General features: G+C 43.7%; 2 protein-coding genes, 1 long non-coding RNA gene and 1 other non-coding gene across 8 annotated transcripts in view; 2 read left to right on the top strand and 2 right to left on the bottom strand.

Annotated features, from left to right (window-relative positions):
* LOC121137025 overlaps positions 1-1,715 on the bottom strand; it is a 2,948-nt gene extending 1,233 nt beyond the window's left edge. The window contains exons 1-3 of the long non-coding RNA XR_005874230.1: positions 1,510-1,715; positions 1,212-1,264; positions 169-391 (exon numbers count right to left, since the gene is read on the bottom strand). This is a non-coding gene — a long non-coding RNA (uncharacterized LOC121137025). The remainder of the gene's footprint in view (positions 1-168; positions 392-1,211; positions 1,265-1,509) is intronic.
* On the top strand, positions 227-8,921 carry Shh (sonic hedgehog signaling molecule). Its single transcript, XM_005084199.4, has 3 exons — positions 227-526; positions 5,240-5,501; positions 8,141-8,921. Exons 1-3 carry the CDS (start codon positions 227-229, stop codon positions 8,896-8,898), a joined length of 1,320 nt encoding a protein of 439 aa, XP_005084256.1. The 3' UTR covers positions 8,899-8,921.
* A 15,910-nt stretch (positions 8,922-24,831) lies between these two features.
* Positions 24,832-129,735, bottom strand: Rbm33 (RNA binding motif protein 33). 5 transcript variants are annotated; one of them, XM_013123741.3, is made up of 19 exons: positions 129,484-129,735; positions 117,023-117,101; positions 111,434-111,482; positions 104,677-104,753; positions 102,360-102,672; positions 99,127-99,246; positions 90,502-90,673; positions 84,522-84,730; positions 81,358-81,640; positions 76,016-76,074; positions 56,986-57,118; positions 56,133-56,473; positions 54,109-54,423; positions 52,724-53,011; positions 49,397-50,062; positions 36,843-37,052; positions 34,439-34,627; positions 30,613-30,701; positions 24,832-30,382 (listed from the first exon to the last, which is right to left on the bottom strand). In XM_013123741.3, the coding sequence occupies exons 1-19, from the start codon at positions 129,524-129,526 to the stop codon at positions 30,334-30,336; spliced, it is 3,684 nt and encodes a 1,227-aa protein (XP_012979195.1). In that variant the 5' UTR covers positions 129,527-129,735; the 3' UTR covers positions 24,832-30,333. The 5 variants fall into 5 exon arrangements, with proteins under 5 accessions (XP_012979195.1, XP_012979197.1, XP_012979199.1 ...); XM_013123743.3 differs by having other exon boundaries at positions 36,843-37,049; XM_013123745.3 differs by lacking the exon at positions 36,843-37,052.
* On the top strand, positions 93,200-93,271 carry Trnac-gca. Its single transcript has one exon. It is a non-coding gene; the product is annotated as a tRNA-Cys (tRNA).
* Positions 129,736-144,179: the final 14,444 nt, after the last annotated feature.

The following is a 144,179-nucleotide window of genomic DNA, read 5'->3' as shown; positions in this document are numbered from 1 at the left end:
CGCAGCCCCTGTCTGGGTGGCGATCGGAGACAAGTCCCCTGCAGCAGCGGCAGGCAAGGTTATATAGGAAGAGAAAGAGCCAGGCAGCGCCAGAGGGAACGAACGAGCCGAGCAAGGAAGGGAGAGCCGAGCGCAAGGAGGAGCGCACACGCACACACCCGCGCGTACCCGCTCGCGCACAGACCGCGCGGGGACAGCTCGCAAGTCCTCAGGTTCCGCGGACGAGATGCTGCTGCTAGCGAGATGTCTTCTGGTGGTCCTCGCTTCCTCGCTGCTGGTGTGCCCCGGGCTGGCGTGCGGGCCCGGTAGGGGGTTTGGAAAGAGGCGGCACCCCAAAAAGCTGACCCCTTTAGCCTACAAGCAGTTTATTCCCAACGTAGCCGAGAAGACCCTAGGGGCCAGCGGCAGATACGAAGGGAAGATCACAAGAAACTCCGAGAGATTTAAGGAACTCACCCCCAATTACAACCCCGACATCATATTTAAGGATGAGGAAAACACGGGAGCAGACCGACTGATGACTCAGGTAGAGACCCATTACGGGTGGAAAACGGGCTCCTTCCCCTGGGGGATTGCGTGTGACCCAGCAGTCAGCCCTGCTCTGTTTGCTCTTTGGGCAGGTAGGAAGGCGGCTTGGCCCTCTCCTTCCCCACCCACCTGCCCACCTAACACTCCTCTTCCGGGAGGAGAAAGGAGGTGAAGGGTCCAGCAGGAAGTTTAGGGTTTGGGTGGAGTGGGGGCACCAGAAGATGGGGTTCGCTATGTCCTTCATTTAATTAGTTTCCGGGGTGGCCTCCTCTATCTATCTGTCTCTATTCTAGCTTGTAACTTGGAGAGACCTTCACTCTTGGGGGTGTCTGCCCTTTCCAAGCAGGGACAGAAAATGGAGGGAGTGTGGATGCCCCTATACACTTCAGGGGGCTTCCAGGGCATTGCAAACCCAGCCTGGAGCATCCCAGCTCCTAACTCCTAATTTTCCCTTTTCTGTGTTTTTTCCCCAAGACCACCCCCACCCTTTACCCTGCCACCACCAAAGAACTCTAACTGGGAAAGCCAGGGGGCAAATCTGACAAAAGGCAGGAGCTCCAGGGGTGCTCGCCTTGTCACCACTGAACCCCATAGCCTGACTGTGATCCCCAGTTGTGCCGGTCAGGGGGAATGTATCGATATTTCTTTAAGGATGCTCCTCTGTTCTCCAGAGCCCGCGGTACCTTAGGGGAGGGACTTGGAACTTGCTGGTTTTGCAATCGCTTTAATTTTCAACCTGCTTGCATAAGAATCCGAAGAGAATAAATATTAGTGGCGGCGAGAGTGGATGGACAGAGGGCAAAGCAAAACACAATCCTCTCTCCCATCCCACCTCCTTTGAGATTTCTAGGCTGCCAATCTCCCAGGCAAATCAAGACTTTCTGAAACTCCACGCACGTCTGACTGAAGCTGGAAATGGGTTTCCTTGCAAATATAGGTCAGCATCCTTTTTACTGCCCTATTAAAATATTCAAGTCCTACCTTTAGGGCTAGGTGCGCCAAGAGGCTGGTGGAGCGGCGCTGGCTGGGCACAGGAGCAGGGGGCGGGGGCTGGAGAAAGCGAGCGTGGAACTGCCTGCTACGCGTCGCACAGCTCGCTACCAGGTACCTGCTGACTGAGAAGCCTAGGAGACTAGCCTTAGGGTGGCAGGCCAGAGCTGGAGCGGGGGAGGGGGGTGTCTTGGAGACAGAGGACAGGACCATTCTCCCCCCCCCCATCTCCCTCATCTGCTCCCGACCACCTTAAATCTGGACCGCGAGTGTGGGCGCGCGCGCGCGGGAGCCGGGAAGCTGCAGTTAACTCTGCGCGGGCCGCGGGATGCCGGGCTAATGCAGCTTGCAGGAGCGAGTTCTCCAGCCAGCGTTTATTCCCTGGTTGCCCAGCACCCCCACCCCACCCCGGGGGAGACTGCATCTCATGGTGAGGAGATCTTTAGGAACGTATAAGGAAGACGATGCTAAAGCTAAGAGGCCTGGTGAGGACACGCAAGGTCCCTCGACCCGGGTGGGTCTGCGAGGGGGTCCCAGGCAGGCTCCCTTGCCCAGCGCGCCGGGCCTCTGCGTGCTGCAGAGCTGCGAGAGCGCGGAGCCGTGTGGCAGACGCCTTTCAGCTCCACTTACTCCTGCGTTATCGATCCTGCGGCTAGGGTTTCAGCGCGCGCGGGGCTGGGCTCTGGCTGCTTGTCCCTCGCTCTGCACGCGCCGAGCGCGCCCCGCCGGAGCGCTGGGCTCCGAGCGCGCTCATTCCCTTCGGCGGGCGCGCAGGCAGGGGTTGAGCTGGGAGGAGTCGCAAAGCAGGGAGCTCCGCGGGCCTGACCTGGGCTGCAACTCTTTGCTGCCTTCTCGGACCCTTTTGCCTTAGCGTCCTAAACGGAAACCCCAGCTACGTCCCTTCCTCCCGATGGTCCTCCTGGCCCGGGACCCAAGGCCCAGCAGCCCTACACTCTCGCTGCCGCTGTCGCCGCCGCCGCCGCTGCTGTGTGCGCGCGCGAACAGCATTTGAACTTCTGACCTTCTGTCAAGTTCCTTCAGAGGGACGAAACGAAAACAAATACTTTTTTCCCTTGGGCAGTGGCTATCCTGGTTCCCAACACAAAAAGAAAGGGTAGAGACAGCAAAAGTGGGGGGTGGGGAAGGCCAGGATCTTCTCACCCACCTCGCAAAAGCCCCCTCCCCAAATGAGGATGGCTGTAAAGGTGGCAATCTGGAAGTTCCCCTTGGTATACCCCTCGCCAGCCTCTTATTCCGGGTTGGCGGAGTTAAGAGGGAATGGGAAGGAAGGTTAGAGGTGACGGGGTGAAGCCTGAGGATCTCGGGCTCAGGGTTTGAGCATTCTCCTGGGAACATGCCATCCGCCAGCCCCTCTGGAACCCTCTTGCCTGCCTCCCAGTCTGTCTCTCTAAGGTGACTGAGCCCAAGTCCCTCAACCATGGCAGGATTGTCCCCCGTGGAACTTTCAGAGCAGTTCTGGATCGCAGGAGCTCCTGGTTAATATTAACTCAAGAGAGGGAAGCGCAGACAGACACTCTCCTTGCGCAGGCCAGGCCCCAGAGAGCGCCAGGCTGTTGTGCCCGCGGCCAGGGGCCTGGGGTGGGAGGCCGCATGGGGCCTGATCTGCGGACTCTGCAGGCTCAAGAGGGGAGAGGGGACCACCTGAGGAACCTGACTGAATAGATTTCCTGGGTGCTTAGGTGCTAGCTGGGAGGAGGAGCCCAGGTGTGGGTTTGAAGAGTGGTTTCTGCTTTGAAGAGTGGAGTCTGGCCCCGTCCCAGTTAGGGGAAGAATGGAGTGGGGTGTGTTTAGAAAGTAGTCTCTTGAAGTGGGTCACCGCCTCTCTCACGATGTGGGAAGCCCACTTTGGGAGGTGACGGTCCCTGCCTGCTTTGCGCTCACGAACTGCGCAGCCGGTGTGCAGATCGGGGAGGTGGGCTGGAGACCCAGGAACAAGTTGGCCTCCGCAGACACAAAGCCGGGCCCCAGTGACCCTGCCGGGCTTCACGGTGGCTGCACAGAGTCGGGCTTGATTAGCGGCACACGACCCAATGAATTAATAACCGAGCCGAGCTTCCCGGCTTTGCCTGTACCTTCCCTCGCAGTGCGGGCGGGGGAGTACCCTGCCCTAAAGGCCTGCAGAGTCGCGCTGGGCCTGGTGCGGGGGGGGGGGGGGAGGGCTGTGAGGCACCGGGTGCCAACTCAGGCGACAATCGGCCTGGGCCTGTCCGAGTCGAGGGCCCATCTCAGCCCGGAGTTCTTTGCCTGGGATTCTCCGCGTCTGCCCTAATGGTGCAGCTCAGGGTACCCGACTTCGGAGCCCTCTGCAACCTACCCTAGCTTGTCTCTGCTGCGGGATAGGAAGCTTGTTAAAGCCACTTCGCTGGCTTCCCCCTCCTGAGAGAAGGGAGCGGAGCGGGTGGAGTACAAGCTGGAATGAAGGAGGAGATAAACTGCGCGTACCGTGGTGTGCGCCTGCGCGCACTGACTTCAAATCTCGGTTTTAAACTGACCCAGGTTTACTTATTGATTTTCATGAAAAACGCGTTCAGTCCCTAAGATGACCTTACTCTAACTCTGTCCTTTGGACTTGCCTCCTAAAGAAAACCGCTGGCAGGCCCGAGCAGACCTGTTGTTACTATAGCCCTCCTGTTTGTGGTGTGTTTAACTCTACAATCATATTCCTGGGCTTTACTGTTGTATATGACTTTTCCTCTTGTCTGTCCCCGAAGGCCTGGGCAACAGTCCCTTCAAGAGTCATTCTGGCTAAAGTTAGTCATCTAGGGGTCATTCTCTCGCCCTGTAACCTGCTCCAAATCCTCTCAGCCTGAGGGATCGTAGGCGACCGCCCTACCCTCTGCAGAAATCAATTTGAAATTATCCCTGCCTCCACTGGGGTCCAATTCTCTGGGTAATGTGCCCTTTCCATTTTGCCCCCAGCCACAACCCCCCCAATCGCATGCCACCATAAACTTCCAAGAGACGGGTTACTGCCCCCACACACCTGACTCAGCTCCTTCCCTTTTACATCTTTTTTTTAATGTGGGCCAAGAGTGCCCCCACTCTCCCAAGTTCCACTTTGCCCTGCACGCCCGCCGGAGGGGGAGTAACAGGAGTTCCACAGAACCTCCTCTTGGGCAGGACTCAGAAGCCTTGGGCCTTTCCGGCGCTCCCCATCCCCCTACCTTTCCCACCCCACCCCCATCCACTTCTTAAGTTTGCTCTTCAAACTTGCTGGACACCATTCTGTGCAGGCCAAGAAAACAAGAGGGGAGGAAGAGAGCTGGTCAAAGAAAACACGAATACAATCAGGCCCCAGACAAGCCTGGCAGAGGGGAGCTCCTTGGGGGAAAGAATGTGGCTGCCTGGACCAGGAATGTTTCTCTGGCCCTGCTTGCCTGTCAGTGAGCTGCTTCCCACCCCTCACAGGGGCTTTCTTCAGGCCAGGCAGATAGAGGGCAGGCCCGGCCTCCACAAATAATGCAGTTCCAGTTCTTAAAGGGCACCAGAAGTCCTGTCTCACCAAAGAGATACACTTGGGATCTCACTCAAGGAAAAAGTGCCCTTTCTCCCTGGCCAATGTAGCTGCATCTCAGTTTGTGGGTTGGAGACAGGCCCTCAGCGGCTGCTGTGCCTCCACCCCAGGGTCCCAGGTCTGCGGTTGGTAGAGAAACCACCAACTAAGTTGCCTGTCACTTAGACTTCCTCCTTCTCCCTACAGAGGTGCAAAGACAAGCTAAATGCCTTGGCCATCTCTGTGATGAACCAGTGGCCTGGAGTGAAGCTACGGGTGACTGAGGGCTGGGATGAAGATGGCCATCATTCCGAGGAGTCTCTACACTACGAGGGCCGGGCAGTGGACATCACCACATCTGACAGGGACCGCAGCAAATATGGCATGCTGGCCCGCCTGGCTGTGGAGGCCGGCTTCGACTGGGTCTACTATGAATCCAAAGCACACATCCACTGCTCTGTGAAAGCAGGTAAGCAAGCCTCCCCATGGCCTTTCTCCACCACCCTCCACCTCCAACCCTTTCCACCAGAAGGTCTTATCTGCGGGGAGCAGATAAGAGCCATGAAAAGAGGGGAACGCTCTTGAAAATGAGTAGATTTCTGTAGTGGGGGTATGTCCTATGACAGACACCCCACCACAGCACCCCAGCCAGGTACCTCTGAAACCTTTCAGGCCACTGGCCAGCATCTCTACATGTCCAGATTCCCAGGCTGTGTGGTTTCTAGAAGCCCCTGCTTCGGGTAATAGAGACGTAGGTGTCAGAGAACATTGTGGAAGGGGGTCCTAAGACTCTGGTTTAGCCTGGCGATTCCTGATTTAGCCAGAGCTCACCTTGATTATCCCTCTCATCTAGGGACCCCCTCCCCTACCCTCCCCCACCCCCACACACACCAAGGGCTGAAGTGGATGTCCCGGGCATAAACCTAGGTACAGGCTCCTCCCCGCTGGGCTCCTGTGGATTCAAAACTAACTTAACTCACTCGCTAAGCATATGGGGGGAAAAGGCCTGGTGAGAGGTAATAAACTCTGTACTTCCAACCTCGGGAGGCCGCAAGCCCAGAAGCATCCGTTCTTATTAGAAGCCCAGCTGGCATGCAGAGAGCCCCTGGCTAGACTGCCGAAGGCGATCCCACCGAGCGGCCGCAACCAGCCAGTGCGAGGCGGGGTTCCTTGAGCCTGCAACGCCACACTCTGTTGCGGGGAGGAACAGCTAGGGAGGCAGGCAGCCAGCACACGTGCTCCAGCCTCTAGGGATTGTGTGCCCTGGCGGGGCGGTTCATGATGACTTTTCCCTTAAGGTCTGTCTTCCGCCACCGCCGTCCTGCCCCCTCGCGTTCCCCAGATCACCAGAGTGTATTTTAACGACACAGACTAGTTGGAACTTAAACATCAAGAAACACTGACTAGGTAAAGAGAAGTGTGGCTCTGGCAACAAAAACTAGCTAGGGCGCTCAGGAGCGGTGACAGGAAGGCCTGTAGGAAGGTGTCAGCTCCAGAAACCCCCCCTAAAGTGGGCACTCCTCTCAGGCCAGGGTGAGAAGAAATGCAGGTGGCAGAATAGCCCAGTAAACTCGTCCCTGAACCTCAAGTCTGCACTGGACACACAAGGCTTCCCTGCCTCCCCGGTTCGCGGAGTCCCTAGGGGATCTCCTCCCAAATGAGCAGCGGTAATCCGGCTCCGAGGGTCTCTCGCAGGCAGTACAGACCCCAGTCTTGGAGGGCAGCTCATTGGCATTCTGCGCACGCGGGCTGGGACACCGCGCCTTGTGTGTCAAGCGGGGTCGTGCGACTCGACGACTCGGGCTAGCTAGAGCCCGGGGTCGCATTCCGGGGGGCTATGGAGTGCTTCCAACTGCCAGCCCCGCACTTCATGCCGGAGAAACCGATGAGAAGATTAAAAGCCTTCTGTAATTCCAGCAGGAAGATTCTTTCTGGCAATCTCTATTTGCCAAAAGCATGATCCTGGAGATTGGAATGCAAAGAAGACTGGGACCTCCCCACCCCTCCTCCCTGGCCCCCTGCGCTCCGCCCCATCCTCAATTATTGTCCTCCGGGACAGTGAGCCTCCAAGAGCTACAGAGGGCTGGGTAAAGCGGGTAGTCAAGGGGCCTTGAGAACCCGCGCTTCCAGCGCTCTGAGCAGGCCTGGCCATTTAAAATTCAAATACACATCTCGAGTGCTTGGAAGAGAGGCCGGGCTGTGCAAATAGTGCCTTGTGAGGCCCGGGCTTCTGGAGAGTCCCTGTGTGTGAACTGCACGAGGGGGAGGGGGTTTGCACCTGAGCAAATAGGGAGGGGGCAGCCAGCGAGCTGGAGAGTGAGCTGAGAAATGGGGAAGAGGGAGAAATGGAAGTGCCCCCTTTTCCAAGGCTGTCTCCTATTTATCCCACAAATCACAATGACAATACCCAGCTCTTTATTGGATTTTAATTAGAAAATCCACACAAGTCTTGGGCTTTCACACCTCGGGCAAACCTCTGGAATGTTTGTCCAGTTGCTACAACGACTACAGCTATTTTTTGCTCCCCGCCCCCTGGCCATCCACTGGCCAACAACCAAGGCCCTCACTGGGGAAGCGAGAGGCGGGGGCGGCCCGGGTTCCCCAGGCGCAGCCTTCTCGCACCGCGCACTGGGAGGCGCCGCGCCCTGCTGTCCGGGCGCAAGAGAGGAGGGTGCGCCCGGCGCCCGCGCGAGCTCAAGGAGGCTTCCTGAGGAATCCAAGTGGAGAGTAAATATCCTTCTGGGTTCGCGGCGAGGCTGGGTGCAAGAGAGGGGGATGGGACAGGAGGCAGAAGGAAAGTTAGGAGTGCCCCCCCCCGCCCCCTGCAGGAGATGCCCGCTAACTTTTCCCCTTGCGGGTGCAATCCTGAAGAGTGGTCTGAATTTAACCGCTGGGGCGCTGGGATTGCTGGCACAGGACGGTCTATGCTAGACCAGTCTGGATCCACGAGATATCCCCCCCCAAATGTCCCCGCTTCCCATCACGCGGGCACCCCTGGTCGAGCCGAGTGGGGACGAACGTGCACGGCCACCGCACACGCGCACATAAACAACCCGAGTATACCTTTCTCCTTTGGCACTCAACACCCCGTCTCTCTCTTCCCTGCAGAGAACTCCGTGGCGGCCAAATCCGGGGGCTGCTTCCCGGGATCCGCCACAGTGCACCTGGAGCAGGGTGGCACCAAGCTGGTGAAGGACCTGCGTCCAGGAGACCGCGTATTGGCGGCTGACGACCAGGGCCGGCTGCTGTACAGCGACTTCCTCACCTTCCTGGACCGCGACGAAGGCGCCAAGAAGGTCTTTTACGTGATCGAGACGCGGGAGCCGCGCGAACGCCTGCTGCTCACCGCCGCGCACCTGCTCTTCGTGGCGCCGCACAACGACACGGGAGCCGCGGGGCCCGCACCCGGACCGAGCGCGCTCTTCGCCAGTCGTGTGCGCCCCGGCCAGCGTGTGTACGTGGTGACCGAGCGTGGTGGGGACCGCCGGCTGCTGCCGGCCGCGGTGCACAGCGTGACGCTGCGCGAGGAGGCCGCGGGCGCGTACGCGCCACTCACGGCGCACGGCACCATCCTCATCAACCGTGTGCTGGCCTCGTGCTACGCAGTCATCGAGGAGCACAGCTGGGCACACCGGGCCTTCGCACCCTTCCGCTTGGCGCACGCGCTCCTGGCCGCGCTGGCGCCCGCCAGCACGGACGCCGGGGGTGGGGGCAGCATCCCCGCACCCCAACCCTCAGCGGAGACAAGGGGCTCAGGGCCGGCCTCAGGCATCCACTGGTACTCGCAGCTGCTCTACCAAATTGGTACCTGGCTGTTGGACAGCGAGACCTTGCATCCCTTGGGAATGGCGGTCAAGTCCAGCTGAAGTCAGAGGGGACTGGGCAGGGGATGTGGGGGCGGGCGGGGCGGGGAGCGACTGCGACTGTGAGATAAGCAACCGACGCGGGAAAGCTCACGGAAGGAGACTTTTAATTATAAGAATAATTAATAATAATAATAATAAGTAGGACAGTCCAAAGTAGACTATAAGGAAGCAAAGACCCTGGGGAGTTCTATTGTTGTGTTTAGTTTATATATATTTTTGAATTTTTTTTTGTTATTGTCTTATTTGGGTTATTTTTCTCCTCTCCTGGCTATTTATTTGTTTGGTATGAATAGATGTTTTAAATAATATGAACGGACCTTCAAGAGCCTTAACTAGTTTGTGTCTTGGATAATTTATTATCGTGTGAACTGTACTCACGGGGGGGGGGGGGATTATTTTGTGAGGCCAAGCAACCTGCTGAGAGACTATTTTTCTACACTCCCTCGTCCTGCGCATCAGAAGGCAAAATTCTGCATTCTTTGTCTGCTAGGGTCCTGCTTTTCGGCAAGTGTAAACTAAAACATGCTCCATGGGGGTCCACAGATTATATTTTTATACACAGAATTGTAAATTAGATTTTTGAGAGATCAATACTTAACTGAATGACATTTCATTTTTTTGAAATAGTGTAAAATATGAAAATATATTATTTTAATTTAACTATTTTCCAATGTAACAGCCGTCTTCTGTGCTGCCTTCATGGTTTGTATCTGCCACTTTGGTCATGTTCTTGGAAATCAAGACTGTTAACGCACACATACACACTTTTTTTTGACAAACTGGAAGAACTCTGTTATTTTTAACTTCAAAGAATTTATTAGAAAATAATATTTTTTAAAAGCGCACATAGTGATGAGCCCACGAGGATGGAGCCTGTAGTTTGTACAGAGAAAAAAGGATGTTTTTGCATTAATAAACTGAGAAATAACTGCTGTAAATTTACTAAAATGTATTTTTGAATATTTTGTAATAGTTTTATAGAAATAAAGTGTGCCACGCACCCAGTGGTTAGTAGATATTTCCTGAGAATTCCTGTTGCGACCCTTTTTTTTTTTTTTGGCTTCATTTTCTGAGAAATCTGCAGCCCTAGTATTCTGTTGAATTGTAATGTTTCTACTGTGAATTCAGACCCACTGACTTAGGAAACCAAAGTCAACAGAACAAATCCACTGGAGAGACCTCAGTCCTGTGCTTGCTAGGCAAAGCTCTGTCCACACTCCCCAGAGTGGGTGGTGTTTAGGGGACAGTCTGCCCCCAAGCCCCCAGAGGAGAGGCCCAGCATCTACAGACTCCTTCCAATGGTCACTGGGTGCCTTTCTCTGGCCTTGTGGTCTCTGTGCTGTAGGGAGCAGGCTCCATAGTTTAAGATGCTGTGTCCTTTCCAGGCAGGGTCCCACAGGAGCTTGACTCTCTCAACCCTGCTAGCATGGTCCTCGGGTTAACTTGTCCACCTGGACCTGGAAAGCTGCCTAATAGAGGGTGGGTGTTGCCAGGGTCCTCTGACCACTTAGTATCTCTTGATCCTGGCCTATCTGGAACAACGGCAAAGCCGGCAGTTTATCCCCAAGACTCAGTCAGTGCCGGTGTTAGCCAGGTGGAGGATCCCTTCCAGTTTATTGATGCCTGGCAGTGTGTTCAAGAGGACACTGGCCTGGACCCGGGTCAGGGCCCAGGCCTAGGCTCACTCCTGGTTCTTTAGTGTGCCAAAGTAAGCCCTGCTCTGTGACTTGGGGAGGTGCATCTAAGAAAGCTTTGGCCAGGGTCTCTGGGCAGATGGAGCCAGAGCAGGGGCTGGCCCTGGTTTAAGAAGCAGCACTAAGTGAAGTTTCCAACTGCCTGGCAGATCTGACTCCTAAGGAGAGGCCTTTGTGGGTGCCTGCAGCCCCGGAGGAGCTTCTTGGTGAGAGCCTGTCCTCGGAGGTTTGCCCAGGAGCCTGTGCCCACTAGAGTAGTCTTGGGTCAGGGAATTGTCCTCTACCTGCTTCCCCAAGGCCAGCCCTCTAGGTGGCAGCAGGCCTTGGTTTCTCTCCACAAAAGATTTTTCTTTGGTCTCAAAGGTGGTAAACATTTTCAAAGCTGGTGTTACCGATGCCTCTTGGGATTGGCTGTTCTCTTCTTTGGTCCTTTCTGATTAGGCCAGCAAAGGCAAACCGGAACAACTGCCCACACCAACAACCCTGCCTATGCCAAGCAGTGTGACCAACTACCCATGCCACCCAATGGTTTGCCATAGACTAAGAGGTGGAAACAATGGTCCCACAGAACTAATTAAACTCCAACCAGCACCTGCTCCTGGAGGGGCCAGTTGCATTGTTGCTGCCCACCTGCCAGGCTTCCTCGGTCCTTTGGAAGATCTTTCTATATAGTAAAAGAATTACGTAGAGGGTATAGTACAGGTCATCCTGCTCTAACAGGGCACCATGTCTTTCTTCAGGACTGGTGAACTGTGGCGCTTACTGCTACCCCCTCCTTCACAAGCACTTATCTATTCTTACAAAAAAAACTGCATCAGAATGGTCTCAAAACTGCTATCTTTGTACTATATGGTTTGAATAATTTAACAAATCGCAGAGACTTCCTGCAATGTCTGTTATGTGGCAGAATTCCTATCCCGGGATGTCACACACATTCTTCGTGTCCCTCCAGGAGAGCAAGCTGCAAATGTGAAAGAAAAATCCCATTGAGAGGCTGGGTGGACTGAGTCAAGCTGTGGGAGTTTCTCCTGTGCAGGAAGGCATGATACTCAGCTGCTGATAGGGTGGCAGAGTGGTCCTCCCCCGGTGGGATCCCTCTGCTGTCAGCATCACACTCAAATGGGAAATGCTGGACACACTTGCAAAGAATGCCGGGTGGCTGCTAGGTTTAGCCAGAAAGCACCAAAGTGCCTGCCAGAGACTCAGGCTGGCACACGGAAACTCAGCCTTCAGGGTTCTCTAAGACTCAGGGGAGCTAGGCCAGCCTTCTCTGCGGGATGTGGCCAGCACAGGGCTCCACAGGAACAAACCACAAGCTGCTTCTCTGGTCTTGACTTTGTTCAAGCACTCTGCTGGGAATACATTCAAAGACAGAGGCTGCAAGCTATGGGCCTGGGACAAATCTAGTCCAAGGCCTACTTCCATCTAACTCGTGAGCTGAGATTGTTTTTAGCACCTTTAAATGTCTGAAACAAAGAATCTAAAGGATGATAGATATTTCATGGCGCCTGAAAGCTACATAAACTCGCAGTTGAGTGCAGATCAGTAAAGTTTCACTGGAACACACCAGGTATGCTCACAGCAGACTGCCCATGGCCTCCTTCCTGCAGAGCTGCTGGACAACAGAGGCCTTGAGGCCTGTGCAGCCCTGGATATGCACTGCTCTTGACAGGGCTGTTTCTAGTCATCTCTGTAGGATCCAAACCAGGTGCTGAGGAGGTGGTTTGGGAAGCATAGTGTTTAGGACACAAACTTGAGGAAGCAAACATGACCCGAGCTTTTCCCACATGAAAGGCCTGGTGCCCCAGTGTTTTCCTGTGATTCCAGCACTGGAGCAATGAAGCAGGAGAATCCAGGGGCTTGCTGGTCAGCTAGCATGGCTAATCAGTGAGCTTCAGGTTTAATTAAAAACCAAAATTGGGGCTGGAACAATGGCTCAGCAATTGAAAGCACTGGCTGCCCTTCCAGAGGATCTGAGTTCAATTCCCAGCACCCACGTGGTAGCTGTCTGTAACTCCAGTTCCAGGGGGATCTGACACCTTCATGCTAATGCACATAAGATAAAGTTAAATAATTTTTTAAAAATTTGGTTTGAGGGCTAGGGACAGGGCCTGGGGTTGCAGAGGCCTGCTACCATTAGAAGCAGGGGTGTCTTTCACTAGAATTCACAGGACTGTACACAATGCCTTCCTCCTTGAGAGTAAGAGAGGACTTCAGAGGGTTTGGGTCCAGGCCAGTGGGCAGCCACCCCACCTGGTGGTGAAATAGCAAAGTTGAATGTCAATCAACGATGTGCTTGGACAGAGAGAGAATATCCCAGGCCCAGAGGCACCACCTCCCAAAAGAAACTTTGCAAATCACCCCAAAATAAGAGTCTGGGATTAGGAGGGAAATAGCGGTTTCTCCTAGAGCTTGATTCTTAAGTTCAGAAAATGCATTACCAACATGCACTTCACCACATTGAGAGCGCTAGGCCCCTGGGAAGGAGGCCTGTCTCCAGCATGGAATTCGCTGCCATTGTCTACTCTGGTCTCCAGCAGGACAGCCATGTCTCCAGATGGGACGTCCGTAGAAGAAGAACTGATAACATGACATATATCAAAGAAAAACTGTCCCTACCCCAAACTGATTCCCCAGTGGGGTTTTGTGCAAGGTGAGGACCTGGGTGTGGCTTCTCCAGAGAAATGACACTCTTTCCCCTGGGTCAACCTAATTTTAGCGGGGAAATTGCCTTCAGTGAGCCTAAGCATAGTTCAAGGGCTGGCTTTTAGATACTGACAGCCCAAAGGCTAACCCATTCCTTGAAAGGAACCTTAAGGCCCAGGCCCATGCTGATGTCTGTGTACCAAGTCCATGGGGTTCCAGCTGACAGCTGTCCCGATGCACCCATCTCTGGCTAAGAGGGCAAACCAAGCAGCCAGGCAGGGGAATGAGACCTGGGAGGCTGGTTGCAATCACCTGAGCAGTTCATGCCACTAGAACAAACGGACTCAGAGGTTCCTAGAAGGCGTACATGGAGAATAAACAGAGGAGGATACCTGACGTTCACCTTGGCCACCAGGTGCACATGTACACACACACACACACACACACACACACACACACACACACGACTGTCCACTGCTCTGGACCAAAACAACCTGCGAGGGCCTGTCTCGCTCTCCTCTGGACACAAGCGTAAACGACGCTGGTTGCAGAAGAGTTGGCCCTGGGCCTTTTACTCACAAATATCCAGATCCTCTCCTTTTTCTTACTCTCATTTATCCCAGGAGCATGAGGCATGGGTGAGGGTGTGCTTTTCATTTTCTAGGCGCTGTCAATTCCCTGTGGGCCAGCCTTTCCTGGTAGCTAGGCCGGAAAGGAGACCCAAGTGGTGATAGGACTCTTCCCTGCGTGGAGGCCGCGCGCCCTCTGGTGGCCAAGTTAGGAGAAAGCCTTGTGGACACAACCAGATGGCCTAGGAGCAGACTCTGCACAGACATATACTTACACATAAATAAAAATGTAAAAAGGAAAGGCCAAGTTAGGAGCACTGCACTGACAATACTCTGTAGCAGTGGACATCCAGTCCTCATATGTCCCCCCATCTGAGCACTTGGTGGGTTAGGGTCTGACTGAGATAAGTTAGGTCAGGTAGGAGAGAAAGGCGCCACTTTCTCACAGGGTTTGGATGTCTAGAAGGGACTTGCACTGTTTCACAGGTTACAGTCCATTATTGAGGGAAGTCAGAGCAGAGACTTGAAGCCAAACCCATAGATAATGCTGCTAGCCAGCTTGCTCACTGGCCCATGCTTATCTAGCGTTCACATACATCCCGGGACTACGTTCCCAACAACACTGTGGCTCACAGTGGGCTGAGTCACCGAGGAAGGAACGTGGAAGGGTACAAAGTCATGCTAGCCATGAAGATAAGCAAGGGGAAAGGAATAATCTAGAAATGGAAGCAGCCTGCGACCAAGGGTGGAGGGCAGAGATGCCACACAACTATAACATTTTCAGGCATTCGCGGAGGACCCGAGCTATTATACCTGTGTATCTGTCAACCCTCATCCTCTTCTACAGCTCCTCCCGAAGGGTCTCTGACCCTTGCTTGTATGCCAGTAGAAAAATATATAGGTACAAGTGTGCAGAATTACACAGAGGGCATGAGGAAGACATGCCCAGACGCCACGGCTGAGGCCCACACCTCTACCTGCCCACTGGCAATGTCCAGCCACATCAGAACCAGTGTCTACCTTCAGCACCAAGTCGCCGGAGCTGAGCTAAGAGCACTCATGACCCACCAGGTGAGAGCAGTCACTGTGTGGGTGGCAAGTGCCATCAACAGGGGTGGAGGAAGAGCATAAGACAGAGACTGCCATCTTAATCTCTCCAGCTCCTGCAGAAAGCATTTTTGAGAGTCAGGAGAAGCCAGATGAAAAAATGAAGGAAAACCGGGAGCTTGGGCTGCTGGATCCAGACTGCCATCTCTTGAGGAAGCCCAGCTCTGATTGGGTAGCAACCTGGGATCCATTCCAGGAAAGATAAGGCTGCCTAGACAGCAGGAATTTGGAGGCAGTTGTAGGGGAGTCCACGAGAGCCCAAATAAAAGGATATCAAACATTTTATTAGGAAACTCTCACAAATAACAATAAGGTAAAGAAACACCATGGTCTTCTGCCCAGGGGCGCTGCAAGCTGGGATCAGATCTCCAGCTACCACACAAGAGAGCACGAGACTGCTCTCCTCTCACTTTTTAAGGAGTTACAGTCAGCAAACAAGAAGCTCCGCCTCTATTGGGCCAAATAGCCCAAGGTCATGGGTGGGGTGAATACCCACTACACCTCCCCCTTTTGTGGAAATAAGAAGGTTCTAATCCTAACATAAAACTATTACAGTAAGAACAATTTATCAAGTATTGTCCAGGAGAAACAAAGGGTAAATGACATACACAAAAATGGAACTACAACCTACAAGAATAGCATCAAGCAAGAAACACACACTAAATGTCCAGGCTATAGGTGATTGGCAGTTAATAGATTATTCCAACAGCTGTCCTATCCTGCAGACTCTAAGTCTTGTACCTAAAATATCTTAGCTAAGATATGAGAGGAGAGGCAGAGAGAAGGAAGATAGAGTGAGAAGATGCCATGTAGCTGCCAGGGAAGCAAGATACCAGGGCATCACCAGTAAGCCACGTAATGATACACAGATTAGTAGAAACGGGTTAATGTATAAGAGAAAGGGCTAGCCAGTAATAAGCCCAAGTCATCGGCCAAGCAATTACAAATATATATTAAATCTTTGAGCAGTTATCTTTTACATGGCTACAAGGACCCAATGGGCAGAGGGATACAGTCAAGGGGACCAGTAAGAACACATAAAGGCTTCCAACTACAGGAATTTCTGTCCTGTATAGTCAGGACCTCCTAACACATTCCACGTGCTCTCTGTAACATCAGCATGCCAACCTAGCAAAAATCAGCCTCCTTTCCTTCTTGTCTGTGCTGGTTGTTTTTATGTGTCTGAGTGCCGTATCTGCATGTACCACATGCAAGCAGCACCTGAGGAGATCACATGAGGGTGTCAGATCCCCTGAACTTAAGTTACAGACAACTGTGAGCCCTCCTGTGGGTGCTAGGAATTAACCCTGAGTCCTCTGGAAGAGCGGTGCATGTTCTTAATGGTTGAGCCACCCCTCAAGCTCTCCTCTGTTTCTTTTTAAGGAACTTTTTAAAAAAGGATTGATTTATTTATCACATATGCAGTGTTATGTCTGCATGTATGCCTGCATGCCAGTAGAGGGCACCAGATCTCATTATAAATGGTAGTGAGCCACCATGTGGGTGCTGGGAATTGAACTCAGGACCTCTAGAAGAGCAACCAGTGCTCTTAACCTCTGAGCCATCTCTCCAGCCCTTTAAGGAACTTTTATTGAAGGGAGAAAGAATAACAGGTCATGGATGCCCACTTTTTGCTGGAATCTGACACAAGTGTTACCGACTAGCCTCATACAGCTCCATCCTTCCAGACTGGCGCCTGCACACAGGCTCAGAGACCACACCTGCATATGCACAGCTCCTCTGGCTCTGACAGTCTGTTTTCTCCCTTGGGTGACAAACTACTTCAGGACTTTCCAGGGGGTGTGGGAACGCCCTTCTTTACACTTTTTATTTTGAAGTAGTGTTCCTTTCAGTGACCTCCTTTGGCCTTGGTCTTGAATTCACTCTGTAACACACGTAGGCCTTGAACTTGGCAATATTCCTGACTCTGCCTCTTCAGCTGGGTTTACAGGCTGTACTGCCAGGCCCCATTCACCATGGTCTATTAAATGTATAGTAGCATTATATGATCTGTCTCTCTCTCACACACACACAGATAGATAGATAGATAGATAGATAGATAGATAGATAGATAGATAGATAGATAGATAGATGATAGATTTTACAATGTAAAATGTATACTTTAGAAATAACTAAACCCTCCTGGCCTCTGTTGCATTGTATCTGCTTCTGGAGGTCATGCCTCGATGCTGGTGACTGTTGATGACTGCTGACTGGTCAGGGTGGTGGCTGTGGAAGGCTGGGGTGGTCAATGTGACTTTTTATCTTTAATACGCTACATCTGTCCACTCCTTCCTTCATGGGATTTCCTGTAGTTTGCAACACATTTCTCTCAAAACTGGAGTAATCCCCTCCAGACCTGTTGCCACTTCTCAACTAAGTTTATGTGGTATTGTGATTCCTGTATTGTCACTTTGTCACAGGAGTGGATACCTTCTCAAGAAACCTCCTTCCTGCAGACTGAGGAGATGGTTTGACATAAAAATGTAAAGATCCAAGTTTGGATTTCCAGAAACTATATAAAAAGTCAAGCCTGGGCTGGGGAGATGGTTCAGTGGATAAAACATTTGCATTGAAAGCCTGACAATAAGAGTTCAAATCCCTAGCACTCACTTAGGAAAACAATTGGAGGCAACAACTACCCATAGTCCCAGCACTCAGGAGGCAGAGACAGGAAATTCCCCGGGGAAGCAAAGCACACTGGCCTACACCAACATGCTCCAGGTTCAGCATGACATGCCGCCTCAATAAAAAGCGGAGAATTCTCAAAGAAGACTCCTGATGTCAACCTTTGGCACACATCATTTAAAAGGTCTTTTTAAAAGTCAACTATATGTAGGATTTATATAATTTTTAAATTTTTAAGAGATGCCCTCCTGTGGTCACCCCTAAGCCCAGCTCCTCAGCTCTCCACATGTTATCCAGACAGCAGTGACCCACGAGTCTTTTGACCCCAGGTCAAGCTTGCCTACTGTCTCAAAACCTGCAGCTTCCCCCTCCCCTGTGGGCTGTAACTGCCTTGCAAGTGTCTGCTAGCACAGAGCCCCCTTTCTGGAGGACCGGACACCTTCTGAGGCATGGAGAATGGCAGGTCCCTTTCGGAAAGTTGTCAGCTCCCTTTGCTCAGGTCCACTGGAGGAGCCTCTGCCCCCCACAGCGACCACAGCGACAGCCCTACAGATGGACTTTTCATGAGAACGAGGAGTCAGAATGCCTCCCTGCTCCGGGGCTGCGCTGTGGCCACAGACGTGGAAACATGACCCTGTGTGAGCTCTGCCTACAGTATTGTCAGCGTTTTGTTATCTACCGAGTTTGAACTTTGTTTCACCTGAAGACACTTACTCAAGAATATATTTATTGTAGGTGGGACATGCTCCCCCATTCTCTTCCACCCTCTCCTTTCTCACCCCCCCGTTTGTTCCCCAGACAGTTTCACTTTAACTTCCCCATCATAGATACATACATGATGCTATAGACAGACAGTCTAGGAGTGAACCGTGATATTTGTCTCCCCGTGGCTGACTTAACTCACTTAATTTGGCAGTCTCCAGTTGTGTCCATTTTCCTGCAGATGACATGCCTTTATTCTTATCTGTGAAAAAAAAATCCATTGTGCGTGATATTCTTTTTGTACATTTTAAATTTTATTTATTTCTTAATTTAGTTGGTTTCCGGGATGGTGGGGGCCACATATGTTTGCCAGGGTACATGTGTGAAAATCAGAGGTCACTTTTTGGGAGTCGATTATGGGTGGTGTTGCAATAAATTTCAACGTGCCACAGCAACATTTTGAAGGAGAATCTTTCTCAAGGGAACTCTTTGAGCAGTAGCCATGTTAGTCACATGGTAAGCAGACGTGGGTGTGGTCCTCCAGACTCCGTTGTTCCACTAGCAGAGAGAGAACAGGCAAGTCGATCCATGACTCCTAAGAACCATGGTGGCTCCTGACAAGCATCCCTTTTCTTCTCCAGGCATTGGCTTCTCTCCAGCTATGAATGTCCTCAGGAGGGTCTTCATCCAATGAAAGGTCTACTCTACAGGGAAGCATTCCATTGAGTGTCACCTCTTCAACTACCCTCTGTCAGCTTCCTCAGCTTCACGGCCTCTCCGACCTAGACAGAGTAGCGTAGGAAGCCTGTCTGGGTCAGGCGGAGGGAAAGCTGAGGCGGGTTTGATCGCTCCAATGTGACTCCACATCGGCAGCATGGCTGTTGACTTTCTTATCGCTAGTGTGCTCAATGGAGCGGCACTTGCAATTTCCTTCCAGGAGGTTTCTTCAGCACTCAGAACTTGGTTAGTTACTCAGTGCAAGAGGCCTTGCTTTAGACGGACCTCAGCCTTCTTGCCTGAATCCAGTCATTTCAATTTTCTGTTTAACCTGAAAGGCTCGTCCTTGCACTTGGGACATTTAGAAGCTAATAACCACACAATTATTAACTGGCCAAATTTCAATATTGTCTTAGAAAATAGCAAGGTCAGGACCAGAGAGATGGTTCAGCTTTACCACGGAGCCAGATGACCTGAATTCAACTACCAGAAAATACGTGATAGAAAGAGATAATAGGCTCCCTCAAGTTGTCCTCTGTCTTCCACACGCATGCCATGGCATGGGCATTCACACACACACACACACACACACACACACACACACACACACACACACACAAGAGAGAGAGAGAGAGAGAGGGAGAAAGAGAGAGAGAGAGAGATGACAGACAGACAGATACAAATTAATGAATTCAGTTACAGGAGTAACGGAGACTGCGTATTACAGACCACCATAAGAATAAGGAATAATGCCAGGCGGTGGTGGCGCATGCCTTTAATCCCAGCACTCGGGAGGCAGAGGCAGGCGAATCTCTGTGAGTTCGAGGCCGGGCTGGACCGACAGCCTCCAAAACAATACGGAGAAACCCTGTCTCGTAAAACCAAAAAAAAAAAAAAAAAAAAAAAAAGAATAAGGAATAAGGAAACAGTATTGGTGATGGATTTCTGTATGCAGGATGCCACACACCTTATAGAAAGCTCAACACCTGTAAAGCAAGCTCTGAGGTAGCTGGTATAGAGGACTCTGCTCTTTCTGCCGCATCCTCCTGGCCCCAAGCATGGAGTCCCTTGGGGCAAAAAGAATGGATACTTTGGTTTGGGAAGACAGCTAAGTCAGTAGAGTACTTTCTTTGCAAACATGAGGACCTGAGTTCAGTCCCTGACACCCACATGAGCGTGGCATGTGCCTATAACCCTAGTCCTGGGGAGGCAGAGACAGAAGTAGTCCTGGGCTCATTAGCCAGTGGGCTTAGCTGAATCAGTGAGCTTCAGGCCGCTGAGAGACCTTGTCTCAGAAAACAAGGTAGAGCCAGGTAGTGGTCGTGCACACCTTTAATGCCAGATATTGCACCACAGCAATTAGAAAAATGACACAAGGAACACAGCTTGCCCCCTGACTGCCCATGCAGACGATGCTCTTCCCCCGTGTGGCCCTGTACAACATGCACTGCTCTTCTTTCTGGGCTTTGGCTACAGCTGTCATGCCATCTGCTTGCTACCATGAGGACATTTTGTTACCTCAGAGTGTACCCCTCTCTCACCAGTAAGAAACTATGGAAGTAGTCTAAGTGGCTTTGGGAGTCGCAAAGGACACCCTTCACATGTTTTATCACCAGTGCTCCCAAGACCAGAAGGACCAAGGGGTCTCTGATCTTTGGTTCCCAAATGTGTTGTTTCCCCAGTGTGAACAATGAACATCCTACCATTTGTTTCCTGGATGGTTACGGTTATTCTGACATATTGGTTGGCAACTAGGCCCAGTGATCTGAACGCTGCTATCCCTATCCATGCAGGCCTCCACATGTCTGGTTCTGATCCCAACTTTATCTTGCAGAAGTGTCTCTCCCTGCACTCAACACACAGCATTATGCATTGGCATTTCTGTGAAATTTGATGACCAGAATTTAGGGTCCTCTCTTAGCGCACCCTCATGACATTTTTTCCTCACACCCTTGAGTCTTGTTTCAAACACAGATTTTAGTCTTTAACATTTAATCCTAACAGTATCTCCGGAATTGGCAGACCCACCAACTTCACCACCAAGATGTGAAAGATTTAAAGCCCACACAAGGTTTTCCTGAGCTCAGCCATGTAGTCACTCAAAGTCACTATAGCTAGGGTGCAAGGGAAGGAGCTACTACTCCAGATGGCAGAGCTTGGAGATGCTTGTACAGGCATGCCAGTTATCTGTTGGAGGCTTCAGTTAGTTTCCAGAGGAAGGCTTTTGGAGGCCAGGAAATATGTGGAAGGTCATTGTCCCTACCGAAAGCTCCTTTGGGGGCCAATGCATGAAACTGAGGCTGTGATACCCAAACCAGAATGTTGGAAGATTCCAGAACTGTGTAAAATTTATTTTGAAAAGCCATAGGCACTGTGCAGAAACAGCCTGAGACCATCTGGACTGTGAGTATTAAAGTCATGGGGACAGGGGTTACCCCAGTTTTAGAGCCCACATCATGACCCTACCCGCCCTGAATTAGTGCTTGAATGTTGGGTTCATTTAGTTTTGCTTTGGTTCTGTCTCTTGTTCTTGCATGTTGGGAATATGCAACTCCCCCCCCACCTTACTTTACAGATGTTCACAGTTGACTTTGCTTTGGGTTTCAGAAGAGACTTTGAACTTGGGCTTTCAATGTTGAAGCTATTAAACATGATGCTGCTGGACTGAACACATTTTGTTGTAGAAGGCGGTCATGAACGTCTCAAGGTGCCAGAGGTAGAAGGCTACAGTTTAAGATGTGTTTGGTGTCTAGTGGATAGGCTGTGGACTGTGGATGGGTTGGCTTCAGTAAAGCACACTTTGGAATGTATCCAGGTTTCGGATCCTTGCTTGTTCAGACACTGACCTGACCTATAGATTAATTCCTGAACTCATGACATGCCGACACAATTGTAAGGGGTAACAAAGAGGAGGGATGACTTGGCAGGAAGCAAGTCACTGGAAGCATGTCCACGAGGCTTCTTTTGTAATCTTCTGTTTCCTGGCTGCCGTGAGTTAAGGTGCTTCAACTCCTTCCTACCAGGACAGAGGGAGCCAGGAAACCACTAGCCAAGAGAAACAATTCCTGCTTTTAAGCTGCTGCCAGGTCCTGTGATCACAGATATGGAGGAAATGATAACACATGTCTGGCATCAAAGCCCAGTCTTCGGGTAATTATGTCTCATTTAATTCATATACTGACTTGAGAACTGACAAGATCATGCTATTTATTAGGAACACTAATCGGGAACATGAAATAGGTGCCCTCACCTGTTTCAAGTTTTTAGCTATTCTGAAAATTTCATATGAATTTTATTCTTTTTAAGTGTTAACTTTCTCTTTCATGCTACCATTAGCAACTTGAAATTTTTACAGGTGAGGGCCACATATTTTTTAATATTATTTTTATTTGTAACTACCTTGGATTATTTTTCAAAACAAATTTGTCATTGATTTCTAGGGCATCTTGGTACATTATCATTTGACTTGCAAATATAAGTTTTTATTACTCTCAGGGTTCTAGTGATTTATTCTTGTGCTAGTGTTCATGTCTCCAAGACTATTAAGTAGCAGAGGTCCTGGCTGTTCCTGGCTTGGCAAAGACATCGACTCAGGGACAAGGCAGCCTTATCTTTAGGATTGGAGACACACATTTTACTTTTTAAGAAAGGATGTCTTCATTCCTATCTCTCTGAGTGCAATGAAGGTATGGCAGAGTTTTTCAAATGGTTCATGAATATTTAATTAATAGGTTTCCTGATATAGAATCACCTGGCATTTATGGTATAAACCTAGAGTGTTATGTTTTTGGTTTTGTCTTTAGGCATGTTTATTTCCTGATGCATTTGAGGGCCTCTGAGAGATCAATGTAAGTGAGATCTTTCTCAGTCACTGTTTTGACCAAACTCAGGTCCTCATGCACAAAAAAACACTTCAATAACTCAGACATTTCTCCTGCCCAATATCATATTTCTCAATGTAGTATCTGATCTCCTGTTTTCTTTAGGGTTTCTGTTGCACTGATAATCAGAATAGTAATAATGAAGTTGCCTTGTATGGACATAGAATGTAGCATGGCTGCATCTCAGTTGCAATGAGTTCATTGTGTTGCTGCTCCCACAGAGAACAGGCTAAGCTAGATGTCCACTATGGGTGCGCGCTCTCTCTCTCTCTCTCTCTCTCTCTCTCTCTCTCTCTCTCTCTCTCTCTCTCTCCCTCCCTCCCTCCCTCCCTCCCTCCCTCCCTCCCTCTCTCTCTCTCCAGCATTCATTTCTGGATAGCCAAAATCACTGAACGCAGGACATTTAAATGTTCATGTTCACATTCTCACAGTAACAAGGTATCCGCTACCCAGATGCTCAGCACATGGACAGAGGAGCAAAGCGTGGTCCACCAGCAGACTAAAGAAGGGATTCCTGAAACGAGTTGCATCAACAGACCTAGAGGACAAGAATGTCACAAAAGGAAAAACCCTGCATGATTACTTACCCACTAAATCCATATGGAGTAGAATGGCAGCTGCTGGGAGTCAGGTGTCTGGTGAAAAGGACTCTGCACCATGGAAAGCCTGCTCAGAGATGTGAAGCGATCCCTCAGAGGGCAGATCACACACGAATTTAATGACAGCCTCTGCTTCACAGTGACCTACTGTGTGCATATGTGCTTCCTCCTTTTTTTTTCCTTCTTCATCTTATGGTCTATTTTGTTTTATAAAACAAATTAATTTTGTTTATTAAAATATTTTCTTCTTGACTAAGTCCAAGGGTTTCTACAGTCGTTAGGAGTAGAAGAAAACTTGGTAAAAGTCAAACTACCATTCCTCAGCCATGACTAGGTGAGAACACCCAGGTTCTTCCTAGAGCAGAATGTATCTCTACTCACAGTGCCTCGTCTCAGTGGTCTACCCGGCAGGCAAAAGGGGTATTTTTACCAGTCTTCCCAGCAGGACTTAGAATGGCACACTCAGGAATATGTTTGGAATGGATCTCTGATCCCGTCCTCCAGCTGATGCTTGGATGCATAGCCCTGGGATGGGCCGATGGCCACAGTATAAAAATGACCTACAACTGGGCTGTGTGGGATGCAAGACTGGACAATGTCTCCTTCCTGCTCAGGTAAGTGGAGCTTCCTAAGTCCCCTCCTGTTAACTGTCAACACACAGCCTTGGTCTGACGGACAAGGCGCAGGGTTGATAAGGCATGGCTGCATGTGCACCTGCTTCATCCTCACTCTCAGCACTGGGAGATGAAGGTCTGGGTCACGTGTGACAGGCACTCCATTCTCAAGAGAGTCAAGGATCAGGTAAGAGCACTACTGTGCAGAACAGCAGTAGGCCCAGACAAGGGGAGAGCTACACGGGGTAATGAGTGGAGGCGGGAGATGACCCCGCCCAGGATGAAGCCTGGCCTATGGGGCACAACATTGTTTGGGTTCTCTCTTTGAACAGTACCCAGAAGCAGAGCAGCTTTATGATGCTTCATTCTTAAAACAGACTGGGAAACCAGATCTCTACGGAATAAAGCCAGCAGCTGCAAGGAGGGTTGGGACAAAACCGTGCTATGGCTGATGCCTCCATGTCTAGGCTCTTGAGAGCAAAGTGACAGAATATGCACTTCTTGCAAGTTGTAACAAATTACTTGTGAATGCATTAGTAGTTCTAAGGAGAGAAGAACTCCCTGACTCCAACAACACCCTGTCATCATTTGGTCAGTTCTAAGACCTACAACCCAAAGTCAGTGGAGAGCAGTTACCTGATTCCATGGTTCCACTAAGGAAACACCTGTGCTGGGGGGCAGCTCTCTCCAATCCCACCCATCCAGGGACAGTCACTGTCCAGAGCACTGGGTGGGGCAGACAGACGCAAGAGGAAGTAACACTTCAGAGCCAGGAGAACCTTTAATAATTTAATGACAGAATTTTTGGTTACAGTACAGCTCAAACACATTTTTTTTTGCTATGAGACCACACAAATGATACACAACAATACATTTTCTTTTCACCTACGCCACTACTACTTTTCACATATACAGCCTGCAAGAGTTCCCAAGTGGCTAATGCCAAGGAAAACTGGAGTAAAGCACAGCAGTGTCACTCATACGGGAAGAGCACGTGACTGGCAGAAACACGAAGACCGGCAGAAACAGTGAGGCCAGAAGAGAGCAAGGTGGTGTCTCGTGGTTTCTAAGCAGCCAGCGCACTTCCAGCAACATAGCCCGCACTCCAAGCTGCCCGCACAGCTGGGAGGCGCACACACATTAACGACGACGAGGGCCATATCAGCAAGGGCAGTACAATGGCCACACGGCCACCACTTCCAAGCGAATGAGAGCACGCTACCACTAATATTGACCCACGCCCTGGGTCCTGCAAAGGTAGAGGGGTAAAAACAAGAGAGGGGTGGTTAATGACATGCAGACCACAGCTGAGAGGCACTGGCATCTTTAGGCCCAGAGTCAAACTGCAAAAATAACAAGCAAAGGTCAGGCTCTCCAATTCAGGTTCTGGAGGAACAAATCCCATGGAAAGACCTGTCGAGGCAAAAGGGTTAGAGAAACTGGAGATGTGGCCCTGGTGCAGATATCCACAATGCTCCCTTATGCCACAGGGAGCCTGACTCAAGTGAGTATCAGTGACCACTGCAGGTGTGGAAACCACGGAAGTGGAGACAGGGAGCATGCCAACAGGAGAATCACTGGGAGGGGGACAGTGACAACACCTCAGGTGTTAACAAGAGGGGAAAAAAAAGGAGAAGGTAAGGAGGGAGCCAGAGCCCCAGCCAGGCAGGGGAGTGGATGAAAGAGTGGGAGAAGAGAACAGAGCGTCAGACACTCTGGAAGCAAAAGGAAACCACACTCCATCTCTGCTGCACCTGAAAATTAAACAGTGCAATTAAAGCCTAGGAAGGAAATCCTCACAGAGGACACTGCTCTGGATGCCACCTGTGAAAAGTAAAGAACAAGCGGTTATCTGCTCCTCAAGGGCCATCAGTGTGGGCTGGGTGCAACATGCTGTCTACAATGTGTGTGTTCTAAGACAACAGCGCAGAATGCAAAAGGTGTTAGTTCCCAAACCAGCCTCCGCGTCACTTGTCCTTAAAATGAAAAGTAATTTAGCAGAAAGTCATGTAAGAAGGTCAAGAGGTCTACTGTCTAGAGCACATTAAACTTCCAAACACAGAACACAGTAACATGCACCTGCCCATCCCACCTATAGGACATGTGAGACAAATTATACAAGGTTCTCTCTAAATCACCTGCATTTCCCCACAAACCTTTTCAAATCAGTAAACTGAACCAGGGAGAACATTTAAAACCTCTCCCTATGATAGGCCTAAGGGACAAGGAGAGAGTTTCTCAGTGAAAGTGCCTGTCCTACCAACACTCGACAGAAAGAGTTAGATGATTGGCAGTTTCTAGAAAAGTCAGGTGAGATATGTTAACAAGTACCCACCCGCTCCTGACACCTGATACCAGTAGGAGGTATACCTGGGATCCAATATGAATCAGTGGATTACTCTTGTTCTAGTACACAAAGCCATGGGTTTGTATACCTAAGAAGTTAGGCATTTTTAAATGACAAAAACTAAATAGGTTGCAAAAACCTTACAGAAAATCCTTAGGATTTAATAAGACAAGGCTAAGTGCCTTTTTGAACTTTATATTTAGGGATGTAAAAATAATACTTCCCAAACTTTAAAATACCCAAGCCATTGTTGCAGTATTATTATTAAACTTGGTAAAGTATCTAAGTCTCTCCCATAACTGAGCTAAGCTTCTAGTGGCTTCCTCTGTGGGGAGGGGTCTTGTTCTTGTCCACCCTTGGCCCCAACTGTTAGCTCCTGTGCAGAGCACCTCAAGGCCAATTGCCCTCCCAGGCCTCTTCCCCTCTGAGAAGCAGAAACAAGTGGGCATGAGAGTGAGGGTGCAAAGCTCAAGCTGGGCCCAACAAGCAGGAGGCAGAGATTAAAGGGCTCCGAGGAAGGGAGAGCAAGCGAAAGGGCCGCCCCTTGTGGCCCAGGGCTCTGGCACAGGGATATGCCACCTGACTTGCTCATTTTGTATTGGGTCAGAGGACACAGAAAAGAACCTCAGAGCACCCAATGATGACCAAGAACAGACCTCTTGGGCGAGTGAGTGCCTTTACCTATCTTCAAGTAGCATAAGGCAATGGGCTACATCAAGCTTACCTTCCCAATATTGCCATAGGAAATAAAAGACAAACAAAACAAAAACCAAAACACAAAGACAGGTCTTAAGCCTAGCACTCAAAGAAGACCCTTCACCTAGCCTATGTCACTGCAAGAGTACCTTCATGTGCCCATCTGTGAGGCCCTACACCTGAGTGAAGGAGTACCCTGGGGTCCCATCAGAGGTGTACATCAGTGACATCCCCATCCTTAAGACTCTCTCCTCGCCCACTGTCCAGTCCTCCCCCCACACCTTTTGGGTTCCCTGCCAGCTTCAATGAACAGCAAAGCCTCCTTCTACCTGCTTCAGGCAGAATGCTGCATGGGGGAAAACAACCCCTGGGTACAGGACCTAAGCTGCATCCTGATTCAAATAAACCATCCCAGACCTTTTCACATAACATGAGGACTACCCAGATGAAAATGGTTACGGAAAACCCACCTCCCATCCCATCCAGGCACGATCCTCCACGGCAAGGCATGGGCACGGGACCTGCACAAGAAGCTGCCTATTCAGATTGGGTGGGGGCCAGGGTGGGAGTTTACCTCAGAATCTTTTGGAAAAGAAAAGGTGAGATTTTTCCCCTCAAGAATATCAATATAAGGATTTAACAAATGTGGCCAAGCCAAGGGCAACACAAGGTTATGTTGAGGTAAGCAACTAAGTGAACTCACAATCATTACAGCACAAAATAAACAAGCAAAGAGAGGGAAAATTATTTGTCCCCTCCCCCTACTCTCCACCTCAGGACAGATGCAAGAGTAACTCCTTCAACCTTGTGGAATTTGTGAACAAATAATACACAGATGAGGGTTAATGTATTGACTTACTACCATCTTTATGAAAATTGAATGTACACACAACAACAATTATGAAAGTGTCTCCATTAAACTTTGATAAGACAACAACAAAAACAAAAAAAAAGAACTAACAAATAGCTAAGGGGCTGCTGTTTTGAGTTGAAAGCATTTCCAATAACGTTTGAATTTTCAAAGGTCCATATATTTACACAGTATGCTAATGCTTTTTCTCCTCGTTTGAAATGCATGATAAAGAAAGAACAGAGATAATGGTTGCAGCAGATCTTCCCCGGGTTGGGTTGGGTTCGGGTGTGGTTGACTTCACTGTGAGAAGTGCTCAGCAAGTGGGGAGCGCTCTTTCTAATTCTGCTTCTTTCACTTTCTGTGGCTCCCTCACAGAAGCTAAGCCTTAAGACTGGCGTGCCCCGCTGACAGTCCACTCCAGGTGGATTGCACCAAGGCAGAGGGAGCGGCTGTTCTAAGCAGTGCTTGGAGCTGGTCTCTCAGGACACTGCAATAAGAGAAAGCTACCTCATGTGTGCAGACAATTAAGGGACACACATGCTCCTGGGTACCTCATCACACTCAGAGTGGCCCTAAGGCCTGAGGTGAACAGTGCTGTTGATGAGGATGCTTCCATAAGTGACTCCAATGCGTCAGTGCCTATTTTTCAGACAAAAATGCAGATTTGGGTTTTAAAGGCCCAGCACTCAAAAATCACTTGAGAAGGAAGCAAACTTGTTAAACTCCTTTTACTGAGTCCTAATCCTCAAGTTCCTACATGGCCTCTACCTCATCCAACTAGAGCTAACATGTTACCAAACTCACCAATTTAGTGAACTATCTATCGACAACCCCTGTGTCTAAGAGAAATGCGTGAGAGTGCAGTGGGGCCACCAGTTGATGGATTGGATGGTAAAGACACAGCAGGGCTGACCCCCAGCGCAGCCTGTCAGGGGAAGGCAAACGCTCTGTGCTCACAAGTGGCACCATAGCCACAAGGTCTTCTAAGACCTCCTATGAATGCCTTGCCCTAATTGCCTGGATCCCTAACAAGAATTATATTGCCCCAGTGCTACTTGCCAGCACATAGTGTCATCTCAGAAATGGTCCTATGTAGTTTCACAGGGCCTGGAATACCATTCTCCAGGTATAACATTGGCAACTTAATTGAAAACGTAACATAACCTGCACCTACTCCTCATTATCCAGTGACAGTAAGTGACAACAGACTCCTGTCTCCCTCAATACTATTAAGTTATGTAAGTAAGATAAAATTACAGGTATAAAATACAACTAAAAAGTCCTGAGTGTGTCCTAGTGTCATTGCCCATGGTAGAGTACGTCCCGAACATTGAAGCGTTCATGGGGGAAACATCATAAGGCACTGTGTTCAGTGTCTGCCCAGCATGGACTTCCATGGGATGCTTTGTAGAAAGTGAGTCTCACCTGCTGGAATTGACCAACATGACTACTGTGGACAGACACACTTTTCTTGGAGAGCATCAGCCCTGATGAGAAATCCACCCCTTACACATGTGATAGAAGGGCAACCCAAAGGAAACTCAAAGCCTGAAGGGCAGTGAGGTAATCAAAGCAATGACAGCACACACCACAGAGCTCGGGCATTTAAAAAGCAGAGGCCTAAGTAGGTCTGACCACCCTTCCTTCATGCTGTGCCTCAACCTGTGCCAGGAAACTAAGCCAAGAGGGCTGTCTGTGGGAGGGGCTGAGCCACTGGCCATGGCTGCCTGTGCTTGCTTAGCCAGCACTGTGCCCACAAGTCTCTCCTGAAGCAGGCAGCACTTCAGAGGCGTTTACAAGAAGCAGAATCGCCACTTCCATGGCACCATTCCCAGCCACCCATCTCACACCCTGGCTTTCCAGGGCAGGTGCGTGTCAATCATAATCACCCGAACTTTTACCTATGTTTTACCAGAGCCTAAGAGGGCTTTCTGAGACCACTCCAGTTAAGCCTGGTTAAGAATTCTTTTCTAGCCTGTACTGAAGATAAGTGCAACCATTATCAAATATTCTTTGCTGTGGAAAAATCCTTGGAATTTGAGCCGGTAACATTCTTTCCTGAATCTAAGACTGTGACCAATCACACAGTAGGATCACGAAGAACAAGGTCTACATGCATTGTAAGCACTTGGAAACAAAAGAACACGAGAACAGAGTTCTTGTGAACAACAGAATTCAAAGCAATCTAACACCAGACTCCAATCCCATGTCCACCAGTTTAACTCTCTTCTGGAATCACCCTGTGGCTGGCTGGCGCGCAGACAAGTTGGCAAACTGCAGACCAGATAGACCTACACTTCTGGGGATCCTGCGCCGACCTATAGCTTCCTTGAAGAAATTCCACAGTGTGTGCAGCATGAGGTCAGATTTTCCCATTCAAGATCACTCCACTATCAGGGCCACATTTATGTGAGACAGATCGATCATGTGCCTGTGGAAATAGACAGTTAACACAGACTCTTATGAGCGCAATTCACTAAGGTGCATGGGAATGAAGCAGTGCCTCATGAGTAAACCTACAGTGCATGGGAGCAGAGGAGGCCTTCTCCAGACAACAAATTCAGTTTATAGAGAGATATGTAGCCATGCTCTGTACCTCTGTAGAGCACAGCACAGCACCCCCCATCCACCCAGTCGCCAACTATAGAACACCGAGGCTACCTGTGGAATTTCTGCTGAAATGCTAGTGCATGGGCTGGTTCCTTGAACTTTGCTATGGCTTTCCGTTGCTGGGGAAGCATCTGTAAACTCTATGGGAAGAAAACAAAGAAAATTAACTATTGCCCACTGTGATATAGAATATGAACAATTACATGTTATAAGCTTCTACACAGAATAGCAGACGAGGCTGTCACCTGGAACATGAAAACAAGTCACATGTCCTTCTTTGTCTTCCTGGGCAGTTGTGCAAAGCAGTCTGCTGATTAGCTGGAGAGCAATAAGTCTGCCCTCCAGTATGATATTCAGACCTCCCTCCAGCCTGCCCAGCCTCCTCATACTCTGAGACTAACATAGGTACCCATGGATAAAAACTCTTAAAAGACCCATGCCTTTCTGGAAGGTGACCTTTGATGGTGTCCTCACCCCTCTAAAGAACGGCATTCATCCCTAGTTTACCAAAGGGTAAATGGGTTATGGCCACATGACCGGGTGGGGGCCCTATGTGTGAATGGCACATGGACAGCACACTTACCCCCAGAGCCTTAGACTCTTCTCAATTCTACATTTCTACAGATATAGCCAACCTGGCTCTAACGTGAGAGCTCTGACAAAAGCTGCACACTAAGAAATGGCAAAGCAGGGATCTTAATTCAAGGCAGGCCCCAGAGCCTGTCATCTCACTGCTTTGGCCAGCTGCCTTTCCAAGAATCAATGTGGCAGTGAAAACCTAACTCTCAATAGCTGAATTTCAATCTAGTCCACAGAATTACTAGAACAAGCAAGTATGCTAACACAGAAAATGAAAAAGAGTAGTGTCTGTCCAGAGGCGGATGTCAGTTATCACTACATTATAGCTCACACCCAGTATTGGTCTTGAAGTCAGCCACTAAGTCACATGGGGAGGAGTGACTTTTTATCCTCAAATACTGGAGGTTCATGGGGTAAAAACTTTTTTTTCCAAAATAATTTCAGGCAAAGCCTAGCAACTAGATTAACAGAGGGTCCTTGAAGTTACAATGAACCTACTTCTTTGGCTCTAAGTTTTAACCTGACTCTGCTCTCAGAACAAAGTGACGTTCTGACTCCGAGCTACACCTTCTCCATCTGAAACTTGAACAGCAGGAGACATCCTACCCTCATGTAACCATCTCTTATTCTACCTTTCACCAGTTTCCTTTGGTCTAGAAGAGCTTGTAGAGTTAACACATAGCATACTAATCGAGATCAGTAGTTTCTATGGGATCACTGCCCCAACAAACGTATTTCTTTAGTCTAAAAGGTTTACCATCACTTTCTCACGTAAAAGACTTGATAAAATAACACCGGTAATAAGCAAATGCGCACTAGGTGGTGCCATACTCAAAGAACATTTACCCTACACTTCATTCCCAAACATCAAGGTATAATTTCCCCAAGAGAAAAAACAGTTTCTTCTCAAAGCAGGACGACAGTGCTGGAGATGTAGGTTAGTCATTTAATACCATTTCTTTGATATCTGTATTCAAACCAGTCAAAGTAATCAAAGACTCTTGAAACCACATTTCTATCACTTAAAAAAAAGTATTAAAAATTGAGTATGCACGTATGCGCGTGCAAGGATTCCCGAGATGTGTTAAATGTTTACAGGCAGCTGTGAGTCACCTCATGTGGGTGCTGGGAACTGAACTCTAGTCCTCTTGAAAAGCAATACAAACTCTTAAGTGCTGAGCCATTGCTCCAGCCTTTAGTTACTTCTTTACCCAAATACTACCAGACTTTGTTTTGTTTGTTTGGGGCACGGTTTTAATCCCAGCACTCAGGAGGCAGAGGCAGTTGGATCTCTGAATTCAAGACACCAAGGCTACACAGAAGATCCCTGTCCTGATCACACCCCACAAAAAAAGAAAAAGAAAAGAAAAACAAATGTAGTCATTTCAAAAACACTGAGCATAAAAATCCACATAAGCCTATTTAAAACCATCCCACAACCTAAGACCAGTAGGACCCAAACGCTCTGCTTCCAGGGTAAACAGACCTTTGCTCATCAATTCCTCAGGGAACCCCGGGTGGCAAAAAGCACTGAAGCTTCTAATTCACCTGAAGGGTAGCCATGTTACTGGCACAATCTAGGAAATATTCCATTGGCTTTCAGCCCTTCCTCTCCAATTCACGCCATCATCAACAGCAGCATTTCTTCTGCTGGAGATTTTAAGGTGGCCACAATAAAAACACAATTATTCTGATTACTTTCAGAACTCAAAGTGGCAAATAAAAGGAGGGGAAAGCCACTTAAGAGGTCTATATTAATCACAAAGTACAAAATTCAGTGTATGAGACAGTAAGACACAGGTCACATTGTTTCAACTTACTATCTCCAGGCAGCCCGTGAGTCCCACTCAATAGATCTGCTGGGGATCACCAGGGTCAGGAGAATACCCAGGGTTGCTTATGCTGAAGCCAGGGCATACAGCAGTAGTGCTACAGCTGCCTTCACACTCAGTGGAGAAACCCTGGAAAGCCAGAGCCCTCACAAGACCCGATTGTAAGCACCACCCTTTATTCAGCAAGTACCTGAGACCAAGGTGCATAATGGTGAACCAGGCTCGTGTTGGAATTTGGGCTATCTGGATTATTATGCAACCCAGAGTTTTCAACTATTATTCTGACATGTTAATACATCTATAATCCTCTATTATTCTGTTCCTGCGAACAACCCATAATCAGAAAATATCTATCCCCTTTTAGATAGTCTCAATAAGTACCTCAGCTGGCCTCAAACTCATGGCCCTCCTGTGTGAGCTTCTCAGTGCTGGAGGTGTACACCATCACAGTAGCTAAAACAATCTATGCTTAAAGACAGTGTTACCAACAGCTAGCAAAAGTGGGAGCCAAAGTCTGGATTAACCTCTCAACAAATAGTAAATTAAATCTAATAGCTTCTCTAAGAATCTGATAATGAAGGTGGCTATCATTAAACTCAAATACCAAAACATTAGGCTCTGATTGACAAGGCTTGCTCTTCTACTCACTTTAGGACCTCTTAACAGAAACAGACATATGTCTGTTTGAGGCAGGATCTTTCTTGCTATATAACCCTGGGTGGCCTGGAACTTTCTATGTCGACTAAGGCTGGCCTCAAACTCACAGGGGTCCTCCTGTCTCTGCACCCCAAATGCTGGGATTAAAGGCCTGAGCAACTCTACCCAGCTGTAAATGGATTTCTGATACACCTTAGTCAAGAACTAAAATAAAAGGCGGCCCTTTGTTCTGCTCAGAAATGTAATATATTCTGGATAACATGCACTTTCTACTGGCCATGCATGACTCTGAAGACCACACTACAGGGACAAAACATAGGTCAAACTTGCTTCTAGCAGACATGGAATGTTGTCTGTCTCCATCCTTCATATCATCGGTAACAAGCTCAGACTTAAGACTCTGCCATTTTAAAGGACGTGATGACAAAGTGGAGAGTACAGCTGTAGATGCTAAAATGAACACCAGAGTTGTGAATATGTTGGACAGCTTCATAAAATAAGACAAGTTGGCTAACTACTTGGAAATTTGAGAAATTATCACAAAATGCGATTCAATATAAAAAAGTATAGGTATGTGTACATATGTGAACTTCAGGACAGATTTCAAAGGATAGTACATTCTACTAGAGTACTTCTTAAATGTTGTAAATAAGAACCTAAACTCAGGTTGAGGCAACCATTAGCATCTTTCTTTTCGAGTGCCATCTTTTCAAGTGCAATGTAACTCACAATATCTACTGTGCTGTATGACAGTAGTTCTATCTGGAGACATGACCCACTGGCATCATCATCACCTGCAGGCAACGCACCTGGATTGGCCCCACAGACATGAGCAGGCTCTTCAGCTGAGCATCAGTGGTGGATGAAGACAGCCCTTCCACGGACACCACACAGGGCTGTGGCTTGCACTCCACCACTCGAAGGTTCTGCTTATTTGGCATTAGGCGCCCCCGGCCCATGGGGCCTGCCACTCCTCGGCCTCGTCCATGCATGATGGCCTGGCAATGACAAACAAAATGCATCTGATATCTGAAGAGATTCTTCCTGTGGTAGCTAATAAAGTACAAAGTAAGCATATGCCCAGGGTCAGAGAATCTTCTGTGTATTAATCAACCACTAGAGGGTGGCCTAACCCTAACTGGGGCAACAGCATCAAAGGAATGAGCTAAGATGGAAGTCGCAGAGCTCTGCAGTTGTGACTGGGAGGGACTCTGGTGTTACTTTCATTCATGATACAGACAATGCAAGGATACAGTAGTGGTTGCAATTCACACAGGAAGGGTCAGACCCCATCCTAACTGCCCCAAACACACACACTTCTCCCACCACGGCACAGGCCAATGAACACATGGTATATACAGTGCTAAAACTCCAACAGTAACAACGAGTCATACACAGCTTCTGGGATCCAACTCAAATGGACAAGTCTTATATTCACTGCCCTCAACCCCGTGAATCAGGATTTCATTTATTCAGAGCTTTTACACAATCACATACCAATCTGCCGGTAAAAGGACTCCTAAAGCACCAACCATCTCTCAAGACTACCCAAGTGTCAGAACTACCATGAAGGGCCTTTAGAAAGAAGAGATAGCTGGCATTTCCAGCATTTTCAACTAGTAAGGCAAATAAAAAGAGATGGCCTATTTTGCAGTTATCTAGCCAGTGCATAGACAGTGGAACTGAAACACACTGGACCTCACCCACGGAGTCAGCTAGAGGCAGCTGTCTGACTAGAGGTACGCTGGACCTCACCTGTGTCCTGCCCTAGCTCTGTCCCAGCATTTGGTAAAAAGGGGCAATCCGTCATACCCTGCCACCTCATAAGAAAGGGCAGAAAGCCAGAGTTGATGCCTAGAATGCGTGGGCACCACAGGTACTGGGAACAAAGAGGAGCACAGCTAGAGGTTCCCCTACAGAAGGCCAACACTCCTGCTGTGAGACAAGCTGTGGAGAAGTGAAGGGACAGCCCCAGGGCTCACACAGGAGACAAGTCAAAAGTGAATTCGCAAGCCCTCTGCTTTCCTTACATAAGATCACAATATAAACACCCGGATACAAATTTCAGCCACATACTAGGTTTTGCCATAATGTCTTGTAAAGCCCCACAATAGCTCTAACAAGTGAGAAACATCATTGGTCTCCTAAAAGAGAGCTGAGGGGGCTGGGGGAAGCACCTCTAGCACACCTGCATGTATTTTCTAAAGTTATCTTCTTCATATGGCCAGGGTTAGTTCTGAAAGGAAATACATCCTGGAACAGTCTGTGAGATCAACCTTAATGCTGGATCTATCTCTAAGGTGTGCACGTTGCCCTGCTGCAGCATCAGTGGCCTCTACTGGCTCCTATCTCATTAAGAGTGAGAGACAGCACACACAGGTAAAGGGAACGCTGCGTGAACAGACCCCACACCTCAAGAGGTCAGAGCCAGCACCAGTCTCCTTCCGCCTGGCCTCACCTCAAATATGTATGTGCTACTGCTCACGGGAGGACTTTATGCTCATCTGCTTGTGAAAATTACAAGGCTGCCTTTCCCCCAGAAGCTGAGGGATAGTGCCCTGTCACTTCTCTACCTGCAACATGACTAGACTGGCTTCTTCAAGAGGGAACAGGGAGCCTGTGAGCATCAGGCCTCCCACCTGGCAGGCTGGGCTCAGAGATGACCTTCACCAGCATGCCTCCACAGGGCTTTGTCTCTATTCCTTGAGCCGAGGCGTAATTACAGACAGAATGAGTACAGTTCTAGCTGTCTAGTCTCTATTAGGGATATCCTGGTGTCAAGTGGGTGGAATGAACACAGGTGCCAGTGAGTAAATGACTGGAGGGAAAGGCTTTCTAAACCAGAATTAAGAAAACAATGGCTCCCTGGGTGGTGGTGGTGCACCCCTTCAACCCCAGCACTCGGGAGGCAGAGGCAGAGGGATCTCTGTGAGTTCGAGGCCAGCCTGGTCTACAGAGTGAGTTCTGGGACAGTCAAAACTGTTATATAAAGAAACCTTGTCTTAGAAAGGGGAGGGAGAGAGGGAGGGAGGGAGGGAGGGAGGGAGGGAGGGAGGGAGGGAGGGAGGGAGGGAGGGAGGGAGGAGAAAGAAGAAAACAATGGCTCATTTACTAATGTGAACATTAGCAAGGGTCAGAAAAACCACCTAATGCCAACTTCTCTGAGCCAGTGGCCAGGAAACCTATGGGGGCAGAGCCCTTCCACTTCAGTACCTTTTTGGCTGGGTGAATCCCTTGGATGCTTTTGATCCCTGGAGGAATAGCCGGGTACATGTGGGGCCCCACAGGCAGGTGCTGGGGCTGCTGAGGACCCCCCTTGGTCAGGGTCACCTTGCGAGTAGGCTGCTGTCTCAAGTCCGGTGTCTGGGGAAGCCGCTGGGGCTGGCTCTCTGTGTGAGAAAAGCCATCGCTCTCTCCTCCCTGCTGAAATCAACAAGGCAGCAGGTGGATCAGTGTCTGCCCACCATTCTGGCCAACCCATGGCCAGTGCTGCCCCCGAGGCAGAACCTTTCAGACATAAATAATACCAAATCTGCCTCTTCCCTAGAGCCAGTAGGAAATCTCAATGGTCAATGGTTAAGGTTTTGAATACAGTATTTTTGAAATTTAAAACATTGAGCTTTCTTTTAATGAATATATCCACTTAAAGGGGCTGCAATGAACACAAGGACTGTTTAATTTGTACTGGTTAAACTGTAAACTACTTCATCTTTTATTACTAAGAACACTTTTTTCCCCCTTCGAGACAGGGTTTCTCTGTATTGTTTTGGAGGCTGTCCTGGAACTCACTCTATAGACCAGGCTGGCCTCGAACTCACAGAGATCCACCTGCCTCTGCCTCCTGAGTGCTGGGATTAAAGGTGTGCGTCACCACCGCCCAGCACTGAGCACACTCTTACCATGGAAATTTCTCAGTATTATAAAAAGAGATAACCCAATCACTTTTTAAATATTTTGAAAACTGTAAGCACTTAGAAAAGCCCTTGCCTACCTGGATGCACCTCCTGCTCCCCAAAGACAAGAGCATCTGAGGGCTCTCCACAGGCAACAGTCTGACTTTCTGAGAACCATGGTCCTATAAGCAGTCTGCCTTTCCACAAGCTTCCACTGACTGGGTGAAAGGTGAATTCTGCAGTCAAATGCTCTACCCCTGAGCTATACCCCCGGAAGATGAATTCTGAACAAACTGTGTGCCCTCTAGAACTGAGTATCACCTAAGTTTGAGGCATGGCAGAGTCTCAGCTATCCAGAGAACTGCACACCACTCTATAGTTTCTAAGTGCCCTTCACTCTGCAATAGTGACCAGGAACTTGGCAGCGTCTGTGGCAACTGTTCTCTTTCTGCCCTCCCCATAAACTGAATAGTAAAACCTTTGCTTTGCAAATGGAACAGAAGCCTCTGGCCACACTTGCACAACACCAAAGATGTCACCCAGAGGCGACCAAGCCTCATACAGTTCCTCCTCACTGTTGTGATGTAGTCATCTTTTGCCACTCAAGCTGGCCTGGAACCTCCCGCTCCTCCATGTCAGCCTTCCCACTACTAAGATTACATAATTTGCTCTCAACTAGATTCTAAGCACTCAAAGCTTAAATATAAACAAACAAGTTATTTCCTTTTGTAAAGAAACATTTTCCCCCTAATTGAGAGGACAAATACTATATTCATATAATGAAAAGCTGATTCTAGGCAGCTTTTATACTCTGAATTAACACTAGAAAATGGTCACTAGATACGCTAACAGGCCACTGCCAGGAACACATTTTTATATTCATAGTCATGCACATAAACAAACCTGAATGAGAGTCAAGCCAAACTAAATCGACCTTATATCTGTAAGCTTGCTGTGACCTGTATACCCAGTTCTAGCACTGAAAACAGACCTGTAATTGTTAGTACTGAAGTTACACAACTTTCTTAGAAATCTGTTGCTGAGCTGTAAGGAAACCAGTGTCTTTGAGTGGATGGATGGCAGATTACACTCCCAAGTCTGCACGAAGAGCAGTCTCCCTGGCAGCATGGGGCATGCTCTAACTTCTCTAAAGCAGATGAGGAAGAAGAGACGTGCCCATCTTAACCCTATGGAGAAACATACTATTGAGTTGCTCTAAAATGATTGCCCTTTAATAAATACAATAAAACTGTCTCTTTAGACTAATATTTGGTTTTTAAAATATCTATCTGAATTAAGTAAGCCCAGGGAATACTTTTTATCAGCTTAATCTTACAAAAAAAATGAGGTTTGTGGCCATCAACATTAGCAGGACAAATTTATTTATAACAAATGGTTTAAATGTACAGATAAAAATGCCCACTGATACTGTCAGGGTTTCTTGCAATTTGACAGATCAAATCTTATTTTCATCCTTTAAAGCCCATGAAGAAGTGGTATCACTGAGTTGCATTCACTAGCAGGCAAATTGATTAATCCCTCTCCATAGAACCTCAGCCCTTGATTATACCTATCAGGCGCTAAGCAGCATTATTCTGGAGTGACAACACTTGACAAATTCCCCAATCATTTTCCTCAGCCTTTGTGGCCCTGCTAGCTTGTATTAACCCTGATGAAAAATTAATTTTCCTTATCTTCTTCTAAACCCCAAAATCCAAATCCGCCAAACTGGCAACTCTTTCTGTAAAGGTATTATGAAAACCTCTAAAAGATTAATTGCATGTCTTCAGGTGACATTAAATTAATTTCTGTACTCATGACAGACATTTGATACTCGGCACTGAAAGGACAGATAACATTGTCAGGACACACAGAAGGACAGTAGCATGGTGTCCCAGGGCAGCCTCTTATGAATTCTCCTTCTGATAAGGCCACACTTCACTGTCACCAGCAATGTAGATGATGATGCAGCCACAGCCCTTGCCGCACAGGTTTCTATTAAGGACAACAATACAAGCCTATCCCAGCAATCTCTGGGAGGCTTGTTCAGGGTCAGCACAATAAATGATATGCAAGCTATGTGAAGTTTCCAAGCACAAATATGTACAGGACTCTATTTTCCCTCTGTAGACTGCTGGACTACAGGAGAGATACAGACACAGGACAGAAACAAGGTTAGCCTTAACCTCCTTGCCCTAGGTGCTGTGTGGGGATGAGAACACCTTACATTTGCAGTGTTCTTTTCTCTGTCATCAGGTAGGTACGCTTATACAACAGCAAGCAAGCACACTGGGGACAGTCACTTAAGTATCCAGACCTAACTACTGGGCTTCACTTCATGAGGGAAATGAAAATATATTTTACTTTACTATATGAGATGTGGCAGTTTCTAAGTGCTTACCCGTGTAATAATCCTCCATTCTGAGACTGGTTATGTATGAGGAAATCTTTAAAGAATTAGCTTGTCTTTAAAGGAAAAACAAAAACCAATACCAAAGCTTTGAGCCTCTGAGGGAAAACAGCATGGTCCAGGGCAGATGGCACACATCTACCAGGTGAAAATGGAAATGTACTAGAATTAAGTAAGGCTCTGGGTCCTCTGCAATAAGGAGGCTTCCTAGGCAGTGGGGGCTGTGAGCTTGTTCTTCCAACTCAGAGGCGAGGTTTCAGGGGCCTCTAACAGGCAGCTCTGTTCCTGCAGGTGCCTGCCCAGTGCAAACCTGTTACCTGTTGCCCCACCCATGGTCAACAACAATCTTCCCAGAATTCTACCCATGGTCCTGTCTTTTATACATGCAAAGACCACTGTTTCAGTCAGTTCTATTGGGCCTTTCCTCCCTCCACCCGAGTCACCTATGCACTGCCATACTGCCCTACAAAGCTAGCTAGGTTCTGCCAGAACCAGGCAGGGCTGAGCTGTGTCCCCTGAATAACAATTTCAAGCTAACAAGTGTGACAGATCTACCACTTCAAAGTTCAAAACAGCAGGCAGACAAGATGGTTCAGTGGGTAAAGGTGCTTGATGCCAAGCCTGATGACCTAAATTCTATACCTGGGAACCACATGATGGAAAGAGCCAACTTCCACAAGTCTTCTGACCTTTGCATGTAAACCGTGGCACACCCTCTATCATCAGAATAAGTAAATGTGGACATTTTAAAGTTCAAAAGCAGCAAATAGGCCTTACAACACAATCCTACTCTGCAAACCAAATGAAAAAGGGATTTGGGGGTAAAAGCAGAGGGTGGCTGAAAGGATTAGCAGTACAGATCAGCGTTGTCCTGGGCCCTGCTCCTGCTTTGCTCATTTTCTGGAATCACTGACAAGGCTAGGGAACAAGTGCTCTGCTCATCCTCAGACATTCTGGAGAGATATTATGTCCACTCCACCTCTGCTTTCACAGAAGAAACCCAACTATGCAGACACCTTCAGCTTCAAGTATTTTTTAATACCCTCTGTACTAGCTGGTTTTGTGTGTCAACTTGACACAAGCTAGTCATCAGAGTCCGAAGGACCCTTAGTTGAGGAAATGCCTCTCTGAGATCCAGCTGTAAGACATCTTCTCTTAGTGGTCAATGGGACAGGGACCAGCATATGGTGGGTGGTGTCATCTCTGGGTTGTTGGTCTTGGGTTCTATAAGAAAGCAGGCTGAACAAGTCATGGGAAGAAGTCAGGAAGCAGCACCTTCCGTGGACTCTGCATCGGCCTGCCTCCAGGATGCTGTCCTCTTTGAGTTCCTGTCTTGATTTCCTTCAGTGATGAACAGCAATGCTGAAGTGTAAGCCTAATGAAAATGAACCCTTTCCTTCAACCAGTCTTTTGGTCATGGTGTTTCATTACAGCAAGAGAAACTCTAAGACACCCACTACCCTAGGCTCTAGTGACAAAACATGGGACAGAAGGCAAAAAGTCCCTCAAGGAGGAGCAGGGACCACGAGCTGGAGCTAGAGCTCTAAAGCATGGGAAGCTCTGGGTAGCAAGTGGGACAGAGTGTACGCAGAGGCATCAGCAGGGTCCCGGAACAGCAGGAGTCCTGAGCAATAAAGTAGAGGTTTGAGACATGGTACCTCCAGAGAACAAGAGGGGGACATGGCCTGTGACCAAGGACAGGTGTTCAACTCTGTCAGACTGGTACTTCCCAAAGTGACAGAAGATTTAAGGGATAAAATGAACATTTCTGTAGTTATATCTTATATTATTACGCTTAAGACAGAACTCAACCGCAAATATGCAAAAATCTGCCCGTTTTATATTTTTCTATTTTTTTTTCCCTTAAGACTGCAAAACAAAATGAGAATATCAGCTCACCAGGACTTTCAAGTAGCTCTAAGAATTAAGACCCAACCAGCCCATGCAGGGCCCATCTCCAAACTCACATTCTCTTCTGTACTCAAGCCAATGCCCTTCCTTCCGCTAGGAACTGCCACAGTTACACACACCTCAACCTCCACACTCCTTTACCTGCTTTCTTCTCCAGGTCTCCCTGTTGTGCTGCTCAGCCCACTTCACTTATGCTCGTGTCTGCTATCACACAGAGCGCTCCACTTACTGTCAAGTCCACAAAGGCAGCTCTGCTTCTGCACGCAGCTCGGTCACCACTAACGCCTAGTGCCTCGGCTCATGGCACATTTGCGGCAACAATTCAAAGTACAGCTGCTCTGCAGACTCTGACCAGACTTCACTGCAGACACCAATACCATGTAACCTTAGTAACTAGGGAAGCCAGAAGGCCTTACCAACAGACACAAACACCAGAATCTAGAAACTTTGCTATGAAAGGCAAGCCCCCAAATAGCCTCCCTTCCCATCAAGATCCTGCGTCCTGGCTAGTACCACTGGGGCAAGTCTTGGTCAGCCCCCTGAAGTACAGAAGGGACTCACTTTAAATACTTAAATATGTTAGGCAATGGTGATGCATGGGAGGCAGAGGCAGGAGGCTCTCTGAGTTTGAGGCCAGCCTGCCTGGTCTACAGAGAGTTCCAGGACAGCCAGGCAGGGCCACACAGAAAAACCCCGTCTCAAAAAAACAAAACAAATAGCAGCCCCCCCTTAAATATATTCAATTTCTCTTATCGCTACCAAATAATTAATGAAATGCAGTAAAAAATACATATATATCTATATATTGCTTGCCAATAATCTTTCAAGAAATATGTAACCTCAGTAAAACCTAGTAGGTACATCAATGTCTTGATGATTGTTCTCTTTGCAACTCCCAGAGGAAGGCACAGGTATGCATTAAAGGCAATGATGTATTAATCACTGAAAACCATGATCTTATATGCCCTCCAAAGGCCATGGTTAGAGGTGTGCTTGGTTCCCAATCTAAGGTGACAAGCCACTGGAAAGTGCCCCAGTTACATGGCACTCTTCCCTCCAAGCATAATATGAGGCTATCTTGGGAGTAAATAATCCTGCGGCGCAGTAGCTATGGCCACTAAAAGCAAAACAACACAGCGGTAGCCAGGTCAATGTGATGGCAGTGGAGGAAAGGATCACAAGAGTCTCATATGGGGTTCCTGTCAGGAATCCTTCCTGTAGCTGCAAGAAATACAAAACGTGCAAAGTTCACTGAAGTGGGGCTCCATGGTACATCTTCCATAAGGTCATTGTCTAGGATGGAGTGGGACTTGGTAGTGATACGACTGTTCGGGGATCACTGACATCATTGTAAAACACACTTCCTCTATGCTCTGTAAACTTGCTGGTTCACCAAGCTGCACTTTGGTGGAAACCTATTTTGATCTGCCATTGGGAGCCATGAGACAAATATTTTTTTCTTTCTCCCAGGAACACTGCAACAGCTTACGAGGTTTTAGGGCCCTGTACTTCTTTCTCTGTCTGCTTCTCCACCCAGCTGAGAAGAGACAGGCAGGTCTTCTCTGCCATGATGTACTGTGTCAAACAACACTGAAGAGGTGAGGCTTAGAAACTATGGACCAAAACCCCTGATCTGGTGAACAAGGTAAACATTGTCCTCTTTCAAACCAATTACCCCACTTTATCTCAGCAATGATTGGAAAGCTGATGATTACAGCATACTCTGGCACCCGTGCTCCAAGGAACTGAAGCCTTATAAAGATAGGACCCACCCCAGAACCACACAGAAAAAGGCCAAGACACTTCAAACAAACTTGAGTACAGAAAGAAAGCATACTTTCAAAAAACAAGGGAGAGTTCTTAATAGACACAGAAGCCAGCAGGAAGAGGCGTTCTCTGGCCAACCAGCACAAGATCTACGATCAAAGTAAATAACAGCAGTGACGGTTCATTGAAAACTCAAAACCCCACACACTCAATCTGATGTTAGGTAAATGAACAAGCAAATGAGGGTGAAGACAAGGCAATCACTGTGAAAGTATGACAGATGAGAGATACACAAGGCATGCTGGCATTGGCCACATCAGTGCTGGCTAGTGGGGAGAAGCAAGTATATAAGGAATGGAGCACTCACACAGATCTCCTTCCCAACTACAACTTGCAGACACAATGGGGGAGGCCAGCTGCAGGAAAGACTTGGCAAACACTATCTCACCCAAGTCATCAAAGCTAAGCAAAGCAATATAGGACAAGTCTCCTGCATAGTCACACTGAGGACAGGCTACCTTTTGTGGGCAGCTTGCCAAACACAGACAACCTTAAAGTCATCAGGAGGAAGCAAAAGATAAATGTAAATTACAGCAGAGGCCACCACACAGCTGCAGTCTCTAGTGTCTCTGGCCTAGCTCAACACTGTGCCTCTAACCTTCTCATAAACCATCTGAGGAAGAGAAAACGGCTGATGACAAATGGACACTAAGACAGAGAGACAGGACTGGATGGGGAGCAAATGCAGGACAGTATAAGTAAGCACTTGGTGAATGTGGTAAAGAGGCAAAGCCTCAGAACTTCTCTTTCATTGAAGATGTAACAAAGTACATCGTGCCATGACCCACAGAGAGAGGGACCCATGCACTGCCTCTCTAAAGGAGGTCTAGAGATGACAAGGATGGAGGAAGAGACGGACAAATTCACCCAACTTTCCAAAGCAAGCACCCATTGATAAACTGGGACCTTCCACAAGTAGTATTTTGATATCCTTTAAACATAAATACATGGGGCTGGAGAGGTGACTTAGAGATTAAGAGCACTGGCTGCTCTTCCAGAGGTCCTGAGTTCAATTCCCAGCACCTACATAGTGGCTCATATCTATAATGAGATCTGGTGTCCCCTTCTGGCATGCAGGCAGAATACTGTACATGAAATAAATAAATCTAAAAACAAAACAAACAAATACAAAAGAGCCACAGCCAAACAGCTGGCTTTCCTGCTGGGGGATCCTGCAGTTTCCCCACTGTTCTATGTGCCTACAGAACCAACAACTGTTGACTTCATTTGTGCCTAATTTCTAAAATTTTCATAACCTGGGTCAGAATAAAATCTGCCTGTTTTCCTGACACTAACCTGTTCTTTCTTTCCTCAACCAAAGAATGGTGTTGTGATGTTTACTGAGCAATGGCCATGTCCTATGGGACACAGTCACCCTCCTCCAAGATCCTGAAAGGAGACCAGGCCCGCATTTTACTGGTAAGCAAAGGAGTTCAATCAATCCCAGTCACCAAGGTCACTCAGAGGTGAATTGAATGTCATCTCCTATGAGCCAGATGAGGCTACAGGGCTTTTCTCCCAGGCACACAATTATTTGTTTCTGTGCTTCATCAGAAAGAATGATTGATGACTCCAGCAGTCCACAGTAAATAAACTTTCTATATATTTCACTTTAGCTATGTTTTTCATTTTAGCTTTTATCATTAAATAGGTCAAGACTCAGAATTAAACCTGGCTAGACATCTGGCCCTACTGCTTTGTTATGTGGCATCAGGTGGGTCCCACGACCTCCCTGAGACTCAGTTTGCTCTCTGTGAAGTGAAAATGCACTTCTGCTTGCCTCATGGGCTGGGGTGCATGACCAACTCTGGACAGACAGTAGCCACTGCAAATGCCAGCAGGAAGCACAGACTCCTTCAGGACCTCAGGGACACCTCCATCTGCTGTCAGCCTTCTCCTACAACTCCTCCAGCAACCGGATGAAGCCCATTTATACACAGGAAATTGAGATTCAGAGGGGAGGAAAAAAGAAAAGATTGTTTAGTGTCCCAGAAGCAGCCAAGATGGACAACTACCCAAACATGGGTTTTCTGCACGCAAAGCTAGAAAGCTTCTATGTGTGTCACATGGCCACAAAAGAAAGTTAGCTTGAGACCCTAGAGGAGAGCTTCAAGCTCTGTGCTATGAAAATGAGTTTCAGAGTAGTCAATTCCAGGTAAGATGCCAACGACAAGTCTTGTACAAAATGCACCATTTTCCTCCAGAAATAAATGGACAGTGACACAGCCATCACAACTACATAAGAAACAATATCTAGAAATCATTCTTATGAAATCTTTAGGAATGTTTTCTGATACCACAATGCAAAAGTTTTAATAAAGAGAACCCAAATAATTTCAATAAATATGACCAACACACAACAACTAGAAATTACCTTAAGATGAATGAAAACAGGCCTTAAAGGTAGCATAATTAAAGAAAAGACAAGCCTTAAAAACCTACTGTCGGGCCGGGCAGTGGTGGCGCACGCCTTTAATCCCAGCACTCAGGAGGCAGAGGCAGGCGGATCTCTGTGAGTTCGAGGCCGGGCTGGACCGATAGCCTCCAAAACAATACAGAGAAACCCTGTCTCGTAAAAACCAAAAAAAAAAAAAAAACCTGAAAACAGCTTGGTATTGGCACAAAAATAGACAGGCAGACCAATGGAATCGAATTGAAAATCCGGGTATTAACCCACACACGTACGAACATCTGATCTTTGACAAAGAAGCTAAAAATATACAATGGAATAAAGAAAGCATCTTCAACAAATGGTGCTGGCATAATTGGAGACTGGCATGTAGAAAAATGCGGATCGATCCATGTTTATCGCCATGCACAAAACTTAAGTCCAAATGGATCAAAGACCTCAACATAAATCCAGCCACACTGAACCTCTTAGAAGAGAAAGTGGGTGGTACCCTTGAAAGAATTGGTACAGGAGACAGCTTCCTTAACATAACACCAGTAGCACAGACAGTGAGATCAACAATTAATAAATGGGACCTACTGAAACTGAGAAGCTTCTGTAAGGCAAAGGACACAGTCAGCAAGACAAAAAGGCAGCCCACAGAATGGGAAAAAATATTCACTAATCCCACATCTGACAGAGGGTTGATCTCCAAAATTTACAAAGAACTCAAGAAGCAAGTCTCCAAAACAGCAAAGGACCCAATTAAGAAGTGGGCTGCAGAACTAAATAGAGAGTTTTCAATAGAGGAGTCTAAAATGGCTGAGAGGCACTTGAGAAAGTGCTCAACATCCTTAGCCATCCAGGAAATGCAAATCAAAACAACTCTGAGATACCATCTCACTCCTGTCAGAATGGCTAAAATCAAAAACACCAATGACAATTTATGCTGGAGTGGATGTGGTGAAAGGGGGACACTCCTCCATTGCTGGTGGGAGTGCCAACTGGTTCAGCCACTTTGGAAAGCAGTATGGAGATTCCTCAGAAAAATGGGAATAAACCTACCACAAGACCCAGCAACTGCACTCTTAGGCATATATCCAAAAGATGCCCATTCATATAACAAAGATGTCTGTTCCACTATGTTCATAGCAGCTTTATTTGTAATAGCCAGAACTTGGAAGCAACCTAGATGTCCCTCACCCGAAGAATGGATAGAGAAAATGTGGTACATCTACACAATGGAGTACTATTCAGCAGAAAAAAATAATGGAATCATGAGATTCGCAGGCAAATGGATGACACTAGAAGAAACCATCCTGAGTGAGGTAACCCAGTCACAAAAAGAGAAACATGGCATGTACTCTCTCATATATGGATTTTAGACATAGATCTGGGGAGTGCCAGCCTACAATCCTATTGCCAGAGAGTCTGGGAAACAGAAACTTCATTTACTGGCTGGTTAAGTACTGAGCTGAACTCAAGAAAGCCAGTATCAGAGAGGGAGGACTGATGATCAAAGGGATTAAGACTGGGCTGGTTGAACCCCCAGAAACAGCTGACCAGACAAAGGTTAACTCTTGAATCCCAGGCATCAGCCTGGGAATCCAGCATGGGACTGATCAAGACCCCCTGAATCTGGGTGTCAGTGAGGAGGCCTAGGTAATCTATTGAGCCTTGGACAGCAGATCAGTACCCATCCCAAGTATACACAAGGTCTCTGGACTCCCATAGAACAATGTGAGGTGCACTCTCACCCTGAACTCTTGGGGAAGGGTCTAGGCCCCGCCCTATATGAAATGACAGACTATGGACACCCCCATGGAGGGCCTCACCCTCCCTGGGGGAATGAGGGGATAACGGGAGGGGGGGATGGGGGGGAGGGCACGGGAGGAGGGGAGGGAAAGGGAGAGGGACCTCGTACTGACTTGTGAAGCAACCTTGTTTCTTATCTAAATTTAAAATGGAAAATAAAAAAAATATTAATTAAAAAAAAAAAAAAAGAAAATGCCTTGGTCGTACAGAGGCATTTTCTCGATTGACTTTCCCTCTTCTCAGATGACTATAGCCCATGTCAAGTGGACACAAACTAGCCAGCACAGGGCCCTTGCCAAACTTGACAACAGTAAATGTTTTGTGAATATGAACAACCAAAAATAAACTCAAAATCTAACTCAAAAAAAAAAAAAAAAAACCAAAAAAAAACTACTGTCGGGCTGGAGAGATGGCTCAGAGGTTAAGAGCACTGTTTGCTCTTCCAGAGGTCCTTGCTCAATTCCCAGCAACCACATGGTGGTGGCTCACAACCATCTGTAACGAGATCTGGTGCCCTCTTCTGGCGTGCAGGCAGAACACTGCATATTTAATTAAATAAACAAAAAACCTACTGTCAGCTGGGCGTTGGTGGTGCACACCTTTAATCCCAGCACTCGGGAGGCAGAGGCAGGTGGATCTCTGTGAGTTCGAGGCCAGCCTGGTCTACAGAGCGAGTTCCAGGACAGCCTCCAAAACAATACAGAGAAACCCTGTCTTGAACCCCCCCCAAAAAAAACACCCCAACAACAACAACAACAAAAAAGTATTAGACTCAGGCTCTTCATCTTTCACAAAATCTAGCTTAGAAAAAAACCCTAAGAAAGCCAGGTATAGTAGCATCCCCCTTTAATTCTAGTATCTGGTGATGCAGGTAAGAATATCAGGAATTCAAACTACATAGCAAGTTCAGGGTTATATAAGACTGTCTCAAAAGACAAAACAAAATGTGATGATAAATGATTTGACTTTTAAGCAAGCTATGGAAGATAAGAGATACCCACTATGAATCAGAGCAGTCTCACAAGTTGTAACGCACAGCAGCGAAGGAAACTTAGACATTCCCACCTGGTGTGAGGTTCCTAAGAACAGCTGGCTATAGCCAAACACAAAGACAAGTTCTTGAGCAGGAAGCTCATATCCTGGCTAGAGAATGATCACCAGAAGCAAGAGACTACTAGACACTTTAGATTCAGTTACATATATTCTGGGTTAGACAACAGTAAAGGAGTTAGCTCTAAGAAGTCACTTCTGCCCTATAATAAAACTTTCTCCAATTGTCAGTCATTACACTTATTTATGAAAGAATAAAAGTGAGAAGTATGCAGCGGCAGGATGTCACACTGGTTGCTCACTAAACTCAAGACAGCTGAGACAATACAGGTCCAGATGGAAGCAGACCTTGAAAGGCAGTCCTCATACTTACCTTGAGCTTTGGCTAATCTACATAACACTAGCTTCCATTCTTTTGTGGAGACTAAGGCAAACAAATTTCCAAAGAAATGCATAAAATTTGTCAACTTACCCCTCCGGACAACTTAATCACCCTGACTTTGGAGCTGACATGTGGCCCATCTCCACCACCTCCACTGTTGGCCCTGTGCATGACAGTCCTCTTCACCCCTGGCTTGGAGTCCTGAGGCCGGCCCTGGAGGGATGTCACTCTAGATGCCTGAGGGGAGTGGGGGGCCTCCTCCATGTCCATGGGCTTCACCTGGAGGACCTTGTGTGGCAGCTGTCGTAGATGCTTCAGTGGTCTCACATGCTGCCCTTGGTGCTGCATGTTAGCACCAGGCGGGACAAAGTTTGCTGCCTTGGGCTGAACATTAGCAATGTTGACATCTTGGTTTTTAACAAGAAGTCTGGTTTTCACGTTTTGTCTGCACTGTGGCCCTGGAAAGGGCAACAGTGGGCTACCGTTTGTGGGTGATGATGTAGCTGCCAGCTCCTCTTGCTCCACTGTGGTCTGTGGGCCATAGATCTGCTGCTGCTGCTGCTGTTGCTGTTGCTGCTGCTGTTGCTGTTGCTGCTGCTGCTGCTGCTGCGCAAGTCTTTCCAGTAACTCCTTCTTTCTGGCACCAGCCTGCTGCTGCCTTCGTAATTCCTTCTGCTTCAGGATTTCTTCTCTCAGGCGCTTCTGCTCCTCTATCTTTAAGCGATACAACCTTGTCTCTTCATCTTCATCAGGGAACTAAAATGGAAAACATGGTTTATTTTGCTTCACAGGGTAGGGTGGTCATCTCAAACAAATGAATTTCCTCCAAACCTTTAATTCAGTATTTGAAAGAAGGCATCTGAAAAATCTGCTTAACAAGAAATATAACTCTTTCCTCTTGGGAGGGGAAAAATTATACAGCTAAACCTAATTTGGAAAAATCTTATCAGAATATTAAAAATGAAATAATGTAAATTTCCACTCATTTACAAGTTTGAAACCAATTAAACTATTCATTTAAGATATCAAAATACATTTCGAATGGGAATGGCAACAGTCATGAGTCCCTGCTGTCACAGGGGTTTTATCTGGCTCTTCCCTGACAAACCAACAAAAGGTGGGGTATAAATGACCTGAAAGGCCCTGATTAGAACTATTGATTTTTTCGTACAGAATTTTCAGCCTGATCTCAAACTCATTTGTCACAGAATAATTGGTTATAATGAACAGCACAAGTCAATCTTTCTGACCTTGAACTCACACACTCTCCTCAGAATCAAAACGCTGCCTATCGCAGTATTGGAATATTAATGGTAAGTAGATGCCTTGAATATCCCTATTAATGGAAAGTGGATGCCCTGAATATCCCAGACCCAAACTACACTAAAAATCTATATGGAGAATTCCTTTCAGAAGTCCAGTAAAATTTTTACTAAGGAATCCAATGACAAAAGTAATGTTCTTTAAAATCATTTATCCAGTCTTTACAGAGGAATATGATTCAATCTATCTAGAATTCACCTAATTACAAATCTTGCCTATTCTGCATAAATCTCAAGAATTAGAAACGTAAGACACGCACAGAGCTGGAGAGTTGAGTGGGTACCCAGGACTTGCTGGCATGGGCTGACCTGCTACTTGTCTAAAGTCAAAGCCTTGGATATATTTCAAACCAAATTAAAGGTAGGTAAGAGAGACTGTTACTCAGCAGGCCTGAGTAAGAAACCCGCAGTCCAACAGCAAAGGATGCAAGAGCAGGATCCAGATGCACCATTTCCTAACACAGGCATAAATCATCAGTATTTCCTAACACAGGCATAGATCATCAGCACTTGTTTGTTTCCCAAGCAGTCCAAAAAGGGTTAAAGTAAGTTCAAAGATATACATAAAAATACGTTAGATTTATTTCTTACTGAACCAATACCAACTAAATGAATCTAAGTCGTTAAGTCACCTTTAGCTAAGCAAAATAAATGTATTTCTTTAAAAGAAGAAAATATAAGCCTGATACAACTTATATATACAAAAAACCAAACTAAAACAAATTAAGGCATTCAACCTGTATCACTGAAACCTGTCAACTTTCCATTTTATTTTCATGAATTATCTGCCCATGATAAGAATTCGTGGTAAGTCTAAAGCGAAATGAATAAACATGGCCGATTGTTCCTCTCCTTGTGTTAGTCACTGTTATTACATAAGAAATGTGTATGTGAACCAGACTGAACATGAATACAAGTTCTAAGCTAGTTATATAAACCAAAAGTACTATCAAATTTTTGGCGAAGAACCATTTGTTAGTGTGTGTGTATGTCCTTAATCTCTTATTACTTTTATTTTTAAGTGTGAGAAGCCTTGAACTAGTGATTTTTCTGCCTCAGCCTTCAGAGTACCTAAGACTGTAAGAGTGAAACCCAAGACCCAGCTCACAAAGAACTCTTTATAAACTACTCCATTACAGTTTTCTTACATACACTGTCTATGAAGCCGACAATCACCTTTGTAATGACAATTTATTCAACGACATCCAAACATTCTGACTTCCTAATTTTAATGTGATATATAATTAAAACCATCATAATCATTTATCAGAAGAAAACCTGAATGACAAAAACCTAATTAAAAGACCAAAAAAAGTATAAACTGGTTTTTACAACAAAGGATGAATTTCTTAAATTCTTACTTAAGGCAATGCTCCCTGGTATCACTACACTGAACACTATAATAATCAATTGCTTTGTTACATTCAGCAAGGATTTTACTGGTGCTCACTATACTTGTCTGTGTCCAGCTCCCAGGTATACCCTACCTTACTTTTATTTCATCCTCATATAACAGCTAAGAAAGGTGAAGCTTGTGAGAGGACAAGGACCTCAAAATTGAAGACCACATATTATTATTGCTCCACACCTATTATCAAATATAAGTAAGGCCAAAGAACTACCTGGTTTTGTGAGTAAGGTTTACTAATATGCAACACATCTGTTCCTGTAAGAACTATTTATAAACCACCTTGAGACACATTGGCAGAGGTGAGTGATTATGCTGGTTTAGGACATTTATAGAATTTGGGGTCCTTCAAAGAAAATATCTGCTAAACCTGGATATACATTGATTCTATATAATACAGGAATAACTGTAAAAATATAAAAACGTTAAGATCATAACCCTAATGAGAATGTCAGAGTAACCATACATACGCCAGGGAATGAAAATACAAGCTGCTTAAGGTGCTCTGCCACTGAGCTATATCCCCCAGCAGTAAGAGTATCTTTTATGAACATGTCTACTAGGCTAAAAGAGGAATCTACTTGGGGGGAATACTCGGGGAGTTTCTGGATGAGTGAATTAAGCAGAACATATTGACAGTCAGGCTCCCTATTCTAGAACAAACATGTCCCAGGAAAGAGGTCCTACCTCTGGTTCTGCTTTGGCTTCTTCCTTAGGTTGAACCCCAGGGCTAAGCGGCTTGACTTTTGCATCTGTTTTTCCCTGTGAGCTCCTAGAAGTCACCGCAGCCCTGCAGGGTGGGGAAGTGCTGACAATGGGCTTCACCTGAGCTGCAGGTGTGGAGGAACAGCGATTACCACTCATTTCCAATACGTGTGAAGGTGCTATGGGGAGTTCGCGCAGATTACTGTTTCTGGGAGCCGTGGGTTGCATCTGTTGCATGGGTCGTTTACTTATACTCTGAGATGATGCACTCTGTCACAAAAAGAAACACGAGTGAGTAAAACCACAAGGGATCGCTGTCATAATAATTGCCTTCTCTTCTGAGAGGTTCCCTTACTCTGGCAAACACAAATGTTGCTGTGTGCCCTGATGCTTAGGAGTGCTTCTGTAAAGATAGGGCTTTCATTTATAATAGTCAAACCTGGTGGTTTTTCAGTATATGAACTGACATTTTTAACAACATTCTGGGTGAAGACAACAACAAAAAAACTTCAAGCACCCAAATGTATCAATGGCATATTGTATCTACTTCATCATTAAACTGGAAGAGGGAAACCTAACACCATGTTTCAATCTTATAAACAGCTCTCTGGAGGAGAAAGGTGCCACAAAGTTCTACCACAAGAAGAATCTCAGTTACTTTCACCTGGACACGCCTGGAAAAGAACCCATACAGCAAGGGATAGAGGCGGCTGAGTCAGGGAGGGACTGAGTTGCTGCCATTGCTGTGAACCTACTCACACATGCCTCTCTTCAGCCTAGAAATCTGCTTAACGCTTTCATGTGATTAATGCTAAGATAAAGAGGCAGGGTTAGGAAGACAGGTTCAAAGCAGCTCAGTGACTTGCTCAAACTGTGAGGATAAAAGTACAGGAAGACTATGGCCAGGAATGTTAGCAATATACGTTTTGTCCTGAAAGAGAAAGTAATGTCAGTTACTAATGGAGGACAAGGCAATGGCAGCTACATTTTACTCTCATAGCAATCTATCCCCTCCCAGTTTCTTTCAATGCATGACAAGACCCATATTTGCTGACAGTCGTGTAAAATGTACCACCACAAACAAATGCAAGTTAATTTCCCGCAACAGAACCCCGAGGCAGATAATCTGTAGCAAAGGCTAAGCTGTTTGCACTGGCAGAATGACTACCACTTAACAGTATTGTCTAATCACTACAGAAAACTCAACTATATCAAAGTAGTAAATATTAGTCTAAATTTTTTTCCAAAGAGTTCTAAACACAATCATAGTTTTATTTTGAAAAAATATATTGTATATTTATTAATAAAAAAGACAGCTGGAAAATGATCTACTTCAGGAAGTCTAAATTAAGTCACATGATACTCACATGCCGTAGCCCCTGACGTGGGGTACACTGCATCCGACTGCTATTGGGCTGAGGCTGAGCAGTCTGCACATGTGGCCTGAACTGCGGCTGAGACATGGGCATCAGAGGAGGGGGAGGAGCAGAAAGGTGATGGTGATGTTGGTGCTGCTGTGGCTGATGCTGAGGGGGAGGCTGATGCTGTGGGGGAGGCTGATGTGGAGGCTGGAGAGGAGGTTGGAGGGGTGGCTGGTGCTGGTGATGCTGAGGCTGCTGCTGCGGCTGCTGCGGCTGGGGCTGTGGTTGATGGGGTGGAGGCAACGGAGGATGCAAGGGTCCCTTCCATTCCGAGAGAGAGAGAGACAGACAGGTGGGGAGGGAGGGAGGGAGGGAGGGAGGGAGGGAGGGAGGGAGGGAGGGAGGGAGGGAGGGAGGGAGGGAGGGAGGGAGAGAGGGAGGGAGAGAGGGAGAGAGAGAGGGAGAGAGAGAGAGAGAACAGCTTATAAACAGATGTGTTAGGCAGATATCATCCCAATGGTTTCCTTAAAAACCTCAGCCTAAGAAGCTTCTCGTTTAGAATAGCATCGTAAATGCAGCAATCAGCTGGTGGTTCTTCCTTTGTTTGCCTAAACCTTAGTCACCGTCATAAAAGGTAATCTTCTACAGCATGCTCAGATGGTACAGTGAAGACAGACCAATAGGCTAGAAAGACCATAGTGACTATGTAAACGAGGAAAAAAGTACACAGACAAGGACACACTGCTTCCCTACTAAAAAAAGGCATGCCCCATACATGTTCATGGCAACTGATGCTTGGTAATGGAATTATTTAGTTTCTTTAAACTCACCTATATTATAATATTTCTATAACAGAAGGGAAAGCATTTACATTTTTAGGAAAAAATCCAAAATATTTAACCCCCTTTGAACACTGAAAATATTTATATTTTCTTTTGGGCTTAAATATTCTTTTAAAACATTTTTTTAATTTTGTTAACTTATTGCTAAACTAGCTGTGTAGATATGTGAGTATGTGTACCAACATGAACTTGTGCCACAATGTACATGGAGGTCAGAAGACAACTTTAGAGTCAGTTTTTTCCTTCTACACGTTGAGTTCCAGGGGTCAAACTTGGGTGCTCAGGCTTGACAGCAGGTACTTTTACATGCTAAGCTATCTTTGCAAGCCTAGATATGATATTTAATAATCGACTTATATATACACGTATTTTAGATGAATGAATGTCTATGTACCATGAGCATGTATGGAGGCTACTGTAGCCAGAGGAAGACTCTGGATCCCCTGGACTGGAGTTGTGGTGACTGTGGATGCTAGTGATTGAATCCCACCCTCTGGAAGAGCAGCAAGTATTCTTTACAACTGAGCCATCTCTCGAGCCCACGCCACCACCACCCCGCTTGCACATTCTTATAGTCTACAAATCTAAACAGCTGAGTCAAGTGTACTATTACCAACATTCTCTCTCCCCTTTGTCGATAGGCAACATCTCCCAGCTGATGGGACTAAGGAATGCCACTGCATCTTTCTTGATCACTATGTATCTTGATAAGGTAAAAATCAAGCATAAACAAACAAACCAGGTATGAAAAAATGTCACAAATACTTGTACTGGCCAATAAACATCTACCAGTAGAGGGCGCACAAGACTGTCACATACAGAGTGAGAAGCTGTAGTGTTCCCAGCCCATTTCCTCTCCCTAGCATGAACATGACATGGGGGAAAATTACTGCACAAGATGAGCAAACGCACCATCAGGACATACTTTAATGTTAGGTACAGTAGTCTGTGTTAAAAGTCACCCTTAAAAATCCCAAGGGTGACAAAGTTCAGCGTAGGGGAATGAGAACCACTTTTTCATATTCAGGAAATTGTCAAGAAAGCTGGCTGTAACAAACAGTATACTTAAGACTACTACTCATGCCCTTTACAGAACCATAATTTAGCAGAAACAACTAAAACCTGAAACTTCCCTTTCATGAAACACAAAATACAGATAGCTTCCCTCAAGCCTGGTTCATGGCATACCTGGAGGTTAGGCTGTGCATGTGTAGGCAGGAACGGCTGTCCAGGGCTGGGGAGGAACGGCTGTCTAGGAGGAATGAAAGGCCTGGCAGTTGCTGACCCTGGCTGGCTAAAGTGCAGGATCCCTACTGGGCCTGGGGGCTGCAGGGCTGGTCTTACAGGCCTCTCTCTAGGGAACACTGGCTGCTGTCCTTGCTGATTAAATGCTGGTCCAGGCTGAGTGAATGGTAAGGGACTCTGAGTGGGAACAGGATGGCTGCTGTTCAGGAGCGTGGGAGGAGGAGGTGGTGGAGGACTTCGCTGTTCCAAGAAAAGATGACTGGGGAACCTTGGTTCACCTGAAACTGAATAGTAACACAGCATTACCCTAAGGTTAGAAAGACCACCCCTCAAAAAAAAAAGTTGGACGTTGGTGGCGCACATCTTTAATCCCAGCACTGAGGAGGCAAAGGCAGGTTCGAGGCTAACCTGGTCTACAGAACAAGTTCCAGGACAGGTTCCAAAGCTACACAGAGAAACCCTGTCTCAAGGAAGGAAGACCACACACTTCCCAAACAAGGATTTTAAGAAACCACCTCACTATTCCCAACTGTTAGGAGCATATTCTTTAAAGAATTATAGATTTTAGCTATCTCAGAAGGTTTCATGGGCCGTTTTCTATAAACATTTCCTTCTTTGTACAAGACTGTCACATTTCAGATGGAATTACTGTCTAATTTTAGCCACTGCAATGACTGATAAACTATGCCTATCTCTCAGTGGGAGGGAAGAGTCTGTTTTAGCAGTAACCATACAGGTCCACCACTCAATGCAGCTTTATCACTTCCTCCTGTGTCCATCATGCCCCTTCATGTACCTCCCAAGAAGAAAGGGTCTCGTTCCTGAGGGGGTGGTGGGGCTCTCCACTGGTCCTGGAGAGGAAGTCGAGGTGGTTGATTAAAACTGTTGGGAACAGGTCCAGGTGTGTGCTGTGGAAATTCTGGAGGCCCCTAAAGAACAATGGAAAACAAGATTAAAAGCATCATGTAGTTTTCAGAATATACACATAATCCCAAGCTTTTTTTTTTTTTTTTCCTTTTTGAGACAGGGTTTCTCTGTGGCTTTGGAGGCTGTCCTGAAACTAGCTCTTATAGACCAGGCTGGTCTGAAACTCACAGAGATCCACCTGCCTCTGCCTCCCAAGAGCTGGGATTAAAGGCGTGCACCGCCGCCGCCACCACCCAGTGATAATCCCAAACTTAACAATATTCATTTCTTATGAACAGCCTACTTCTTTTTCTTGTCTCTCTACATATGCACATTAATGAAGATAAATACATATGTACAAATGTAAATGACATTACATAAAAAATGATTTTGCCATAATAAAGCAGTCAAGAATCAAAATACAACATCAAGATATTAATTCAGGATTTTAACATTACTAGACAGCTGTTGCAGAATATTACTTTAACTGTGTATAGGTGTTACAATTGTTTCACCTTGCCTGCCTAAGGCACCTGATTAGTCTAAAAAGAAGCTGAATGGCTAATAGCTAGGCAGGAGGATAGGCGGGGCTGGTGAACAGAAAGAATATGTAGAAAAAAATCTAGGAGAGGAGAAAGACACACCCAGGGCCAGAAGCCTGACAGTTACCAGCCATAAGGAGAGGGAGAGAGAGAGGTGGAGGGGGGAGGAGGGAGGGGGCAGAGAAAGAGAGGGGGAGAGAGAGAGAGAGAGAGAGAAAGAGAGAGGGAGGGAGGGAGGGAGGGAGGGAGGGAGGGAGGGAGGGAGACACAGACAGAGAGACAGGCCTCTAGGCAAAACAGATCATGAGAAACCGGTTAAGTTGGAAGAGCTAGTGGGACAAACATAAGAAGGCTGAGCGTTCATAACTAATAAAGTCTCCATGTCTTGACTTTGGGAGCTGGTTGGTGACCCAAAAGAAGTATATATTACAGAGAGTCATAGCTGCCCCCAAGGTTTACTCAAAACTATACAACTGTTGATACTCATATTCCATGAATTCAAAAAACTAAACGGGTCTATTTTGGACATGCAATGCATTTATTTTGTCAAAGATACTACTCTTTGTTATTTACTAAACATAACCCGAAGCTACAGCCATGAAGCAAACTTACTTCAAGAAGTAAAAATTTTAACAGAAATCATCATCCTCTGAGATAACAGAAAAAAAAAAAAAAGAATGTTTAAGAAATCAAGTTATGGGACTGTAGAGATGGTTCAGTGGTTAAGAACAATGGCTGCTCTTCCAGAGGACCTGGGTTCAATTCCCAGCACCCACAAAGTAACTCACAGGTGTCTGTAACCTCAGTTTCAGGGGACTACACATACATGCAGGGAAAATATCAATGCTTTCATAAAATAAAGAAAATAAAATGTTTTAAAAGAAATCAAACTACTAAAAGAGAAATAATATACAGCTGACTCCCTTAGATAAAAAGAACTTAAATTTCTGATGGGTTATAGTTCATTAGTCAAGTGTTCCTCTGCCAACAATGTGAGGCCCAGGTTCAATATCCAGTACCACAAGAAAACCAAACTAACCAACAACTCCAGCATTTTTCAGTAACTAGTAGAGCTGAAAGAGGTAAAGGAAAATAGCTTCATTCCATTGTCCCTTAGTGTGCTCACTGAAATACTTAAACTACTATTTAGTATCTAAGGAACTTCTATTCAAAACAGAAAGGGCCACCAAGTGTTCTAAAATGAAATAATAAATATCAAACTCTTTTAATTTATTATCACTTCATCCATGGGAACTGACCCAATACTTGTCAACTCTTAAAACCTGAGCTTCTAGGGCTAAAGAGATGGATGGTTCAACAATTAAGAATGCTTGCTATTTTTGCAGAGGACTTGATCAGGTTCCCAGCACCACTGAAAGCAGCTGATAACTCCTTGTAACTCCAGCTCCAGCAGATCCCAAGTCTTCTTCTGACCCATGCCAGCATGGCACTCCCATGTACATTCCAATATATAATTAAAAATAAAATTTAGAAAAACATAATCTTCTTCCTCATAAACTAAAAATTCCAATGCCTTGATTCGTATTTTATTACTAATTTTAGCTATTCTTACTAAATATGACTCCATTTTATAATATCAGAAATACCTTTTCTGTTGCCTTTAAAAGTATGCTCTGGGGCCACCAATATGACACAGTGAGTGAAAAGGACCTCGCACCAAACATGATGATCTGAGTTTGATTCCCAGAGCCTACATCTTGGAGGGAAAAACTAACTACACACATGAACCCAAACATACAAGCACAGAGAAACAACAAACAAATGCAAAAGTTTACTTTCGAGCTAAGGAGATACCTCAAATGGTACTTGTCGCATAAGCATCAAGACCTGAGCTCTAATCCTCTGCACCCATATAAACACAGGATGTGGTAGCACAGACCTCAAAGCCTGGCACTAGGGAAAAGCAGGAAGATTCCTAGGGCTCACTGGCCAGCCAGCCTTGCTAAAATGGCTCCAGATTTAGTGACAAACTCTCAGAAAATAAGGTGAAAAACTGACTAGGAAGATACCCAGCAACAATCTTTGGCGTCTACATACACAAGACACACACCTACACCACCACAGGGGGGAGGGGAAGAGAGAAAGACAGGAAAGAAAAGGGGGGGGAGCACCCACTTGGGAACACACTGTAAGAACATTGCCAGCAGGTATTGGTGGTACATGCCTTTAATCCCAGCACTCGGAAGACAGACAGGCAGACCTCTGTGAGTTCAAGGCCAGCCTGACCTACAGAGTGAGCCCAAGACAGCCAAGGCTAAACAGAGAAACCCTGCCTTGAAAACAAAACAAAACAAAAGGATACTACCAAAGAAATGCTTCCATTTACCACAAAACTGTAAACCTGTTAGCTAAAAATGGCAATAAAATGAAGTTTGAAATGTAAACATTACATCCTTCTAAAAACAAAGCACTGTGATTTTTTTGTTTGTTTGTTTGTTTTTTGTTTTACCAGACAGGGTTTCTCTGTATTGTTTTGGAGGCTGTCAGTCCAGCCTGGCCTTGAACTCACAGAGATCCGCCTGCCTCTGCCTCCCGAGTGCTGGGATTAAAGGCGTGCGCCACCACCGCCCGGCAGCATTGTGATTTATTGAAAGAAATAGGACAGAAATCCCCAAGCTTGCATTCTTTTAATTGTTACTTGTTACTTTAAATGAGACTGAGGCAACCCTCATCACACTGAAATGAGAGCATGCTTCTTCTTACTACCAAAAAACAACATGTGAAGTAAGACCCCTCCCCCTCAAAGCACAGTCAACAACTAGGTGCCTAAGAATATGTAGTATACCTGCCCATCCTCAGAAAGGCATTCTCCCTGACTGAACATGCACACAATGATGCTAGCCAGAGACACCACTACTCTGATGCTTTGAGAAGTCTTTAACATCTTCACTATGATAACATGCAGAAAAGCCTTTTCTATCGAAACAGGTTACCAAGATTATATTTAATAAACCCTAAAGGGGAGTTTTAACAGACATGTCTATTCTGCCGTGAAGTCAATAAAACACATTATGTGCACTGTACTTCATGCTCTTTATGTATAAAAGTGTGGTTTGCGCAGTTCAGCTTCAGTTTCACATGTCAGCATATTCTGGCATATACAACTTGAGCATCCTTAACAGGAAAAATTGTATCTCTCTAAAGTCACTCACATTCAAAGTCATACTGCAGATTTCAAATTTTGGCTTAAGGGATAACATTCAGTGTATGCATCCCAAAAACTAGAAAACGCTGAAACCTGAAATACTCTGGACCTAACTATTTCAGATACACTCAACACCTATAAGTATATCCAAACTGTTCCTAAGTGATCTTCAAAACTTCCTGTATGATAAGCTAGCAATCATGTTTAGCATCTTATGGGGTGGAGGAGAAGAAACAGGAAGGGGGAAGAAGAGGGAAGGAGAAGTAATGAATAAATGAATGGGAACCAATTTACATACCTCTGGCATGTGAAGAGGTCTTATGGCCCCTAATAGAAGTATCTTTGTTAGGGTTTCGTTTCTATTGCTGTGAGAAAACATCATGACCAAAAGAAAACTGGGGAGGAATGGGCTTAATTCATCTCTGTCTGCTTTCTTATACCATCCATGGCCATCAGCCCAGGTTAGCACCACCCCACAGTGGGCTGGGCCCTCCTACATCATCAATCAAGAAAATTCCCTGGAGGATTATCCAGAAGCCAATCTGGTAGGAACATTTTCTCAGTTAGGGCTCACTCTTCCAAAATGACTCTTAGCTTGTGCCAAGCTGACATAAAACTAGCCAGCACACCAAGCAAACCAGCAATCCTGACCCTTTTCAATTAGACAGTTGTCCTCAAAAGTTGTATAGAATTGCTACCTCAGAGGAAGTCTGAAATGGAAAATCAGAAACAGTGGGATCATCTCAGCATGTATGGATGAGGTATAGTCCCAACTCAGGAATCAGGCAATTGGAATACTTACATGATGTTACCTGAATCCACTGTTGGTTGTCTTTGATTATATGGTTAGTCATGAGGTCAGGGAGAGCTGGGGGAATGGGTCTGAATGAAGGATCATACTAGATACCTACAGTGATTCTCACAGAATTTTAATAACTACCATGTGAATCCAACAAAAACCAGTTAGAATCCAAGCTTCACAACCACCTATTTCATAATCATCTGCAGAGAACCAGAGATGTTCTGGTTCAAAGACAATGCCATCACCACTGTCCATACAAGGCATCACCAGTCACAGCCAGGGAACAAAATGATGTCAAAATCACTATCTAAAGTCAAAGTCACACCTCTGTTTTAGTACATTTAAACCATACCATGGTCACTAAACCACATTCCACTTAACAGAGTTGGTTGGAGGCCAGGTGTTGGTGGCACACACCTTTAATCTCAGCACTCAGGAGGCAGAGACAGGAGGATCTCTGCGAGTTCTAGGCCAGCCTGATCTACAGAGCAAGTTCTAGGATAGGCTCCAAAGCTACACAGAGAAACCTTGTCTGGAAAAAGAAAGAAAGAGAGAGAGAGAGAGACAAAAGGAGGGAGGGAGAGAGAGGGGAAGGAAGGAAGGAAGGAAGGAAGGAAGGAAGGAAGGAAGGAAGGAAGGAAGGAAGGAAGGAAGGAAGGAAGGAAGGAAGCTCAGTGCAGGATCACACAGGTCATCATAGACAGGACAAACTGAAAAAGCAGAAAGGAGTTTAAGCCCAGCCAGCAGAGACCCTATAAAAATTGCTAAATTGGAGATTTCAAACAGCAATCAAATTTCCCCTTAGAGGAAGAATGTCAGTGCCTGTACCCTGTGAGGCACTATGAACTCTGGGAACTATACCACACTGTACATAAACTTCTACACTGCATCTAATTCTCTGGAAACATTAATATATTTGTTTTAGACAAAAATATAAAATCCCCCTGGGAGCAGCTTCTCTGATAGAAATGGAACTTTCTGCCATTCCTCCTCATTCCAGACAGGCCCTGACCAACTCTGCTCTATGAGATTTGTTTCAAAGACCCTCCGTGTTGCAGACCACAGATGACCCACATTTCTACTCCCCAGGTTGCTGAGGACTGTGCAACTGGAAGGCTCCTTACAGCAGATTAGAATCACCAAGTGTGCACTTAATTTTAACTGGTCCATCATCACTAGGCAGTCTTTCTCCTTGTCCACCGCCCAGGTCACTTTCCATCTGATCATCTTCTGATTCTGATCTGCAACACAACTGCTCCTATGTCTGCAACAGTCTGGACAGCCTCAGTGCATCCAAGCATTGTCCACAGCAACATAGTAGCTAATTTTTACAGCATCCTATTTAAGATAATCGAAGTTCTCATTCTATTACTGCATTTAATCATGTTTTTGATAAAAACAAACAGAACACTGAAACAAGCACTGAAAGCATAAATTTTAAGCTATGTTAATAAACTGACAAGAAACAGATGCAGGAAGAAACGAAGGGGGAGAATTTATCACTTAATAACACTTACACAACACTTGTACTGACATCTGGAAATGAGCAAAGATCAGTGTGAAAACTTATCAACATACAACTTTCACCAATTTCAATAAGGAGTGCAGGAAGCCTAATTTATTTACCATTCATCATCACATGCTGTAGCTGCAGCGGCCACTGCCATCAATACACCCCATTTAGCCCCATCTATCTCCTTCCAGAACCAGAGTGACTTGCTGCAGGGTTCACCCAGCTTTCTAGATGCCTCCTACATTATCAGGAAAGGCAAGACACAAGACCCTCTGTAGTTGCCCTTTCTGTTCAGATTATAAGCTCCAGTTTCCCTTCACTCTGATTCCCTCATACAGACTTTACAACTGAGTATAATTAAGTCCAGCATTCTGTCTGTTTCTGTTACTGGACTCACAGAACTAGAAAGTGTGTTGCTTCCATGTGAAATCTGCAGTCACACTGGCACTGAGTCTGGACTCAACAGTCATATGGCAGCGTGGGGCTTTTCATAACCTTTTTCCTTCTCCCCTCTCTACCAAACAGTTAATTCTGAGTCATCCAAGGAGAGGTATTCTTACATGGAAGGCCAATGTACTTGGAAGAGTAGACTGGTTCCCACACTTCCAGGAGAGAAGGTATGCTGAGTTCTGCCATCATGGAGAGACCAAGATATTGCTTTCTCCTTAACCCATATCCTTGTCCCAACTAGTGGCCAGAATCAGGCCTCCAGGGAGACCAACCCAGTTTCCAATAAGAATTTCAAGCTATGGCAATCTAGGTACATTGCTTCGGCTGGAGTACAACTCCAGCCCTCATTCCCCTCTTCAGGTAGTCTCCACCTGTTCTCTGAGACAGGCCTCTCACTAAGCAAGCCAGGCTGGCTGCTCAGCAAGTCCCAGGGATCCTCCTGTTTCTGCTTCACCAGAGTTGGGATTACAAACATAAACCACCCACCTCCACCTTTGTTATGTGTACTTGGTATTGAACTCAGGTCTTCATCCCTACATGGCAAGCATTTTGCCAACTGAGCTATGCCCCTGGCCTCAAGGGTCTCGAAGCACTATCAAGAGTCCACAGAAGAACATTTTAAATCTTTATAACTTCTAAAGACGCTTTTTTATATTAAACTGAAAATATACTGGATTTTCAAATCTTGCCCCCCTCCAGAATGTTGATACTGTTTTCTTTTGTAGGTACACATATGCCGCTTAAATGCATATTCATAAGCATTACAATGTGTGGGGTAAGCAGCAAGGCCTCCAGATTCTTACACAACAGTTCTCTGATTCAACGAAACATTTTTAATATTCACAATACAGCTTCATGATGAACCTGTCAGGCTTCAGCTCCTATTGCCACCATTCCAGCCCAGCATCTCAGAAGGACACAGCAACAATGCTATTTCCTTTAATCCTGCAGTGCTTCAGCTGGCATGCACAATCTACCCAGTCTTAGTCTGTAACGCAGGCATACACATTTAGGTAGCAACTGAGCAGAAATGTAATATGGGTCCCCCAAACATCACAAAACTGCCATTAACTCAAACTTTCTTCCCCTTCCCAATCCCTTGAAATCACTAATTGAGTTCTGCTCACACCCTGGCCCACACAAGTAGGTACAATATTGCACCTAGCACACAGACAATCCAAAAGAATTGGGTTCAAGAAGCCACTAACTACTCCTTAATAAGATGAAAAACTCTCAGGGGCTAGAGTTCTACCATAGATGAATGGCAGCTTAGAACAAGACCACTCACTTGAGTTTCTTTCCATCTACCTCAGCTCCAAGCTTAAGCCACAGAAGCCACAGTTCTGAGTTCTGACTCACCATGTCAGGCCGGTGGTGACTCCTACCAGGGGGTATAAAGGTTAACAAATTACTGATTCCCTCCACCAAATGCAAAATTCTTTTACAACTGTGTCGTCGTGGAACTTTCGGTGCTAACGTGCTTCTACCATTGGGAAGAAAAGGCTAATCTAATCCGTTCACACTGCTGTTTTGCTTTTCTTTATGTCCCTTTAAAAAATCCAAGATAAGAGATTATCATCCTCTCATAATTCCTATACAGATTATGCTTTCACTTTTTTTGCATCTCTTGTTAATTACATGACATTATCTATATTAATCCTATTCAGAAAGAACTGATAACTTCAGTTACAAAAAGAATAGATTGGAACTTTGCATAAATTGCTTAGCAAAAACTTAATCGTATAAAGGCAAGAATAAAAAGGCTTCAACTGCTATTATGCCACTTATCAGAGTCTCTAAAAGGGTCAGTTGGTATGTTTTAATAAGACTAATTAAATACCTTAACAATGTCATTGAAATTTTGTGAATCTTTTAATAAATTACAACCTTCCTGTATAATATGTTTTCATTTATTAATCTCACTTAAAATGCAAAGAACTGTATAAGAAACTAACTGACACTCAAGAACACCTCTCAGTTAATTCTGATTAAATGGGTTAAAAGCAAAGAATAAAGACCACCAGTGACCCCTGACGTAAATTAAAATTAGAGCCTTCTAGCACAATGTGTTAATCCTCTTATCTGAGCATTCTCTATAGTATTTTTTTTCTTTAAGGTTGTGCCTTGTTTAAATATATTGATTTTTCTAGAAGGTATTTTTTTGTATTTATACATACAAGTAGAACACTCCAAAAAAGTAAGTATTAGTTTTATGTTTAGGGACATTGAGTGAATTTATGCAAGGAACTTTTGGTTCAAGTAATAAACCAGAATAGTGACTGTAAGCTAAAAACTGCTGCCTAAAATACTACTTCCCCCCCCCAAAAGATTCTGCTACAAAACAAAGCAATGCACACTCCTGCACACTACCCTTCAACAGCCATGCTTACAACAGGCCCCTCTAGCAAATCCTCTATGAACATACCAAGGACTGTTACATCCTGAAGAATTGGTTCCACTTGTTGGGTTTCAAGCTCTCTTTCTTAAAAGCAAAGTTTATCAACAATGAATGCTGAGAGCTCGTGTGATAGCTGAGAAGGTAAGGGTGCTTTTGCTGCCAAGCCCAATGATCTGAGTTTGAGCTCCTGGAGCCACAGGTAGAAACAAAGAACTGAGGCTCACAAGGTGTCCCTTGACATCCATACATGTGCATACACATATGTGCAAGCACACACATGTACCATAATAAAATAAATACAAGTAATAACAGTTTTTAAAAGCGCATGTTGATATTTAAGGACAGGTACAGCATAAAAATGAAAAGAATGGGTGCTGGACATGAACTACCCTTGGTTCAAATGGTACATCTATGCAGCTACATAAGCTATATAAGCTTAAGTAATTAATTCTTCTAAGACTCAGCACCCCCGGTTTGTAAAATAGAGAAAATGAATAATGACACCTCTGCTTCCTAAGGTTGCTGGACATAAACTACGAGAAAAATCTAAAATGTAGTAATCCACCAGTAATATTTTAGTTCAAGCTTGATCTTTAACAATATTGCTGAAAGACTTTTTTTAAGAAAAAAGAAGCAATTATAAAAAAGCAAAGTCATACCTGTGTGGTGGTGGCACACACCTTTAATCCCAGTGTTGGGGAGGTAGAGGCAGGCAAATCTTTGAATTTGAGGCCAGAGTGAGGATACTCTATTCCAGGACAACCAGTGTAACAAAGAAACCCTGTCTCAAAAACAACAAACAAAAAACCCCAAAGCCACAGTCCAGTTATATGAAGGAAAAACACATTTTCCATATGACCCCCTGCCAACCTAAAGATGAGCACATGTCCCCAGCAATACTGTAGTGAATAAACAAACTGCAGTACTGGAATACAACAGAGCAACAAGCAAGGACAAGTTACCAGCAGGTGCACAAAGCCAGTGAATCTCAGGTGCCTTATGCCCCCCGGCAAGGGGCCAGACTCCAAACAGACACATTTAAGGGTGGGCAAGTACAACACAGGCCCTGTTGTGATGGTACTGCCTTTATTATCACCATAATAAAGAGCTTGCAGACCATCATAACAAAAATACTATTTTAAGTGTGGGGGGGTGTCTAATTACAGGGAAGATATACATTTCAATGTGTCTAGGACATCTTTCAAAGTTTGTCTTTAAAATAAGGATTGGCAAAATGGCTCAGGGAAAAAGTGGTTGCTGCACAGGCCTGTCAATGTGAGTTCCACCCCCCCCCAGAACCCACATGCTAGGAGGAAATGAACTCATACTACCTTTCATCTGACCTCTACATACACGTCGTGGCACTCATGCCCTACCCCTCACACTGATAACAAAATTTCTACACTGATTTATGAGTGTCTTAAAAACTCCTGGGAAAATAAATGTTACTGGCTGGGGAGATGGGTCAGCTGCAAAGTACCTACTAGGCAAGTATGAGAACCCAAGTTTGATTTTGGGGACACAGGTAAAAGTCAGGTATGGTAGCACATGTGTTATCCTGATGCTGGGGGAGTAAATACAGGAATGGATCCAATGGCTCACTGGACAGCCATCCTAGCACAAAAATACAAACCTCAGGTCCCAGTGATCAATCCTGCCTCAAAATAAAGTGATCATGAGGAATAACTGCTAATAACGTAGGTATGTGTGCATGGACTCTCAAACATAATAAAAACAAAGTAACTGGTGTGCTCTATAGAGAGCACACCACAACTTTTTTTTTTTTTTTTTTTTTTTTTTTGGTTTTTATGAGACAGGGTTTCTGTGTTGTTTTGGAGGCTGTCGGTCCAGCCTGGCCTCGAACTCACAGAGATCCGCCTGCCTCTGCCTCCCGAGTGCTGGGATTAAAGGCGTGCGCCGCCACCACCACCCGGCTGAGCACACCACAACTTAAAAACAAATACACACACACACACACACACATATACATACACACACACACAAACAAAATCATGGAAGAAATTTTCTTAGTATAGAGAGCAATTCCATGGTTTTAACTTTCTATCACTGTCCAATATGGGCAGCTGTGTTACTAAGCTGCAACACTGGTGGCTGCTGCATGACTAAATTGCAACAGAAGTGGGCTGCATTACTATATTATAAACTGGGGAATTGTACTCAGGAGTTAGGTCTAGGGGCAGGAGAGTGGCTCGCTGTGTAAAGGCTCTTGCTGCCAAGCGTGAATACCCAGGGCATGCATGGGTAGACACAGACAGACAGACACCCTGAATATAACACAAGTGTACTTATATGACACCGCACACCTCAAGATGATATGCTGTGGCCAGATGTGTTGCTTCCAATCTAATACTTTTACCCAGAAAGCAGACAAACTGCTTATCTTATAAAGTCGTTTTTACAGAATAGTGCAATGATTCCGATTAATGTGTGCGTCACACACACACACAAATCAGTATGAAACAATTTCAATGGCTATTTCCTGGCCTTGGGTTTTTAGCGTGGCCTTCAACCCAATCCCACCTCCAATCCTGTGTATAAGGCATATTGACATAGCAGAGTCAAGTTAATGGGTTACTGAATCTGATAAACCACCTCTTCCTTTAATGGCTGTTTCCACTGTGTTTAGCTGCTCCTGTTACTGCTGCAGATGGGTATTCATTGATATGATTAAATTTGATGGTATGATAATGTATGGTAATCATGATTAATCAGAAACCCAGAAGCAAGTGGAGGATGCTGGGAATTATGTCACCTGCATTTTAAACTGCATTCTCTGCTTGCAAGTCTGACAATATCTGACAGCTGGAAGGATCTCCTACCACATTCTCCTCTACTACTCAAAGATCTGATAAGAGGAAATGTCCATCATCCCTTCCCAATCTTAAGGGGTAATAATTATAAGGCACTGCAGCCATGTTGTAAAAACTGTAAGCACTCAAAAGCAAGACTTTCCTTCCTGGAGAGCATAGTCTTGATTCTCATCAGTGAGGTTATAATCAGAAAAGAAATGGGATTTGCTGCAGCAGTCTCTCAGACATGATTTGCATGAAATAGCACTCAGGACCCAGACAGCAAGCCCCAATCATCAGCACCTGATACCATAAACCACAGCATGCCCAGAGCCCTGCTGCCCACCAGCATCATTTGCCAGGTCAAGTCAAACAATGCAGCCAATGCTAAAGACTAATTCCAACTTAAAAGTGCACGCATTTTCATCCTTAATTTAAACAAAGAACAGGAAATCATTCCACACCAATATGGAGAAAGGAATGTGGACATAAAATCCCACCCCTAACCAAGAAGCTATTTGCAATTGATACCTGCTGGGAAAGGGAAAAATCAATTTTCTCCAATGAAGTGTAACTGGGTATATCAACCACACTCCAGGTTACCTCCATGCCCAGGAGACTCCATTGGTTTTGTGTGTTTGTGTGTGTGTGTGGGGGGGGGGGTTGCTGCACTTTTTTGGGGGGAGTCTTACTGGGTTTTTGTCTGACATCTTGTTTTATTGTTTGGTGTGTGCGTGTTCTGAGAAAGAGAGATCATGAAGTTGGGTGGGTAAGGAGAAGGGGAGGATGAGGAAAGGGGAAGAATATCGAAATATATTGAATGCAAATATTTTAATAAAGTTTCCATAGCCTACCCATATGCTGTTGGTCATCAGAAACATCAACAGCCTAATACAACAGTGTGAAGTCAAAGGACTAAACAGCTTTATTATCCTATGTCAGGAAGCTTTAAATTAGTGGTTCTGAACCTTCTTAATGCTGTGACCCTTTGATATAGTCCCTCATATTGCGGTGAGGCCCCAACCATAAAATTATTTTTGTTGCTATTTTATAACTGTAGTTTTGCTACTGCTGTGAATCATATAAATACCTGTGTTTTCCAATGGTCTTAGGTGATCCCTGAAAGGATCATTTGACTGCGCACGCCCTGGGGTTTTGACTCACACGTTGAGAAAAACTGTTTTAAATGGAGATTTGTATATAAAACAACAATGGGACTGAAGATGTAAACTATCTTAACAAAACTTCAAAGTAAGATTTATTGCAACTGACATTTTAGCATTGCTGTGGGCTATCTTTTCTAGGACAACCAAAAAGAAAATACTTGAAGAAAAGGACAACTGTCGACGGTAATAGCATGTACAGTAGGGACTGTCTCTGTGCAGTGAACAAAAATGATCTTTAACATGAAAACAGGAACATTTAAGTTGAAAGTAGAACCCAAAACCAAAACCAGGACTTGTCTATAAGGAAAAACAAGATGCAGGTGTGTTCTGAACTGACACGGGCAAGCTCTGGTCCACACAGAGAACACTGAATCCATGGAAGTACTAACAGGCAAGGGGCCAGAAAGGAGACCTACGGCCCCTGTCTTGGAGGCTACTTGCTCTTGTACTAGCTCCTGTGGGCATCTATTCCTTAATAACTGGTGTACCTTACATTCAGAAGACGAACAGTGACTCAAGGTAAAGGTGAAACAGCTATTCTCTCATCATTATCAGCTGAGACAATTTATATTTGCAAGACATTTATAAGCCTGGTCTGTAAATACAAAATATCCACTTCATAAAATTAAAAAGGGAAATCCAGTACATAGACCTAATTTTCAGCCTGAAGCTTAAACCACAAAGTACTAAGGAACACTGTATATGGGTGGAAAGGGTTAGAAACCACATCCCTGTGTGAAGACTAAACATGACCCTAAAACTGTGACCCAGGTACCTCTACAGCAGTTTCTTTCAAAACTAAGTACTTAAAACAGGACCTTCTTAGAGCACTCCTCACCTTGACATTTAAATCTTTGTTCTAAAAGATGATATTCAATTATCTAATAGTCGTTGTCAGTCTTACCCCAATAGTACATTAAGAGTGACTAACAAGTTATCACATGCAAAAGTGATGGTGTTAGGCTGACTGGCAGTCTCTGTATTAATACAAGGGAGGCAAGGCTAGGAGTTATCTGGGCTCAAGACCCAGCACCACTCAAAACAAAACAAAAAACATATCACACCAACAAATCTAGAGGAAGCTTCCCTAAGAAAATTTTCTATATACTAGTATTGGTTTTACCAAAATCTCAATTGCTCAGATTTTACCAATCAAAGACTGGCGTCAAAAGGGGAGTGAAAGCCTGCTAGCTCAGAGAGGAAGAAAAGGAAGCACACCAGCTGACCTTCCTCTTCTGCCCTTGTCCCAGAAGCCTCTCTTCTACCATCTCCAACAATGTCCCTCCCTTCTACTTCCTGTATGTCTCTCTAGCCAACCTCTTGACTCCCTTTTACTTTCTATGCTTATTTCTTAATAAGTTTATATTCACTTCCTGTCAACTGGCTACTTGCCCTGACTCTAGACCTATGGCTGACTTTTTTAATCTTGTTAAAAAAATATTCAAGCAGAAAACTCTTGAATTAAAGGTGTGTGCTAGGGGTAATCTACACAACTAGAAGCAGGTTTTTCCAGTAACACAATCTAGGGGTTCATAGCATGATCAAGTATCCTGCATCATACTAGTTCTTAATTATTCCTGAAGTTTTCATAAAATAGACAATAAAATGGGCTTTTAAACTAGTGCTGTTACCTCTATCTAGTGAGTAAGAGAAAACTTGCTCAGGCTGAGTGGCAAATGTACCATGGGTCTGCCCTGTGTGCTTCTGAGTCACTAAAGCAATGAGAAGAATCTTTCTTACTTCAGTATGTACCTCCCAATCCTCTAATACAGGTTCAATGCATCCTTGAAGTTTACAAAGCAAAAAATATAAAAATGCAAACATTCTTCTTTATACTACACACTTTCACAACTCTCAATTCAAATATTGTGTAAGTTTCAAGCTGAAACATTCCATCCTGAAGGAAGCTCCTTAAACCAAAGGTAAACAACTCAAAATAACTTCAGGAAGTTTCTGAAACTGACCAGATTCAGTAGGCCCCTCCCTGCCAGAGTAAACAAAAAAACACGGAAAGCCCTCCCTCTCGAAGGAACTGAGCTGCAAGGAAGACTCAAAGAAGGAAAGTTACAAAAAAGACTGAGACCGGACCAGCTGCCTGGAAGAAGCAGTAAGCAGCAGATTTGCCTGGGAGAGGGTTTGACTCACAGGCACCTGGAAAAGACACTCTCCAATTTGTTGAGCTGCCTGCAGGCTGTACAGTGTCCTCCAGGTTCCGAGATGTTTGTGAGCTGTCACCCATGATAGGGTTGGCTGTGGCCATTCAGCTGTCTTTTCTGCTCCTGTAAGCAACCCCTCACCCATATTCTGTAAGTAACTCCAATAAACTCATTGGTTCACCCAAATTGGATCCATACCTTGGTCTGTTGTATATTGTATATAGTTTTTCTTATATTAGTTATAAACCATTTTTAAAAAATTTTAGACAAAAAAGGGGGATATGTGGTGATATCTTGTTATACAAATAAAGCCTGTCTGAAGGTCAGAGAATGCCACTAGCTAACCATAAAGGTTTGGAGGTCTGTACAGATAAACAGGAAGTGAGGTAGCTGGATGGAAACAGGATATAAGCAGGGAGAAACAGGAACTCACTCTCTTGTCTGTTTAGACTTGAAGGAGGTAAGGAGTGGCAGTGGCTTACTCCTTCTCTGACCTTCAGACAAGCTTTATTTGTACAAGCAAGATATCACCACAGCTGTGGAATTCCTATCTGGGGTGAGTAGACCTGTGTATTGCATCTCCCCAGGAAATGCCTTGTCACACAACTTCTACTAACAGGAGAACCAGCTGTGTACTGTGTGTGTCACATTGTCCCGAACAATATCTATCTTCAGGGCAATGAGAATGCATATTTAAAAGAGCCCCACTTAGGAAATATACTTTGTTCAACTTCCAATTCTATTTAAACTACTACAAAGACTTCCAAATGTAAATTTAATTTTATGTAGCAAGGAAATACAATGAATTCACAACACCTAGAAAGTCTGAAGTTGGGTTTCTTAACTAATACTTTTATCATTTCTGTGTATAGTCTTTGTGTGCATATGTGTGTGTATGTGATGCTAAAGATCGAACTCAGAACTCTGAACATGCTTGTCAAGCATTCCACCACTAAGATATCATCTCCAGTCCCCACCTTTTTTTTTTTTTTTCCTTTTCTTCTTGAGGCAAGGTCTTGCTATCTAGCTCAGGCTGGCATCTACCTCAGGGTCCTCTTTCTTGCCTCAACCTCTCAAGTGCTAGGATTATAGGCATGTGCCGTGTGTAGGAATTATGGGTCATTTTACAAAGCAAGAGTCTGTGTAATAAATACTGTCTCTTAATTGTTGAGAAGGACTGGGATAGGGTCTGCAGTGTATATGACCAGCAGAAATAAATGGTAAAAGACTTAATTGGACCACAATATTATTTTTATTGTTTTTATCATTTTACTCGGATATTAAGGTCCAACTTGGGCTTCATTTAATTCTTTTTGGGCCATGAAATAGTTGTGAACCACCATAAAACAGATCTTTGTTAAACATTTATAGTATCATGTTTATATTCATAGCAATCATGCTTAAAATAGCAGTAGGGAAAAAAAAGGTCTTTGGTGGTAGTTGTTTTAAAGTCCCAGCTTAAACAAATGTCAGAAGACAACCTTGAGTTTATCTCCCTCCCAAACATATTCTGAAGGATTAAAAAAAATTAAAATCACAACAACATTTCCACTCAGCTTGAAAACACAAGCCCCACACTGGTTTCTCTGAAAGACTAAAAAGTAGATGAAGCCCTGCATATTCTAGAAGCTAGGACATGACACATAAAGACATTATTAGACAGTGTCTAACAGAGACCTACAGCATTTCTTCAGTTATACACATAGCCAACTACTTCCAGGCATAGGGGACCACCTGGAAACAGAACATAGCTTTGTGCCCTAAAAGAGCTTCTCCAATTCTCCAATGGAAGGTTCAGGAATATTAATGCCATCTCATAGTCTTTAGACCTTAAAAAATAAATTTGGTGGAGAAAAAGCTCAGCAGTGGTTAAAAGCACCGACTGTTCTTCCAGAGGACCTGGGTTCAATTCCCAACACCCACATAGCAGCTCACAATTGTCTCTACCTCCAGGATCCCACACCCCCACATTGACATACATACAGGCAAAACACCAATAAAAATAAATTAAAAAGTAAATGGTTATTATGAGAGAGGAGACAGAGAGAGAGAGAGAGAGAGAGAGAGAGAGAGAGAGAGAGAGAGAGAGAGAGAGAGAGAGAGAGAGAGAGAGAGAGAGAGAGAGAGAGAGAGAGATTTTGATTGATTGAGGGACTAGGGAAAAGGTTCCAAGGATATGGTAGTTTAAATGAGAACAGACCCCATAAGCTCATGTGTTTGAATGCTTAGTCATCTGTGAGAAAGGGATTAGGAGGTATAGCCTTGTTGGTAAAAAGTGTGTCATCTTTAGAAATGGGCTTTGAGGTTTGAAAACCCCACTTCAGGCCAGGCCAAGTCTCTGCCTCTCTCCTCTCTCTTCTCTTTCTTCTCCCTTTCCCTCCCCCCACTTCTTCCCCCGATCAGAATATAAAGCTCTCAGCTACTGCTCCAGCACCATACCTGTCTGCTTCCCACCATAATGATCAGGGACTAACTCTCTGAAACTCTAGGCAAGCCTCCAATTAAATGTTTCCTTTTAAGAGTTTTCTTGGTCATGATGTCTCTTCACAGCAATAGAACAGTACTAAGGTAGAGAGTAAAGACACTGGCCACCAAGTCTTACAATGTGAGTTCCATCCCTAGAACCCTCATAGTAGGAGGAGAGAACCAATTTTTCTTCAGGTTGTCCCTGACCTCCAAATGCTAAGCTGTTATTTCCTCTAATAATATTCTTAAAACAGCATGAGGGTTTCTTCCCCCCTTCTAGTATCAGATAAAATTCTGTTTGTACAGCCAAAAAGATGAAAATTGCAAATTACTCAAATTTCATATTGGCAAGCACTTTGTTCCACAAAATTGATTTACATAAATTTCTGAAAACTAGAATTGCTTTTTTACATCAAATTCTAACACCATGATGAAAACAAGACCAATAGCAAATTTCACACAGGCCTGAGGAAAGAGGGGCAGCATTCCAAATTAATGCAAGGAGATAAGTGCTTCCTCAGAAGTACATGGAATGACGCCACAGTAGCCTGGAGGACGCAGTCATTTAAAGAGATGTTCTAACTAGGGATTGGTATCCAAAATAACTAATTAAAAACTAAATTCATACAACTTGAACAACAATCTAAGGAAAAAAATCTTAGCTAAATATGGGGGGACAAGGCCAGAAAGAAACAGCTTCAGATGGTACCACAAATGACAGCTACAAAGCAAGAGTGTCTAAAAATTACTCCAAACCCTAGTCCAACATAGGGCCTTTCAGGGAACCTGGTTAGTAGGTAGGCTCTCCATCTAACCTGTCTGCAGCTACCACACATCCATTCATTGTCAATACGCAACACACACATACTCACTCCTTTCCCCATCCAAATGACATTAGCAATTCATTGCCTAGACTATTTCCTCATGGTTCTTAAAAAAACAAGTATTCGGGACTTTAACGAATTCAAAGAAAGTAAAATGCAAATATTTTCTTCTAGTTACAGATAAATGACAAAAAGCACATGAATGTATGCTTTGTTTCAGATCTAAATTTTTCATTTAAGAACAGGAAACCTGTCGCTCAGGAATATCACAGCTCTTTAATAACCAAGCACTTCATTCTTGTTTCCCGGGATTTGACACATAGACTCACAGATGTCATGTGGCTATAAGACATGCCCTCAACACAATAATGACAAAAATCACAATTCATATTTTTTAAGATGAAAGAAATCTTGCTGATAATCTTGATTCAGCAATTTTACAGTTAAAATTAATTTTTCTCTAACATACCCACTGACCTTAAGGTTTTCATAAACATTTTCCACTGCAGAAACTGTAGTCAACATTTACCAATGTCCACAAAATATCTGGCTGGGCAAGTTGAGTACCAGAAATCTCTCAGTCAGCATGTGCTTCCCCTGACAGAAAGAAGAACAGCTGCTACTCACTGGGAATCTTTGGGGTCCCACGGCAGGCCTCGGCTGGCTTGGAACTGGCAGCAAGGGCACTGTAAAAAAAAAAACACCTTGCATTACAATCACTTGGCATCAGACTGGCTGGGAGGAAGACAACACATGAGATCTCACACAAAGCATACACTACATACACTGGGCACACGTAACATTAAGACTTTACCTATAAAATCATCTCATAAAAAAAAGAAGGGAGGCTATTTTTGGTCCCAGAATAAAACAGTCTGATATGAAGCTTAAGTTCTAACAGAGAATTACTATTTAGAATTAAAATATTTTTTACAACAAAAGGAGATAATTTTCTTTTGAAATAAAAAGACCTATTTTCAATAGGATGTGACATGGTAGATACACTTGTAGCCCCATCATTCTGGAAGTCTGAAGAAGGAGGACTGTTTCAAGTTTGAGGCTACATCTGAGCTACACAGTGACCAGCCTGGGTTACATACAGTAAGGCCCTGCCCAGTTACACACAAATTGAAACGTGAATCCTATAGAATCACAAAAGAGGGAGAGAGAAAAAGAGGCAGGAAGAGGAAGGGTGGAATGATGCTCATATAGCCTTACAGAGAATAACAAGAAAGCAAACTACTGTGCTGACACTTGCAGGTTGGTTTTGTTTTCAAAGAGATCAAATTCTCACCAGTCTACTAGATCAAGAAGTCCACTTGTCTTAAGAGGATATCTCATTGTAGCAAAGAAGTGAAGGCTTAGCCCTTAGGGCTAGAGCATGTAATGATGCCCTTTAAAATGTGCCACACATTATACTGATCTCACTGACCTGGATTTGGAAAAACTCATCACTGTTGAGGTGTGGGACCTTGCAGTCAAACATGGTGCTAGATACACCCAGGAAAACTCCCATTATGAGCACCTTAAATGTGATGCATTTGGAGAGGTCTTTAAAGAGGTTCGAATGGTGAGCACTAATCCAACCTAACCAGCATCCTGGAGAAAGGGAGAAATGCAAACACATGCTCACAGAGAGACCATATGAGAACATGAGGAAGCCATCTGCAATCCAAGAATTAAGCCTAGGGGAATTAGCCTGCCAATGCCTACACCTCTTGGTAGTGCTTGTTACAGCAGCCTCAGCAAACTAATAATCAGTTTTAATACAGTACAACTTTAAGAGGACTCTGCGAAATGAGAACTATAGATACAAAAATGCACCTGAAGAAATCAATCCAATCACTTTAAAATAGTAACACACTTAACTTTTATGTTCCAGTTACAACATGAATCCCATACATTAAACTTTATGATGGTTAGTATAATTAACATCACACTTTACAGGCTCAATGTTAACTGATTGTGTGGGCCATCTCACTATTTGATCAAAAGCAACTATAACTGAAACTTCCTTTCACAGAATGTCAAACTAGCAGAAGTCTAAGGCTCCCTGAGGGTCTATTCCAACATAAACTTCCTATAAGAAGACACACAGCAACCAGGCATCTAAAGGGAAAGAACAAGCTATATTCTGAGGGGAGAAAAAAAAAAAAAAAAAAGAGTATTCTCATCTCAGAAGGTTATAGTGAAGGTGAAGAAAAAAAATGGCACATTTAACAACAGATGGACAATATTTTTAAATCAAGTACCAAATATAAAACACCTAGTTCCTCTACCAAACCTCATTTATAGGAACCAAACAATTCCAACAAAGCACAATAAGAAGCAGGAGATGAGAGCTGATTCTAATGAATGGGTTTGTTAACATGATCTCTTAGGAGCTGGCAACATTGATAAAGTCTCCAGCTATTTTCTTCAAGAAATAAATGGTATACAGAGCTCCCAGAGGCACAGGAGAACATGGGAGCAGAAGTGCTCCTGCCCAATCTACAAAGCAGTAGGATCAAGACCCAGGCCCTCGTCATGCACCACATGAAACAACCTTCGATGCTTCCACCAGTCTAGTTAAACCTTGAACCTGAAAATTTGGTATTAAGTATTTATGTAGACTCTTAGCATGCTGTGTATCTAATAGAAGGCATTTTCAACTTACTACAATTTAAGGATACATATCTGGAGAACAACTTAAGCTTCCATCAAAATGATTTAAGTATATTACAATGGAGCAGTCTTTTACCCTCAAAAGAAAACACACTAATTTAAAAGACATCTCAGTAGAAAAGCATTTACCTAGCACCTAGCACTGGGGAGGTTCTCAGTTCCAGCACCACGTACATATACACATGCAAGCATATACATATAATTACTCAGCAAACTAATTATTATACTAATTATGAGAAATTTTCAGAGGGATGTAGAGATAATTCAGTGGTTAAGAGTGCATACTGTTCTTGTAGAGGATTCAAATTCATAACCTAGGTTGGACAGCTCACAACCACCTGTAACTCCAGTTCAAGGGATCCAACACCCTGAACACCTCCAAGGTCATCTACATACACAAGCACACACCCCTACACAGACGCATATATCCACATAATTAGAAATAAGTTTCTAATCTTTTTTACTGTCTGTCTTGAGACAAGGTCTTACCTGAAACTATATAGACCAGACTGGCCCCAAAGTTGCCTGACTTTGCCTCCCAAGCACTGCTGGGATTAAAGGCGTGCACTGTAAAGACTTTAAGTGCACTTAGCAGTTAAGACTCTGAGAAGTGCTAGTTTAATCTGTACTTTGCATATGCAGGACACATCCTAGCACTTAGCCTCTCCCAAGAACTGGGGCTTCAATTTAATCTTATTTACAAAGTACTAAATGATCAAACACTGCTAGGATCTCACATGTGCCCAGCAAGAATTAAGGTTTTCTTAACTCCAGCATCAGGTACATGAAAGACAAGGAACGAGCAGCAACAAGGCTCCTAGGTTCAGGGTGACCTTAAGGAGCTTCAAGTGGACTCAACGTTTACTGTGTCGCTCAAGCTCCTGGGTGCAGGATCTCCATTTAATACTTTCCCAGTCCAATGACTTCTAGCAAGTGACACCATTTGGCCTAGAGAATATTCCAGGATCTCTTTACAGCTTTACTCTCTTCCAGTACAGTGCTATCTTATTTCTATTAGGCTAAAGAAAGAAAGTCTATGCATCTTACCAGCTACCAGTTTTCCACTGAAATTCACAAGGAAATACATAATTAATTAATGTTGGTATAGAGCAACTATTGAGAAGTTCAATTTAGGGAAACAGAGAAGACTCTTTTTTTTTTTTTTTTTTTTTTTTTTGGTTTTTCGAGACAAGGTTTCTCTGTATTGTTTTAGAAGCTGTCCTGGAACTTGCTTTGTAGACCAGGCTGGCCTTGAATTCACAGAGATCCGCCTGCCTCTGCCTCCCGAGTGCTGGGATTAAAGGCGTGTGCCACCAATGCGCGGCCAGAGAAGACTTATGTTGGGGGCTGGAAGGATATCTCAGAGGTGAAAGTGTGGCAACAAGAGTTTAGATCCCTCGCACCTGCAGAAATGTCACATGGATATGTAACCAAACTATAGTCCCAGCACTTGGAAGGCAAAGATGGGGAATGCCCAGAATAAGCTAGCAACCTGATTACCCAAACTGGTGAGCTCCAGGTTTAGCAAGGAACCGTGTGCTTTCTCAACTTGTGAAATTTCTCTACCTCCTGAGCTCATACTGTCCCTTTCTCAGAAGCCCCAAAGTGACAAGGATCCCTCCCATTCTTTCTGACAGGTGGGCTCCTTCCCAGCCCCATTGCTGTCCCAAACCCAGAACCAAACCTCAGGCCACCTAAAGCTCCTCCTCTACTTTGTAAAGTCAGTTCCCGAGTCATTGCCACCATCTTCGTAACTCTCAGTCCCAATCCCACTGCACTTCTGCAAGGCGGCGCCCTCCTTCCCATGTAGCTCTCAGCATTCCATCATCTCTCTCCCTCCAGGACCAATTTCAGGAAGTATCTTCTCCTTTGCTGTCTTTTTCTTCACAGGACCCATCAATTTCAGGTCTGGTTTATCTACTACTCTATGAACACAGCTGTCCATGCTTCACCCAGAATAAGAGGCAAGCACAGACAGTGACACACAACATTGTGCCAACTCTCATCTTTAGTCATTTCTCTCAAATTTGGGGCTCACTCTTTCCTGGTCTGTTCCCAGAACATGGCATCAAGATTTCTCTCCTCGGAATTTCTCACATATTCTACCCCCAACTTGTTCACTAAGAAAACTATGGCCATCACAAGATCTTATCCAAGATTCTGCCTCTTACTACCGTAACAAGCAGGGCCACCTTCTGCACTCACACTGCCCCTGGCCCCATGTCTGTAAGTTCCTCATTCCTACTCCTGGCACACAGGGTCCTGCCAAGATAAGCTTTCCCCCTGTGCAGCTAGCCCTCTAAGTATGGCATGTGGCTCTCCTTGCTTTAACTGTTCTCACGCCTGCTTCCCCTTCCCCAAAAACAACAACTTAGCTTTAGAGAACACTATGGAAAAAAAGCCTGTCAGCACACATCAGGACCTTCCCATTCTGAGCACAATTTAGTCAGGCTCCTTCTTACCACTTCCATTTCACAAGCCACTAGCAGAACTGAGGTCTACCTACAGTCAGGGCAATCAACAGCCTACCCAGCAGGGCTTCCTCAACTCCCCAATCTGCCCCCAGCAGCTCTGCCTAATTCATAACTCCAGTACCCTAAGTCTTCTCTATATACCCATACCTCTGCTAACTGCTCTAGACCAGTGGTTCTCAGCCTTGTTAATGCTGCGACCATAGATAATACAGCTCCTCATTGTTGAGGTGAACCCCAACCATAAAATTATTTTTGTTGCTACTTCATAACTGTAATTTTGCTACTGTTATGAATCTTAATGTAAATACCTGGTCCTAGGCAACAACCCCCGTGAAAGAACTGTTCTACTCCCCTAAAAGGGTCTGGACCCACAGGTTGAGAACCACTATTCTAGACCCTCTACACCAGCAATGCCCAACTTGAACTGTTCGCTCAGATCAATTGCTGATTAGTAACCTCTACCCTCCCAGGTACTCCGTCTCTTTCCCCTAGTCATCCAATACACCTGGATCACGTGCAGCCTCCAGCAAGCTGGAAACACTTCTCCCGCAGCCTTCCTCCAAACATTGCAGCAAGGTGATCCTTGATCATATTGGTGCAAACAGCCCCACTGATCCTGACCATGAATTTTAAGTCATCATAAACATGCTCACAACATCTTTATTAATCAAAATAGGGACTATCATTATCAACACATTTTTGCAATGAGAAGTATGTATATTCCTATATAGCATGTCTTTATCCATACTTCAGGATTCAAAAACTTTCAGAAACATTTTCTGAATCTTGCAGATTATTTTCCCTGCAAAATGTCACTGAAAGAACACGCACCTTGAACAGGGGTCACCACTGTCCCCTTAAAGTGTGGATTGATGTGGATGTTCTTGGGCTGCTGAGGAGTCACTGGGGGAGGGGTCAGCATCATCCTTGGAGTCTCGATCTGGGGTGGCATGTGCACTCCCTGGGGTGGGGAGGGATGATGGGGGTGCTGTAAGGGGAGTAGAGGCTGTAGCTGCTGTTGTTGGAAGAGACTTCTGATTGGCTGCTGCTGAGGTGGTGGGGGTGGTGGAGGAGGCTGTGGCTGTGGAGGAGGGATTAATCTTGGAGAGTGAGCCTGAAATCACCAAAAGAGAAAAATTAACAAATCAGCACTTCGAAGAAAACTAAGTAATGCTGACATGCTACCAAGCTTCTATCATTTAACTTTTGAGAAATAAACTTCCAGTAACAACTTGTACATAAATTTTGTACGCAGGATAAATAAGCTGCACCACAGATTCACAAGATAGCACACAGCCCAACCAGTCCATGGCAAGGATAGAAGAAATGACTACCCAAAGCATACAGCATGAATTCTGAGAAATAAAATTCAGCCCAGGAAACAAAAGTATCCATAACAAGCAAAGCTACCCATAGCTTCTAAGCACAGCCTCTCCTCAAGGAGACAGACAGGAGAGAGCACTAAAAGCCTGCCACTGAGAAAGGGTCAGGGTAAGAAACTGCTTTGAGAAAGTGGTATCTGGGCCAAGCTTGCACTGCAGAAAAGGGATGCATTCTTGCTCAGAGAGAATTAACAGACCATGAATGGAGAAGACCAGAAGAAAGGACTTCCTATATGGTCAAGAAGGAGAGAGGGATACAGCATATAAAGAGAAGGTAAGAGGACAGGGACCAAAAATAAGCAAATAAATAAAAGGACAACCCAAAGTGGCCCTGCAACCTGCTGCAGTCCTTTATCTCAAGTCCCCATGGGAAGGTTGTACAGGAAGCAGCAGGCCTATTCCTGACATTGCCAGAAAGTGAGTTGGATTCAGACAATCTGATTCCATGAGTTTTGCTTTTACCCACTACTAGTGCCAATCAGTAGTCAAAACACTTATAATTCAGCTATCTAACTAGTTGTTTTCCCTGGGATGATGCCCAATTATAGTCTCTGCATTTCAAGTGGAAACTACAACACATATGGCAAGGAAGTCCCAATGATGCCTTCTCTAGGAAAGTAGGTGACTACTCATCCTGTGAGATGGAAAAGATGAACACAGGCCTGTCAAATGGCAGACAGAAGAGCCACAGTCTGAGGAAGGACAAGGAGAGACACCAGGGAACAAAACAGGAAGACTAAAACGTTAAATTGTATATGGCATTGGTTGACTGTCTTTCCTCAGAAAGGATGTCCCGAGGACTCAGGAACCAATAAACCTGAACTCCCCTCTTTCAAGACCCAGGGCAATCCCTTCTGCTCATTGCCTTTACACACCCAAGTGTATAATTCATAAAATCAGGAAACTGTCATGTGTTGTCTGAGCTCACTGAAGGAGGCTGGCACTGAAATTGGGTGTTGTCCCCTCCCCATTTCAAACCCTGGCACATTTGCCTTGGGATTGAGTGCCCCCTAACTTTCTGACAAGGAGGGAAGAGAAGAGCAACTTCCTAAAAGTAAAAATATCATGTCACTGATAATACCTAACAGGCAAACTATTTGTAACAGATCTTACTATTGTTATCCCATGATATAAAAATGTGTGAAACAGAAACAGGAATTTTAGTCATGGGAAGCTCATCAACAACAACAACAAAAAAAAGCTAAACTGGAAATGCCTTTAATTCTTTGGTTTCTGCTGGATGCTGTTAAGTCTGATTTAAATGCATGGCTGCTGGTCAGACTCAGTCTACCAGCTATTTGGTGGCAACGCAACCTACCAGGTGGTCAGTCACCAGGAGCCAAAGACACAGCTACTCTGTCAGAATGCTAGTTACTTTTTCATTTTGACTGGGTGTTAATGGTATCCAGCCCTCTCTCCATTAACCTCCCTCACCTGTAAATAAAAAAAGGAATTCTGGCCGGGCGTTGGTGGCGCACACCTTTAACCCCAGCACTTGGGAGGCAGAGGCAGGAGGATCTCTGTGAGTTCGAGGCCAGCCTGATCTACAGAGCATGTTCCAGGACAGCCTCTAAAACAATACAGAGGAAACCCTGTCTCGAGAAAAGGAAAAAAAAAAGAGTTCTGTGGCACTCTTGATGATGCAAGGCCAAGCTGGGGCATAACTTGCTTACCCTGATGGAGAACCAACCAACTGGGTGCAACAGAACTGTGTATTGATGTCATCAAACTTATTTTTTTCTTCCTCTGGAGTACATTAAAACTAGATTCAGACATAAGATCAACAATCATCCTTTCTACTTCATCATCTCAACAATGGATAGATAGTACCTGAAACATTGCTAACAAAGGCCAAGAGTAGGGGTATGTGGTATACACTAGGGATACATCTTACATTATGTTTCTTCCTAGTACTGACTTCCAAAGGAGAAAGCCATGAAGTTTACTTCTAGCTGAACAAAAGGACAGATACTCAGAAGAAATTTACCTAAGTTTACCTACATAATTCAGTCTCAAGTCATGAACAGTTTTATAAGATACAATTAAGAAAAACTGATAGTGAAGGGAAAACCTATAGAAAAACACTCTATCCAGGCGGTGGTGGCGCACGCCTTTAATCCCAGCACTCAGAAAGCTGAGGCAGGAGGATCTCTCTGAATTAACGACCAGTCTGGTCTACAAAGTGAGTTCCAGGACAGCCAGGGCTGTTACACAGAGAAATGGTCTCGAAACCCACCCCCACCACACACATACACAAAAAGAAGCACTGAATAAAATAATCAACTATGACCTAAATTCTATCTGTATTAACATCAGCATATCAAAAGCACTGCACTTGAGAGGGCTTCACTGATGTAGGAGAGAAAAGCAGGGCTCAGTTGTAGCCACACTAGCCACCAGCTGTTCAATGCAAGTGCTGAGATGCATTTTTTAACTACCCAATAATGGAAGGACCAATCCTCAAACTACAGATGAAATCGTACCATAGACCAAAACCCAGAAACTTCAACCACTGCTTCTACTGCTTCAGTGTCATTTCAGAAAAGGTGAATGTGAATTGTGCCTTTCATTGCTCCAGAACTGGTGGATACAGCAATGAAACGCCATACTCACCACAACCGGAGGCTGTGTAGGAAGCAGGGCGGGCCTGTGCTCTTTCATCCGTGCCCTCTCACTGTTCTCTCGCCTCTGGTCTCCCATTCCACGGCACATCAGAGAGCCTCCTCGCCTTCCTCCCCGACGGGAACCATAGCGTCCCTGCTTATGCTGTCGCTCTCTTTCTTCAAATTCAAGCAATGCAGCTTTGGCTTCTGCTGAAAGCTCTAAAAAGATGTACAAGTGTTAAAATACAGCCTACACTACATACATCTGTGTGGAGAGAACAGTAAGAACCAAGTAGCAAACTCTTGATACAAGTATCAATATATCAAAAATGCTTTCACTATCACATAGTATGCCAAGTGAATCTTAAAAAGCAGTCAATGTTAACGGATTATCACAGTTGGAAACTGTCCTCCTCTACCACTGGGATCCAATTAGGACAGTAAAAAGATGCCACTAGCTGGGCATGGTAGCTTTCTTTAGTCCCAGCACTTGGGAGGCACATGAGTTCAAGGCCAGCCTGGTCTACAGAGTGAGTTCCAGGACAGCCAGGACTACACAGAGAAACCCTGTCTCCAGAGGGAGGGAGGGAGGAGAAACTGCCACTAATGAGTAATGGCACAGAATCAGGAAAAAATACCCTTAGCGTTCTGATGTAAATCAAAGCCACTACTGACCTTCTCCTTCTCAAGTAAAATTATTAAGGATAACTCCTAAAGAATGGAACACTCATTAATTGCATTTCACTTTAAACTTTTACATTCATTAGTATATATGTCATGATATAAAAAGACATTGTGAGTACACGCAGACAGACACAGACACCTTGTCAAATGAGAGGAAAAGCCACACAAAGAAAGGCTGGCTACTTTAAACACTGCAGGAACTTTACACAGTCAACTGTGTCTCTCCCATGCTTTGGGAGTACAATGAACATGGGCATAGACCCTAAGAATCTTTCAATAGCACATTATTCTAAGCCCTTTAATCCAAATAGGGTCCCTTTAGTTTACAGTAGTGCCTAAATGTGGTAATATATATTTTATTAGTAAACATGTATTTTGTCAAAACATCACTGAACTCTACTGGAAGTCTTCTCCACTGGGAGTAGATTTTAAATATCACCGGAGTCTACTTTGCAACCTCAGACTAATAATCTGTAAGCTATGACTCATTTTCTTAAAAATGTTGATATGGTATTCCCTCTCTTTCAAATGAATATGGACCCATCTGAAAGAAAACATAATAATCTCTTTTTAACCAGCACAGATTTTTATTTTAATCTTGACTACATGATTGCTTCACACACACATTTTATGCAGTGAATCAGCAATTATTTTTCTAATGGTTCTGAGTGTCAAGATTAATTTTACTAGCCCCAGTAATAAAATGGTTTCAAATGACATCTTTAATCAGCAAGAAAAAATACTCTCCTCCAATTGAGACAAGCTGTCACAAAGGTCACCAAAATATGACAGGATAGAAATTACATTTGTAACTTCAACTGAAATGTTAATTTCCCCATAAGTGTTTTCTGAACTATGTCCAGATCCTAAAGTAAAGAGATACATCATAAAGTAACTACATTTATACTACCCATACCTTTCTTAACTAGTAGCAACATATTTGACTCCAAATAATTACAGAATAGTTAGAATGGATACATGCTTATGGAATACAGTTTGGCAAGATAAAAATGATAAATCTCAATAGGTAATTGAATCCAAAACAATTTTAAAAGAAAAACAAGGATCATAGTATAAAAAGGTGAGTATGTAGCTACTAGCATTAAGAACTGCCCACCGTCACTAGGTGAAAGGTTCTCCCCTTCCCACAGGTCTTTTGTCTTCAATGAAAGTAGCTAGGATGTTAGTTCAACAGAATTAAGATGTAAAAATTACCAAGCCTTTCCTTAAGTCAAAGTAATAAAAAGCAATTTAACATGATGCATGTGTCAATGAGACTGAACAAAAATTCAGAGCTCAGCTTCAAAAATTAAAAAGCACTTTCCCTCAGAGCCCATGCTACCTTCAAAGATCATCCAAGTCTGCTTCCTAAAACAAAAGAAGCCACTGCTCTTCACTTCTAGGCTTAGCCTAGAAAAAATGGTCAAAGTGTCCATGTGTAGAGCACACCTGGCACTTTCATAAACAATGAACCAACTCTTTACAGATATGGTCTAGCAATCTTGATATCTTGATCAACTGGGCTCTACCAGAACATTACCACCTACACCAGTGACATCATCTTCACAGAATGATTTACATTCTGAGCTCAGTTGTGTGTCATCCTTGGGAAAATAGAAAAAAACATCACTTACGTAGTCTTCTGTAAGGTTAACTTATAAAATCCTGACTGAGGAAAAAAGGCTAACAAATTAAATAAGACTAATTTAAATGAAAGACCCAAATTATATTTTTAACCCAGCCTGAAGTGAATATCCCAATAAGCAACTGAAATTTAGCCCTTAACAGTGCAGAAGATCATGTGTGCAAATTAGTGCTCTTTACACGAGGCAACATTACGTGTTTGAAAGTAACCAAGCTCCCTTCCAGATCTCAAAAAGAACTCTTCACTTCACACACATACTTTCAGAGTCAGATATGGGAGATACCATGGCAGCATTGTATTCTTTATTTAAGAATATTCTTTAAAGGACAAAAGATTCTCAACATTAATTAAGGCTATCTATTACTAAGGTAGTAAGTTATCTGTGGGTTGGAGATGGCTCAGGGTTAGGATCACTGGTTACTCTTCTACTGGACCAGGGTTCAGTTGCTATCATCCACTTAATGGTTCATAACAATCCACATGGCCACTCATAACCACTCCTAATTCCAGTTCCAGGGGATCCAGGCCCCTTTTCTAAGCTCCAAAGGCACCAACGCATACATGTGATACACATACATACATTCAGGCAATCACTCACATAAATCTAATTTTTTAAAAGTTTTCATTTTAAATAATAAATAAAACTTTAAAAAAAGGAATCAACTATCCAAAAACAATACATCACTAGAGAACAAAGGGACTCTAGCAGAAACACACTTTTATGTCAGTATGAAAGCAGGCAAGCTGCTTTACAATTCAATAAACTCCATCTTGGAACTGGGGACACAAGCTAACAGCTGACACTCACGTAAACTTACAGCTCTCAGAGGCTGTGGAGCCCTTCCCTCTTCCTCACCAAGCCTTGCATATACCCACTAGCTGGGAAGGTGTGCCCATTAGCAGGAAACTCCTCCTCTCAAGAAACCATTCTTCTGATGGGTAGTGACATTCTTTGCATATTGAAAATTACCCCAACTTTGATGTTACTGGTAAACTTTGCAAACATTAAGCTTCCTTATATTACAACTCAGAGACAGAAGATTTTGGGGGGGAGGGGCAATTGAGACAGAGTCTCACTGTGTAAACCCTAACTGTCCTGGAACTTATTCTGAAGACCAGGCTGGCCTCAGACTCCACCTGCCTCTGCCTTGGAAGTGCTGGGATTAAAGGCATGTGCCACCACTGCCCAGTGAGACAAAAGAACTTTTAACATTTGCCTTTGTCCAATTACCTAGCCAAATTACCATATTCTACTTAGTCCTTTTTAGAAGAACAGTAAATAATCAAAATGTTTCCCCTTATCACACCACTTCTAAGGGTTCCATGCCCTCTCTTCCCCACAGTTCCAGGGGTGCAACTTGTCTACAACAGAACAACACTTCTAGCCTTTTGTCTCTGAAGACCACTAGTTAGAGCTGCCAAGTACTTGAAAAGAAAGCAGACTTGACAGCTCTCTGAATAAAGGAAAGTATAAATGACTCATAAAAGAAGGAAAAAAAAAAAAAAAAAGGAAAAGCAAAGATCCTGAAAAGGGGATGTACCAAACGAAGTATGAAGAAACAAGTGGAACGTCTCAGAACAGCCATGCTCACATCCTGGGAGGGAGGTAAGTGAGTTTTTGATGATGGCAGCTTAGTGTTCACTGGGAGAATTTGTAGGTGCCCCTGAAAGATACATACAGTTTTTGCCTGTTTAGTAGCAAAAACAACCATGTGTGGTTTGAATGAAAATGGCCCCTTAAAGATTAGGGAACAGGAGAACCCCAAGTGGATGAAATCCTGAGAGAATACGTTTTTGAGATGTATACAATTATTTTTGAGGACTTACATCCATGTGAGCTAGGCTCAAGAAGAATGGCAAAGCTTTCCTTGGAGTCAGAATCCAATTATGAACAACTGATCTGTGTGGGCAAAGAATATCAGCTTCCTCCTCTAAGACTTTTATAGCCTGAGACTGCTCCCCTATCCAGACTTTCTACCAAGACTAGCTATCCCTTTCCCCTGTGTTATACATAATGAAAAAGCTGAGGTTCTACCAAGTAACTGGAGGTAACTCAAGGCAGTGTTAAAGGAACTCGCCTTATCCTGGCTTCACTGTATGTGTGCCTGCCTCTTCTTCATTTCCTCACTGTTCCTAGCCAGGGTTCCAGGCCCCAAGCGTTGAGAGACAAGGTACATGGATTCGTATATTTAAAAGCTTGGTCCTAGTTGGTAGAACTGTTTGGGACGGATTATGAGAGATGGATGGCCTTGTTGGAAAGGTATTGGGGGGCGGGGGTACGGATTTGTGGTTTCAATCTTCAGATGACTCACACCACTCCCAGTGTGACTGTGCTCTCTCTGCCTCCTATCTGTGGACCAAGACTTGAGCTCTCAGCTGTTCCTGCCACCATTCCTTTGTCAAACCCTCTGTTAACTATCAGCCAACAACACTTTTCTGTAAGTTGCTTTGGCCATGGCATTCTGTCACAGCAACAGAAAATAACTAATACAAACCACAAACGATGGTGTTTAAAGATAAAGGTAAGGGACTAAGATGTGACTGCCAACTTCAGTAGCAACACACGCATGCACACACGCACAAGAGGTCATCAAGGTAATGAGGTCTTGATCTTGATTTTTATGTAGATCCAAATAAAAAGTGACATAGACTCTGATGTCCTATGGGTCTTGCTTCCTCTTTAGAAAGCCACACCCTGGTGGGCCTGTTCTTCTAAAGCTCAAGCAGCACACTGAAAATAAAATCTTCCTGCGCACTGGCTGGGTCTGAAGACTCAGGATGTTTGGGAATAGCCCCAATACTACTTTCAAAAGTTCCACTGTTAGCTGGGCCATGGTGGCACACACCTTTAATCCTAGCACTCGGGAGGCAGAGGCAGGTGGACCTCTGTGAGTGAGACCAGCCTGGTCTACAAAGTGAGTTCCAGGACAGCCTCCAAAGCCACAGAGAAACCCTGTCTCAAAAAACCAAAAAAATAAACAAATATATTTTTAAAAGTTCCGCTGTTTTAGAGAAATGCTTCTATTACTAAACAATATTCCCAGACCCTGGGGTGATTGTGGCACTCTAATTAAACCCAATGGTCAGTGGAAAAGAGCACAGACTGTGGATAGGGATAGTGTCAGTGCTGCCACCCAGCAATAGTCTGAGGAAGGTCTTCAACAGCAGACTCTTGACATCCAGTTAATGATCTCTATAAGCTAGCCACTGAACACTGAGGAACAACAGACAGAGAGAACCCAAAAGGATGACTACAAGGATATTACAAGTGCAAACTAAAACCAATTTGGACCAGATTTATTGCTGGCTACCTGAGGGGCAGTCTAGTAGAAAAGAGCCAGTATCCCTGTCAAGCATGCCCATATCACCACTTCAGGTAAGTAACACAGGACATGAAGGAGAGTGGCTTTGGACCATATACTCCCAAAGAAAACCACTAAAACAATAAATACTTTTTAACTATTTCACTCAAACACTTATAGTCCAGAAGTGGTTGTCTGGCAGAATGATTAGCACAGCACAGCTGAACACTAGCCTCCCACATATCACACACCCTCACCAACAATCAATCATTAGATATGGAGACACCTGAAGTAGAAATTTGGGGAAACATGCCAAAACAATTTTTTTTAATTACCCACAGGTCAAAAACAAAAATTACCCAAAGTTTCTGGAATGTTCCTTCTCTCTCTAGTTACATCTGAGAGCCTAATAATTGTTCCTTCTTTCCTTTCAGTTTTGAAACGCAATCTTCCAGATTCTTCATCGTCATCATCTTCTTCATCTGATTCTTCTTTTATGTCTTTCTGGAGTTCCAGGGTTTCCATTCCTCCCTACAAGCAGACAGAGATAAACAGGGAGAGGTGAGTTCACAGTCACTTAAGATGTAAGGACACTTCTAAGATCCTAGGAAAAGGCTATGTGAAACATGAAGACAACTCCAGTGGAAAGAAAACTTCATGTAGTAAAAAGAAACTTGCTTTTGGAAACCCCTCAAACTCCTGCCTGTAGTTAAAACATAAGGACTTCCACACTGCTGTACTCACACTTGCTAGAATACAGAAATCAGATGAACATCCCTGCTAACTCCAGACCACGCAAAGTTCCCACACAACTTCATTTGTATATAACTACAATGTAAGCTGACATCTGTAAATCCACACCATCGAGGTAACACTAGAGTTAACAATACAGAATCCATCTCATAGCTACAATGGCGACTTCAGCCATGTACGCTGAACAGCAGTTCCGAGCCACACACTTTGACTTTATGTCAGCTGTTCCTGTCAGTTTTGGGGTTTGTGGCTGCTTGCTACTGTTCTAGTCTTCACTATGTCTTCCCTTGCAATTTATTTCACTCTTGTTGTCTAGTGTTAGCTTATCACATACTTAGTGTTAAGACAAGTAAAGACAAAAACCATCCCTTCGCCACTTTTTCATACTGAAACCAAGCCTTATTTTGGCAGAGTCCCTTACAAAAGTTCCCTCTAGTGCCAACCCAAACTAAAGCATATTTTTTCATACACTTCTTCTTTCTGAGCTCCGATGACCCTGTTACCTTCCTCTCAGGTCAGTCTCAGTAGCACACTAGCAGCCAAGGACAGGCATGCATTGAGTATAGGGTTCATTTAGACACTTTCTAACAATGTAAAAAAAAAGTGCAGCTTGCCTCTTAATTATCATGAATCATTCTTTACTCTTAAAAGAAACAAAGACACACTGCTAGGAAATAGAAAAGAAGCTAAAACCAAAGCATCACTGTGAATTGCCTTTCCTAAACATTCTCAATGTGAAAAGCTAACTGTAAGACAGATTCTATAACAAGTAGTGCAAACAGAACGCAGCTCCAGGAATCACAATGCTGAACATGGAGACTGACAGTTTACTTTTAGTCTAATAAAACTATGGCTATTCAGTTCTGTGAGGTTCAACATGGCAGAGAATTCTGCAGCCCTAGAATCTCACATTCTTGCTAATGTAACACTACCTTTTCTATGTCATTGTATACAACTCTGAAAATAGAGTGAGCCCTCAAGGCACCAGTACCACAATGACCCTACTGAACCCCACATGCTCATGCAGGACTGCTCTGTGTTAACATGCACACCACTGACTAGAATCCTGATCAGAAGCACATTCTGACCTTGGAAGGCTAGAGTGGAACCTCAGAGTCCACATTCCTCACAAGGTCCCAGGAAGCCCAACTCTTGGATCCACAGACCACATTCAGTAATATGGCCACAGAGAGAAAAATCATGCCCACCAAAGCAAAAATCTTATTGCAGCAGTTATAAGAATACAATAGATACAAAGAAGGGACTACTAAAATTTGGTATTCATTAGAAAATCACTACCAGCAAACTAGAATCATAAAGAACATCATCTTCAATCTGAGAGCAAAACTCAAGCTAGCACTTAGTGCCTTGCTCCTAGCACTAAAAAATAAGGCAAGAAAGTCTGCTTTGAAGCTATTCTTCTGGTATACACAGCACTTGCACTGGAAGTCAGTAAGGCAAAAGAAATAAAAGGATTCTGATTACAGAGAAAGAAGTAAAATGCTATCATTAACAGATAATTTATTAAAATATTAATCTGGGGGCTGGAGAGATGATTCTGTGGTTAAGAGTACATACTGCTCTATCAAAGTATCTAAACTGAAATTTCAGCAACCACATCAGGTGATTTACAACCAACAGTAACTCCAGCATTGGCAGATCATACACCTTCTTCTGGTATACATGGCCACCTGCACTCATGTACATAACCAAACACACACACACACACACACACACAAATAAATAAATAAAACCTTTAAAAATTAAAATTAACTTAAAATAATGAACTTGTCCATTTTGATCTAGAGATACATGGCCATCTCTATCAAAACCCTAGTAGATATTAACAACTCCATTACACAAAAGAACCTTAGAAAGAATAAAGTTGGTGGGTTTATACTATCTGGTTTCATGTTCCATTATTCCAACTGCTATATATAGCGCTAACATAAGGACTTTATAAAAACAAATTAATGGAGCAGAAAAGCCTGAGGGTAAAAAAAAAGTCAGTTGACAACCCAAAACTACACTGATTTGATGGGAAGGAAAGCCTGCCTAGCAAACCAGTGCAAGAGCTGGAGAAACACTTTTATTTAAAAACAATGGATTGCTCTTTCACACCTCAGATGCTATTAGACACAGCAGCCTCTAACTCTAAACTAACACTAGCTAATGACACAGACCTTCCACAAGAAAAGAAGAAGCTAATTTTACAATCATGGGGTAGTCAAAATTTTCTCAGGCCACAAAACTACTTGGTCTTCATCCAAGTCATTTTCTACATAAAAAAATTAAATTTGGAGAAGGAGTCTAGCTCAGGGGGAGAGCATTTGACTGCAGATCAAGAGGTTCCTGGTTCAAATCCAGGGACTGTAAGTTTAGGAAGGAAGCAAAGGGTAATGAAAGGGTGGGAGGAAGAACTGTGGTTAGAATGTAAAATGAAATCAAAAAAATGAAAAAATGGAAAAAATTAAATTTGGGGGTTGGAGAGATGGCTCAACAAAAGACCCAGGAGGTCTGACGCCATCTCCTCTGACCTTCAAAGGCACTGTACACACATGGCATACCAGCATGTATATAGGCAAAACTCCCATATAATTAAAAACATTTATTTGTTTATAGCCATACCACCCTGAACACATCTGATCTCATTTAAAGCACCTAAATTTAAGAAAATGAAGACATAATTCAGAGGCTCAGGAAAAAATCTCACAAACCAACAAACTTGATATCTAAAATACATAAACACGTAACTAGCAACCACTCTTGAGATTACAGACACTAAGAACATACAAATAAACTATAGTGTCATATTAGACACAGAGCAAAGAATTACCAGGCTATATTCCACACCTCCAGAGAAGATAGGAAACAAGGAGAACCTTTAGGAGAGACATACATGATCCCCAGAAGAAAGGGAAAGGGACTAGATCTCCTGAGCGAATTGGGAGCATGGGGGGAGGCAGAGGGAATTAGGAGAAAGAGGAGGGGAGAAGAGGAGCGGGGAGAACATAAGGGATCAGGAAGATTGAATCAGGGAAGAAAAGAGATAGATACCTTAATAGAGGGAGCCATTATAGGTTTAAAGAGAAATCTGGCACTAGGGAAATGTCTAAGAATCCACAAAGATGACCCCAATTAAGAATCCAAGCAATAGTGAAGAGGGTACCTTTAATGCCTTTTCCCTATAATGAGATTGATGACCACCTTATATGCCATCCTAGAGCCTTCATCCAGTAACTGATGAAAACAGAAGCAGAGATCCACAGCTAAGCACTGAGCCAAACTTCTGGAATCCAGTTGTAGAGAGGGGGGAGTGATGAGCAAAGGGGTCAAGACCATGCTGGGGAAACCCACAAAAACAGCTGACCTGACCAAGTGGGAGCTCATGGCTCCCAGTCTTGACATCTGGGGAACCAGCATAGGACCGAACCAAGCCCCCTGAATGTGGGGGACTGGAGCAGTCTATGGGGCCACTGGCAGTGGAACCAGTATTTATCTCTAGTGCACAAATGGACTTTGGGAACCCATTCCCCATGGAGGGATGTTCTCTCACCTTAGATTCATGGGGAAGGGCCTAGCCCCTGCCCCAAATGATGTAATGATGTGACAGACTTTTGATGATCCCCATGAAAGGCCTCACCCTCTCTGAGGAGTGCATGGGAGTGGGATGGTAGTGTTGGTGGGGGGGCATAGGAGGATGGGAGGGAGAGAGAACTGGGATTGATATGTAAAATAAGATTGTTTCTAATTTAAATAAAACTTTATTAAAAAGAAAAACCTATACTGTCTCTGTAAAGTACAAATATATAAACAATACAATGAAGACCTTATATATTCTGTAACTTATATAAAAAGACAACCTGTGGTTGGGCAGTGGTGGCGCATGCCTTAATTCCTAGCACTGGGGAGACAGAGACAGGAGGATCTCTGTGAGTTCAAGGCCAGCCTGGTCTACAGAGTGAGTTCCAGGACAGCCAGGACTACACAGAGAAATTCTGTCTCAAAAAACAAAAAACAAACAAACAAAAGACAACCTGGTTTAAAGAAAAGACAGCTAAAACCAAACCCATGGACTATTATATAAAGCCCAAAAGAATATATGAACAGTACTCAGTATCATTAGCCATCCAAGAAATGGAAGCAAAACCCAAAATGATGCAGCCATTGAAGGGTTGAAGAAAAACACTGGTACCAAATGAGGAACAATGAGGACTCTCAACCAGATGAAGGGTCTAAAACGGCACAATCACTTTTAGAAAACCATTTGGTAACTTAAACAAAAAAACAAACATCATGCTAGTCTAGTCTAACATGCTAGTCTAACAACAAATCAAAAAAATGTATATCCACAAAATGGTGAATATTCATCCATAACACAACAACAAAAAAACACTAGAAACAACCCAATTATCTAACAAGAGGGGAAAAAACGTAAGATACACCAATAAACAGAATAACTATTGCTACATGTATGGGTGTAGCTCAGCAGCACATCCCTTGTTTAACATGCTTGAGATTCTAGGTTCAATCCCCAACACCACAAAAACAAAGGGGGTAGCAAGTATACACTATGATGAACTTCTAGTATAATTACATCAAGCAAGATGGGAGAAACAATAAATAGTGTTAGCCTCTGGAAAGACAGGACTTTAAAAAGCCAGTGTTTCCTGGCTTACGCCATTTCTTTGCATTGGATGTTACTATCAGGGCTTTAGTCTACTCCAGTCTTTCTTCTGTGAGTGCTGGACGTAAAGCAGCACTTTCCTCTAAGCTGAATCTGACTTTTTGTACTTTGTATCTCACTCCTTTAAATAGATTAGTGTAACAGACTCTGCACCCTCATTGTGCAGCTGCAGAAGGTGTCTAATTGATTGTTAACATTAGGGCTCTAAAAGACTATTTTGGTCTTTTCTGTGTGAGTGCTGGGTATAAAACAGGAAACTTTCCTTTAAGCTGAATTTGACTTTCCTGGAGGGTAATGGGATTGTCCCTCATCAATGACAGTAAGGTAGGATAGAAAGACAGGAAATTATGGAAAGGAGCCCCATTCTGTAGTTTGGGAGAAATATCTCACCAGTTTGTAAATCAAGGATTCTAGCATAATTACCAAGATATATCATGAGGGCTATCAGCAGAATCACAATATTCCTTTCTTGCAGAGATATTTTTAAAACAGAATGCTAAAATATAATGAATCACTCTGAAGGCCTTAAGTTTGTCCTTACTCTTTTCCCATATATTTTATGAGAATCACATAAACACTTTAGTTTACAATGAAAACATTCAAATTCAATCAGCCATTCCTATGACCTCATCAGTTGAAATCCTATCAAAGCACTTCAGGAAGTACCTTATGATTTCATTTAAATTTCTCAGCACCTTGAAGAACCTGCAAGTATAAGGGTATGTGGCTCCTATCAAGACAGATAATACAGTGTGACTGATGCTGGCAGGGGTTCTTATCTTTTCCCTGGGAGTCTCTTTTAACAAGGTGTAATCCTCATTCTCTTATTCTCTCCTCTCTTGTCCCTCCCCTGCCTCCACCCCTCCCCTATCCTTTGCTTCATACTGGTTTATCCTTACTTGTGGTAAAAGCCAGGAACCCCAGCTTCACCTGACTGGAGGTCTCTGAAAAGAAATCAAGCTGCTGTAGGTGGCTGTGCAGGGCTGTGTCTCTGGCTTGCACCCCACAGCTGCTGACAAGATGGTAAGCTGGGTATATTCATGAATAAAAACTTAAATCATTTGATATTTAAATGATCGCTTCACTGAATATAAACATTACTCAGAGAGAGAGATGGGGGAGGGAGGGAGAGAGGGGGGAGAGGGAGGGAGAGAGGGAAAGGGAGGGAGGGAGGGAGGGAGGGAGGGAGGGACAGTGAACTCCCATGATCAACTTATTTATAACAAGCCAATACTGGGATTAACAGAAAACTCTAGTCATGATGACTAAATAACCCCACAGTCTAAAAGCTATGGCTTTGACTGTTTGTTTTCAGGTTTACAAACAATTTAGATTCAGAGCATGGTGGAACTGAGAGCAAAACATATCGCCTAGCCCTTTTGACTTAATTAGACCTATTTTTCCATGGTGGACAGCAAAGGGAAAACATGGGTTCCTCTCCTATGTGGCCACTAAGGTGATTTAATGGAATGTTTACACTGCCAACACACACACGTATTAGGGTCTTTACATGTACTAGGGCGTGAATCCATCTTAGATTCAAAGGACAACATGTTTCAGGACTGTTGAGCCTGACAAGGATGGAGAGGGTGTTGAAAGCTAGCAAAGTGGTCTGACAGTCTCAAGGAAGAGGTAAGAAGACCAGGACTAAAACTGGGCTGAATCTTGAGTCACCCCCCTCCCCCAACAGCAGCACTTCCCTGAGGCCCTGCTCGCCCAGGGCCCTGTGATCATGACCAGAGGGATCTGTGCTTAAGTATGGATCCTTACATGTGGGACCTCTAATCTGACCTCAACAGAGCTGCCCTTTCAAGGCCACTGGGTACAAGAGCACACCTAGACAGAGATTCTACAGCAAAGAACAAGTAGATATGTGCTCACAAAATACACAGAACCCAGATAAATTGGGTTTGTGACATTTCTAATACACATTCCCCAATAAAGTAAGACTACATCTTCCAATAATCTCAGGTTTTACCAATATTAAAATATTTAATCCTTACCTCATGGTGTATATTTTCATGTGCTTATATTATAGCTCATTTGTTTATCTCACAAGGACATATGACATATACACCAAATTCTTCCCTTCCAACCTTTGCCCACCCAAACAGACTTCCTGGAAGCCTTTCAGCTGCTCTGCTTGCTGCTTTCAGGTCTTCTTGATTTCTATCTCAAGTGGCCTTCAAGGCCCAAGCAAGCTGAGTGAGCAGTGTGCTGGGCAGAAGGATATTGAACGCTATGGGCAACCAGGCTGCCTGTCCTGGGTCTCCAACTTTGTTATGGTTCCCTGGATTAGACACCTTCCTTCTATAACTGCACAATCAAGGTAAATAGTCTCTTACACTAGTCTTATTTTCTCTAAGTTTTAATTTATTTCAAAGAGTGAGAGTAAGGCACAAAGTACAAAAGAAAAACTCCAAATTCAGCTTAAGGGAAAGGCTCCTGTTTATACCCAGCACTCACAGAGAAAAGAAAATGCAATGTTTTAAAGCCCTGTTATTAACACTCAATGGAAATAAAGGGCTTACGTCATGAAACAATGGTTTTCGTGTATCTTTTCTCTAGACGGTAGGAGAAAACATTAAGGAAATTATTAGAAGGAAAAAATGTTAAGTTTTAACAAAGGCCCCAGGGCTAACAAACTTTATGGCCTATTATAGTCTTAGCTTCAGTACCTACCAGTTCTCAGAGAGAACAGCTTGGAATTACCAGAGCGCCCACTGTTCTTTCAAGAGTACTTCACAGGTCATATTTTCCACACAACCTCACACATGAACCCTCTCCAACAAGCCCCTTCCATACTCCTAGGAGCTGTCACTTTGAGCTGTGCATAATGATAATTTTTAGCACTGTCCTCCTATATTAGACTGCAAGTCCCTTGGGGGCAGAAACCCAGGTCAGCACTGTTTCTTCAAAACCTAAGACATAACTTAAAACACAAAACCTTGCAGTGTTTCTTAAATAATGGTCCAAATTATCTAATATTAACTAATTACGATAATTATAGCACTGATTTCAAGGTACTGATATTACACTTTTGAAAGTCAGCCCTAAATCATTTTTAACACTACCACTTGGGCCAACTATGGTCAGCAGGCGAAGCATTTATTGTACAAGCCTGATGAAGTGAGTTTGACCCCTCAGAACCCACATAATAGTAGAAGGAGAAAAGAGACACAAGTTGCCCTCTGACTAACCATGTGTGTGCCATGTATAGATACTCGCGGACTTGCGGACGGGGACGGACACACACACACACACACACACACACACACACACACACACACACACACACAAAGCATTTATAAACATGCAATAATAAAAAGAATCATTTAAAAAGACAAGCATTACTGATCCAGGGCACATACTTCTCACAGGCACCAGGCATCATGACTCACTTCTCCAGGCACAGGCTTGGGTTTCTACTACAATGCACAGTTTACAGATAAATCAACTTTCCACTAATACTCAAAGGCGGGGAGGGCTCATTTTAAATCTGGAAAGAAAGAAACTCAGGAAACTGTAGAAGTTGAACAAGTACCTCATGGGTCTCAGAAGCAACCTGGGAATCAGTAATGTCATCTAAGCCATCTTCAGCCTCACAGTCTTCCCGCACTTGCAGCCCTTGCTGCCCACCATAAGCCTGCAAGTATTCTTCATCCTAACGGCCATTGAAGAGAAGAAACAGTTTTCTCACAAAGCTTCTGGGTGTTTCAACCACTTTTCATGTACGATTCATGCAGAGTTACGTTAACACATTCTATTGTGATGCCCTGACCGACACACAGACACACAGCACAGGAGCTTCTTCTGCATGGTCATGCAAACCAAGCGTACATGCTGGTTTAGCAATGAGGAGAGTGGCAATGGCTTAGTTTCAGGCCCAAGCCCTACTGAACAGCCTTCACATCTGTGCCCAAAGGAAAAAAGCCTTACATAACCCAGGCTTGTGTGCTCACTGAGGAGCCTGGCAGCAGCAGGAGCCAATCACCCAAGCCCCTTGACAACCTAAGGCCAACAGAGACAACAGAAGTGGGACAATTTGGCACACCAAAGTGCCTTTCAGATATCACACTACAGTGGACTCTTCATCAGGCCTTTTTTCCGTTGGGTGAAAACATGATTCCAAGTTTTTCATGAACTAGAGAGGGCTTATCAGTAGGCAAGCTTGCCCATTCTGGGAGCAGGCAAGGGAGCAGGCAAGGTAACTGGAGATCACCTCTGGCAAAGAAAGCAGACTGCTGCTGGCATTATCACCAAGTAATGAGGTAGGGAGAGTGACCTGCCTGCTTCAAGAAGATTCTAACACTGCATTCCACTTTGCACAAAAACTGTTAGCAGCCCATCAAAAAGAAGAGGAGATGCTAACCAACATTTCAACCAACTAACACCATGGAATAATTTGCTACTTCCTACACAAATGGCAAATTTGAACTTAATTTAATGAAAACTACGTTTTACAAAATCTCATTTGGTGCTAACTTCACAGTGACTATACTCCAATGTCACCAACTGCATTGCTACTGAGCAATACAGATCTTACTGCTACCTGATTACAGATTGTAAAATGAAATCATGTTATGTTCATCAACACTGATGCTTGCAAAATTCACCTTACCCAATAAAACAGACCTCCAGAGCTGTGCTGAAGTCTCTCAACACCCTCATAGGTGACAGAATCCATTCTAGTCACAAAACTTGTGGTCTTAAAGATTCTATGTCCAGTTCTACACCAAATGTATGGTTTTATAGGTAGGCTCTCACAAGAAAGCCTGTGCTTGTGGGTCACATTTTAGTTAATTCTGGCTAGGACAAGAAACCAGTTTACCACTCCATGAACTGCATACCCCTAGGGTACATCAGGACATAATCTATTCACATGTTTACTGGTGCAATGACGATATGCACATCAGGAACAGTCTGAGACAAGAGCAAAGCATTCCAAAGATTCATACTGATCTCTTCCCACTCAGGGCAGTCGCTTCAGACACTACCTCTGTTGTATCCATGAAGAAAGAAAATGGTAGCTGTGGCTCTAACACCAAACAGTAAGACAGGTTGCCACTGCTCACAGAACATTCAGCTGTGAAATACTTGCATATTCAGAATTTCTAAGGGAAATTTGAAATTTCTGAAGCTTTTTATGAATTCTGAAAAAAAATTTAATTTGAATGTAGAAGAGTTCTATACATGTTTCAATTAAAATATTCTACCCTTTTAATTACCTGAATCTTGAACCACATGATACTGAATTATTTAAGTGGATTTTGTATTATTCCTGGAACTTTATGTGGTCCCAAGTTGATTAACAAAACGTTAAAGAGGAAAATTTCTCACTAACTGTAAGTTCTCTCTTCACAAGTCTACAAGAACAAAGCGGTTGAGCAAACTCGACCGAATATACACTTTTCATGCTTTTTATAGTTCAGCAATATTTTACATGTCGATCCATTAGTAAAGATGTGCTGACTATTTAAAGAATAAAGGACTGAAGAAGTGAACAGCTGATGTTGCAAATGAAAAATAACAGTCAAATACTACAAGAAAACCAGACACATTTTCAAAAGACCTCAGGTTAGTTTAACAAGCGTTTTAAATTACAACGTCTCATATAAGCAAGCACACCAGTATTAGAGGACACTGTCCACCTACTGAAGGGTTGATTACTAAAATATATCATTATAGGACCACAGACATCAGGCTCCATGATGCTGTTTCATGAATCTACTGACCACAAACTACACATACTTTCTGAGGAATAAGTCTCTATCTCCTGAGACATCAAAGCACAGACATGACCAAACTGAATATTTTCAGGCTCTTATCACCAATCCCTTGTGAAGTAGGCTGTCACACACATAAATGACCAAGAATCATTAACTGTTGGCAGCTGTCCTCAAATGCAAGCACACACTAAATGATGACACAAGTAAGAGTACTACTACCAACAAGGGTTCTACAGGTCCTAATGCTACACATCTCCGGCCCATCTAAGCAGCCCCACCACCACTCTGCCATCATGGGACCCCAATGAAATGAAACCCTTAGGCATTATGCAATGCATCAATAGTATCTTTCCAGCATGAATGTCATTAGGTGCTTTTTTTTTAAAACACAAGCCTTTTCTGATAATGTACCATTATGACAGATGTCCAATCTTACACTAGTACCTCATTCTTTCCTGGTGTTTAATAAAAATAAACACTACCTACAAAAGCCATCTTTCTGAAATAAAAACCAGCACCATCTTAGCTTGCTGATTACAGATAACAAATTATGTGTGACATTTTCTAAACCAGCCTCAATCTCTTTATTCAGGTTTAGACAGTTCTTAGCAACAAAGGAATGAATGAAAAGAGGACATCAATCACTGTGGAATATTAGCACCTTAAAGATGTCTTTAGCAGGTCAATAATCTTTTCACCTTAGAAGGACGTTATCAGATTTTGTCTAACCCTGGATAAAAGCTCTGCATTAAGCACTTCTAACACTGACAGTGCGCCTCTACCACACAAAGCTGTTTTCTTCTTTAGGTGCAATCCTCAAGGTCACAATTCTTTGCAGCCTTCCAGAATGACAAAGGAGCATTAATGCTGGCCAAACAAGCTGTCAACACAAACTTTGTCATAGCTCTGATAAAGAAACTGGCAGACAGTGATAATAAGGTCTAATTTCTCTCCTTCCCATGGGAGGTAAATAGATTTCAAATCAGTATAGAAACCTATACACAGGAAGCCATGTTATCTTTGGCCTTTCAAAAGAGAAAAGACTCACTGTAAATTCATCTAAAGGTTCATTGATTTCAATGTCCAGCACTTCATCATTGTACAGCTGCTCCTCCTCTGGCTCATCCCCATATTCTATTTGGTCTTCTGTCAACTCTGCATCATGGCCTTCATACTGTCCTTCCTCTGGGTACTCCTGAGTGTACAGTTCTTGTTCCTCAGGTTTGTGGTAGACTAGCTCATCTTCTCCTTGTTCATACTCAGACTCCTGTTCTCCGGACTGGTCATTGGTATTGTCAGACAGCTCAAATGATGTAACTATGCCAGAGGTGGTATTCAGACTGATGGTGACACCCTGAGAACTAGAAGACAAAACACAATGAAAGACACACTGAGAGGAAGCACAAAGCTGCATCAATAATGACTGAAGTGAGACTTAAACAACCACGGGTTACAAGTCAGCTCTCTTAGCAAGTACACTCTTAATCTATGAAAATATAGTTGCACTATTTTCCAAATGGCCCAGGGCCACTGACCCACAATATAGACACCACTTGTCAGCTCTGTTATCGGACCTAAAGAATGAAGTTAGCCCAATGAAGAAACTGGCCTAGCTATCAAACATCCAAGACTTGAACCTAAACGCTTTGAATCTTAATCTATTGGGGGGACGGGGGACAGGGTTTCCCTATGTGGCCCTGGCTGTCCAGGAACTCACTCTGTAAACCAGACTGGCATCCAACTCAGAGATCTGCCTGCCTCTGCCATTGGACTGCTAGTTATTAAAGGCATGTACCACCATGCCCAGCATCTACTTTTATAGAATGGAATCTAGATGGTGTGACTGTTAACAGAAAACAAGAGTACTACTCAATAATCAGAAAATCACAGGATTGTTTTTAAGACTTACTTAAGACTTAATTAAATTTATTGTACTGTGTGATTGCCTGCATGTAGTGTGTGCACTGCATGTAGCCTGGTACCCACAGGCCAGAAGAGAGCTTATGATCCCCTGGAATTGGAATTACAGGTGATTTTAAGTAACCTGATATAGATCCTCTGCAGGAGCAATAAGTGCTCATAACTGCTGAGCCCCCACAATTAGAATTTTAAGAACAATTTGGATTCTTTTTAAAAACATATGGTGTAAATTGTTAAGCTTTTCGTTAAGAAAATCAAAACATAAAAATCTGTGTCAAAGTAGATCTCAATGTTCAAATAAATGTACACTAATCACAAATATATTTAAAAAATAATTGATACACCACTGGCTGTGGAGGCTCAAGTCTATAATCCCAGCACTCGGGAGGCTGAGGAAGGAGGATGGCATGAGTTACAGAACAGCCTACACCACAATATGGTCCTTGTCTCAAAAACTAAAGCAAACAAATTGGAAATTTCTTCCTAAGAGAGTAAAAGGTCCTAAAGCCACAAAACCCATATTATACCTATTATATCACTAACTCCTAAACATTTCAAGGTAAGGGTTCAAATGCAGGAGCTGGAGATATGGCTTAGCTTGTTCTTACAGAGGACCCAGGTTCCCACATGGTGGCTTACAACCATCTGTACCTCTGGTTTCAAAGAATCTGATGCCATTTTCTGACCTTAGAGGGCACACAAGTGATACACAGACATGCATTCAGGCAAAACAGTATATACAAAATTTTTAATTAAATAAAAATATTTTTTTAAAAAGTTCAAATGCAAGACCACAGAGTAAATCTGTGCTCACAGCAAGCACCCTACAGAGCAAAACTGAGCACACCATAGACTTCAAGCTTCTGGCCAAACTCCAAAGATACACTTCAAGGACAATGTCATTTAAAAGATCAAAATATGATTTGTGATATCAAAAAGAATTGGAAAATACATCCCATTGATAAAACAATTTAAAACTATACTTTCAGCCACAAACTATGTGAGAAGAAAATTTCAAATCTATGATCTTCATATGATATATTTGCAATCATATTTATAACCCAGAAAGATGCATTTTTCCCATGATTCTTCCTAAAACTTGAAATTTCCCTGAGTATTTCTAAGTATCTCTCCAGAGTGGCAGCAGTAAACACTGTCTGAAAGGAAAACAAACACCAACACCAAACTGCAGTTGCCTGCATCAAGTCAGGGACCACTGTACTCCAAGTACTCAAAGCACTAAGCCTTTACAAACTGCTCTAAATAACATACGTAACTTTAAGCCAATCTATATGGCTTCCATATCAGAATACACCAATATCTCACTCAGAATGTATGTTAGCAGTCAATACCACATTATTCAATTACTCATTATAAAATAAAGTATATAAACAGTTCCCATTGATTTAAATATGACCCAGTTTTGGTGAGTTAATATTGAGTACCTGAAATTTTCTTCATCTTCATTATCGCTCTGTAGAAGATCATCATTCAACTCTTCATCTGACAAATCCGACTGATTCTAATTAAAACAAGAAATCTAATTAATGTGTGTCACTTTCCATAAAAAGACTTGTTACCAAGCACAAGCTTACTCTAAGAGGGTTGTTTCTAACCTCTTGTTGCTTGACCTCTTGCCGTCCAGTCTGGCATTGCCACAGAGAATCCAGAGAGCCCACATACCGCCTAGTGGCTAACCCCTGAGAAATTTTTAAGTGCCTCAGGCAAGTAAGTATCAAGCAGCAAGTATAATGATCAAATTTATTCTAATTCTGCCATAAAAGAAAAAGGTTAAGAAAGACATCTGTTTTTCCACCAAAATACTCAAAGAATGGCCTTAAAATTACTAACAATGACAAAAACAAAAACCTGAAATTTTTAAATAATGCGAGATACATAACCAAGATGTTTTTAAGATCACTGAGTTGGAAATTAACCAACTAGGAAAATAACTTTGGCTTCCCCATATAGATGACACGAGAAAACAAGCAACTCAGCTCTTTCATTGTTGCCTCTCATACCTAATTAATATGCAAAGGCAGCAGAGTGACTTGCTAGAGTTGGGAAATTCTAGGCTGGGTTAAATATGTCTCAATATTATAGATTGTGGAGTGGTTCAACTTTCCTCCTCTACTAAAAGTATTCCTATGTCTAAATGGGGTACACCCTTCCAAGGGGCAGTCAAATTCTCTCTCTCTCTCTCTCTCTCTCTCTCTCTCTCTCTCTCTCTCTCTCTCTCTGTGTGTGTGTGAAGAAAGAAACTGATTTTAATTTCTACTCCTTAAATGAACAATGATTCTGACATCTACAGCTTGCAAAAATAGGTTAAACTTGACAGTGTTTATTACAGTACTTCTAATAGTCAAGAATAATTCTAGGAAAATTTATTAGCTCAAGAGACCTCATCTATCTCTAAAGTCAAATAAGCTACCCAAAGCTATGCTTCCAACACAGCAGCATGGATCTGTATGAAACGAAAACACAGTAATTCACAGACCCCAAATAAATTTGCAATTAGTAATACAACCAGGCATCTAAAAGAGCCAGTTCTGACAGTGAAGCAAATACTACCCAGTAGCCATGTCTGCAATGGACAAACCTAAGTTCACTCTTCAATTCTACAAGTAAAACCTCAGGAAAAGCTTTAAAATTACTAATTCAGTGAACTCCAAGGAGGGCTGCTTCACTGTGCGTGAGTGCACACACACAAAAACACACATAGTTAAACTTCAAGGTGATAGCCGGGCGGTGGTGGTGCACACCTTTAATCCCAGTACTCAGGCAGAGGCGGTGGATCTCTGTGAGTTCGAGGCCAGGCTGGACTGACAGCCTCCAAAACAATACAGAGAAACCCTATCTTGTAAAACCAAAAAAAAAAAAAAAACTTCAAGGTGATTCTGTGTGTATGAATGCACTTGTGTATACTCAAGTACCAGTTCCAAAACCATTCAAGTAGTAATTTATCAAACAAGCAAACAAACAAAGCAAATGAAATATATGTTGTGATAGGTCCCAGTAATTGTCAAATCTCAGTTCCAAGGATCAAGCCTTTCAATTCCAAGCCTGTTGAGTAACAGACACTAGAGGCAGAAACACCCACTTCCTTGGAAGAGCTTGAATCCTCAAAGAGAAACACTAAAGCAGAGAAGCCAGAGATGGCTTTCAGCACATCCCACTCAACTAGAGAGAACTGTTTTTCAGGTAAGCAGAAAAGCTGGGAGAATTCTTCTCAGTCAAGAAGAAAGCAGGCAAGAGATACAGAGTGGCAGTGAGTGCTTGTGAAATCCTCTGCCTTATCTTCCCAGGACAATATAAAAAGGTTCCCTCCAAAACTCCTAAGAATGAGGATATCAGGGGTTTAAAGATGGGGACAAAAAGATCCTCAAACATTCTCCAAATTTGGCACTTACAGACAGAAACTTCTTGGTGTAGTCCAGACATGAGGCGATGATGCCAAAGTAAAACAGATAAAGGAAGTACTTAGAAACTATCTGCCTCACTCCACCTCAGTCTTCTTCCTCAGTGAGCAGCCTTGCCTTGCCTCTTCAGTACAATTAAAACCCAGCCCTAGAAGTTCTGTACTGCCGCAAAGGCCTACATGTCACTGTTACAGAGGAGAGCAGAGATAAGAGCAATAAACTTGAGAAAGGTCCAAATCTTACTAGAAATCAAATAATTATGAATTAAACAACCAACAATCATTAAGATTCATCACACTGACAAAGATTTTTTTTAAAGCACCATCAGATCTATGGAAAGGGAAGGTGAGAGACACCAAGATACCACTGTTAATAGGAACAAAAGCTAATCAAACATTCCCAGGAAGCAATTTGGCAATATAAAGAATCTTGAAATGCCTACACCCTGAGACCAGAACTACCGCCTGCCAGACTTCCAAAGATCCCTAAAGCACATTAAGATTTATACACTACAATGGCATATCTGAATGAAGCATGCTTCAAAATAACTCAGGAAAGAGTGACCGGGTAACACTGAAACAAGACCACCTCAAACTAAACACTGATGACACTAGGTAAAGCCCAACCAGAATGAGCTGCACCTTTCTCTCTTCCTTGTACACTCAGTTTCCACCCAAGAGTTTAACCTGAGTACATAACCTGGAGTCACCACAGAAACCGTCAGGGTAAGAGTGCTAGGGGAACAGAAGGACACAAGTGCTATGAAGGGAACGGATTGGGGGACAACTTATCTAGAGAGGGACAAGAGAGGACGATACTAAAGAGGGAGGATGACTTAAAAAGTCAGAGTAACACTTTACTATATGCTTACCTAAAAACACACATATATTGCTGGGTGTTGTGGAAGCAGAGACAGGCTCTTTGAGTCAGAAGCCAGCCTGGTCTACATACACTGAGTTTCCAGAACAGTCAGGGCTATATAGACTGACTATCTCCAAGAAAAAACAATGAAAACAAAAACATACATATATAGCAAGGATGAATATACATATATAAATAACTTGAATGAGATTACTCCACTAGGGGTGATAAGGCTCCTCCAAGAGCCATGCACTATATAACAATGCCAGTCATGGGAAATCTCCCTTCGATCAATAGGTCAGGAGAATCCAAAGAGACTCCCCAGACAATATATGCTTCTGTTATCACCCTTGGTTGCCTCCCAAAACTTAGTAAGATCCTATTGCTGAAAACATCATACACTTCCAAAAGAAAAAAGCTAGGACCAACTTAGAAGCCCCATCTCTGAGGAATAACTCTCCTGGTATCTAAAGGTACTATATAAACTGCCAATGGAGAAAAGTAATTAAAAATTCTACCCAGCTGTAAAGCATACAAATTACAATAATGACCAGCATGGCAAAATATACCCAAGGGTACAATAGTGGCACTTAAACCTCAAGGGTTACCAACAACCACCTAATTAGACTTAAGGCCTACTCAACAGGAGGAAACTCATGCATGAAAATTGTACAATTAACAACTAATATGTAGCTGGTGAGGTCATGGACCCTAGGAGGTCCTACTATTGCCACTTTCTTAAATCAGTATTTCTTAGGGTTTCTATTGCTGTGATGAAACACTGTGACCAGAAAGCAAGTTGAGGAGGAAAGGGTTTATCTGACATTGAAGTCCATCATTATACGGGATCAGGCTAGTACCTGGAGGCAGTAGCTGATGCAGTGGCCATGGAGGAGAGCTGTTTGCTGGTTTGCTCCCCATGGCCTGCTCAGCCTGCTTTCTTATGGAACCCAGGACCATCAGCTCAAGGGATTACAGCACTCATAATGGGCTGGGCCCTCCCTCATCAATCACTACTTAAGAAAATGTCTTACAACTAGATCTGATGGGGGTATTTTCTCAATTGAGGCTCTTCTTTAAGATAACTCTAGCTTGTGTTGACACAAGACCAATCAGCACACAATGTAATTCCCAACTTCATTCTAAATACCTATCCTTATATTCACAAGTAAATGTAGCTATCACCTCTCATCAAGAATAATTCTTTTAGCAGCTGACAAAGACCATTACAGAAATGTACAACTGGTCAAAATGCAGAAAACAATTGGGGTACCTATCCCCAATTGACACATCTACAACACAACTCCTATACTGAAGGTTCAGGGAACATCAGGGAAGAGAGGGTAAAAAGACTGTAAGTGACAGAGGACCAGGACATTAGCAATCAGACAGTGTCTTCTATATATGTCAGGGAGTTGTTGCCCCTGGATTCTTAACAATATGGTCATCTAAATAAGACCTACACAACGATAACCAGTAGATATCCCAAAGACGATGGGGAAAATCTTACAAGGCCCCATTCTAGAAAAAATACAAGGGCAATGGCTGTCAAAGAGAAAGAATTAAGGGACAAGCTCTCCTGATAAGTTATCTAATCATAAATCGCCAACCTTAAACACATATACATATAAACTATATGAACTCAGAGGGTTGCATGTAAGTGTGTTTAATTATCAGTAATAATTAAAGAAAGGATCTCAGTGAGGGAGGTATCAGAGAAGCTAGAAGGGGGAAGGTAGAGGGGGAATATTGTATATATAGTACTCATATATAAAATTCTCAAAAAATTTTAAAAGAACGTTTATTGGTGTTTTTAAAGTTGCTATGATTTAGACACTGCATAACTACTCCCCAGGATTCATGTGTTGAAATGGGGAAGATTGCATGAGCCCAAAACCAGGGGCACATAGGCTAATGATCAATACAACAGGAGAAGGGGGGATCTGACTGAGGAAGAACTCTAAGTCACATTCGATTATTAGAGAAAATACTGATGAGGCCTAAGAGTTTAACAGACAGTGACAGCAGGACAGGGATAACTCCACAAGTCTAAATGTACTATACTGCTTGAAATAGTCTTAACTGCAAGTATATTAAGCTTCAGTATAGTTCTTGACAATGTAAGCCCTAACAATTTTAAGATTTGAAAATGAAATTTAAAGAACTATGGTGAGGACCTGGGAAGAAAGCTCAATGAAGTGCTTACCACATAAGCATAACGACCTGAGTTTAATTCCCAGCACCATGTGACAGTCGGGTGTATCAGCAGCATGAACCTATAATTCCACCACTAGAGAGGTCAAGACAGAAGATCCCTTGGGCTCCCTGACTGGCCAGTCAGTCTAGCCAAAATGGTAAGCTCCAGGTTCAATGAGGAAATGTGTCTCAAAAATAAGGTGCAAAGGACACAAGACATGCAGCAGCAACCTTTGGCTTCCACATGCACACATCAGCACACCTAAGTACATACATACAAAATGCATAACCTTTTCCTCACACAGAAACACTTGTACACAATCACAAATACCATTTTTAAATTATTAAGTTAATATTACGTGAAGACAGAAAATGTTTTAAAACCATTCAGTGAACCAAAACAAAAATAAAATGTTAATCCACTTTAGGGGATCCAGGGGGGTGGATCAGTGAATTAGGTACTTGCCACAAGTGTAAGAGCCATAGATCAGATTCGCATCACACAAGCAAAAACTGAGCAGGCACAATGGTCCACTTGTAACCCAAGAGCTTGGCAGATGGGGTAGGTAACTAGCAAGAATAGCTGAATCAGCTAGTTTCAGGTTCAGCAAGAGACCTTGCTTCAATAGAGAGAAGAGTGACTAACATAGATGGAGATTGTCACCTCTGACCTTCACATATACATATGTATACCCAAACATGCAAGCACCCACACAAAAAGAGGAAAATAAAATTATCACTTTCATCTCTTGCTTCACATTCTAATTTCCACATGATTTATGAAACAGATTAGAAGTATATTTTAGGCAGATACACACATATAAAAAGTCCTAGAAAAGTTTCCACGAGAACTTCTAGCTGTATTTATATGCAGATCTGCTATGTATTATAGTTTGGCAAATCTACCTCAGTGAATACTCCCCATAGTAATATCCACAGCCACCTGCTGGGCTGGAGGAGTAACTCTAGGATAAAATACATGCTGAGCATTTGTGAAGCTGTGTTGTTGGCTATTTTACTGTTTTGGCTCTTTGTTCGTTGGGGACTCACCACCCAGCTCCCAAATAAATACACATGGAAATTTTTTATTACTTATGAATGCCCGACCTTAGCTTGGCTTATTTCTAGCCAGCTTTTCTTAACTTATTCTGTCTACCCTTTGCCTTTGGACTTTTATCAGTATCCTATACCTTTCTTTACTTTTTTTTTATTTAAATTAGAAACAAGCTTGCTTCACATGCCTTTCTTTACTTCTCACTCCATGGCTTGCTGTGTAGCTAGGTGCTGGCCCCTTCTTTTCTCATTCCTTTATCGAATTCTCCCAGATTTCCCTTCCTATTTATTCTCTCCACCTGCCAGCCCCGCCTATCCTTTCTCCTGCTTTGCTACTGACCGTTCAGCTCTTTATTAGATCAATCAGGTATTTTTGACAGGCAAAGTAACAGCTTCACAGAGTTAAACAAATAGGACATAAAAGAATGCAACACATCTTTGCATCATTAAACAAAACAAATGCTCTACAGCATAAAAAAAAATGGAACACATCTTAAAATACTATTCCACAATAGCTCTCAGTCAATCTACAGCAATAAAACAATCACTCCATCTACAAATTCTAGTCCATGCTCAGTTTCTGGAAATTCATCCCATGTACAACTAAGTGATGGTAGTATGCCCGTGTTTTATGTACAATTAAATAATTCTTCTAAGTGATCTTATTTCTTACCTTTTTTCCAGACAGTAAATCTTCTCCAAGCAAGTCATCTTCCAGTTCACTGGGGAAAGAGGAATGCAAAATGTCACTACTATTAGACTAGAAAATGAAAGTCACTCAGAAATCCAGTAAAGGCTCCAGGGAATTGGAACTTTCAGGTAGCTATACTACACTTTCCTTCCTCTACACAAATAAAGATATTTTCAAGGACACAGGGACAAGTCTTTGTCAGGTAAGGTCAGGCTCAATACAGAAGGTAGCTTACTAGACTTAAGCTGAAGTTCAGCAGCACAGTACAGTACTTTAATCCTTATGTAACTGCTTACTAATCAGCAAAATATGAAATAGATACAAAGGAACACCTAAGCTTTCTCCTACCTTTAAAAACTTAGGATATAAAGGAAAAGGTGCTCAGTATCACTAATCAATTAAAAAAACCCACAAGAAATAATCCAATATTCATTAAAGTAGCAGAAAACAAAAGGAATTTAAAATAATTGAGCTGAAGTGGTAGTTCAGCAGTTAAGAGCACCTCCGGCTTTTGCAGAGTTCAGTTCCCTGCACCCATGTCAAGCAACTCATAATCACCTTCAATTCCAGCTCTAGGGAAATCAAATACTCCCCTTCTGGTCTCCAAGGACACTACACTCACATCACACCATGCGTGTATGTGCATATGCATGCATACATTTTTTAAAATCTAAATTTAAAAGTACGTTATAAAATTATATGCAGTAACTAAGGCATGTGGTGTGGAAATCACAGTAGTCACCTACCATGTTTCCCAGCATGCTTTTGCACTGAAGTGACTAGGAGCAGATTTTTCTCCAGGCTCCAGAGGGAACCTTTAACACACCAAGAAGCTTGAAATACCTTCTACTGCATTTTTTCAATGTTTTTACTGTTCAGGGTTATGTAAGGCCATTTCCATTCAGGTGTACGATGTATTCCCACTCTGTTCCCTTTGTTCCACAGCAGTTCTATGTCTGCACTCTTAGCATCAGTACATATTGTGATACTATGTACATACAACATCTAGGCCCCCACAGCAGAGAAAACACATTAAAACAATATTTTTGATAAAAGAAAATGGCTATCACTAGATTGGGCTCTGGTTAACAAATTCTATTGGTTCTGAGATTAACACCAGCCCTAATTTACTATTTTAGCATGTTGCTGAACACAATACTAACAGCTCTACAAATGCAGAGATGCAGTTGTAAGAGACAAGCACACTCCTGTAAAGGGTCTTTCAGAACTAGAAACAACCTGACAAATCATTCAGTTCACATGCTAGGCTCTGTAAATTACCCTGTAATTAAGTCTCATACCCTCATTTCACAAACAGAAATATGGACAAGACCTTCCAAAGGTCACACAAATGAGAGATACAAGGCAAGGACTTCAAAAACCACCTTTCTAGCTGGGTTTGGTGGCACATGGTTTTAATCCCAACACTCGGGGAAGCAGGGGCAGATGAATCTCTGTGGGTTTAAGGTCACCCTGGTCTACAAAGAAGAGTTCCAGGACAGCCAGGACAGAGAAACCCTGTCTCGAAAACAAACAAAACCACCTTTCTGACTTCTGCACAGTTCCTCCCAACATTTTAAAGCCAGTAACATCTGGGATTTAATTATTTTCTATGTTACATTCCTCCTTCGAAGGCAGGAAAAAGAGCTGCCAGTCAATGCCCTGATTCTACATGACCAAAAACATGCAAATACCTCTTTGAAACTGAGTATCCCTCCATGGCACAGCTTTAAGCAATGGAAAATGGAAGGCAATAGCACATTCCCAACACACACTAATTGGGATGGTAATAAGTTCATAATTACAACAAAAACTACAAAGGATATATGCAACTTTTGCTAACAAGCAAAAGCATTTGAAAATATGAAACCAACTTTTAATGACTATTTAGTTGTCAGTCACCTGGCTACATATGACAGCATGGCCATTGCTTCAAAGTCCAGTCTCCTGCCCTCCTGGCTCCTGTCCACTTTGCCCCTTTCAACCCATTCTGGACAGCCTATGTCCTCCAGAAATGGCTCATACAAGCTGTCCTCACCCCTGGCTTCTGGATTCAGTCAAACTAACGGAAAGCACCTTGAGAAATGTCACCAAGCAGAAAGGCAGAAATCAGCCCCCTTACCCCCACCCCCAATCCAAGGCAATATAAGGACAGCACCACTACCACAGCTTCCCTGGCTCCCAAACCTGCCTTCCCCTGGGGCCTGGGTAGGAACTATATTGTATTCTGGCTTACCTAAATAAACATTCATTAAATGATTTTCAGTTAAGACTTTCTCAGTGTGCTCCTGTCTTGCTTGAACTAGAGTTTTTTCAGATGCTGAGCCAGCATCACAGAACTATCTTGCAATCTCCACTGATGCAACATGAGAGCAGGTTTTTGTAACAATGACTCTTCCAAACTTCTAAACTTCTCCATATGCAAGCAGGCAGAAGGTGTTTTATGCTTAAACAGTATCAAAAATATGCATAACACTGAATCTTAAATGTGCAAACATCTTACTGCAAGCCATGTGGGAACAGAAGCTGGTTCATAAACAGAGACAACTGCTACCCATACTGAGAGAGTAATAAAACCAGGCTGCCTTACACCATGACCAAAACCAGCACAGCAGGGAGGGAGGGAGGAAGCTGCTAAAAACTATAGATGCTAACATCAGACAGACTCAAGAGCCAACCTGGATAAATTTCGACTGAGGAACCTATAAGACAATCTGACTGCCACTAAAATCATAACTATAGCAAATTAAAACACAACTGATGTTAAGAGTCTATGACTTGCCCGGAGGTGGTGGCACACGCCTTTAATCCCAGCGCTCGGGAGACAGAGACAGGCAGATCTCTGTGAGCTCCAGACTACCCTGGTCTACAAGAGCTAGTTCCAGGACAGCCTCCAAAGTCACAGAAAAACCCTGTCTAGAAAACCAAAAAAAAAAAGAAAAAGAAAAAGAAAAAGAGTCTATGACTTAAAATTATTCCAAAACAATGCTCAGGAGTGGAAGATGTTCAGTTAATTACTTTGGAAATGGACAAATGAAAACCTGTCTCGTTTGTGCCTTGTAAGAACTTCCTAGTGAATAGACACATTACAGGAAACAAACCACTGTGACTACTTTAAGTTCTCCAGAAGTGGAGGGACATGACAGACACAAGAGACTTCCACATACCTTTTACTAAGACCTCAATGTAAACAACCTCTACACCTACATTCATTTACATAACACAAGGGTATATACTATCTAAAAGTAAGCAGTCAAGCATAAATCCTAGAAAATACAGTGTTGTGTGTCTTTCACAAAGAACTAAAGGCTTCAGTTTTGATAAGTGGCCTCCAAAGGCCATTGACTCAGTTAAAGACATGGTCTCGAGGGTGGTGCTGGTGAAAAAAAGGAGACTGAGGAGACAAGGCCTAGTGAGAGGCTACTGGAAGATTCACAGCGGATGGTGAGACGTGGATATGATCCTGGTTCATAATATGAGTGGTTTTATTTGACATATGCAATGGGCCACTCCATCATTAACTAGAGCCTCCTAAACTATGAGCCAAAACACACAACTTCCTATGGTAACTGTCCAAGCACTTCACTGTAATAACAGAAAGAACCAACACTTTAAAATACAGACCTTTATTTGGATATAATTTCAAACAACAGGAAAGTAGTTATGTACCTGCACTATATGAGAATATACTGACACGGGCACAAATGCAAACATAAGAGGTAATAGGTGAAATATGAACATTAGCTAGGCATGAGTAAACAGGGATCTTTCTTGGACTCAAGGTGGGTCTATGTGTAAACACTCTGTATTATAAGAAATCATCAAGTGTTTCCAGGTAAAACTACATCTGATTTGAAGGGGTTGCAGATTGTACAGACAAAAACTGATAATCACTCAAGTTGGGTTCAATGTTCTATATTATACTTTCACGTGTGCCTGAAAGTCTGAATAAAAAGTTAACTATCAATTGGTGTAATCAATTTCAGACAATTGTACTCTGTTAAACACTCAACTTTGCTAGAACCATATAATTTATAAGGTGTGTTATATTTATTTATGCTTTGGAACATTTGTTTAATGATGTAAAGATGTGTTGCTTCTGTTTATGCTGCATTTGTTTAACTCTGTGAAGCTGTGATTCTTTGCCTAAAACACCTGGTGGTCTAATAAAGAGCTAAACAGCCAATATCAAGGCAGGAGAAAGGATAGACAGGGCTGGCAGGAAGAGTATAGACAGGAGGAGAAATTTGGGAAGGGAGAAAGAACAAAATAGAACAAGGAGAGGAGGACGTCAAGGGACAGTCACCTAGTCACCCAGGCAGCCACGGAATAAGAGTTAAAGTAAGATACACAGAAGAAAGAAAAGAAGCCAGGTGGCGGTGGCGCACACCTTTAGTCCTAGCATTGGAAGGCAGAAGCAAGAGGATCTGAGTTCGAGCTTGGTGGCAGACCCCCAAAGGAGCTAAGAGCCAAAAAGTAATAAAGAAAACAACCAACTACATTCCGCCATCCACCCACACAAATAAGATACATCTCTTTCACCCACACCCTACCAGTCCTTTCTCTAGAGTCCTAACCGATACACTGAATGAGTCAGGAAAGGCTAATCAACCTTATGTTGACCATCCAAGACTTCCCTGTAAACCATTCTGTAACCTTCTATAAGCACTTGTTCTTAAAATCAGCACGGAACCATAGTGTGTGTATTTGTTCACTCACCTCAGCACCTAATACAGGCAGCCTGTGTACCTCTAGCACTCCTCCTCTAAAAGCAGGTCCCCCCCTTAGAGGCACCCACCACACTGAGTTGACATGAGTCATCACCAACTGTGTTTCACTGTGTGTGCAAGTGTGGACTACTAAGCAGGTATGTTCACCTAACACAACTAGTTAGAGAAATGAAATTAAATCAGTACATATTAAAATGGCAAAAAAGTGTAACGTCTCAGTAACTACTAGGTAGGCAGGATATACAGCAAAAGATCATTATGGTTATAATGCTGTTCAATAAACAGAGAGAAAAGCCTTGGGCAGCAGATCAGTACCCATCCCAAGTATACACACGGACTTTGGACTCCAATAGAACAATGTGAGGCGCACTCTCACCCTGAACTCTTGGGAAAGGGTCTAGGCCCTGCCCTATATGAAATGACACACTATGGACACCCCCATGGAGGGCCTCACCCACCCTGGAGAAATGAGGGGATAACGGGGGGGGGGGGGGTTGGGGGAAGGGCACGGGAGGAGGGGAGGGAATGGGAGAGGGACCTGGAACTGACTTGTGAAGCAACCTTGATTCTTATCTAAATTTAAACTGGAAAATAAAATTTAAAAAATAAATAAATAAACAGAGAGAAAGAAAGCTCATGATCCACACACAGCTACCTACAACACAAGCTTGGATCAGGCAGGCCCTGGTGAGGCCTTAAGAGACCCACCATCAGCCCAGCAGGGAGGCTGGTGTAGGACAGGACACCAAAGAGCCCCCATACTATCTCTGGTAAAGACCTCTGTATCCAGCAGAAGATCACAGACACCACCCTGGTACCCAGGGAAGCAGTGTGCACACACCTGTCCCAGTCCTCATCGGCAGCTCTTCTTCTCCAGGACCGCTCTGCGCCAGGCTTGTCAAACTGGTCAAAGTCATCATCTGTGGAAAAGAGTCCACTCAAGTCAGTCTTCTTATGTCAAGACAAACAAAAGGCAACTAATCAGCTAGGATACCAGCTCCCTCAGGAACCTGCTTAACCCCAGATACAAGTTCCACAAATAGCTATCATAAACCCTCAGCCAAGCTGAAACTTACTGTTGTTTTAAATAAAATAAAAGCAATCCAAAAATTTATTGAATACTAAGTATGAAAATTCAGTGACAACAGCATTTTTTAAATTATAATTTTGTTACTGCATAAAGGGGGGTGATTTGTTAAAAATTAGGGACTCCTATAATAATTTTTCAGCCTTCACATTTTCTAAGTAACAGAAATAGAATGTAAGGTACATAAAATTTTTCTATCTATTGGTCACATTTTATTAAAAGTAAAAACTGTCAAACCTAAAGGGACAAAATTATTTGGGGGGGGGGGGGGGGGCAACAGTGGTGCACGCCTTTAATCCTAGAACTCAGGAGGCAAGAGGCAGGCAGATCTCTGTGAATTCCATGACAGCCTGGTCTACAGAGCGAGACCCAGGACAGAGAAACCCTGTCTCAAAAAACAAATTAAAAAAATTTAACTGTATTGTTTTCACCTTGGTATATCCAAAGTTTGCCCACTGAGGCATAAATCAGAACAGAAGGCAGCAGTGGTGTTTTGCTTCATAGGAAGTCCTAAGTGCGTATTTTACACACAGAGCACAGATCACATCTCAACAAGGCCGGAGGCTGCTGAGACAGCTCAGGAGAGCATCAGAAATAGAGCCGGGCGTTTAATCCCAGCACTCAGGAGGCAGAGGCAGGCGGATCTCTGTGAGTTCGAGACCAGCCTGGACTACCAAGCGAGTTCCAGGACAGCCTCCAAAGCCACAGAGAAACCCTGTCTCAAAAAAAAAAAACCAAAAAAAAAAAAAAAGGAAAATCTATCATTTACCTCACAAATTTGCTGGAAGTTTAAATTTGACAATATCATATTATGATAGTTATTTTGTTAGGAAACACTAAGAACTGAATTGGTTTTCATGTGACATGCTGGGTGGGATGAGGGGACGTTGCAAAGAAAGAGGCAGCAGTTGGTCTGTTCAGAGTTCACCCAGGCCTAGAACACTTGGGTGACACAAATTCCAGTTGCCTAGGGCATTTCTCTAGCTCAGACTGGAAAATTAACCACTAAGGTTCTAACAAAACCATCAATCACATTCAACCCTTACCCAGACTGGACTCCTGAAGACCCTGATAAAAACCGTTCTTAGCTGGGTGTAGTGGTGCACACATTTAATACCAGCATTTGGGAGGCAGAGGCAGCTAGTTCTGTGACCAGCCTGGTCTACACAGTGTAAGTTCCAGAACAGCCAAGGCTACAATACTAAGACCCTGTCTGGGAAAAAACCCAAACCAAAATAAAATGTCTTTTAAAAAGGGACATATAAAGTCACTGAGAAGATTCTAAGGACAAGTACCAAATAAAAGATACATATTATAGAAATTCACTGTGTTTGTTCAAAGCTGCAGTAGCAAGAGACACTAAAGGTTAGCACCTCTGATATCTTTCTCCCACCCCAACCTACCTTCTGATGAGGCTCAGCTGTAGGGGCACACCAGGGGAAGGAACCCTTCTCCCACACCAAGACCCAGTTCAGAGACACTCCAACTCAAATATCCCTACTGAAGAGGGAAACAGAAGCTTCACAGCTGGGGGGGCGGTGTGTGACAGGCAGTCAGCAAAGGAATCAACAAGCACAGAACCGTAAGAAACCCAGGGAGTAGGGAAACCAGCACCCACACCCACTCCAAGGTATTATCTCAAATGCCCATTTCCAGGAAGAAAAAAAGGGGGGAGGGGGCTATAAGCCACTGTTGTGTAGCAGTTTCCTCAAGATTGAAATGGTTCATTAAGGGAAAATCCTTAAGCCAAAGGTAAGTAACTCAAAGTAGCTTCAGAAAGTCCCTAGAACTGACCAGATTCACTAGTCCCTCCCTCTCAAGAGTAAACAATAAAGACTGCTGAGAGTCACTCTCAGACAAGTCAAATTGCAAAGATTCTCAGACCAGTCAAGCTGAAAATAATCTTGAAATCAGACCAGACCAGGTACCCAGAAAAGGTTCCCACATACTGAACTGCCTGAAGGCTGTGTAATGTGAGCTCCAGGTGCTCAGCTTTTGTGGACTGTCACCCAGGCTGGGTGGGGTGGGTTTTAATGACTCTTTTGAGTCACTTCTGCTTCTGTAAGAAACCTCTCTCACTCATATTCCTGTAAGTTACCCCCATTAAACTCAGTTGTTCACCAAGCTGGATTTTGGTGGTAACCATACTTTGATCTGTTGTGATTTTCTGAGGAAGAGGAGAGAGAGAGAGAGAGAGAGAGAGAGAGAGAGAGAGAGAGAGAGAGAGAGAGAGAGAGAGAGAGAGAGAGAGAGAGAGAGAGAGAGAGAGAGAGAGAGAGAGAGAGATTGTGTGAGAGTGTGTGTGTGTATGCGAATTTTTCCTCTCTCCAGGAAGTCTTATAGCACAGCAGACATATAACCCTTTATATATACGGGATGGGGGGAAGCAGGCAGCAGAAACAACTTGTGAGGGGCTCATAAAAACACTTAAGTAGCTATCACAGACATTTATGTTCAAGGAACTAGATGATCCACAAGAATCAAAAAGTAAGGTAGCAATGCCACAGCAAAGAACAAATAGAGAAGTAAACCATCACAAAACCAAATAAATCTTGAAATTGAAAATAACAGGAGGGCTGGCAAGATGGCTCAGCAGAGGTAAAGGTGCTTGTCACTAGGCCTGAAGACCAGAGTTCAAGGCCCCAGAAGCCACACAAAGATGGAGGGGAAGAAAAAAACTTTTGCAAGTTGTTCTCTAACGTGCTCTCTGACCCGTGTGCACATAGGTGCATACACCGCAGGTACCAGGCATGGTGGCTCACATGTTCACATGCAACACTAGCACTCACTTAGGAAATTAAAGAGGTAAACTGCCGTAAATTTGAGGTCAGCCCACGATATGAAGTAAGCTCTAAGACAGTCAGGGTTACAGTGTGAGACTTTGCCTCAAACAAACAAAATTCATTTACAACAGTCAAAAAAGCAGATTCATGCTGGCAAAATGGAAAATAACATTAAATGACCACTACTGCAGAAAATTTGGACCATCACTATCCCATTAATATAAACACAAAAGACATACCATTAGAAGGGTACAAAGGAGCAGAGTACAAAAAATCTGAAGACATGGCTAAAAACTTCCCAATTTTTTTATTTATTTATTTATTTGTTTATAGAAGATCAGCCTTCATACCTCAAAAAGCACAGCAAATTTAACTTACAACACAACAGACACACATACCAGTTAAAATGTCCTAAAGGCAAGGAGAAAATCTGGACAGCAGGAGAGGCCTTGTCACTAGAAGGTAACCACAGAAAAGATGGCTCATCATCTACTTCATAAAAGGATGATGGGCATTGAAGTTCACTTTCATTGTGGTAAAGCTAGCCAAAGAACAACAAAGTGCCCTTGCCTCAACTGCCGACACTGCACAAACTGGACAAGCAGGACACAAAGGAGAAAGACTGCCAAAATTTGCCAAGATAAGGTGGGACAGTCCTTCAAAATTCCTACTTCACAGAAACGTCTGTCAGATACACTAGGCCTGGAGGCCAAAGATGGACATCCCAACATTGCAAAGGAACCTTGGGTGCCTGTCCAGGCATCCAGCTGTTTCTGTCATTTCTAATGTTTTGGAAGTTTTGCACTGTACTTCCGGTTTACTAAGATAAGATAATATTATATCCTTCTAGAGTTTCTGATGGAGTTGAAGATGAAATAGTTATAGTTTCTGTTTTCCTTGTTACTAAATTCAAAAATGAAACTCACAAGAGTTATAAAGTGTATAAAGTTGAGAAACATAAAAAGCTTAAATTGTTTATCTAAGAAAATGTTTTAAGGTTTAAAAAGATATTTTTAGGTTGACAATGTAAGTTATGATAGAAAGTAAATGAAGAACAAAACCTTGGACTCACCAAGCTAGGATAGATAATGGAGTATTTTCACTCAATGGACTAGATATTGTAAATGTAATTCTTACTTGATCATTGTTTTTATTGTTACTGTGTTAAGAGTTAAAACCCTTTCTCTTCTATTTAAATAAAAAGGGGGAAATGATGCAAGATTAAAAAAAGAAAAGAAAAGACGGCTCACCATCAGAACCAGGAGCTGGGATTGCAGTAGGGTAACAGAATTCGGAATGCCTTATATCCTATAAAACTATGCTTCACAGAGATGAAAATAACATGTACAGATAACCACAAACAAGGTCTCTGTTGCTAACAGATTCACAATAATTGAATCATGTCCTACAAAAAGATGTGAAAATTACCCCATTACTGTTTTAAAAATAAGATGAAAATGATTTCAAGTTGAGATAATACTAGACATTGAGAGGACACTAAACCAATGGGTGGTGTCCTTGTGAGAAAAAGATTTGGAGATAAGACACACACAGAAAAAAGGACCACGTAAGACCAGTGACACTTTTAGACTAGTACTGAAAGGGTATGTTAGCCAGATCCCCTAGGAACCTTCCAGTCTCCTGACTGTAAATCAGTTTCCACCAAGCTACCCACTTTTGTGCTATTTAGACATGCAGATTTATACTTTGCAACTGAATCTGGGAGGTTACTATCCTTGTCTGCCATTCCCTGCTCTCTTGGATATGTGTATGTGTTTAGGTATACACTTTAAAGTGTCCCATGAATTCTACAGGTTTCCCCCCCTTCTTCATTAAAAGGATACTCTCACAGAACTCCACATTTGCTCAGTCTCCTACTGAACTGTCTAGAGACTATTTCAGAGATTGTATTTTTTAGTTCTAGAATTGCCCCCTGCTTCCTCTTTGTAATGTATCTTTACTGGTCTGTCCTATTTTCTGAGAATGTTGTCCTCCAGAATTTTTAGTGTATGCTTGTTCATTTGTCTTGGTTTCTTCTTTTGTGGCCTATGGTTTCTTAAAGAATATGAGTGTTTAAGACAATTACTTCAAAGTGTTTCTGGGCCTTCTGGGGGGGTCCTATTTCTTTTCCTCCTGTGAGTAGGTCAGTTTCCTGGCTTCTTTGTACAAACTGATTTTTTTTCATTTAAAACTATGTATCTTAAATACTGCAACAAAGTAACAATTCATTTCTCCCATAACCACAGTTGCTGCTATTATTCATGAGGACTGTTGTACATTAAGCAACTTCCAAGCCATTTCTGCAAAGACTATTCTACCCTTTCTTTTTAATATGGAACTGAAATCCCTACCTACCCACTGACCCAGAGTTATCTTTAAATACCTCAATACAAGGGAAATGAAAATTCACCAACAATGCATGGCCATGATAAAAATTAAATAAAGTGAATCTGAATTAATACTCAGCAAAAGCAAAAAAAAAATCTTTGTTCTTGGACTAGGCAAAGATTCTTTTATGTAACAGCAAAACCAAACCCAATGAAGATCTGACAAATTGGACACCATCAGAACCGGCAGCATCTACTCCCCCCCAAAGGCACAGTCCAGCAAATGAAAACAAACCAACCAGAGCTCTTTCTTTCCCTGTGAACTATTCCACTAAACTGTAGAACCTGAGCCTGCCCAAGCATCACAATGGGTAGGCTGGATCTCATTTACTATCTTCAGAGGTAGCAGTGCTGTATCTGGAATTGGAGTCCTAACTCTGGGGCTGTCAAAACTAAAGGGGAAGTGCTGATGCTACACAATGACTGTTTAATCAGTACAATTTGCATGTCAAACTATCTTTTAACTTTACAAAGACAACCTAGTGATGAGTTAGTAAAGAGCTTACTGACATGTCCACCATGAGGACATGACTGTGATTGCATTTCTGGAAGGTTAGCAGTTGAAATTGAAAGTTCTAACTAATTGAAAGTCCAAACAACCAGCCCCCATTCCCACAGCTATGGAAGTAACTCTCAACTCATTCGTTAGCATAAAAAGGTAATAAATTCCAAGAGTTTTAAGAACTCTGTGCACAGGAACCAGAAACAAAGCCCAATATTTCCTTTCATCATACAATTTGTGCCCATCAAAAATCTTAACCACTAGGATCTCAGAATGTGCCCTTACTTAGAAATGGCAAAGAATTTGCAAATATAATTAGTTCAGATAAAGTTATTTTATTAGAGTGGGCTCCGAAACCAGTGACTGGTGTGACAATCCATTCTCACACACCTGAAAGTAACAATACAGGGCATGAAGTTATTTGTGTTATCAGTGCTCACACAGTGTCACTATAAAAAAAAAAAAAAGGTGGAAACTGAAGAACAGTCAGGGTTGTTTGCCTTTTTAATGTGTTTCATACACAAAATAGATGACTGTATAATTATTTAAAAGGAAGTTCTGTAACTGGCTCAATGGATAAAGGACTTGCTATGCAAGCATGAGGACCTGATTTTGAATACCTAGCAGCATTCATCCTGTTAGATTCCTAGAGATTGACGTCAGCCAGTCTAGTCAATCTGTCCCACATAAATAAGGTGGAGAGTGACATCAACCTCCAGCCTCCATACATGTGTATACATGTACACATACTGGGAGGGGGGTTAACTCTGTTGTGTGTTATAACATGGATACCTTGAAGGCATTGTATTCAGTGAAATTATAGCTCACAATCTTTACAAGAAAACTAAAGTGTCCTGAAACCTGTTTTGTTCTTACATTTCCTTACTCCTCTTCCATTTCTTCAGGTTACAGATGAATTATTTTTAAAGTTGCAGTTTGTATCAGTAATGCCAGTTTATACCAGTCATGTTCCCTGAGTCCAGATGTTGAGGAACAGGGAGCACCCAATAAAACAAAAGGGGGACACCATCTTCCCTGTCTCAATGCTCTTCACTCTAAATCCTGACTAGTAAGTTTCTTCTAACAAGGGACTACACTTCCTCCTCAGTAAACCTGAAGACCCCTTGCTGGGTGATGCAAGTTTCTAGCATATGATAAATGATACCTACAATGACTCTTCTCATCAATTCCTCCTTGTCTTCCAGACCCTTGGGTTAGCTTGAGGCAGGGGTCTAATAATTGTCAATCTATGAGTCAGCAAACTTGGGCCATGAGACAAGTAGCAACTGATACATGTTTATTTAAATTTAGCAACAATCCATTCATGTAAGCGAACATTTACTGGAATACAGCACTCTGGTCTAGGACAGCAGTCCAGTTACAAGGCCAGAGCTGATCTGTAACCACACAACCTAGAAAGTGCCCTCTAACTTACATGTTCAAAGAATTACCTTCCAAGGTGGTTACATAAACAAGATTATTTTCATATCTGAAAAACTATACTCGAGGACTGGGAAGATGTTTTGGTTGAAGTGTCTGCCACACAAGCATAAAGACTTTGTTCAGATCCCCAACACCCACTAAAACTGGACCAGAAGCTTTTGCATCTGTAACCCCAGGGCTAGGGCATAGGAGGGGTTCACTGCCAGTCAGCCTAGCTCACTCAAATGGATGAGTCCCATGTTCAGTGAGAACCTGTCTCAAAAAAGATGGCAATGATACATGCACCACTGTCCTCCACACACATGCACACTCACACAAACACATATATAACACATCTGGGGGAGTGGCAAACACACCTTATAGACACTATAAAATCCTTTTAATTTGTTAGAGACAGTGGAACAGAACCTGTCTGGCCACTGAGGCAACATTAAACTGTCAAACTACAAACTGTCACAAATCAACTTTTCCTGAACCCTGGAATCTTACCCAAAAAAAAAAAAATGTTAACACTTGAAGGAACTTGAAAAAGAAAAGTTACTAAGCAGCAGCATGAAGTGCTGTGAATTCTCTCCTAAGCTTAACAGTGCCTGTTCACACCCTCAAAGCATCTGACTGCACTGAGACCTGCCCATTGGATCTCTGGGGTAAACTTAGAGGCTGCCCTTGTTGTACCCTCTTGGAGCTCAGAGCTAAAGGAGCAATCTAGGCAGTAGTAGTCCAAAGCAACTGTGACCAACTGTAGCCAAAAGAAACTATCCACCCACCAAAAAGCCTGGAAAACAAGAGGCTGAGGATGATGAAAAGGTTTTGAAAAGCACTGGGAATTGGAAATCAAGAGCACCTCATGTAGGTCCAGGTGTAGACACGCTCTCAGAAAACACCTGAGAGGACCCAGATTTACATCTCTGACTGGGCTCTGGGTAAGCAGGAGGTAGAATAAGGCAGAATTATAGATGGCCTAATAAACATTGAAGTATTTCAGCTACAGTCAATTTACAAAAAGCAGGGTGTGCTTTTTAATTGTATTTTGTGGTTCCAGGAATGTAAAACAGTATGTCAATTCGATGGCTGAGCAGTAAGATGGAGACTTAAGTAACTACACAAAAAGGACAGTGTCTATGAAATCAGTTCAGAGAAGTTACTTAAACTAAATACCAAACAAGTCACAAGTAATAAGCACTCAGAGGCGTAGATATAGCCTAAAAATTCCCCCAAATAACCACATCATAACATTCAAATGGCCTGTTTTTAATCCCAAAACTGAGTCATAAAAAAGTACTGAAATTATAGTCTAAGTATCTAAAGGAAAAAAATAATAAAATAAAACTGAACAAAGACTAAGAGAGTAACAGAACATGCAATGAAGAGTGAGAGAAGAAAAGGTGAGGAAGATTTGAAGGAATGGCCCCAAATTTCCATATCTGACAAAAGCCTACACACCCTAGAACCTCAGATCTCCAGCAGGAAGAACTCAAGAGACCTACATCAACAATCATATACATATAAAACTAAATTCTCTCAAAGTCAAAGATTCTGAAATGCCCAAGAAGTGACTCCTCATATACAATGAATGGATCTTTAACTATATTTAAGTCAATTTCTATCAGAAACCAAAGAGCCCAGAATGCAATAAGATGAAATACTTAACATGCTGAAAGAAAAGTTAAAGACTGTAAGCCAAAAATTCTGCATCTAATAAACTATCCTTCAAAAATTAATTAGGCTGCAGGGACTGAAGAGATGGTTTAGCAGTTAAGAGTGTATTGCTCTTACAGAGAGCTGGAATTTGATTCTCAGCACCCACGATGGGCAGCTTATGACCACTTGTAAGTCTTGCTACAGGAGATCCAACACCTCTGGCCTTCACAGGCACCTACAGTTACATGCACACACATAATTAGAAAATCAATCTTGAAAATAGATAAGTATGGTGACACACACAATTTTAATTCCATCATCTGGAAGGCAGAGGCAGGCAGACGTGGAGTTAGTTCTCTCCTTCCACAAGGGAATTCTATGGATGGCATCAAGTGCCTTTGCCCAATGACCCATCTTGATGCCCTATTAAATCCAATTTTGAGACATATTTGGTACTGATACATACATTAAGTCATAAATTGAGCTGTGTGTAGTGGTATACCCCTTTAATCCCAGCATTTAAAGGCAGAGGTAGACAGATCTCTTTTAAGTTCAAAGTCACCCTGCTCTATATAGTGAGTTTCAGACTGCCTCAAAAAACAATTAAAAAATAAGTTGTCTGAGTCAAGGAACAACAAAATGTTGATAAATGTTGATGCTGGTCTCATTATTGTATTAGGTATGTCTGAAAATCCTTAATTCAATCTTTTTCTTAAGTAAGGCTCACCCAAGAAACAATATTTCACAAGTATAAATTTAAGGAAGGCACTCATCCTAACCCAGTTAATGAACTGTTTTTATGAACTGTTGGGTCTTAAAATACAAATCAGCTTGGAGGACTTTTGCTAAAATTTATGTTCCGACTTTTCACTTTGACTTAGTATTTTATACTACAAAGCAAGCGCTAGATCTTGAAATGTATTACTTGCTACAGTATGTGTCCTTAAAGACCTACTTCTGCATTTATACTAATCTTCAATGTCCAATATTCTCTTTACCAGCAAGGCCCTCATGTTTCTCCCACCCTTACTTGAAACAGCAAGTATCTTTACAAAACTACAAACTAAAGTTGAGGGTATGCTGCATTCCTCTAAGTCTCACACCAACACATAATTGCACTTCTGTGGTTATTTTGGCCACCTAAAGACTCTATTAGTGTCGGGCTCCATTTTAAACACGGAAATTACCAACATCATCACCACCCCACCACCTGAGTCCCCAAAACATCAACCACTTACAATACATGAGAAGATTTTAAAATGACAATTCTGGGATATTTAACAGATTGAGTTTAATAGCGAAGTTAGATTAGGCAACAATCAGGTTTTGTTTAGGGAGGGGTAAAGACAGGCTCTTTCTATGTAACCCAGGGTGTCCTCAAACTCAATTGCCCAAGTGCCAAGATACAAGCCCATACCAGGTATACAACAGCCTTTTAATGTAATGAAACAGAAATCTGAGAGTTTGGCACATAAGACACACTAGAACTAGCCATGAAATTTTTTTGCAAGTACTATATGGCAATGGCAATGTGAGCTGTAACTATAAAAAAAAGTCTGAAAGCCACTGTGCTAAATATGCTAAACTGAGGTATCAAGTAAGCAATCTAGATTTAAAGAAGGTATTACCTAAAATGTAAATATCTCTAATGTAATGATTTTGTTGGCTACATAGCAAACATCTGATAGACAAAAGGGCACAGTATTTTTTTTCCAAATCAATCTCTAATTCATTAGACAAGTATTTGTTGAACACATGTACAGGCCAGAAACTCGGGGTGTATGGCAATGTCACGCTTGTTCTCATAGGTCTTAGAGGTTACTCAAAAGGCCAAATTAAGAAGAAAAAAGGAAGCCGGGTGCTGGTGGCGCACGCCTTGAATCCCAGCACTCGGGAGGCAGAGGCAGGCGGATCTCTGTGAGTTCAAGGCCAGCCTGGTCTACAAAGTGAGTTCCAGGACAGCCTCCAAAGCCACAGAGAAACCCTGTCTCGAAAAACCAAAAATAAAAAAAAATTTTAAAAAAAGAAGAAAAAAGGAAAAGATTAGATTAAGATAAATGTTCAGGGGAAAACAGGAGTGCTACTGGATGGAGAAGGCACAGAGATGGGAAACAAATTTAAGTCAATGATTTCTCTGGTAAGGCCTCCTCCCTCAGTAGCCTAAACCTGCTGAATCAGGACGCTCAAGAAGGCAGGATCAGTGCCTTGCACATGGGAGTAAGGAGGCAAGCAGTTCCAGGACTGCAGGGCTGAGTCGCAGGGACCAACTCATACACAACTGTTTGGGTTGAGTCTATGTGAACGCTGGCATGGTAGAAAAATGAAAGAAAAATTCCAAACTTCAGAAAACCTATTTAACCCTGTAAAACTACAACCCTTAAACTTTCTGACCTAAAAAAATTAATATACAGCTCCCAAATATTGTTTATGTGGCTATCTACTAGTATTGACTATTTTAAATTTTTTAATGAGACATTTAAAAGAACATGCATGTACACAGTCCCTAACCCATCAGTGTCATGGTTTTCATACGCCACAAAGTCTCTGGAAGACCTCAATGCACACTAGTGAGGAGCAAATGGAAAACTAAAAGAAAATCCTCATCTCTGACTAAAATCAGCTTTGACCTAAGGGTTTCCATAAGAGACTTACATATAAAACTTTAACTTTTGCCTTCTCTCATCAAATACGACAGACAAAATTTTACACATTTAACTAGAAAGCTTTAGATTCGTTATGCTATTTGTTTAAGCTGGAAACGACATAGACCATCCCAGAAAAGACATTCTGGCAGGTAGCCTCGGCCAAACACTTTGGTATTTGGGACAGAGTCCCTAACAGGGTTGTTTTAACACGCCCGCCCATCTGGAAGATTCACAAAACGCCTCTGGAATACGCAGACTAGCTCGAGTGTCTACAACGAGCTGGTGGCAAACGCTTTTGTTGTCCACATTTTACCAAGGGTCTCCTTTGACCCAAGTCCTGAAACGTCATCTTTAAGTACTGCTTTACGTTTTTTTCTAAAACACTCTCATTCGACAAAACGCGGTTTTACTTAACGATGGTTCGTCTTCCCAAACCGTTTCCAAATGAAAAACGAAAATACCCCCACCCCAGAAACTGGTTCCCGAACTAAACCCCCGTCCAAGCACACAGCCAAACACTAACAGGTTTTCCTCAGATGACAATGGGTTTATTTAAAGGACTCTAATGAGCAGCGATTTTTTTGCTCGCCCTCCGGACGGGCTGCCCGGGAAGGATCTTCCGGGGAGGCCGCCCGACCCCCTAACCCTGCCGCGGGCCCGCCGCCCACCTCGCGACACCGCCTCGGGCCTAACGCTCCGCGCTCCCGGCCCGATGAGCACAGGCGGGCCCGGGGCGGCTCCGGCTGCGGCGGGACGACCCGAAGGCCCCACACAAAGGCTGCCCGGCCCTCGGCGCCAGCCGCGACCCACGTACCTCCAGCGCCTGCTCCTCCGCCCGCGCCCAGGGCGGCCGCCATGGTGGTGCCCGGGCCCGGCCTTCAGCCGTTCCCCGAGCCTCTGGCGGGCCCACGGCGCTGGTGCGGGCCGGGGAGGCGGGGAGCGGCGAGGGCCGGCGCCCGCGAGCGAGCAGAGGCGAGGCCCGCGCGTCGCCGTCCGCAGCGGCCCCTCGCCTCCGCAGGAAGAAAACAACGCTACGGCAACATGGCCGCGCCGCGGTGCACGCCGGGAGGAAGGCGGGCGGAAGAGCCGGCGGGCGGCGGGCGGCGGGCGAGCGCCCGAGATCGCCTCCCCGCCCGCCCGCCCCCGGGAGCCCGTCCGCCCAGGCGAGGCCCGGCAGCGCGCGCTAAGAGGAGCGGCGCACGGAGACGGCTCCCGCCGGGCCAGAAGGCCGAGGATCAAAGCTTGGGGAAAGGTGGATAGCCGTAAGTCAAAAAGGAGGCTGTCTTATGCCGCAGCCGGCCCGGCTGCGCTTTACGACGGCCGGTCCGCCATCGCAAGTGGAACCGAAGCGCGGCGGGCGGCGGTAACGGCCGAGCCCGGCTTCCGCGCGCCCAGGGGCCGTGCGCGGGAACGCCGCCGCCGCCGCCGCCGCCGCCGCCTTCGCGCACGCGCGCTAGCCATCGCGAGCCGGCGGGGCCCGGAACCGCGGGGAAAGGAGCCGAGGTGCGTGGCGCCGGTGCGAGCAGTGGGCACGAGGCCTGGATAGGCACCGCAGCCTCACAGACCGGCTTCTGAGCGTCCCAGGGAGCGCCTGGGCAGGACGCCTTAGAAGGGGCGGTCTGGGGCAGAAGTGAGCCGGGAAGGCCAAGGGGGCTCCTGGAGAGGCCTGAATGGAGCTTGGTCACTGCTCAGTGAGCGTTCGAGACCCAGAGAGGCAAAGTATTAATCGACATTCGTGGGTAGTCATGGGGGCTGAAAGAATGCCTCCTGTAAAATTCAACTGTTGTCTCATAAACATCCCTGGTTTTATAAGCAATGTATATAGAGTGTTCATGTAAGAAACGGAAGAAAACTATTTCTCAGAAAGAAAAAAAAACCTTTCATTTAACCTCATGAAGTCGTTGCCCAAAAAAGTAAGCCTGACTAGGAGACTCATTGAATAACTAGATTTCTGTCAGAAGCATATTAATGAATTCATATCTAAACTGCTTGAACCCCTTGTTACCTTTCACTAATTGTACTGTGCAAGATGGAATGCCACATCAGTTTTTTCAAGATGATTTCAGTGGCGATCTTAAGAAAGACATAAAGGATTCACAATGATAAGATTACCTCATAGTATTTATAATCATATATGAAAAAAAGATGTGTATCTCAATTATGAACCAGAAACTGAAATTCTCCTAGACAGGAAACTAAACTTTTTTAACTCAAACATTCACCAGAAAAACATTAAAATATGAGCATCTAATATTTGATCACTTACTGTGTACAGATTTAAAATCTCCCTTTTCCTCATCACCAGATACTACTTCTAGCCAACTCTCTAACTTGTTCTGGAAACCTGTTGAAGGTTCAGTGTCAATCGGGATACCAAACTACGTTGCTTATGGTGAAAATGACTTCTGACTGGTACATTGTTTCTGGCTTCAGAGCAATAAACAGCTAGCAGGAACCATCCCTTTATGCTGTCCTAGTTACTACCTAAATGTCAGGGCTTAAAAATGGACTCTCAGAGCTGTTATGAGATAGGCTGGCTCGTATAGGTCAGGAGCTTCTAAGCCAAGAAGGCTTCCTACCCTCAATGAGTGGCCTTGGAGACACCATGTCTTTGTGGAAGATGGTTTGTAAGTCTCTCTCTCTCTCTCTCTCTCTCTCTCTCTCTCTCTCTCTCTCTCTCTCTCTCTCTCTCTCTCCTCCTTCCCACCCCCCTCCTTGTGTACACATGGGAATCCTACTTATATGTACCATGGGAGCCTAGAGAAGACCAGCCCAAGAGCACTAGGTACACCTAGCACCCAAAACTTGGCTTTTGAATCCTATACTCTAAAAGAAAACTTCAGAAAACTCCACCTGAATTGATTTAACAATCATGAATAAATAAAAATGATGTGTACCTATAGAATGCAGTAGGAGAACAGTATGTCTTTCATGGTAATCTCATTAAAGATGTCTACCTGAGACCATTACTGAGAAACCATGACAGAGTCCTACCGAAAAATGTTGTATGCAGGTTTCGAATCTTCAAACGCATCAAATTGTGAAGGTCAGGGAAAAACTGAGGTAAACTTCCAAGATGAAGAAGAGTCATGACAGCTAAATGGAGCCCGTGACTCTGACATGGCTCTCCCAGGAAAGATGTATTAGTGGTGCTACTTGCGAAATTAGGAAGGCCTCAAGACTAGAGAGGTGGAATATGACAGTTAATTTCCCAATTTTGATTGTTTTGGTTGATATATAAGAAGAATGATTTTGCATATTATACTTGGGTGAAGATGGGTGCCTACTCAGAATTCACAAAATCATGCATTCAACCCAAAATGATTGGTGAAGAAGCTAAACATGGAGCTAGAGAGATGGCTCAGTGGCTAAAAAGCATGTACTGCAGCCGGCCAGTGGTGGCACACACCTTTAATCCCAGCACTAGGGAGGCAGAGGCAGGCGGATCTCTATGAGTTCCAGGCCAGCCTGGTCTACAGAGCTGGCAGCTCACAACCACCGATAACTCCAGCTCCAGGGTATCTGACATCCTTTCCTGGACTCCAAGTGCACCTACACACTTGTATGTACCCACACACATGTTGCAGGATATTTGATCACACTGTGAACTCTGTGATTGCATTATTTACTGGAGAAACCTGTTTAGCTGTGGTGTGGCTCAGCCTGGCACACACCTTTAATCCAAAAGCTTTCTTCTTTAAGGTTTAAAGAGGATTAATTAGCCTGGTGGTGGTGGTGCAGGTGGTGGTGCAGGTGGTGGTGCACGCCTTTAATCCCAGCACTCGGGAGGCAGAGGCAGGAGTCTGACGATCATCAGTGGACTTCTCCCTCCTCCCGTGGAAATAACACAGTATAAATGTCAAGCGGTGAAGGGCCGGGAGTGATAAAGTACTACTGGTCTAGCATGTGTGAAGCTATGGCTTCATCCCTGCCACCAAAAAGGAAACGGAAATGTTTTTAAACAAGTGTCAAAGACTGGGCGTGTGAGCAGAGTGACACCTGTAATACCAGCACTTGAGAGGCACACAGACTGCTTCAAGTGAATGGACAGCCTGGTCTGTATAGCAAGTTCCAGGCCAGCCAGGAATTCACAGTTTAAATCCTACCTCAAGAAAATTAAAATCGGTTCATTGCAAATAACTGATTCTGTTAAGAATGCAGCAGGAAGAGAAGTCAAAACCCAGGTAAAGAGTGGACAAAAATAACTACCAAGGAACCAAAGCATATTTCACATACAGGGTACCACTAGAAGAATTGGGAACCATCTGTGCTCAGAAACCACTATGTAGCAGGAATTCTAATTGGTACTAATAATAAAAACCCAGAGACAGCCCGGCGTTGGTGGCACACACCTTTAATCCCAGCACTCAGGAGGCAGAGGCAGGTGGATCTTTGTGAGTTTGAGGCCAGCCTGGTCTACAGAGTGAGTTCCAGGACAGCCTCCAAAACAATACAGAGAAACCCTGTCTCGAAAAACCAAAAAAAAAAAACCCAGAGACAGCGGACATTGGTGGCACATGCCTTTAGTCACACCATGTGGGAGGCAGAAGCAGGTAGATCTTTGTGAGTTCAAGACCAGCATGATCTACAGAGCAAGAGTTCCAGGACAGGCTCCAAAGCCATACAGAGAAGCCTTGTCTTGAAAAACAACAACAACAACAACAAAAAAAAAAAACCTAGAGAAAGATATTGGGGTTAAAGCTGAAGATCAGAGAAGCAAAGCTGCCAGCCACTAGAAAGTTCTCACCTCTACCCATGCTCAGACGGAAGGGATGATCCTGTCCAAAGACTGCATCTGCAGACTGCCTCTGTCTCCACTAAACTTCAGACTGCACTGAGCTTCTGTCTCCTCCTTCCTTATATTCTCCCTAGTGCTGGGATCACCTTTGTGTGGATCTATTTCATGTAGCTCAGGGTGACCTTGAACTAACAGAGATCTGTCTGCTTCTGTCTCCTGAGGACTGGGATTAAAGGTTTATACCACCACTCCCTGGCCTCCAAGGCTAACTAGTGTGGCTTCTGGGATTGAAGGTGTATGCCACCACTGCCTGGCCTCTATGGCTAATTAGTGTGACTAATTTTGCACTCTGGTCTTCAGGCAAGCTTTATTTGTTAGATCAAAAATATCACCACACTAGTACTGTGATTTGCATGGGAAATGTGTCCCATAGGTCCATGTGTTCAAGCACTTGATCCCATCTGAAGGTGCAATTTCAAGACTGGAACCTTTGAAGTTGAAGGCTGGCTGACAGAAGTAGGACACTAGGGGAAGGCCTTTGAAGGTTATAGCCCATCCTCATTCAGACCAAACTCTACTTTCTAATCAGTCAAGGTATGAGTAAGTTAGACAGCAAGCTTCCACTGAACCTCTCCTGCCATGATGCCCCCTACCCAGGTTGGACTATACCTCCTGAAACCTGAATCTAAAATAAACCCTCCTCAAAGTTACTAATGAACATGCAAAATATATGTACTTTGGGAAAGCCCGGAAGTTTGTTTAAAAAGTAAAAGTATATTTATCTGACCAGTGAGATGGCCTAGCAGGTAAACACACTAAACCTGACAGCCTGAGTTTAATTCCGAGAACCCACATAATAGAAAGGTTGAAAGAATTAACTTCCACAGCTTAGTCTCTGACCTCCATGCATTGCCAGGGCATATACACACAACAGATAACATTTAAAGTACACTTATAAAATCCAGCAATGTCTCTCCTAGGTATTTCCCAAGTGAGCTAAAGACTTGTGTTCACAGAAAAACCTGTGTACCAAAACTTGCATGTGAGTGCTTGTATCAGGCTTATCCAAGTCAGAAACGACAGTAATCATCCTTCAGTAGGTGGCTGGATGAATTGGTATCTTCATGTAATGGTATACAACTCTGGAATAATAAGTGAACTGTTGATTCACACAACAACATGGATGCACTTTAAATGTATTTTCTACACATTCAGAAGTTCATATATGTTCTGGAAAAGGTAAAACTGTAGAAATGGAAAACCAGTCAGTGGTTGTCAGATGGTAAGATGACGAGAAACAGATTATTTTTAAAAATTGCCGCAAGGGAAGTGGGTGACTGCCTGTCCTGCACAGTTCTGTGGTATCCCATACATGACTGCATTTCTCAGCATCTGTGTGTGCAACTGTGCAAAGGTTGGAGACATAGCTCAGCAGTAGATCACTTAATTAGTATGTGTAAGACTGTGGGTTCAAACCTCAGTGTCAATGCAGAAATGTAGTTTAGTCTCATATATCAATGGGCTGCAATGAATGCATGCAAATCCATCCTGAAAAACCCCACCTCAACCCTGACTATACCTCCATGTAAGATTCAACAGCCTATGTATTATATATCTGTACATTAAAACTGATGCAGTTATATTCTAGGACAGGGTTTCTCAACATGTGGGTCAGGACCCCTTTAGGGAGGTTAGACAACCCTTTCACAGGGGTTGCCTAAAGCCATCAGAAAACAGATATTTACATCATGATTCATAACAGTAGCAAAATTACAGTTGTGACGTAGCAACAAAAAGAATTTTGTGGTTGGGAGTCACCAAAACATGAAGAATTGTATGAAAGGGTTGTAGCATTAGGAAGGTTGAGAACCACTATTCTAGGAGAAAACAAATCTTCGTGGCATTTGGTTTAACAAAGTTTTTTTTTAATGGAATAGAAAGTAAACTACAGAAGAAAATTGAAAAACTTATACTCTGAAAAGACCATTAACTAAAGAAGAAAGGAAGCCAAACAAAGGAAGAAATATGTGTGGCTCACATAGCTTACGTGCTGCAAAGCACAAAAATAAAGACAAAAATTAAGCTAGGAGCTAGAGAGAAGGCTAAGTGGTTTTGAGCACATACTGCTCTTGCAAAGGATCCAAGCTGGGTTCCCAGCACCCATGTTGGTGACCTACAATTGCCCATAACTCCAATTTCAGGATATTTGACACTCTCTTCTGGCCTCTGCAGGCATCTGTATTCATGCACATACCCACACAGAGATATCCACACATACACATTTTTTAAATCTTTTTCCAAGAAGGAGGAGGAGAAAGTATATAACAAAAACATGAACAATGCACTCTCTTCAGACAGAAAAGAGAAACAGAGCCAAGCATGATGTGGATGCCTTTACCAAGCACTCAGGAATCAAGACAGGTGTTCTCTGTAAGTTCAAGGCCAGCCTGATCTACATAAAGAAAGGGCACCTCACAGAAGAAGATATGTATGGGCAATAAGCACAGGAAAATGCATCATTAGACACTAGCCAATTAATATCACATTTAAATCTTAATGTATCCACAAGAATGTATAAAACTAGAAAGACAAGCTTTTTGAGTGTAGCCAACTGTAACACATGCATTGTTAGTGGAATTTTAAAGTAGTACTGTGATTTTGTGAAAGAGTTGAGCAATTTTCTAAAGTGAAAATAGACCTGCTAAAGATACATAGCTCATTGTTAGGACAATTGCTTAGTATGTGTGACACTAGGTTCCATTTCCAGTAAGGTGGTGAAAGGACTTGTAATATACCAATTCTTTCCTTTATCCAAGAAAAGTGAAAACTTGCACATGAAACTTTTTGACAATTGCAATACTGTCATGTACGATGGCTTCTGTCCAATAGAAGAGTACCAACAAGCAATGATATGTATACATAATGGAGCAACTTAGCAATCAGCAGATCAAAGCACTAATGTGCACAGCATAGGCAGAGCTCACAGCTACAGCAGCAGCCAAATATCAAGAGAGTACATATACCTGTCCATTTATTTAAGGGAAAAAGTCATCCATAGTGACAGGAAGCAGATCTCTGGTTGCTAAGGTTGTAAGGAAGGTAGATGCAAAAGTATAAAGAGAGGTGTCATAATGAAACATTATTGTGTCATCAATCACAAGTACATTTAAAACTGTCAAGCTCATCCAATCATGATTACAATGGAATGTTCAGCCAGATGGGATGGTGCATTACTGTAACCTCACACTTAGGAGACTAAGGCAGGAGCATTTCAAGTTCAAGGCTAGTCTGAGCTACATAGTGAAAAACCTAACAACATGCGCATAAATTTTATTTCATTCTATATGAATTGTTCCTCAACGGGTTTAGGTATTAGAAATTTTCAATAGTTGGGGAAAACAATCTGATCATCTACCCAGTGAAGACAAGCTAAGAAAAGACCTTTTTCAGCAACAAAAAAAGAAACCAGAACAAAAAGAGAATCTTTAGAGCTCTTGATGAAAACTGCAAACCCCCAGTGCTGTCTTCACATATGGGGGCACAATAAAGACACACTCTGAAAAACCAAAGTGGTGTTTGTAACCACAAGCCAGGAATAAGAGGCTCTAAGGAAGTACTTCAGAAAGAGGAAAAGTGGCCAGTACAAGATCCGAGATTATGAATGCCAAGGGAAGCAAAGTTAATGTGAGAGTGACATTCCTCCACAAAACCAGGTCACAGAGCATGTGGAGTGTTGTTCTTGTCCCATTTGTGGGATGGCAAGTATAAGGCACCAAGCAAGTGGGAGTTAGGAGGCTGTGGCCAGACTAGAGACCTTAAGTTGTTCGCAGGGTGAACTCAGCGTAACAACAGCATAATCAAATGTAATGAACAAGAGAAAGTAAGAGTTACGCTGAACACACTTCAAATTTTTCTCACCAAAGTGGGAGACGGAGGGAAACTGAACAGCACAACAAAAAAGTGACAGCAAACACCAAGAGGAGAAATCAATGAAAGGGAAAACACTATGAAAAGAAAGATTAAAGACTAGATTAACATCAAAATGATAGAAACTAGCTATTAACAGGTTATTAACAGTCATAATGTAAATTGCCTGCTAATAAAAAAGATTGCTATCAAGTTGGGTTATTTGGAATCCACTTTCAAAGCCAATTGTGGAGGCACAAGCCTATAATTCCAGCATTTGAAAGTCTGAGGCAAGAGAATGGCCATGAGCAACAATCCAGCTAGGGCTACACAGCAAGACTCTGTCACTAACAACCACAACAGGAGTAGTTAGGAGCTGGAGATGTGGTTCAGTTGGTAGACAGATTGCTCGGCGAGCAATCCCCAGCACTACATAGATGAAGGGTAATAGTTCACGCCTGTAATCCCAGCACAACTGAATTAGCATGGGAAAGCAGGAGGAGGAGATGACAAAGTAGGAATGAATGAAGGAGTGTGGATAACAAAGCAGTTGCCGTGCTGACAAAGTCCTTCAAGTGGTCGTGTGCATCCAGGAAGGAGAATGATGCTGCCTCAGAGAGACTCAGGCTTTGCATCTGGGTAGCTTATGGCTACCTAGATCTCTCCTTTGGCTGGCCTAGCCTATTTGTTGTTGTTTTTCCTGTTATAGTTAAACTGTAATAGTAAGTATAATGCTCTCTTGAGTTCTATGAGTTATTCCAGGAAATTGTCAAACCCAAGGGTCATGGGAAACTCCAACATGAACCTTGTTCCTAAAAGTGGCCCGAGAAACCCTCACAAGTACATCCACAATTGTGATCTTGTATACATAAGGCACCAGATGTGCAATCCTCTCAAAGGCAGTTATTGCAGAGAATCTCATGTTCTTTCACCCACGATGATTAATTATTGTTGTTGTTATTAATTGGTGGGAACAAATATGGAAGCCAGGAAGGGCAATTAGGTGAGTCAGGTCTTTCCTTCTGTTGTGGGGTCTAGAGACAGAACTGAGGCTGCCAGGCTTGTGCAGCAAAGGCTTTTACCCACTGAGCCATCTTGCTGGCACAACCTGACAGGTTTGGAATCACCTAGGAGGCGTTCCTTGTGCAGGTCAGAGAGTATTAACTGAGGGAGAAAGGCCTGCCCTCAAAGTGAGTGGCACTGTCTGCAGGGCAGCCCACATATAAGGAGGAAAAGCAGAGTTTCAGGAGCCTGGCATCGTCCTCAAGAAGCACACCTCTCGCTGCTGCTCACCTGATGCCCCAGTCTCTCAGCCTCCCAGGTGGACTCAGTGCCAGACACTCTTGGGGAGCATTCAGTCTTCAGAGATGGATTGACACTGCTCAGGAACCCAACTTTGCGCAAAAAATTACTGGGTTCTCAGGCACTCCAGAATGCAGTCATTGTTGGACTACTAAGCCCATTGTGTAAGTTGACCTAATAAAATCCCTTTACCTAAGCATGGTGGCGCATGTCTGTAAGGAGGTAGGGGAAGGAGGATCACACACACACACACACACACACACACACACACACACACACACACACACACTTACGGTTCTGTAGAAAACCCTGCCTAATACACCATCTATCTTCCTTTTCTCAGTTATTACTTTCAATCATAATGAATTCTATTATTATGCTGTTTTTTTCTTAGCTTGGTTTTTGTCCTCTCATTATAAAGCCATTAAAACCACATCATCTTAATATATACTGATAAGACTGAAATACTCCATACGAATTGGCTGATTTCTAAAACATGTCAGTTAAATAATGCATTTAGAAATAGAAACTGAAATCCACAAAGAAAAGACAGACTCACTTCTGAACCACCTGCTAAGTTCAGCCTACTGTGGAAGCTAACACAAGCCCAAAGTCATAAGCTTCATAGCTCCTGAAACAGCAAGTGCATCTAATTGTAAGCAGAGTGTGGTAATGGGTAAATTAATTACAGAGAAATGGCAATTCTAGTTGTTTTAGAAGAGTTGTTTATTTCTATTGTATGGGTGTAAGCTTTTTACCTGCATGTATACCTGTGTACCACATGTGTACAGTTCACAAAGTGACCTGAAGATAGTGTTGAATCCCCTGGAACCCGAGTCAAAGAGCTGTGAGCACCATGTTGGTGCTAGGACCTGCGCCTGGGCCCTCTGCAAAAGCAGCAAGTAAACGTAAACTGAACAATCTCTCCAGATCTCAATTCCCGTTCTTCTAGCACACAAACAGCACACCTCACCAGAGTCCCATCCAGATGACAGGAGATAAAGCACAAACAATGCAGGAACACTATCCAGATGGCATTGGTTTATGAAACAGGAATGAGTTTCTGTCAGTGATGAGGTGAGTATCATTTTAAGGTATGTTGAATTTGTTTATGTTGCATAACTGTGAGGTTGTGTTACTGTGCCTGTCTAAAACACCTGATGGTCTAATAAACAGTGGAATGACCAATATCAAGGCAGGAGAGAGGAATAGATGGGACTGGCTGGCAAAAAGGATAGATATGAGGAGAGATCTGTGAGAAAATACATTGGGGAATTAGAGAGAAGGAAGAGGACTTCAGGGGCCAGCCACCCAGCTACACAGACATGGAGTAAGAAGGAAAGGAAAGGTATACAGGAATAGAGAAAGATAAAAACCCCAAGGCCAAAGCTAGCTGGGATAATTTAAGTTAAGAAAAGCTGGCAAAAAACAAGTCAACCTAAGGCCTGGCATTCATAACTAAGAATAAGCCTCCATGTGTGATTTCTTTGGGATTCGGGCCCCACAAAAAGCCAAAAGAGTAAAACAGCACTACAATGATGACTTACTGTGTGATACATTATTTGGTGCTACTCTGGGAAGATGTATTTTATAGCATGGAAGAGCAGAGCATTAATTTGGATAAGGTATTGTGGGTACTGTGGACAGTCTGGCTGAACCCCTTAAGCCTTTACTATTCCTCTGTTGCTATTTACATGGGAGATCTAGGAGACAGAGTTCCACAGAGGTGCTGTGGACAAGGACGCTAGTTCACCCTTGTGCTCTTATATCTGATTTTTTTTCTTCCAAATCAGGGTTTCTCTGCATAGCCCTGGAACTTGCTCTTGTAGACCAGGCTGGCCTCAGACTCAGAGAGCCACCTGCCTCTGCCTACCAAGTGCAGGGATTAAAGACCTTCAATCTCTTCTGACCCTGAGACACTGCAGGCCTGCAGCTGTGCAGTGGACCGACTCATCCAGGAAAAAAGAATGCCCCCTTCAACATAGGAATCCCAGCCTTGCATCTGCCTGAAGATCTGGCCTGATTCCAAAACAGCTAAGCTAGGTCCTGGGTGAACTGCAAGGTCATGCTCTGAAACATTCTTATTGAAAGAAGCTAATAGCAAAAAAAAAAAAAAAAATCAATATGCTCCACTAAAAAACTGGCACCATCCTTCTGATAGCCATAACTTGAACATCTGAGATACTGACTAGATACATAAGCCTGACCATTGATTACTCCAACTAAAAAGTTAGATTGAGTCAGGCATGGTGTAGTAAGACCCAGTCTCAACAGAAAATTTTTAAACTGCGATTTAACATTTTGTTAATGAAGTCGCTTCCCCTGACATCCCTAGCTTTCCTTGGGTGTATTTTATGGTGCTGATGAGGCAGGAGCCAGGTGTCAATAGGCAGTCAGAGAACCACAGGTTGCTCACACATTACAGTGAGAACAGATATCAGGATTAAAAAGGAACTTAGCGTTAAAATGGTGAGGCTGGGAGCACTAGCAGGAGAAGCTTACAGATGGTTATGCGATAGCCAAGTGGACCTCATGAGAGGCAGGCAGAAACTCTTAAGGAGCAAAGCTAGCTTCCATGAGGTACTCCCGCACCCTCAGAGCCTTAAGGGTTTTATTGCTGTGAAAAGACACTATGACCACAGCAACCACCACACTTGGGGAACATATGCTAGGCACCATTGCTCTTTATATATCCCTGCTTCTAATGCAGCTAATTGTAACATTCTAAGAATGGCTTCTAACAAGAGGCCTACACCTACTCAGGTAAGAGACCAGTCCATCCTACAGACAAGAAGTTGACAAAGAACAACTGTTTCTTGTAGCTGTAAGAGCAAAGGGCTTCAGATACCTGACAGGTCAGAGGTAGCCAGGTCAACATTTAAAAAGTGCAAGTCAGAGATGGACTTCTACCATCCATGAATAGGTAGGCAGTGTATGAACAGAGCATGATAATTTCTGGTTAGTTCAGGGGGCCATGCATAGAGTGTGTGGGTCTTCCATTGATTTGGCCCATGAGAGCCCAGAGAACCAACCATACTGAATAAAGTTTACCTCGGCCTTTATGCACTTCTTGCTAATGGCTTTGTAAAAGCCCCTAGACAGGGAAGCTCAGTGGCTTTTCTCTCTCTTGGGAACTCCTCTCACTTTCCAGAGTTCCACTTTTCCTTAAGTCTCCACTGTTCCTTAATATATCTTAGTAAAGCTTGTATTTCACTTTGTTTAGTCCCATGAGAGTGCAACTTTAATATGCATCGGTGTGAGACAATGAGCTGGAGCCACTAACCCAGTCACTTCTTTGGTGATCATGAGCACCTGAAACCCTAGGTCCTTGGATCAAGAACACCTGAGTAGAGAAAGAACCCTTTCTGCTCAGGAATCCCTGAATCACGAAATGACTTCACAGGAGTCATTTAACAAGTCTAGAGAAAGTGACTGAAATTTCCTAAAATGCATAATCACACATAGCTACACAATGAGCGTGCTGTAGAGTTCTGCTACCTTCTAAAGTTTAGGACAGATTAATATACTGGCAGAGATTTTAAGAATGGAAGAAACACATAACCCCCATTCATTCTGAAATAATGGGATTTTTGTCACCTTGATGCTTATAAGTAAACTGACATCAGAGAATAAAGGGTTTGGCTGAGGCCCCATAATCTAACCAGGATCCATATACTGTGTGAGGACTGTGTATCAATCTGTGTGGTGGCTGTGTTACCATTCTCTCTGTGGAGGGAGATCACCCCTTTCTTTGGGATACTTGCTATCTCCTTAACTCCTCACCCAAGTTTTGACTGGCAGGAACAGCTGGGAGGTTGTATCTTAAGCCAAAAAGCCTAGCTGAAGAATGGGCAGAATTCAGGTAGCTGAGCCCTGGATAGAATCCTGTCTTTACCATTCCAGTGCCTGTAGAGCCTGTCTTCAGAGATGGCATGGATGCAGTGAGGCCCCTTCCCAGAACCCTCCCCTCTACAACTGTGGTGGAAGTCTATCTTGTCAGAGTAGAGTTGTGGAGGCAATGCCTGCAGGGCCAGTGGTTGTGACCTTCTCTCAGAACATCACCAGGCTCAAGGGAAGAGAAGCAGCAGAAATGAGGTCCAAGACCAGAAACATCTGCCAACCACAAAGTCAGTTTCCTAAAGTACAAACCAAACAATGGGATTTCCACCAGCAGAAAAGGAAGTACTTGTGACTTCTGAGTTCTGGATAAATATTTGTCCATGGAATGAAGTCTAAACAACCCTGTGTAAAAAGCATTTTCCAACTATTGTTTGCATTCCCCTTGCCAGCTGCCATTTATAGCATTCTCCACAGCATGCCAAGCATAGTTAGCAGCAGCTTTGCATCTCTGCCGAGGAGTTTGAACATGGTTGAAGATGTGGGCAACACAAATGCGACCAACAAGCATTGTGGACAGCCGGAGGACTGAAGAGGTGGAGTTATGAGCATGGGATGAACCAGGCCAAAGGGCATATGGCCTAAATGTGCTGGGTTTGGTTTTTTGTTGTTGCTGGGATTTTTTTGTTGTTGTTTTTTTTGGTTTTGGGTTTTTTTAGATAGGGTTTTATGTAGCTCAGGCTTGCCCGAAACTCTGTAGTTGAAGATGACCTTGGACTCTACCACCCAATTTGCTAGATTATAGACATGCACCACCACATCTGACTGGACTTTGCTTTGTCAATATTTAATTCTATTGTAATTTGAAGATAGAGCCATTATCTTTGGAGATAATATATAATGTAGGTCCCTCTTTCTGGCATCCAGTGGGTAAATAAAATGTCACAGTGATGACCCTTCTACAACGTTTGCTCTTCCTCTGAATAAATACCTATGATAAAGTATATTTTATAAGCTAGGCACAATAAGAAATGAGCATCCAGTCTTAATGCATGGGAGAGGGACCAGGCCCTGCCCCAACCTATTGTGCCAGACTATGTTGACTCCTCATGGGAGCCCTTACCCGTGAAGACTGAGGATGGGCTGGGGGAAGGCGAGGGAGGGTGGGGGGAGGTGAAAGGGATGGGAAGAGTAGTGAAGGAAAACTGTGGTTGAAATGTAAAATGAAATAAAAAATCAAAAATGGGAAAAAAGATGTGAGCACCAATTGCTAATGACAAAATGAAATTTTATAAGGATATGCTGAGTAAAAGTTTTCACCTCAGGCTATTAAGATAAGGATGAGCTGAACACGCATCACAGTAATAGCCAGCCTTTAACTGGCATGGATAAGTGGTTGACAGGCAGTGGGAACAGTGCTACAGTGTTATACAAGGCATGATTCTTATCCCAGGAGATTCTGCACTTAAGAAATGGGTATAATCTAAAACATAGGAACTGCTAACTTCTGGATTTCCATTGAGTATTTTCAGACTGATTTACCATGGTTAACAAATAGAAACTGCAAGGGGAGGGGGCCACCTCCTCTTGTTGGAACTGAGAAAGCAATTACAAAATTGTCTTGCTGCTCAAAAGAGCCAGTGGTGACGTTTTAGACAATTACCAGATATCGTTAGGATCATCAGAGGTAGCATGCTGCTGACATTTGGAACATAGGAGGGAAATAT

This window comes from Mesocricetus auratus, unplaced genomic scaffold, assembly GCF_017639785.1.
Source record: "Mesocricetus auratus isolate SY011 unplaced genomic scaffold, BCM_Maur_2.0 Super-Scaffold_100676, whole genome shotgun sequence".
In the NCBI taxonomy this organism is placed as follows: Eukaryota; Metazoa; Chordata; class Mammalia; order Rodentia; family Cricetidae; genus Mesocricetus; species Mesocricetus auratus.
This window is presented reverse-complemented; position numbering and strand designations above follow the sequence as displayed.

Coding starts and splice junctions, on each gene's coding strand:
- Shh (XM_005084199.4), top strand. CDS start 227: ATGCTGCTGCTAGCGAGATGTCTTCTGGTGGTCCTCGCTTCCTCGCTG. Junction 527..5,239: donor CAGACCGACTGATGACTCAG/GTAGAGACCCAT, acceptor TTCTCCCTACAG/AGGTGCAAAGACAAGCTAAA. Junction 5,502..8,140: donor CCACTGCTCTGTGAAAGCAG/GTAAGCAAGCCT, acceptor TCTTCCCTGCAG/AGAACTCCGTGGCGGCCAAA.
- Rbm33 (XM_013123741.3), bottom strand. CDS start 129,526: ATGGCGGCCGCCCTGGGCGCGGGCGGAGGAGCAGGCGCTGGAG. Junction 117,102..129,483: donor CGGAGGAGCAGGCGCTGGAG/GTACGTGGGTCG, acceptor TCTTTTCCACAG/ATGATGACTTTGACCAGTTT. Junction 34,628..36,842: donor GGATTCACCCAGCCAAAAAG/GTACTGAAGTGG, acceptor TGTCATTGCCAG/GCCATCATGCATGGACGAGG.